The following is a 123,536-nucleotide window of genomic DNA, read 5'->3' on the forward strand; positions in this document are numbered from 1 at the left end:
ACAAAGAAAAGTCGATAAGTGTTTATATACAAATATTTTATAACATTTAGTATTTTATTTTTACTTATTTATAGGTTATAGTAATATGAATTATGCTCTAATAATATATTGTACGCATTAAAAAATTTTAGACATTTTCCGATTATTAATAATTATCCTTTATATCCCGACATCCAACTTGGTTTTTATATATAATATAATTGTTGTGTAGCGTAATAAAAAGTGGGCATTTTTTCCAAATTCCGCTTTCTGGCTGTAGTTTGAGGCTGTATTTTTTGTGATGTATATTTTTTTGTAATTCAAATATTGGTTGGTTTTTTGGGAAAGTTGTGATGTATTGTAGTTTTGAAAAATAAACAATAAAAAAAGGAAAAGTACGAAATTTCCCATTATGGATTAAAATTTTGGTAGGTACCCTCGCTATTCCACTAAGAATACTATAACCATCATAACCATCTGTTATCTGAACACAATGGTGCATAGGACACTGCATTGGTAGACAAAATGCAGCGTATTTAGCGCTTCGGTTTCAAGACCTATATCGCCTAACCTCCTATCCATTAATTTATGAAAACGGTTTTTTTATTATCTCTGAAAAGGCTGTTCTAAAAAAAATATTTGGAAGCGATGCTGTAACCTCGTTTTATATCAAGCAAAAGACGGAATACTCTGAAGTTCAAACATTTGGATAAAAAACACCCCATCATTTAAATGCCCTTATTTGTCTTAGCTAAATAGTTTAATGTTCTTTTTATTCAGTTTCTTGTACATATATGTTTCTTTTTAGATAGAGAAGCCGTATATATAATAAATAAATATATAGAGACAGAATGAAGTTCAGTGCAACGGAAATTGAATACAAAACATGTTTTACGCGCGATAAAAATTTTAGCATTTAATTGCACGACGAAGTTTTTCAAGCAGTTTTTTTAATAAAATGATTTCGATAAAAATGAACTAACGAACGACTTCACTAGTTCTCCGTAATCAACCAATGATAGAGTGTTATGATACATTTCTGGTTACTGGGAAGCCAACCCACCAATCAGAACAACTTACCGTAGAGAACTTGAAACGTCACAGGCGGAGTAATTTCAAAATCTCAAAACATGAAAAAATCATAAATGCATAAAAATAAAAAAGCATTTTAAACAATAAAAAAAACCCCTGAACTTCCTTATTAATATTCCATAATTTTAAAAAAAAATCTGAAAAAATTAGGCCTGTTATAGCAAAATAAATTAATTAATGAGAAAAACACACACGACTGATGTTTTCTTTGTCTTCTTATGCATGATAATAATAATGATAATTATTATTATGGATAACTTATACAGCGCCATTTTCATAATATAATACCTCAAGGGCGCTTTACAAAGTGATTATATAAAGACATAAATTTAATTTTAACTTTTTAATTTAAAAAAAATAATGTACTTTTTCATATTACTTTTCCACCACATGCTAAGAATTTATTCAAATGATTTATAGAACAAGTGGGTTTTAAGTTTCTTCCGAAACATAACTTCACTCTCACAGTTCCGTAGGGCCTGCGACCGCAAATACACGTTCGCCGAATTTAGTGCGTTGCTTGCGTAGAGGCACAATAACTTTTCCTTTCGACGTTTTCTATCGTGCTATATGTATGCTGTTGTCATTTTCACACAAACACCTGGCACAAAACAGCGTCTCTGACTTCCTTGTTATAAGTTCTATATTCGTGCTCTCTCTTCATAGTTATAATGCGCATTATTACACTGGACAAGAGATTTATTGTTGTATTTTTATTTTTTTAAATTTATTTTTGTACTACAACAGGCCATTGGGCCTAATTACAGTGGTGAATTACATCACAGAAAACCCAGGCTTGAGAAAAATCACATTTTATTTTTTTGTGTTCTCACCGGGAATCGAACCCGGAATCTTCTGCATGTGAGTCAAGCATGTTGACCACTACTGGCGTCATGTTCATTCATACAGGGTGTTCTTTAAACCCTGTCACATTCGAAACCACGACGAAGCGAGGAGGGCGTGGTCATGTGGTTGAGGGTGTATCAGACTCCCCCCTCCCCTCTCCTCTCCTCGCTTCACTCTTGCAGAAGTAAGCAACCATTTGTTTTTTTAAATATTTTATTTTTAAAAAAATTCTGCGTTCCAAATATTGTTTTAAATTTGCTAATATGTCTTCTTTCCCATACTGATCATCGTGGTTTCGGATGTGATAGGGTTTAAAGAACACCCTGTATAATTATCTTCGCAAGGATAAATATTTTTTGCATTAAAATCCTGCATATTTGTACAAATTTTACTTTTTATATCTGATGTGAAAATGTCCAAAAAATAATGTCAAGTCTTGTATCCAGTGTAGACTCGTGTTATAGCACAGCCACAACAGTTAATCATTATTTTAATATGAATACTATTTTCTAAATTTTCCTTATTTATTGGTCAGATTTAACCTCCGAGAATTTTAGATTGATACATACATGGTGCAGTTTTTGAGTTAAAATATTTATTACATTGATATTTGTGTTTTACTTAACTATTCCAATTGCTAAAAAAAGGATGGTTCCGGCCGGGATCGAACCGGCGACCTTCTGCGTGTAAAGCAGACGTGATAACCGCTACACTACGGAACCGATAGCTGACCAGCAAAAAATTACAAACCAAAGCACAAAATACAAAGTTAAAAAATATTTTTTGAAGGGAAACACGTTTTCAGATGATCCTTTTTTTATTTTAGTGCACATTATTCTATTAAACTTTACCTACCAACATGCGGTAATAGTCATATGTCGTCAGAGCGAAATGATTTTTAGAGATAAATATTTGTGTCGCTAGAGGCGCTATCAATCCTTAATTCATTGAATAAAAATATTTATTTATAAAAAAGCATCTGTTGTTATTTTTAAATAATAATATTTGTTAGTAGGTAATCTAAAAACGAGCGTGTTAAGAATACTTAATGACAATGGATAAAATAAAAAAATATTATTGAAATGCATTTTTTGTTTATTAAACTTATATGTTATTTTGACATCTTACTACAGCGTCAGGATGGCCGAGCGGTCTAAGGCGCTGCGTTCAGGTCGCAGTCCACTTCTGTGGGCGTGGGTTCGAATCCCACTTCTGACAAATTTTTGATGTTTGTTTTTTTATTACAGAAAATAATATCATAAAATGAAATATTTTCTTTAAAAAAAATCTTTAAGAAATAAACATATACCTTTAATCCAACCTACACACCAGTTATAAGCGTTTTTTGCAGCTGTTAATCGATTTATTATCAATGTGTTTAGAAATATTAAAACTCTATTTATTGTCCAACTCCATAACGTTTTCTATATTTATTTACAAAAAAAATCATCTTTCATCATAATTTTGGTTTTGAGGATCAGGCCCTCGATTTTGATGGGAAGATAAAGACGTCATACCTTCACCTTGCCGGTATAGTTGAAGATAAATTCGCTCTAGCGATTACAAAGATATACTACCGACCTTCAGGTTTTGGGTAGGTACATCGATATGAAACAAGGGGAAGCGTACGTCACGGTACACATATCTACGCTCTAAAATGACGTAGCTTCAATATCACGTCATAGTTGAAGATAAAATTCTCCCGACGGACTACAAAGATATACTATCGTTACTTCCACCATCAAGTTTTGATGTAAGTACATCAGTTTTAGAACCCCTCGATACGTTTTACGCATTAAAAATGGCAAAAATTTTGTTCCACCTAGCAATTTAAATTTATAATCGTTTTGAGGTTGGCACTTTTTTTTAAAAATCCTATTAAAAATATGAGAGAGAAATAGGTAAATTTAAAAGTCAAATTGTTTTCCGACATACAATGTAGAACAAATAATAGTTCTACAAGTTCTATCTTCCTTCGAATTTTACTGTAAGTTTCTATTTTCTGTTAAATAGGCACTATCGGGTTTTGGTGGGTTTTTCTGTTAGTGCCTATTTCAATTTTTGTTGGTTTGGATAATGTGTTTATTATTACTATTGATATTTTGATGTTATTCTTGTACTTGTATTTTTCTTGTCTTTTGTTTGTATTTTTATTGTTATTCCTGTCTGTTTATGTTTTTCTTATGTTTATAAATGTAACTTGTTTTTGGCCGATGTTATCAAGTTTTGGTCGTAGGCCCTAATAAAGAAGGAAAAAAAATAGTTCTACATTATCTCTGACTGTCAGATTATGAAAAACGAGCGGCGAGATGCAAAAATAATCTCGTTGGGTTCTGTCCTATAGTTTGAAAGTTACCACTGTAAAAAATAAATTACATTTGTTCCATCTGTTTTATTATCTTTCTGAGAGAACGTATCGAGAGCCGGCTTTGTAATGGCTACGTACTACCTCAGTAGATAAATGCAGACGGTCGTTAAGCATATCGTTTTGGCAATGGTTAAAAGTCATATGAAAATCATGTTCAAGCGAGCATTTTTTGCTTGAATTGGGATTTATTGGAGTTTGAGGGCACTTTCTATAAAAGAAGCCTATTTAAAAAAATAAATGAAAACTATTTTAAATGTTGATGACGTAAAAGGAACGTGGACTAATTTTTAGTGGTCATTCATTGTTTTATTTCGATCATATGATGATAGTTCTACATTATCTGATATGATGTCGATATAGCAAGTAGATAGAACATACCGAGGTAAGGTCCCAGATAGCAGTGAAACTTGGTACAAACTTGATTTAAGATTGATGGAAGGTTGAAAAGGAAAATTTGACGCGACAAGTTTTTATCAAAAGTTGTTCGAATCTTGTTACGACAAGTTTGAAAAGACAAGTTTTTTCCAAAACTTGCTGGAAACTTGTTATGTCAATAACGGTATTTCAGAATCCGAAAGTCATAGAATGATGATCAACACATTGCCATATACATAAAAATATGGAGAGAATTATTTTTTTGATTTATTTTTATTTAAACAGTTATATTTAATCCAAGGACTTTTCTACCAGATCGATTTTTTTGCACCACAACAGGCCGTGAGGCCCAATTACAGTAATGAAAAACAGCACGGTACACCTAGTCATAAGAAAAATCATATTTAATTTTTGTGTTCTCACCGGGAATCGAACCGAGAACCTTCCGTGTGTGAGTCAAATGTCTTAACCACTACACCACAGAGGCCGCTGAATTAAATTCGTTATTAAAAATCGTTTTAAAAAACAGTGGTTAATTCCAAATAACATTCAGATTGGCAACACTTCTCCAGTCATAGAAAAATCACCGTTTTACTCTGTGGATTATTGATTATATGTAGATCTAGTGCGTGGTGCTGCCGGTAAATTAGTATTAATCAGGCTTTTCTAAATAGAAAAGCCTGATTAATACTAATTTAACACCCAAATGGCTGATTTTTAATACTTTTAACATTGTTTAAACATTAATACTCAGTTTAAAGGATAAACTATTGATATGACACCGAGGAAAAAACAACCAAATGAGTTTTTTTAAAACCGTCATCCGACAAAACCGCCTTGTCCAAAGTTCTTTTGAGGTAAGTTTGAATATATTTTACCATCATTAATATCTCATCCACTACATAATGTTTACAACAGTTTAAATTGATTAATTATTAAATATCACAAACATTATACTATTATTGAATTGAATTGATTGAATTATTTTTTATTTACAGAAAGAAAAGCCTGTTGATAATATATCCATATAATAAACCAATACTTTAACCCCAGAGGCTCTTATACTTCACAAAAGTTAACAGATGGAAGAGTTGAGGAAATGAAGATGTTTAAACATAGGCAGAAGGCTTAATGTTACACAGTTTGTATAGTGGCCACATCAACCAGCCAATGACAATACATAAGCCCAGTAAATACCTAGACTTCCATATTTCCTTCCCAAAATGATTTCCCTTTGTTGCAACAAATTTTGTTTTGAATATCGGATACTTTTTACCATGAGAAATCCCGCTAGTCGAAAAGCTAGTAAGTCATAAAACAGTTTTATTTATTTGTTTCAGAGTTGAGAGACAAAAGAATGCCCCGGACTCTGATCTCCGGTCAATTGACATGAATTATTTGACATCACATCATCTGACATCTAACATCACATCATCTGACTTTCTTGGCAAAAATAGTCCGTATTTTTATTATTTATTCTAAATAAATATACTGAGTAATAAAAACAATATATTTTATTTAATATTAATATTTTTAAGAAGCTTCGTGTTTTTTTGTTTCGTTTTTTTCTTGTTTTTTCTGTTTTTTCTTGTTTTTTCTTGTTGTTTTTTGTTTTTATTTTTCTCTATTTTGTTGTTTTTTTTGTTGTATTTTTTGTTTTTGTTTTTAGTTTTTTTTTTGCTTAATAAATCCAAACTTGCATGATGTTTGTTTTTTACAAAAAAAAAACAAACATCATGCAAGTTTGTTGGATGGTAACTGGGAAGTTTGCTTTAAACTTGCCTCAAGTTTACAGAGTTGCAATCTCAAACTTGGGTCAAGCTTGAACTCTTGAAACTTCAAACTTGATACAAGCTTGAGGCAAGTTTAAATTGCTATCTGGGGTACAAATAGTACAGAAGTTAAGTATACTGTATCGATATATACAGATGAAGATAGCGTTCATAATAGGTTATTATCACGTTTATTTTATTTTGCAAAAAAAAGAGAAAAAAAATTACGATGGTAAATGTACAGTTTTTTTTTTATATGTCCATGCGTTAAATTTTTCAGAGCGGTTTAAAAACGTTTACTTTGAATTGGTGCCAAAACAACCATTCGGATGTCGAATGGGCTTGTGACGTTAGGCGTTACGAATCTGACCGACCGTTTAAACAAATTCATACGAATTAGTAATAACAAGTTTTTCGTAAGAATCAAAATATTTAATATTTGGAGCACTAACGTTGTAGAACATTTTATTATCTATTATGTAACAATGAAAAAACGTTGTTTTTTATCTGCACCACTTTATTTTTTATAATTTAATACTCATAAACCCCTAGTTTTTCCCCGTTCTCTTCTTCCTTAGCCATAACCACTCTACCGTAACGGTGAAAATGTTATATTACATATTAGCTTGTAATTAACCCTGAAGAAGGCTTGGTGTTTTGCTGAATCTAGTTGGAAATTAAATTATAAAAAAATAAAGTGGTGTATGTAAAAAAAAAAAACTAAGTTATTTCATTGGAATATATTGCAAAATATTTAGTGTTTGTGTAGATTAGATGTATGTAGTGAATTTTTACAATGTGAAGATTTAGTTGTATTATTAATCATTGAAAATCACAATGTTAGTAAACATTTACTTTGTACGTCACCAGCAGGAAGGGTTGTTTATGAGTATTGTGTCTATGGTCCAAAATATTTTACGTTTTGTTAGTCTGTGGTTTCTTTTTTCTTTAGGTTGTTATACCTTACACGACTGTCAAGCGAGTATATTTTTTGTGAGCGAATTTTGAGATATCCAACTTTGTGACTTCGTCATTGTTATGATTATTATTCAATCTGTGTTTGTGATTTGTCAGTGTGGGTGTAAAAGTTAAGAGTTTGTTCTTGTTGCATATCAAACAAAAAAATGCTTTTTCTTGACAATGGTTTTTTTTTATAAATAATTTAAAATCGTACTAATACTAAATATTTAATAAGACCTAAAAATGACAGATGATGTTATTGATTTTGGTAATCTTGGGGACATTCATGTCAGTGATGTTCAACGGTTACTGATGTGTGAGAGACAATTATTAAAAGAGGAAAAGTGGCTCGTAGAGGCTTTAAAAGCAATAAAAACAGAAAGGATATCATTAAATGTAAGACAATAATTTAGTAACCTCAAAAATAACCAGCCTGTCAAAATTTTCTCGATCCTTTCTTACTTTACCCCTTTTAATCGTCCAAGGACAGATTAAAAGCCTTATGAATTCTCAGATTTAATATTCCGTTGAAAATAAGTTTTTTTGTCCTTGTTTATTTATTTTTTATTTGCACCACAACGGGCCGGGAGGCCCAATTACAGTTTAACTTCTAAATCATCATCATCGTCATCATAAGCCTTCTCTTGTCTAATAATGAACGTAGGCCTCCCCCTTAGATCTCCACATTTTTCTATCCTGAGTCAATCACTTCCAACAACTTAATGCAACCAGTCTTATGTTTTCAGACCACCTTGCCTGAGGCCTGCCTACACTTTTTCTGCCTGTTCTAGGTCACCATTCCATGACTTTTTAAAAGTCTATTTAGAGTCTGTGATTCTGGCTGGCCCAGCTCCATTTCTGGTTGGCAACCCTGTGGACCACATCTAACCATAAATTGTCTAAATCTGCATTTAGACTTTAGACAGTTCTCATTTTGTGATAATGAAAGTATCATAACACAATTTTCCATATCTTTACTTCAAACTATCAACCACAGTCCAATTGGAAGTGAAATATTGAAAAAAAAAGTTGTGTCCATATGAGTGGATCGTATGAAATAAAAGAGCCCTCAAACTTGTTATATTTTTGTTGTTTGCGTTAAAATGTCTCCATTTGTACTAATAATTTAACCCATAGCAGATTTTAGACATATTCAACTATAAAATTCTGCATCGGTGGTATTTAGTTTTAAAGTTTTTTTAAAATCCTTTATCATTCATTCACTATAATGAAGATCTGTGTTTTTTTTATCACTTTTTCGTTTGTAATTTGTTTTTTATACCAAGCTAAAACAATATTTGATCATTTTGACACTACTACATGATTTTTTGAAAGATTTGGATTTTTTAAATGCCCACTTACATATTTGCTCGTGACATTACCTATTCTGCCTGGTTGTTCTACAATTGGCGTTTATGATTGGCGAACAATTTTGTAAGTGTTGGTATCCATGAATTTACCAGAAATTTATTTTGATGCTTTATTGTAGGTAGAACGAATGCAACTCCAAAGTTTGATAAGTTCTGCAAACATTGTCGAAACTACTTCAAGTAATGCAGAATGTCAACAGGAAAAGGAAATTGAAGGACCAATATCCAAACAATTAGATGAGGTTGATTCTTCATACAACACAAAACAGTTAGATTTAAGCATAGTTAGTGACCTAAACGGTGAGTTGGTTTATCTGGATTTTATTTTGTAAAGAAGATAATTTAAACAATAGAAAATATTGATACATTCTTAATATGAACTCCAGTAAATCTTATTCTAATTAAACCCATCTTAACCCATAATAGAGAGATTAATCCTAATTGTTTCACCCACTGAGAACACCCAAATATACTTTTCAATGTTTATATCTCTTTTCATACCAGTTGTTTTCATCGACAATATTTTGAGTCTGGCCCAATCTTTGTAGACAAATACTGGATCTAATCCTCTTTAGGATCAATCCCTCTGGATTTTAATTCGGATTAATCTCACCTACACCAATATAAGTTACAGCATTTTATTCATAAAAATTACCCGATTTTCATTTAGTCTAAATTGAAGAGATATGAAAGTTTTAACACAGGTATAATTATAATAATAAAAATACATGTATAGTTTTATTCCACTTTTATTTATAATTTTTACCAGTGACCGGGTTTCGTTGTGACCGACATCATCAGACTGGTCAGATGTCGGTCGCGATGTAACCCGGTCAGAAATGAATAATGTCAGTAGAAAAACTCAATCTATTATAATCTATATAATTATTTTTCGTTGGTTATATTCCTCTAACAAACCAACACAAAACGGTGATAATTGAACAGGTTTCAAGGGCCAGATAAAGATAATGTCCGTCAGAATTAAATAATATTAAGTGCTTACCTATGAAATTGCAGTTTGTAAACTGGTCAACTTGAATGTGGCTAATGCATAGCAGGAATTCAAATTCAAATATTTTTTTGCTTTGAAAGCATGTTTTTTTTTTCAAAATCGGTAGTCGATAAGTTGAAAATTATTTTTAATATGATTTTGAAAAAAAAAAATTTTGTATTTTGATTTTTGCTCTCCATATTTTAGCGTACATATGTAGTTAGAAATCACAACTAACATAATATTTATGTATGTAAATGACTTGTTTCGTTTTTCAGATATCTTGAAAGGAGAATTCTATGCCGATGAAGAGACTTCAGAAGAGGAAAATTCAGAAGAAGACAATTCATGATTTATTTAGCATTAAAATTTATTTTTTAATAAATTCAAGTTAATGTACACATTTACATTTTATATTACAGATAATTAACACGCTATACCCACACAGACAACCAAATGCATAGCTAATAAAAAATCTCTAAATTGAAATATTTAATAATATAACTAAAGTTTAATATACATAATATGATTAATATTATCTTTAGTATATATATTCGTAAATTTAAAATCATTCTAGATTTTCAGTACATTTGAAGAAGTTTTACCCTAATTGAACATAACAAAACTTTAATTTGATGAAATTTAAAAAAAGTGTTCGTGCAATGTTATACCAGTTAATATAAAAATGACAGGCACATTAAACGGAATTTTATGTTTATCACTATACTACGATTTTTCTAAGAATGGTCACCTGACATTTCTACTTACGAGATGTGCCGACATATTAAATTAATTTGATAAATATAAAAAAATCAATCAAATAGGTATTACAACAAAAATATTCACGTCACTATCAACCACAAAGTATTCACGGTCCCCCAAGCCTTAAGTCAGGCAACCTTAATGGGTCAAATGAATATCCGTTTTATTTCACATACCCATCTTATGCAAAGAATAAAATATTTTATATTTTTAGAGTTATATAAAAATAAGAATTATTTATATTTGTTTTTTTATAAAAAAAACACGGGCTTAACCATCCATGTGATTAAACTGTTTTATGTAAAATATGAATCAAAAACACAATGGAGACTTTTATTTTTGCAAAACGGCTTGAAGGAAATTCTTTTTTGTAAAATACCAAACTGTTAAATTATGTGGGTCAGAAAATGGTACAAGATCTTGTGCAGTTTTTTGTACCAAATCTTGTGCCATTTTCGCTATTTTACACGGGGCATTTACTGGGATTAAAAGTTAAGCCAAGCATAAGTATTCACAGTGTAGATGTTTTCGGCCCCATGATGCATGACAGATAAAGGGGAGTTACACAGTTCACAGTTGACGCTTGAACTGTCTTATGACAACGCGACTACTGACAACTAACATGATTATATTCTGCAATCGACACCAGGTTTTCAAATAACAGCCTTATTTAAAATCAGTATTTCCAGAAAATAAACAGAAGCGTGAAGTGAAAAAGTGAAGTAAAGCAAATAAGACCGAGAATAAATAAAGTGACACAAGAAACAACTAATACGAGTTGACAATTGAAATTGACGGTTAATAAGTAGTATCACAGGCGTGGGATACACACGTAGATCTCAGTTCAAAAATTTGTTTAAAAATGATTTGACCACAGATATCAATTTGTGTATTACAAGACACAATATTCATTGCGTCAAGTCATGCACAAGATCTTGTAGCATTTTCTGACCCATGTAATACGAGCTTAAGTAAGGTACTTGGTGTGTAGAGGGGTCAACGCTCAAAGCACACGGAAATAATATACATACTAGTATATTTGTGAATATCAACCAGCTAATTTTTATCTTAACTCAGCTACAGTGTCACAACATACTACCGCTTATCTTCCATGTGCCTTCAACATAGACCCCGACTATACTCTATACCTGCATAGCAAAATTCATATATCAATTTTTTTTTTGTTATAAAAAGGTTGTTATAAGCGATGACCTAATATAATAAATCTCATATATTTAATTTTTTTTAATATACTTTGTTCAATTAGTGGAAATGGATAATTAATCCTTTTACTATTTAAATAACTCTCGCTGTATAAATATGTTCACACATATATAGCACCTATATAATAATAATTAATCAATCAGTCTCACGTATCTCACTCACATAACTAGTATGTACATTCACTCAAATTGACTGGTCAGATAATAAAATACAATATATATTTTTATAAGTAATCCTCTTATCAAGTGTGGTTGTCTGTGAACGTAGATACATGTTTTTTATAAATTATGTTACTATACAATATATGTGTTCATAAAAATAACTAAAATACATTTTGGGGTTTTTTACATGTAAAAAATAATACATTTTATGAGGAATGTGGCATAAAATTTTGTAACATACATTTGAGTTTTATTTTCAATAATATTTTATGCGAGAACAAGTTTTATTTTTTAATTGTATGATAAATCGAAGACCTTGTGTTGCGAATAGTTCTCATGGCTTATTTTGGCATTATTCGATTCAATTTCTATTTGCTTAAGTTTTGTCACATCCAGTATGCAGTTTTAAGATGACAAAAGTCACATTTGTATTACTAAACAAATATTTATGAAAACCAGCAATAAATTCCATTGGGAAAAATCAAGTTCTAGGTTTAATATTATATACATTAATTATAATATGTTTATTTATAAATGTAAAACATAAAATTGTTAAAGAAACAGTATAAAATGAATTATGATTGGAAGATATAATTTTTTTTGCATCTTATCTCTTGTCCCAAGGGGAATCGAGCCATTTTTCTCTCTCATGCCTGTCATACATCGAGCAAGGGGAGAGTTGCGGTCTTGCGGGGAGGGGAAAGCAAGTTCTGGAAGGTTTTGTGATCAGATACTGCGAGGGCCGTAGAGAACTGTCACTTTTATTATTTCATGGTGAATGTTATATAAATTTATCAGACTTTAACTCAAGGTCTACTTTTGTTTTCATATACAAGCAATATAAACATTATATTTTTTTAAATCCTTGTGTGACTGATGGGATGTCGTTATATGGTAAAAATGATGTACATAATGAAGTCCGGTATAGTGGTGCCACATAGTTAATAATAACAGATTCATATTAGCAAGGATGTCACCGACTTATCAACATTTTGAACCGGGTTGTGATCTCGTGGCTATTGTTGTGGACTCACGGATCAAAGGTCCGAACTTTACTCTACCACATCTTAATTCCCATTTTTTAATAGTTAGTTATTTACAACTTATTGAAAATTGCCCCCAAAATACGTAAATATTTAGGTAAATCATAGAACTGTATTTATTAAAAAAAATGTAATAAACATGGATTTTGTCAGGATTGGTATTAAACACTTGGTATAAATTATGACATATCGACGGTCCCTATGTATACTATCGAATCTACATTTTAGGAGAGGAAAAACATAGCTTGATATTTATAGAAATGTCAAACATGTGTCTATTGTATTTCAATCGACCCATGTTTGTGTTTATTGAATTAAAAAATATTTAAAATAAAAAAGTTTTCAGGCTTCGTTTTTGCTCTCCTATAAAATTCGCAAAATGCAGATTCGAAAGTATACGTAGGGACCATCAATGTTTGAGAGTCTTCACTCACAAAGTAAAAAAAAAAATTCACTCCAGATATTAAGTGTTAGTTGTGTGGAGTAACGATCTGAATTATATTATTTGTACATCAAAGAGTTAACATTAAATGTTTTAAACATATAAATCACAATCTCTTTTAAATTTCGACATATTATGTCCTAATGACCGGTTCAATTGGAACACTTATTGTTTTTTAATCTAATAAAGGATGGATAATCTCATGGAAATTGACCACAGAAAGTCCTAATGACCGGTTTTGAAGGAGGTAACAGCTGCAATTTTCCAATTATAAATATTTATAGCAACAATGTTTTTAGTATGTCCAAATATTTGTAGTATAAGGTATAACAGTTTGTATTTTGCTTCGCAAAAAGTCAAAATATGAAAGAGTTGAGGAAATGTTTAAACATAGGGAGAATGGTGAATGTTACACAGCGTAAAATCACCACTTTGAGGCAGCCAATGACAGGTCATAAGCCCTGTAAATGTCTGGATTTCCATATTCTCTTCTCAAAGATGTTTTCTTTCTCTGTTTTCAAAATAAATTAAAGTTATACGTATTTATTATGTTTTAAATACAAATATGTACAAGTTGGCGCACATATGGATTTTTCAAATGAGTTTAATATGACATGAAACATATGTGTGTTTATTAGAAAGGTTAAAACAAAAAATAACAATGCATAAATACTCTTAATTGGAAACGTTAACATTTCAATATTTTTTTGTTTGTTTAATTATAAACAATAATTGAAATATAATAGTTTTATACTATAATGTAAATGGAAAAAAAGTTAATTAAAAGTGAGTCAATTCTAAATTAGTGTTGTTTTAATTTTCAGGAAATGCAAACTCAACGTGATAAACGTATAAAAATAAAATAGGCAACCCAGTGTTATAGTGTATGTTAATTTTCAAGGCACAAGATCCTTTTTTTTTATGTAGGTATACATATTTGCATGTAAACAAATCACATAATTAACAAGACTTTCAGTATTTAGCTGAAAACACATTTTAAGCCAGATATTTGTGCTAAAAGTAATTTATGAAATGAAAATTAATAAAAATATAATATTATGTACATTACAAAGCGAAAAGAGCAAGTAATCTGACAATAGAAAAAAAAAATAACGGAGTTTGAATCATTCAGTAACCCGGTACAATTTTAACCTGCTCATAAACAAAGAACATAGGTTTTAATAATATTCACATTTCAGTACTTATTAATTATGGTAGGAATAGGAATACCATCATCAGTTGCTTATTTTTTAAATATACATTTGTATGTATTTTCATCATTGGCGTAACTCCATAAACTAAAGACTGAAATACTTTCAGCTTACTTTAGCTTGAATAGTTATAAATATTGATGTTTTTTGTTAATATATTTCTTGATAAAACTCCATAGTTAATGATTTTGATAAAATTATAAATAAAGTATCAATGAAACTTCTTGTTTAGTTTTATTTTTTTGACCAACGAGCGCTTTCGCCTAAGTAGGCATCTTCACTACCGGTGAATTGTTTGCAACGTTTACAGCTTTTATACTATTCTTAACATATTTTGGAGATAAGAAGATCAAATAAGTATTTTAACGGGGACAGAAAACATAAATATTTACAACTAGTTTGCTAAACAGATCATTTTTGGGAGTTTTTGGACCGAAATTGGGATTAAGCATTTATTATTTTAAAGGTGGGAAAAGAACACACGGCGAAATACAACAGAGTGGGAAGTACACATTTTAACAGGTTAAGTTAGCACAATACTTTGATTTTACAAACCTATAGATAAATGACGAAATATTTTAATGCAGAGTTCAATATCTTTGTATTACTAGCAACACATTTTCGAGTTATTTAGAATGTTTATCAAGAATCTGGTCTACATCCCGAAATTCACACAACATTAATCAATCATTATTGCCTTCCATGACATGCTTCGATAATACTGCCTTTGTGTAAGATGTCAAAATTATTTTAATTTTATATCTATTTATCAAATGAAGCTCCTGTTTTTATGTAGTTAAGCCAATGAAAAAAGCACATTTTACAGAAATTATAGAGGATGGAATCTCGCACATAAATCATTTGTGCAGGATTATGACATCAAATACTGCACATTTTTATAAATGCCGTATTGTTCAAACTTTTTGTTCCGGCATCTGCAGTTATTGTAATCAATTAACATCCAAGGAGCATTAATACATAATATATATATAAATATGAGATGGTAACAAAAAGAAAATTTGTAGAAATAAATAAACTCACTGTTTTTAGTATTTATAGATACAAAAAGGAAAATTCCCCTGGCACACAATTTAATAGTGATGTCCCGAATCACCCGATATAGAAGAGTAAAACAAGATGTATGCAGCGCTTGATTTTACATCACTCGGTGAAATTTCATTAACTACGTGATCGTCAAATTTATACCACCTGCAAATGGAAAATATTAATTAAAATTAAATAATTGAAATAATAATAAATTAACAATAATACGACAGAAAAAAATATACTTATATTTATTTATAAACGAACATTGTCCACATGGACATATACAATTTATAGGTTTTAAATATAACAATAAAAGAACAGTTAAAAACATATTTAAAAAAAAAAGAGGCATTGACAAACATAAAGGTGCATCAAGAAAAGATCTGGACTATTTATTTAGTGCTTGTTTAAATCGTTGTAAACTTAAACAAAAAAAGGTCCAGATCTTGTCTTGAGTTAACAATATGACAAAGACAGGTCATTGGAGAATTAAGGTCATAGTTTGTTCTATGCTGATCGATGAACAGTACTTCATTGTTTCTCAACCTACGAGTCGGAATATTCAATTTTACTTGTCCCAGTAATGATGGAACATCGATTATACCATTTAGTATGCCGAACATATATATGAAATCAATATTGTGATGAATGAATTGTTTGTTGCATTCCAGGACCCCGATTATAATGAAAAGGTAGAGTTATCTTATCTGTAAAAAATTGTATATGAAAAGCGGCTCGAAGAAATGACACCCGAAAACAATTTCAAATAACGCGTAAGATCTGTGGTAAACGCGCAATCACCCCAGAAGTTATAAAACACTCTGGTGGAGTGATCGAATCAGACACAGATGGCGTAAAAGAAATATGGCGTGGTCATTTCCAGAGAGTACTTAATCATCCCCCTACTCTTTTCACCCTCTATATCTCAATAGAAATTGCAACAAACATATTGAGGGCAGTCAACATTTCTGACAGTTCGCCGACACTGGCTGAAATAAAAATTGCCGTGTCGAACTTGAAAAACTTTGGACAAACTCAAAATATTGTTGATAAATCCACCTGGTCCATGGAGAAGTATAAAAATTGAAAAAATAACGTTTTCAGGCGTTGCCTAGTATGTAGGTGAAATAATTCAATTAGATGAATCTCACCCGCATAAATAAAGGTTTCAGCTCTTTAACTTCACAAACATCAACAGATGAAAGAATTGAAGGAATATAGATGTTCAAATACGGGCAGAATGGTGAATGTTACAGTGTATAAAGTGGCCACTTAAACCAGCCATTGACAGGTCATAAGCCCTGTAGATGCCTAGACTTCTATATTACCTTCTCTTAAATGTTCTTAATTTTAACTTTTTAATTTTAACTTTTAATTTTAACTCTAACTTTTAATTTAAACTATTCATTTTTACTTATTCATATGCACATCTACTACCTGCATCTAATTAATTCTTTTTGGTTGTGAATTTATAATAAGAAATAAAAATGTTCATGGAAGCAGAGATAGAGGGGAGGAAAGTATAGTTGGAGCTATACAATGTCTTATCGCTTTTATGTACTTTTTATTTAATATTTTAATATTTATTTTTCTAGAATTTAATTTTTTTCCCCTCTCCTCCTGCATTCATAATAAATTAATGTGAAATCCGTAATTTGTCTTACTTTTTTAAATTGTTCTTTTGTACCTTTTATTTATATAAAGACTATGATTTCATTAATAAATCACGCTACTTAGTGTACCTAGAAAAATACTTGCATATTAAAACTGCAAAGAGTTCGAGGACCCATTATGCGAGTATTGAGGGAGAACCAGGCGGGTTTCCTACCTGGTAGATCATGTGCGGATCATATCCATAACATACGCTGTATTCTACAGGAGAACAAAAAACTAAATAGTTCCTTGGCTATGTGCTTCGTAGTACACGAAAAAGCGTTTGATAGTCCGCAAAGACCTATACTCAAAAAGATACTAGAAGCATATGGGATGCCTATAAAACTGATCGAACTTATTGAAGCCCTTCACTTAAGTAGCAAATGCTGAATCAGAATTAACGATGTTGTCACAGATTGGTTTGATGTCACCACCGGAGTTCGCCAAGGTTGCGCCCTTGCACTGTCCCTTTTTATAATCCTCATGTACTTTATCCTAAGAAAGTCAATTCCACTTGACCGAGGAATATCCATCTCCTCCTCCCAAAAACTCTGCAACCTAGAGTATGCTGATGATGCGGTTATAATTGACGATTCAGTCACGGGTCTTCGGGCCACTGTAGATAAGCTAAATTGGTGCTCCGCATGCATGGGTTTAAAAATCAATATTGCAAAAACCCATGTACTATGTAATACTTCAAAATCCCTTGACTGTCAAACCAAATCATTGAAAGGGTTGAGAGTTTCAAAAACATGCGAGTATATGTTACAGAAAATGGCAGCTTTCAAAAAGAACTAAGAGTGCAGTTAAAAGTACCAGGCGCCACATTCAACAGTATGAAGGCTGTCTGGAGATCAAATATTTACTCAGTGAAAACCAAATGCAGCCTATATAACGCCTGCACAACACCTATTCTCCTATACGGATGCGAATCCTGGCACCTCACTGGGGCCCAAAACAGCAAAATGCTGAGTTTTGAGAATAGGTATTTCAGAAGAATCTTGGGTGTGCGGTGGTTTGACTTTGTGCGTAATGAAGTAATAAGAGAACGGATACCGCAAACTCTGGTGAGAACCCTCATCAAGCGGAGGCGATACAGTTGTACTGCGGATGCCTCTCCTGAGAGCCTTAACCACGCTTGCCTACTTTACAAGGCCGGCAGAGATGCTCGGGGGATCTTTGTGGACACCATATGCTCCAACCAGGGAGCGGACATGGAATGATGATGATTGATGGTGACCAGTGATAAAACGCGTTTAAAAAAATAAATATATATTTAATTTTTCATGTGGAAAATTCGATTTTACTTTAGACAATCATTGAAGATAACTTAGTTGACTTTCCATGTGATTGTGGCCCAGGTTGTTTTACATAATATTGATATATTGAGGGGATCCAAAAACCCACCATACACCAGCAACTGGTATAGACTGAGGGACTCAGTCAGCATAGAGGAAAGTTAACAAAATATTTCTAATACAAACTCTATGCAGATTAATGGGGGGGGGAGTAGGATGGTGATAATATTGATACAATATACAATTGTAAAGATATAAAAAAAAATACTTTATGAATCTTCTCAATCTCGTCATAAGGTAAGGTGAAATTAATATATAAATACAGTGAAACCCCGAAATTACGTCCCCGCGATTTATGTATAATGTTTTAAGTGCCCTTAAATTTGAAATTTTTTAGTACATTAAAAGTTTTTTCTCCGCAAGTAACGTTGGAGAAATTTGCAATCCATACTGAAAACTGACAGCTCAAGAGTCTGAAGTTAGTTTCTTTCATTATACAACTTTTCTATAGCGATTTGTAATTTCAAAGACAGTTTGCGAACATTTATTGCCGCCATTTTCGTGTTTTTCTCTCAAGAGTCTGAAGTTAGTCTCTAATCATTACACCAACTTGTTGGTCTGAAAAAATTTCAACCCCCACTCGCTGCAAATTGAAGTTAGTCTCTATTATTATACCAACTTGTTGGTAAGTTAAATCTATAATATAAATTATTGCTACCATTTTCGTGTTTTAGTTGTAATTTTAAAGATGGTATATTGTGTTTTACATAAATTTATTATTTATGAATGTGATATTAAAAAAGTCGCAGTGAAAAATGGTTCAAACATTGCTCCATAATTTTTTTTAATTAAAAGTAATTTGCTGAATTATTTTTTTCACTACTCTCCATTTACATTTTCCCTCCATTTACATTTTCCCTCCATTTATATTTTCCCTCCATTTACATTTTTTTGTCGGTCCCTTAAAAAACGTAATTTAAGGGTTTTACTGTACAGTGAAAATATATTTTAAATTATTATAAAAATAAAACTTTTTTACTTTAGTTTCGGGAGTGCACTCCCGTGTTCTTGAAAAATAGTAAAATCGTATAACACTAATAACAAAGTTTTATTTTTATAATAATTTACAATGAAGTGTTGCGAAGTGAATGCTGATTCAATAATTAAAATAAACTTAATTTAGCTCAATTAAAATTTGAAATAAACCTGCAAAATGAGAATGGTAATTTGATCATGAAAAAAAACTTACTTGGAATAGACACTACTTTTACAAAAAGCAGTGTAATGTCCTCCTTCCATAGAGCCATAGTGATTAGATACACCATATAAATTATATATGGAGTTCCCTCTCTCTCTGTGTGAGTTAAGAGAATACTGTCCCATGTCAAAGTCTTGTAGCGGAAAGTCAATATTAGTCAATTTTTTTCTATACTTATTTGAAATATAGTCTACGTAAAATCGTTTAAAGTGTATAACAAGTATCGGCGGAAGTCTAGATATATCTAATTTTTTCACAGCTTCTCTGTTTTGCTTACAAGATGGACAGTTCCAACCCAATATTCTTTCATCTTTAAGGTAAAGTTGTAAGCAGTCCTATAACAAAATGTTTCTTTTAATACATAATTTTAAGAAAATATTTTTAAATGAAATGTTAGTAGTGGTGGAATTTTTTTTATGCAACAATGAAAGACTAAAATATATGATTTAAAATGTCAGTTCATAACAAAACATAATATCACAGAATCATTCTTACAATTAATTACTATCAGTTTTAAAACTTGACATTAAATATTGCGTTTTAATGGAATTAGGTTATTTTGTAAATATTTGTAAAAATCTATATAAAACAGTCATTGTAACAAAAGAATAAAAAAGAAACAAAATAATTCAGCGGCAGTAAACAAAGATGATTTATACTCACACTAAGGTTGCATTTTTTTGCATGTTCAGGAAGTTCTAAAGAAAGGTTGGAGAAGGAATCGTGAGTTACACTTTCAGTGCCACACTCCAGGCATTTTACTGTAGATCGTATTTGTCCATAAAATAACTTAAGAATTAGACTTTCTTTGGATTTTGTATAGTCTAGCCAAGCCTTTTCTGATGGAGTAAGCGAGTTCTGGAACAATAAAATAACAACAATGTTAAAGCAGATATTTTTGTTATTTGGAAAGTTCTTTTAAAGAACAAACATATTTTATATTAATGGGTATATGTGAATGATTTACCATCTGAAAGGGACGCCTGCTGGGGGTTTGGAGATCATTATGAAGCCAATCCATAAGTATGGTTAGGAATTCATGGGAGTCTTGTTGCTCTATACCACGAAACATTGATTGATGTCTTCCAACCACTACCTATTAACCAAACAAAAGTGAAGAAAATATACATATTTGGATTATAAAAATTTAAAGGTATGAATACAGATATTTCAACATATGAGTTTATTGTAGAGAAGGGAATACTGAATATTCACTAAGCTGGGTTTGAATTGGTTGAACCCCCCATATTCACCCGATTTAGCCCCAAGTGACTATCGGCTATTCGTAAAACTCGAGGAACATATGCGTGGAAATCAGCAAGTAGAGCTCTTATTTCTGTCTTCCTTAGCAAACTTTTGGTCTTAATAGCGTCCGCCCTCCCTTCAATGCCATATATGAGAATAGGTCACGTACAGGTCTTATAAATGCGTATCTTGCTATTTGTTCTCGTATCTTGATTCTTCCGTATGACATCTCTCAGGCAGCCCGCCACAGCTGCAGTTTAATCTCCCTGAGGCCTTACTTCTCTAGGGAGGTCATGAGAGCTGAACAGTTCACTGCCAAGATATCTAAACTGGGTTACTTGTTCAATTAACTCATCACATACTGAGATTCTGCACTCTAGTGGGTTTTTGGAGAAAGTCATATTCTTTGTTTTTTCTATGGAGTTAATTGTGTTGTACTTTAAGTAGGATTCATCGAACTTTATGAGCATTCTCTGTAAGTTATTTACGTTTTCAGCTAGGATTGCAGCTGTCAGCAAAACAGAGAATTCCCACTGCTTCCTTACTAAGAGTGTACATTAACTTGAGAAATGCAACCATCTGATTTGTTTTTACTATAATAATTGCACTTGATGAATATTTAAGACCAATATCATAATTGTTTCATTTACAATTTGAAGAAGTTTATAAATGTTGGTCCCACCAAATATCATTGCTCTTTCTTTTTGTAACAATTGTACAGGGTGTACACATAGCAGGGGCGAATTGTGTATATAAGCAATTATGCGCAGCTTACCATTATATTTGACTATCCATAATAATGTTTTACGGTGACTTTATTAACGGAAAAACAAACAAATAATTACTATTTCTTATAAATCATTACCACCATTCGTATGTTTTTCCAAATATAAATATAAATATTAATTAAGCGCGTCTAGCGCCAGCAATGAGCCAAGGAACTAGCCGATTACTACAGCTTATTTCTTCATACAAATAAGTGTACTGTATTTTGAACATATTAAACCCAGTAGCGGGATTTTTCTCCCAGAGTTAACTTGCAGATATTTGAAGATTCTTGATTTGGAAAACAGTATTTCAAACATTATTTCTTAAGGACTATTTTTCTTTCAGATCATACTTTTGACATATGGCTCGCAACAGACGTGGCGCTCAACGCGGCCGTTTTTGGCAGTATTCATTTCTAGAACAAATCGGCCAGTTGACATTTCAATCATTATGAGAATAACTAATACTGACTAAATTATAAACTTTTACATAAGTTACGTGTTAAATTAATGGATATTATATCTACACAATATAATATATCACAAAGTTACGTAGTTTGAGTCAATTTCATAGATGAGAGTTTTGTATCACACAGAATCACAGAAAAAAAAGTAATTTATGGTATTTATATCTTACATTATATTATGTACCTACTATGTAGGTACAAATAATTTTTTTTTTTTATAGCTTACCTGTAAATAAAATCACTGTTCGCCACTGACATATAGCTACATTACTACTCCAGCCTAGAATCTTGCACTTATTGTAATAACTATTTACTTTAAGTACAATAAATTGGTAGCGTATTAAGGTGAATAGTTTTTAATGAATATTGAACCAGCTACCCTTGAATCATCTAGAGAACATCGCAACACTGGTTTTAAAAATTATAAAATGTAAAATAAGTTTACTTACTCGCAGGTCCTTGGCAGATATAAATCGGAACTGTTCCGACCAGAGTGCGCGTACAACGGCTGCTACTTCTTCCGCTACCGCACCTCGAGTTCCTCCCCTTGTATTTTGGGAATTTACAAGATTTATCATTGCAGTTCTCAAATCCTGCCTGAAATCGAAAAAGCCATTTATTTGAAGGCAAAGGAATCATACTTTTAAAGTTCAGTTTACACTTATTTTTAAATGCTAATAATTCTTGTTGAAACATTATTTGTCGGCGGCCTCCGTGGTGTAGTGGTCAAGACGCTTGACTCACAGACGGAAGGTTCCGGGTTCGATTCCCGGTGAGAACACAAAAATTAAATTTGATTTTTCTCAAGCCTGGGTGTTCTGCGATGTAATTCACCGCTGTAATTGGGCCTCCTGGCCTGTTGTGGTGCAAAAATAAAATAAAAAAATAAAATAATTATTTATATTTAAAGCATTAACTTTGTGGTCAAACATTTTATTAAATGTTAGTAAATAATTGTACATAACTACTTCGTGAGATTTGCATGTTAGTGTAATTAGTGTCCTGGTGAAGAGACTGGTAAATCTCTTAACCGGAAGACATAGAAAGGTCAGTAAGTAGTTATATACAATTATTTACTAACATTAAATAATTCTTGTTAAAATTATATGCAAGTAAAAAATAAATAATAACGAAAAAAAATTATTAAATTGATGAAATATTAGCAAAAGTTTCATTTGATAATAATAATGTCTGTAAAGATACATATTTTTTTCTCAAGCTAGGGATAATATTTCATACCACCAAAATTTATTACGAAAATAACAGATAAATGAGAAACAAATAAATGTAATAATCAGTTTGTAGAGTCGAAATTATTTTTAATTAACACTTCTTTTTAAATATAAACTAGTATTAAAGCAACTTTTTTATTTTTGAAAATAAAGACGACTAAAAAAAAAACTATAAATATCTACTATAAAGAAAGGATTAACAAAATAGAATATTAAAATGCATTAACTCTAGTCGCATCTATTTTTTAACACCATCGGGTTTATGTGGAACAAAAAAGGCACCGTTTGTGAAAGAAAATGAATCAAACCACTGGGAGTAATTGATTTCACAATAAATCTGACAATATGAATACTGTGTATTATTATATGTTATTAATTTAAACATTTAAATAAACCATGTGTAAGGTATAATAATTATTTGTTTAAATCGTGTGATTCTACAAACCCATTTTTTCTGGGTAATTGAGACACATATTGAAACAATATAAATATGCATCAAGACAAGAATATATTTTTGTACTTACTTGTAATTTTCTCCACAAAAGTACGATGTCAGGATGGCAGTGTTACTGAGACACTGCATTATGGAGTTCATATAACAGGTATTCCCCAAATTTTTCAGTCCCGTAAGTCCGCGACCCTAAACCATTTTCCATTAGTAAGTTGATGTTTTTATAAATTACCATACTTATTTTTCCAGAAACATACAAGAGTAAGGTTTTAAGGCCGTTAAGAATACTCACTTTTTTAAACAAAAATACAATATGCTGTGGCGATATTCTTAATTTAAGTTTCACATGCACCACCATGATAAATTATTTCATTATAAAAGTAAATTCAACACACTTATTTGGATAGAAAGTTTTCTGATTGCATCGAAGTATATTTCGATAAGGGAAAAATTAGAGTTGTAAGGATTACCAAAACAAAGTGCAAAATTATTGTGATTACAAATATTGACATCATTTCCTAAAAGAAACAGTTAAAAAGTACCACTCTGATTGATAAGTAAACTTCCAGAACCATGTGCACATTGAAAAGTCTTCCTTGAAACTGAACATTTTGGAGATTAAACCATATGCACACACTGATGTTAGAACAACTGAGAATGTTCACGTGGACAGGACACAAGACTTAATGCCAAAAGTTGTGCACACGAGTGACGTCGTCGGAACATTACGCTCGAGCTTTATACAGGAGTTGTTGTTTTAGCACATAACAGAATACAAATAAATAATGATCGGATTCAAGAAAATAGTCAGAATTATTATTGGTATAATAAATGTCATCTACTTGTTTTAAAGGACTTTAAGAGAAAAAATAATTTCACTAACATTAACTAAGAATTATTCTTTTTAAGTAGATAGATGATAATATTATTATAATGCATAAATAGACATTAATATCTAAATAAATACTTTACTATGATAGATTATATGGTTTGTATACCATATTAACTGTCTGTTGGCCTTGTGGTGTAGTGGTCAGTGCGTTTGCTAACCATGCAAGAGGTTTCGAGTTCGATTCTCGACATGAAATATTGATTTAAAAAGGTGTTTTTACACTAGAATTTTATAGTTCCTGGATTGGCACCTAAAGCGTAAGACAGATCCTCTTACCTTCATGTAACAAAAATGAACAAGATACGCTGTGGTTGGTGCACCAATGCAGTGGCCATTAGGTGTAGGAAGGGGAATGATGATGATACTATATTAATTGATCATCAGATTATGAAAGTTTTCTCATACGAAAAAATATGTATTATAATAGTTTCTGTAAATAAATATAATAGCACACTCTGTTGATATTTACGTAGATAATGAGCGTGTGTGAACTGCGTGTGGAACAATATGTGGCTTCTTTGTAGTGAAGCCATTTATGTATCACCATTAGGTAAAAACAGGGGTTAATAATGAGGTAGAAATAATAATTCATTACTTTTCAATAAGGAAGAACGATTTGAATAGTATGTAAGATATGCAAGCTGTCAAAGATTTATGTTATAATATTTTTTTAAATTTTACCCATTAAAATGAGAGAAAGCAAGAGATCTTGGGTTTGATTCCTGACATGGTTGATATGAAATATTTATTTAAAAGAGTGATTTTACACTAGAATATTTCAGAGTCCCTAGACTGGTACAAGACTGATCATCTTACTTTCATGTAACAAAAATGATCAAGATACGCTGTGATTGGTGTACCAATGCAGTGCCCTATGCACCATTAGGTGCGGAAAATATGGTATTCATTTATCACATTACTTTTATCTGAATATTTAGTATGTCTATAACACATCTGAAATGATTATACAATATAATAAAAAAGAATAATCATAGTTTATTAACAAAATAACAATTACTTTATCTACTACATATACACTTAGGTAATAGATTTCTCTGAATCATGTCTAGTCTGCCTAACTAGGTACAACCTGTTTTAAGGCAGACATTTTTATGTAAAACTAAACAATAACACTACTACCTACTAGTTAATTTACTATACAGTTATCCAATATTAATTTATACCATTTATTATTTAAGAATGTATTTTGAGTAAATTTTCCGATTTTTCTCGATCTAAACCCAGTAACCAATTTTTAAATTTGAATCCGGGTCATGGTTTTACAATGTTTGGGTAACATATTAAATATTTTGGGGCCCAGAAACCTGAAATTTCTTTGCCCGAATTCAGAGTTTGTGATAGATTCCATGACCCATCCTCTAGTTTGACTTCTGGTAGTGTGGGAGTGTTCCTTTTGGGATTTGGTAGAATAATTTGCTTTCACAAACATTATTATTCTAAAAATATATAATTGCCTTATATCTAAAATCACAAATTCCTCAAATAACTTGATGCTTGGGGTACCTGAAGGGCTTTTTAAAAATTATTTGAACTATTGATTTTTGAGCAGATTCGAGATATAATTTTAAACAAAAAAAATAAAATGGGGATTTTATGTCGTTACGTCGAAGATATCGGGGCATACAAGAGAAATTGACCATGTGACAAAATCAATAATGTTCAGGGGAGCCATTTTAGTGTTTTTCTAGAGTTCAATTGCTTCTCAAAGATCAGATTTTTTAAGTGGGTGGTTGGTAATTTTACATTATATGTACGGTACTTTCAACTTTAATGTAAAGTATAAACATATTAAAAAACATTATCGCTTTTGTATAAAAATAAATGAATTGAAAAACTTAGACAATTATACCTGTAAAATTTGTCAGAAAAACATTTTTGTTTCATTCATTGAAGGAGATAGAATTTTATTTTATTAATAATTAAGAAGTGTTACGTAATAATCTAAAGAATAAATTTTATTAATTAACTTTTTATTAAAAAAAACGTATCTGTCAAATACAAAACGTATACTTACTTACTAACTGCTGACTACTAACTCTAACTAACTCTTCACTGTGACATCACCTACAAGTAAAATTGACTAACTGTTACTCGGTCAATTCTTTGGATCTTAAATTTACTGATAAAAGTGACTATGTATGTTGGTCAGTTTTACTTGTCAAAAATCTGTGAGCTTCTATCAAATGGTCACATATTTTACAAATTAATTTATTTTTAGAGTGTCGGATCGACTTGGAATTTTTACCAGTCAAGCATTATGCTAATACTATGTCAAAAAGTCAATAACCTCAATTTCGTCATTTTTGAAAATGGTCACTTTTACTTGTATAACCACGATATGTGTCTTTTGAATGTCCACAGTCTAAACTGAATTTGGGAAGAGACTCTCAAAGCGACCTAGGCTCGCACCAGACTTAATGTCTAGTTTAAGTCAGATAGATGAAAAAAAGACAAGAAAGAAGAATGAAGAATAGAGCGGGCATATGACCTGTTGTGGACTGATATAAGCTGACATGAGAATGATTGGAATGTTAAGAATTTATATGACTAGCGGCTTAAATGGCTTCTCTCTTCTGGAAAAATTGAATCTCTTAAGCACTGTGCACTAAGAAGCATTGCGTATGAAACCTTGATTGGTAGAGTAATTTTCTATTAGAAAAATAAAAGGAGTAAACTTCTGTAAAGGTCATATAAATGTATTTACTTATACATACAGAGAAATTATTGTAGTTAGTCACATTACGGGTATATCATATTATGTTAATAGACTGTGAAAAAGAAATAATAAAATTTTCTAGAACGTTTCACTATTTATTCAAGTAATAATATGAGAGCGTATATAATGATACATTCAGACAGATCAACAACCGTTTTTTCATGAAATAAAGAGGATGTACTTTATAAGAAGTAATTTGGTTGGAGGCATGCCACCACTTTCTACTGTACCTATCTGAAGCTTAATTAATAATATGTCACATGTCAGGCACGTTTCAGTAGTCATGTGTGCAAAAACATGACCGAATTGAATGTAACCTGATAGGATTAGAGGACTTAAAAATGGTATAATATCCCAATGTTGAATTATTTATGCATATGTATAAGTACTTTGATAAATAAAGAGAGAGATATAGCCATAAGGCCAGCGTTGCCATCCTCCATCAAGCAAAATTAATCAGTAGATTTATTACCAACCCAGGGCTGGTATTCCGAACGCGTTTACAGCGCGCTATAATGCGTATTTAGTACGTAAAAACGCGCTATACCGCGCTATAATTTCGTTTAGAATACCAGCCCAGGTGTCGCTGATGGGGGGAAGGGGGTTCCCTGAGTGACCAACCTCAAGATTTTTTACGGTTCAAAATTACAAAGATAAAACCTTCTAATTCTATATCGTATTTTATTTTATGACTAAATGTTTAAAGGAACGGTGGATTGGGCACATTAATATGTATGAATGGAAAAAATGACTTTTTTCTTCAGGATTTTAGCCTAGCATCTTCGGTTAATTGGTATTGGTGTATTTTCTCTCATCATTTATGTATTTAAGTCATTTCCAAAATTAATATTAGTATTATTTTTCAATACAAAATAAATATTCACATTATTATAATTTACCCAAATTGTAGAACAACGACGGATGTGCGAAAATGGATGTGGAATTGGATTGCGGTTCTGTGGCTAGTGTCTCGGACTCACAGATCGAAGGTCTGTGGTTCGAATCCCACTCTACCCTAACTCGATTTCTTCCATTTTCTAATAGTGAGTTATTTACAACTCATTGAAAATGGCCCTCAAAATGAAATATTTGGGTAAATCATAAAATGGGAATATAGTTGTGGCACACGAGGGTTCGAACATCAAATCTCGGACCTCAAATCCACAACAATACCACAGGGGAAACCAGGTGTGAATTATTTTTTGTAGAAATAATTCACAATACCTCTATGTCAGCTGTGGGAAAGGGGATGTGGAGGGAAGTTATGAAAAATACATCGCAACCATGTGTTATTTTGTTTTTTTGCAACAGGTGAGAATCGAACCCGCTATACCAGTTTTACAGTTGGCCATCTAACCAACTGCGCCACACTGCCTACCAATTAATTTATAAAGGATTTTGAATACAAAAAATATAATGTCACAATAAAATGTACATTTATCTAATTTGATACAGGTTTGGCTAGTGGAATAAGTTTAAAAAAAAACTAACTTCCTTATTATATATTTTTTTAAAAATAAACATACTTTTATTTGTAAGAAACTTCAACTTACCAGGCGGCCAGGAACACCCTGAAAATCTCGCCGATGTTCGGTTTTGTGGTTTGGTTTGATAGTGCGATCAAACTGGGGAGTCTTCATATTGATCATTTCAGAATCTTCATCACTAAGCTGTGGAGACATAATACTTATATAGGTGTTCTTTAAACCCTGTCACATCCGACACCACGATGATCAGTATGAGCAAGAAGACATATTGGAACATTAAAATATTTTTTTAGAACGAATAAAATTTAAAAAAATTAAATATTTAAAAAAAACAAATGGTTGCTAACTTCTGCAGGAAAGAAACGAGGAGGGGGGAGTCAGACACACCGTTAACCACGCGGCCGTGCCCCCCCTCGCTTCTCCGTTGCAGAAGTAAGCAACTATTTGTTTTTTTAAATATTTTATTTTTACAAATTTTATTCGTTCTAAATATTTTTTTAAATATGCCAATATGTCTTCTTGCCCATACTGATCATCGTGGTTTCGGATGTGACAGGGTTTAAAGAACACCCTGGATACAATACGACTGGCAAATACGAAAAACAGATAATATGAATTTATGGACATTAATAAAAGCTAAGTTTAAATATCTGTTAGAAGTCAATTTTTTAAAAATCTAAATCAATGTAGATAATTGAAATTAACAACATATTGTTAATTCACAAAAAAAACATTTAATTAAATAAAATGATCGCAATATTACAATGCAAGTAAACTTGATAATTTAATATACAAAATTATTTTTGGTAGACACATAATAAAAAATCTTTTTTCTGTACATAGAAACAACATAATATTCCGAACAAAATAAATTTTACCTGTGCGATATTAGGATATGAATATGATCTTTTGAGAGTAGAATTTCCATCTTGTTTCAATGGAACAGTCTCATTATCTCTTTCCGCCATCTTTGAAGTAAAAAAATCAAACAATGTATAGAGAATAAAAGTAATGAATTAATACTGTCAAAGCATTTTCCGTATATGAGATTTTAGATGATCTCATAAACAGAAGTGAATAAAGTGAAGATTTATCAAATAAATAAATAAAAAAATCCTTTTAATAGGAATCATAACATGATTCTGTTGCTTGGATCAAAAAGGGTCGATGTCAGATTTTATTTTTATCTTGCCAACATTTTGCAGTGTCGAAGTCAATTAAAAAAGAAATTTAACTACATACAAATACAGATGTGGTAATGTTTTTTTTTGTAATGTCACAAATGGATGAAAAATTAATCTTCTATATTGTAATTTATGACACTAGCCCTTTTTTTAAAGCCAATCAACAGGCTTATTAAAGCCCTAATAGATTGATATTAATGATATATCATACATTGAATTAACTTAACCTAAACAATCATACAATATTTTGAGTTTGTCCAAATTTTTGTAGACAAGGACTGGATTCAACTCCCTGGGGAGCTGTTTATATTAACATATTACAACAGAGATGAAGAACATTTAAGAAAAGGTAATATGGAAGTTTAGGCATCTACAGGGCTTATGACCTGTCAATGGCTGGTTTAAGTGGCCACTTTACACACTGTGTAACATTCACCATTCTGCCTATATTTAAACATCTATATCCCTTCAATTCCTTCATCTGATGTTTGTGAAGTTAAAGAGCTGAAACCTTTATTTATGCGGGTGAGATTCATCTAATTGAATTATTTCACCTACATACTAGGCAACGCCTGAAAATATTATTTTTTCAATTTCTATACTTCTTCATGGACCAGGTAATTTATCAACAATGGAATGGTGAATGTTACACAGTGTGCAAAGTGGCCACTTAAACCAGCCATTGACAGGTCATAAGCCCTGTAGATGCCTAGACATCCATATTACCTTTTCATAAATGTTCTTCATCTCTGTTGTAATATGTTAATATAAACAATCATAGAATCTATTTAAATGTACAATAGGTATAGTCATGGCACCATCTAGACAGACAAGTGTGTCATCTAAAGTCAGGAGTGATAACACCACTTGCTTCTTGAATGCTTGTGTTTGCTGTAGGAACACATCGAAGCCACAGGATTATTGGTCATTAATGTCGTAATGTACCAAATACTATTTTTTTTATGTAAACATGTAAGCAAATAAAATAAATACCAAAACTATAAAAAAGTATACCCCATTTGAAAGAAAAGAAAGAAGAAAAAAATTAAAAGCCAAACTATGGATTAAAAAAAATTACCTCTCGATAAAGCAATCTCTTCTTTTCTCTAGCTTCATTAAGAATTTTATTCCTTTCTATCTCCATCTCTTCCCTTTTCTTAATCAAGCTCTGTTTTTCTTTTTCAATCGCTATTATATTTTGTTCCCTCTCGTAAGCCTCCGCAGCTAATCTCTGTTTTTCATTTTCATCTTCAACAAAATCCATCTGTGAATTGTCATCCTCGAAGTCATCGACAGAATTAGCTGGAAATATTATCAATAAAATGAAACCCCTTATTAGTTGACATATACGAGGGATGCTACTTAACATTTGAGATAGACAAGTAAAAACAAATATTTATAATTGAAAACGGCTTTATTGTTTTTCAAAATATTCTCCTTGAAGATCGATACACTTTTGCATGCGATTGAATAAATTTTCGAAGCATTTTTTTCAGTCCGATTGAAGTACCTCAAAACATGTGATTTGAACGTATCAACCGCTTCTTCGGGCGTTGGAAAACGTTGACCTCGCAGTTTATTTTTGATATGCGGGAATAAGAAAAAATCATTGGATGCCAAATCAGGACTATACGGCGGATGACCCATGAATTTGATGTTTTGAATGCTCAAAAATTCACTTGTTTAAGCTGATGTGTGACAGCTTGCATTGCCGTGGTGGAGAATGATTCGTCTTCTGCAATTGGTTTCCCTTATTTTTCCGAACACTTCTGGCAAACAAATGGTGGTGTACCATTCAGAATTGACCATTCTACGACCTTCACGAAATTCCTCCTGTAACGAAGTGCGACCACGATTGAATTCAGAAAACCAGTGAAATACCGTGGCTCGAGATGGTGCTTCATCGCCAAAAGTTGCAGCGAGTTGATCCGCACACCTTGTTGGTTTAATCCACGTCGAAAGTCATAGAAAATCATCGCACGAAAATGTTCACGATTTAGTTCCATTTTATAACAAAATTAATTTTTCAAGTATCTGTAAACAACACAACTATCAATCGTATGACAAAACGTTCTGAGTACGTTTACCATTAAAAATGGCAAACTTTACGATGACAATGTCAGATTTGACATATTCACACTAGTATTGCCATGTCTCAAAACTTAAGTAGCAACCCTCGTATCTAAGGTAAGTTGATAACTCTAATCACACATTTCTGTAACATAGTGGTAAAAAGGAAAACAAAAAGTCGTCGAAGGATTATGAAGAATGAACTGAAAAATCACCAGTTTGATCAAAAGAATGTGTCAGAAAAAAATTTTTTTTTTTGAGAAATACTACAATATGGTACAGGATATAAAGGATGGATGTTTCTGTTTAATAAAATTTGACATAAAGGCTCTACTTTCAAGGCGACAAAGGGTGGATATCAGTTAGATACTGGAAATAAAGCGATAATTTAACATTAATGAAAACCATTTTAGATTATATAAAACAGTATAGACTATTTACATTAAGCAGGTTCTTTTATACATTATCATCCTTCCCTTTTCGCACCTAATGGTGAATAGAGCACTGCATTGGTACACCAATCGCAGCGTATCTTGATCATTTTTGATACATGATCAGTCTTACGCTTCAGGTAGCAGTCCAGGTACTATGAAATATTCTTGTGCGTAAACACCTTTTAAATAAATATTTCATATCAACCATGTCGGGAATCCAACATGAGGCCTCTTGCATGGTAGGCAAACACGCTGACCATTACACCACGAGGCCGACATTATATTTATACACTATGAGCTAATAGTTCCGGAAATTGGTAAATAAAAAAGTTTTTTTGTTAATTTTCGGTTACATTTATTTTATCGCCTTCAAAATAGCATCCATCTGAAGTGATACACATATGGCAACACTTAACCCATACAATCATACACTTTTCATAGTACGATGAAGGAATGGCTTTTAATTCCTTCGTTGGGTTTTGTTTTCATTTCATCTATGCTCAAAAATATCTTTCTATGAAGCGGTAATTTAAGTTTTACGAAGAGGAAAAAGTCACAGGGTGTCATATCCAGAGAATACGGTGCTTGGTGGATGTTATTTACAGAGAGTTGGATCAAATAGTCGGCCACAATTCGTACTTTGTGAGAGGGAGCATTACCATGGTGCAAAATCCATAAGTTGTTTCTCTATAATTCTGGAGCTCAATCACAGATGGCTATCGACGTGCTAATTAGCGGCGTGATAACAACTTTTCACCGTGATTGTTTATTGTATGCGCGGTCACAAATGAAACATACGTGAAAGTTATCGATCGGGATTATTATATTTTTTAATATTGTCATACTTCAACCTGATGCTTGGCAACACCTAATATCTAATGTCAAAATTCAAAATATTTACTTTTCGCAACGCTCAATCCGTCACATATTTGAATTTTACCGGTGTAATTATGGAGAATATTCCTAAACTGTAAGTAAAATAATTTAGTTTTATTTTTTTGTTCACAATTTACCATGCTATTTATTTGTTTTGAATCAAATTGAGAAAGCAATTGAACGAAAAAAATGTTGAAGAAGGTATGTACATGATAAACAACAAACACAACGTTTTATTTTCTTTGATTTTACTGGGCAGTTTTTTATAGTATATAACATTCATATATCTTAAGGCATTTGGTGGAAGAGCCATTTTACATGTTAAATTTAAATTTCAGTAAGAGATTGAGCACTAAACCAGCTCAAATGGAAGGGCTTTTGTCTTTCATGGGTGGCCACTCAGAATTTGCTGCTGGCTGTTTTACAGGTCCACTTGGATTTTGACAAAATAATAGGATAATGATAAAATTTATAAATAAACTTATCAATGAAACTTCTTGGTTTAGTTTTACTTTTTATTATTTTGACCAACGAGCGCTTTCGCCTAAGTAGGCATCTTCAAGACTGGTCCAGACATCTCCAGTCTTGAAGATGCCTACTTAGGCGAAAGCGCTCGTTGGTCAAAATAATAAAAAGTAAAACTAAACCAAGAAGTTTCATTGATAAGTTTATTTATAAATTTTATCATTATCATTAACTATGGAGTTTTATCAAGAAATATCAACAAAAAACATCAATATTATTAAAATAATAGGATGTGGAAGCGGCTGGCTGACGAATTGGCTCAGTTAGGTCTACCCAAAACAATAGAACAGTGGAAGACTGTAAGAATAGTTATTATTAATAGTAATGTTTCGATGACTGGTATAATATTTTGATACTAAAAATCAAATATTTATATTCGTTTTAGACATGGCAAGATATTAAAAGAAAGGCACGTCAATAAAATGCAGAGAACAGAATAAATTTGAGCGCCACGGGAAATTGCAGTACGTTGCCTTTTCTTAGTGACGTATCGAAAAAAGTTCTCTGCATTATAGGGACTGCCAGTTCCCTGAGTTAATCCCCCAGAGTCCACTAGGTCTTCGGGATATAAATATCCTGGAGGCCAACACCTCGTGGGCGCCGGTGTCGATCGCCTTTAACATCCTGGATGCCAACGCCGCACAGGTGTCAGAGGAGTTCCACGCTTCAGTGGAAACCTGCGCCTCGAGAGCTCTAGCGGAGCCTTCCCCTAGAGAAGGTCCGCTTCCTCTCCAGCAGTCGGCCTGCGGCCTCCAGGAAAGGCCACCTCGGCGAAAAGTCCCGACTGTAGCCAGTGCCGTGGCAAACGAAGTAGCTGAAGACGTCGTCCAGTTACAAAAAGATGCAAATTGCCACTTACAGGTACTTAAAATTCAGTACCTAGTCCAATTAAAAACATATTGAGGAGCAAACATTCAAAAAGTGATTTGTCACATTTTTTTCAAAAATGTACTGGCAACACCAATTTAAACTCTTGCTAAAATACTTCATGTTTGCTTAATCAGTTTCGTGCAAAACATTCTTTGTCCCCTATAGTTTCATTAGTAAAAACTGAGATTTCAAACAAACTGTGTTTTCTCCAAAAGTCTGTTTCGTTCATAAAATGTTTTGTCCATGCAACGAATCAGAGCATTGCAAATGTCAGTTTGTTTGTGTGACAAATCACTTTTTGAACGCACGTTTTCTTTGTGTCTGACGTTTGATTTGACGTTTGACTACGGAACTTATCTATGGCGTTTTGCAACGCGACCGCGATAACTTCAGCGTGTTCATGATTGTTCGTTGTGATCGCTCAAATACTTAGCACGTTTTTTAGCATGTCGATAGCCATCTGTGATTGAGATCCTGGTAGGTTTCTATGGACAGCATCTCTTAAATGCCTCATTTTAGCCAGAGAATACTCTTTATTGACTGTTTGACCCGTTAGCACATACTCGTAATGAACAACGCCTCGATAATCAAAAGAAAACTGTGAGCATAACTTTGATTTTTTAACGACTTTTCCTTTCATTTCCATAGCGCCACTAGAATAATTGTTGTTGTCCACCTAGTTTCACCGTGGTAAGATCGTTTACCTCAGAAATCATCTCATGGGCCACTGCTTTTCGGAACTGTTTTTGAACAAAATTCAGGTCTTTTTTAAAAAAAAAAATATTTCAACAGAGAGGGAAAACATTATTGAGTAAGGAATATGGACGTCTAGGTATTTACAGGGCTTATGACCTGTCATTGGCTGGTTTAAGTGGCCACTTTACACACTGTGTAACATTCACCATTCTGCCCATGTTTAAACATCCACATTTCCTCAACTCTTCCATTTGTTGACTGACAGGTCATAAGCCCTGTAAATGCCTAGATGTCCATATTTCCTACTCAATAATGTTTTCCCTCTCTGTTGAAATAAATTAAAATATGAATAACTCCCTAGGGAGGAAATCCAGCCAGTCTGCAAGCATTTGGACATACTCAAACATTGTTAAAATTCAGGTGTTTTGGCACAAACCGTGCAATGCGTTTCGTATCCAAAATATCCATCTGTCGAAGGGCGTCCACTACAAGGTGCATCTTCAACTTCTATGATACGTTTTTTGAATGCCGAATACCACTCTTATGCTCGTGTTTTCAAGAGAGTAGAGTATCCGTAGGCTCTTTGTAACATTTTAAATGCATCAGAACAAGACATTTTGTTGGAAACACAAAACTTCAAATAAACTCTTCGTTCAAAATTTTTTTCATTTTTCAAATGCGACAAAGCGCAAAAACTGGACTGATGTAAACAGACGCCAAACAACTGATAATGATACAGATGGTGCTCACATTTGACAAAAATGTCCAGGAAAGGTTTACCGAGGTGAGGAAAAAATAAATTTAAATCATTAAAGTGCGCATAATTTAAAATGCAAATTTGCGGAATTTTTTATCATGGTGTATTTATAAGTTTATTTATGTCTAGGTTTGAAAAATAAAAAACATTCTATCTCAAAACATCCATTCTTTACATCCCGTACCCTTCATTAAGAAGGTCCAGAAATTAAAATTGAAAAAATAAGAGTGCCAACATTAAATAATTATTAATTGATCATACAATAAATGATAAAGAAAATTTAAAAATAAATCAATTAGTAAATATGTAATTTGCAACAAACTCAAAATACAAATAATACATTAATCCTTTAAGTCCTAATAAGAACGAGAATGACTTACATATTTCTGCATGAGAGTTGGCATTTGGACTAAAAGATCCGGAAAGAGTAGAGCTGGTTGAAGTCTCAGTAGCGTTGAGTTTAGTTCTGAATTTTTCCAATTGTCTTTTCAGCTGCGAAATTTCCGTTGTCTACAATAAAATAAAATGTTAATATAAACAACTTGCAATCATATAGAATATATTCAGTTTCTATATCACAAATTCCAAATTCTATAAAAAATTACATATTGTTTAAAATATCATAAGAATTCATATCCTAGTAAAACAATTCATATTAAAAAACACATGTAATTAATTATAAATGTGTTTGTTATTTTTACCGTATCCAATTGAGTATTTTCAAGAAGCATAATCTTTGAAAGGAGTTCCTCTTCTTTTAATTCGTCATCAGAATCTTTCTCTTTTTCTGGTTTGATTTCCGCTGTTGATTGAATCTGTTTCCATTTCTAGAAATTTAAAGAATAATAATATTTGGGTTAGAAATGATCACATTGAAAATAAATAAAACATGAATATAACCAAATATTTTTGTGCCACTATATAAAAGAAATCGTATTTCAGTAAAATAATATTTACATATTAATCTCAACATATGACAAAATAACTTCCTACTCTGAGCCTGCGATACGACTTAAAGTACATTATTATACCACTACTCTAAAGCTTGTAATTTAAATTTTAAAAAATTAAGAGGAAATGCAGTCCGCATTTTCTTGCTACAAACATGTACCCGTATTTTCTCCCTGGATTATGGAACTAGAGCAGTGATTTTTTTAGACACTATACGTATTTATCATTGGCGTGTCTCTATTGTTGTGCATTTCTGATAAATTGTTTCTTATGGGAGATAGGACCATCCTTAAACTCATAAAAACACCCAGTTTTATCGTCCATATATATTAATGAATAATCTTGAAAAACAGAAAAGGCAGACTCCAAAAATTTTATTCCGACACTGTCTAAAAAAAAAAAACCGAAAAAAAAAGCAGAAAACGGGACAGCAAAATGTCGATTTTAGTTAGGCATAATCAGTCTGATGTGCACGTGCAGTAGACTTTTTGGCACAGTATCAGGGAGACATTTGCGAGAGAGTGGCAGAAAACCAATGTTCAAATACCTATTTATCAAAATTGTCTGTCACTGCGTACCCTCTCAACCTTTATAAATACATTTTAACATTATTAAACATAATTTTAATTATATATGTGTGACCTACTGGTTTACAACAGCATCATACAAATTTAAAAAATAAGAATTGATAAATAAAAGGACATAATAATTATGATTCTAAACATATATTAATGTTAGCAAACATTCTGTTAGACATGGCTGTATTTATATATTTATGACTAGTTAACACTTAAGTACTGAATCATCATCATCAAACCCTTATCCGAATCCCAGTAGTGCATAGGGCACTGCATTGCTAAATCAAATGCAATGCATCTCGACCATCTGTTGCAGGAAGGTAAGGTGATCAGTCTTACGCTTCAGATGCCAGTCCAGGGACAATTTATTTATTTATTTACTTAAAGGCAGTTTATTACACATTATATGAGACATAAGTCTCAACAATGAAATACTTCAGTGGAAACCACCTTTTAAAAAAAAATTCATTACAACCTTCGCGGGAATCGAACCCGGGACCCCAAGCATGGTAGGCTAACATGCCTACCTCTACACTACGAGACAGAAGTTACTCCATTAAATTTTTCTTTTCAGGAATTTTACTTGACTAATGGCACAGACATATAAAATAACATGGGAATTTAATCGCTAAACAAGTATTAAATAGCTGCAACAAAATAATATACATTTTGTGTTTAGATAAACAAAGATTAGAATTAAATCAGATATTTTTTAAATCTCACATTAATATTAAAATAAAAAAATATATATAAAAAATACGAGGGAGATAATTCAATAACGCGTGTTCAAATTTAATTGAATAAAATACCTCTTCAGCAATAACTCGCTTCTTTTCTATTGTCAGTGAAGTAACTTCCAACTCTTCTTGTTTTTCTAATAGTTCTTTAATTTCTCTCGACTTCCTTTCATAGATTTCAATAGCAGCAGCCTGCAAATGTTAAAATTTAGATAAAAGATGGTTAACGAACAAAAATTGACAGCAAATTGTAAAATTATTGTCGCTATAAACTGTGTCTCTGTCCCTAATAAATGTACCATATGATGAAAAATAAAAGGGAATTTCTAGTTTGAAATGCCCACGTTGCACCAATTGGTATTATTTTTCATGTTGTCATGTCATGTTGGCAGCACTGGTTTTGACAATCTGTCAAAGTTTGACAGCGATCGGATGTTCAGTATTCTGTCAGCGTCTGTTTGAGTGAGCCGAAAAATTGTTGTGTGGAAATTCTTAGAACAGATAAAAAATTGGAACAACGAGCGTGTCTCAAATTTTGTGTAGCTAATGAAATTTCGTGTGCCGAATCATTGAAAATGTTGAATAAAGCCTTTAGCGAATCGTGTATGTCGAAAATACGGGCATATAAATGGTATAAAAGGTTCAAAGACCGTTGTGAATGCTTAGATGATGATGATGAACATACTGGACGCCCAACAACGTCAGTTACCGAAGAAAATATCAAATCGGCAAAGCAAATCGTGTTGGAAAATCGATGTATACCAATCCGAGAGCTTGCTGTATTATTGAGCATTTCATTTGGCAGATCATTTTTTAATAGATGTTTTGGGCATGAAACGCGTCGCTGTCCTCCTCGTCCCAAAAACACTAAATTTTGTCCAAAAGCACCGTCGAATTACTGTGGCTTAAGAGATGATTTCCAACATTGGTAGCGACCTCACATTCATCAAACGCATAATAACTGGTGACGAGACGTGGGTTTACGAGTTTGATGTGCCGACCGAACAACAATTTTCCGAATGGTGCTTCGAAAATGAGCGAAAACCGAAAAAACCACGTCAAACTCGTTTGAAAATTAGAGTTTTGTTGACTGTATTCTTCGATATTCGTGGTGTAGTGCACTACAAATTCCTTCCATACGGTCAAACGGTCAAACGGTCAAACGGTCAACAAATAATACTATTTAGACGCTATGCGCAGTCTGCGTGAAGCAATTCGTAAGAAAAGGCCTGATATGTGGAAGGACAATTTGTGGATTTTACAACACGATAATGCGCCATCTCATACAGCGTTGATTATTTCTGAGTTTTTGGGCAAAAATTTTACTAATGTCATCAGCCAAGCACCGTATTCTCCAGACCAGGCCCGTCTGACTTTTTTCTTTTCCAAATACTAAAATTACCATTAAGAGGAATGTGCTTTGAGACAATTGATGCCATAAAAGAGAATTCGCTGCGAGAGCTAAAGGCCATACCTATGCAGGCCTATGAAAATTGGACATTGACAGTTGGATTAAGCGTTGGCATCAATGTAGTGTCGCAGATGGCGAGTATTTTGAAGGGGATAATAAAGAAATTGTTAAAAAATTACAATTTTGCGTTTTTTAGACAAATTCCTGTTTATTTTTGATCATAAGGTATGTACAATGTTATTAATAAATAAATAGATGTTTGCAGTTAACTCACAGAATCTCCACCCAAGAAAAATCTAGTCTTGAATCTCTCTCTTAAATTGAAATATAATCAAATTTAAAAAAAAATATCTCACCTTACTACTCCTGTCAATGCTAGGGTTAGAATTGGCAGGTGTAGATACATATGTAGATTGAGATGTAGGATGTACGGCTTTTTCCGAACTGTTGACGTCTGGTTTTATAGTACGATCAAACATCCTCTTTTTATCAACAGGAGATACTGATTCATTGAGACTCGGATAGTCAATATCATCTGAAGACATAAAATGTTATATGAATATGTAAATTTCGGAGAACAGTGGAAGAAATAAATACAAAAAAAGACAAATGTGTATCTAATTGATTATTTCAAAAATAAAACAATATATGAGTAGAAATAAAATAATTACTGTTATTCTAGTACACAACACAAGTTAGTACAAACATAATAGATTATTTTAGCGACAAAACAAGTGTTAAATCAATGCCCGGTTTCAAATTTATTATAAAAATAAAATCATCCCTTAAAAATATGAAATGTTCTCAAAATTGATATGTTCTAATGAATTATATTGTGTGTTTTTATACTATTTTTGAGTAAAGCAAATTTTTTTAAATGTAACAATTAAAAAAAAATTTTGGTAAAAAATGTTCAATTCTGATAATTAGAGGCATTAAATTCTCAATCGTTAAAAGTTCACACGAGGACAAAACAAAAGAAATAATAAAACTGCCTTATCTTATTAAAAAATCTTTTCTAAAACATATGAAAAATAATTGAAAACACTTAAAAATTGTACACATTTCTAATGCATGTTTTAGAGCAGCGTTTTCCAACCTCTTAAGCCTGTGGACAGGACCGGTGAAAATAGGAGAAAAATTTTGCAGACCGGTAACACAGGTATAAAAACTTTTATTTATGTAGTATTTTGTTTATCGGTTTTTAATATTATATTATAACTGGTATGGAAATGACAAATGACGCTTTTTTTAGTACAGGAATTTTAAAATGGGCTAAAAGTATTTCTGCGGACCAGCAGAAAATCTCAACGGACTGGCGGTTGGGAAACACTGGTTTAGAGCATCAATGCTTTGGTCTGTTAGCTGGCCAATCATAAACCTTGCAAATGATGACATTAATCGAATGGACCATTCTACGTAGGTACCAAACCATCCACGGATTTCTAAAATATATTTTTTCAAACTATATCCCTTCAAAATAACATAATAAAACTTATGGCTATGTTAAATATTACAGATATTTAAGAAAGCCTATGGAATATTCAGTCAAAGTACTAGTACAGTAGACAACATGAGAGTTGGTTAGCATAAGGATATGAATTATTTTAAAAAGTCTGATTCGCACTCACTTAACAAGTCGTCTAATTGACTGTTGTGGTTGGGTGGAGTAACATGGGGATTGGTTGTATACGGCGGGTAGTAGAGAAGCCATCCTTCAAAACCTCCTTCTAAAATTATAGGCGATCTTTCATACACAACTTCGGGATCCCACTAAAATCAAGATATTAATGTTTTTATAAAAAAACAAAAAATACTCTGAAAAATAAAACTAAAAGGGTTCAACGGTTTAATAAAAGGTGTACAATAACATCTGAAACATTACTATCTAATCTTAGAACATATCTCTCTTTTTTCTTAGATCCTCTCCTTTTCTTCTTCAGAACTCCTCACCAGATCCTACTTCCTACACATATATTTTACCTTATAATCAATTTACAGTTGTTAAATTATTGAAATATTGATACTGTAATATTTATTTATTATGGAAATCATGGTCTTTTTTATAAATACGAGGTACAAGAGAACAACTTTAAAAAGTAAGACCAATTACAGATTTTACATTCATTTATAATGAATACAGAAGGAGAAAGGAAAAATTTAATAGTGAATTTTTTTTTTAATAAAAAATAAATAAAAAGTACACAAAAGGGAGAAGACATTGTATAGCTCCAACTCTACTTTCCTCCCCTCTCTCTCTGCTTCCATGAACATTTATATTTCTTCTTAGTAACAATTCACAACCAACAATAATTAATTAGATGAACATATGAATGAGTAAAAATTAAAAGTTAAGTATTCAAAGGCATTATGTTTTTCTTTTCTATTTGTACTATACAAGCACTAACTGCCCATTAATTATTACAAATGGCTTTAAAATGGCGGAAAAATATTTTGTATTTCATATATGTATGTTTTAATTTTTATTATTATTGGTAGGTATATTTCGTAATTTTTATTTATGTATCCATTTTTAACGTTATTAGTTTAGATTTTATTTTTGTGCATCATTCAATGAAAAAACACAAGTAACAAAAAAAATCTAAAAGAAATTCCTAGCTAGTCGGGAGCTAAAACAATAAACCTCTATACATTGTAAAAATATTCAAAAACTCAAGGATCTTGAGAGTAATAAAAAAAGGATTTATCAGATTACCTTTTCCAAAATAGTCTTGAGTGTATGTAAAGGTTTTCCGGAAACAAATTCTGTGCTAGACCAGTCCATTATAACAATAAGATCCATGTATTTTCGCTGCGACCAGATGAGTTTTGATTCATCGGGAAGGATTTTTTCTAATTTATTTGCAGAATTTCTAGAAGAAACAGTAATAAAATCAATTTTGTACATAAACTAAGTTCTGTAAATATTACTTACAATTTAAATACATGTCCGACCACTGTCTATTTTATTTCAGAGTTAGAAATAGTAGAGATTGGTTGCAAAAATTTAACTCATTCACTGTGGTGCTCACATACATCGGTGAGCGCCCACAACAGCACTACACTACTACAAAAATATTTGTAGCCTAAGTATTCATCTAAAAATAAAACGCATCAGTTTTGAGCGCAGGGAATTTAAGGGAGGGCAAAATATTGTTTCCTTTTTAATGATAGAAGTTAAAATGATAGAAGAAGAGTTCTACTAACAGGACTTTGTGACCTACCAGTAAGACACACATACTCTTGTTGGATTTTAAGACCTGCTACCAGGATACTGTTTTTTTTTATATGTAGTCCGTCTCTTAGCAAGTTTATGAATCATGTTTCTGAGAATATAGTCCTATCTTAATCTTCCGGAAGGACGCAGCTCTGGACGTTTATAGATTTCAATGCAAACAAGTAATTGATAGTTTAATAATACAAATTATGGAAAAATAAATAAAATATAATGTTTTTAACAAAATTGCATTTTTTTTTATAGTTCAGTAATTTGAATTAACAATGTGAATTGATTACTGCTTGTGATATTTTAATTATTTCATTCATTAGTTACTTTATTTCACATACGGTGAGTGCCTTAGTAATTGGGCATGATACAGTAATTGGACATTCTAAATCTAATGTTCAAAAATAAATTATTCTAATACATTCATTTTAAGAAAAAACACACAAAAAAGTATCTATTTCATGGTGGAAATAAATTCTTACGTTTACTTATTTTTGACCATTAGATTCAGAGTGTCCAATTAAATAATATACTTAAATTATATACTATACAAATATACTTAAATTGTTTTAAAACATAATTTCTATAGCGTCATCTCGTAACATCAACAATAGTTAATATTGTTTTTATATAAAGATGATTTTGTACATTCCGAGGAAAATTTAAGGAAATTCAAATTAACTTACCCTGGTTTAATACATTCTTCTGGAATGTTTATGCATCGGGAATCTTTGATATGGGATATCAAAAAATCCGAGCGCAATCGAGCATCCAAAATTAAAACCTTTTTCAATTTATCATTTAATAGTGAAAACAAATCCGTACACTTGATGCTAAAATCATTTTTACCTACAAATTGAGAAAAGATAAAGAGACACATTCATTGATAATAAATTGATTACTATAGTCATTATAAAAATTACATACTTGGAAAGCCAACAGATGCCGGAGGTTGAATGTAAATTTGTGATTCTTTGGCTTTTTGTTTTTCTTTCTCTAAAGCTTTTATTTTAAGGTTTTGCTGTTCAAGTTCTTTTAACTTCCTTAATTGGTTTTCCTCTTCATATCTGAAAATAAGACATCAAAATAATACACGAGGAATAATAGATTCAAGTGATTTTTCTAGGTATGCAAGTATATATTTTTCAAGCAAATGGACAAAGACATTTGACCAAATTTCTTTACTTGCAATTATAGTTATAATTCAATATCGTAATTAGTACAGTAAAATATTAACTCTGAATTTCAGAGAAGAGCAAATAATCTTTACCATAATTTAATGCTTAAATTTTTACAGAGCGTAAGAAATGTATTTTAAATAGAAAGTTAAATTGAAAACAAAGCAATTTTATGATGTAAAAAAAATAAAAAAATTACAAATAAATTGAGTGTTCTATGACTTTTGCCCTCAGGGTAATAATTCTCTGGAGAAGCTCTATTACATAGAACAAAAGCGTTCCAAATTTTTGGTTTGGTTAAAGCTTAAGTGGCCACTTTACATCCTGTATAACATTCACTATTCTGCCTATGTTTAAACAACCACATTTCCTTAACTCTTCCATCTGTTGACCTTTGTGAAGTAAAAGAGCTGATATTTATTTATTTGTTATGTACGTAGATAAGGGTAAGATCAAATAACATGATAAAATTATTGCATGATAATTTATAGCTTATAAACACTGTCAACATACCACTTTTTTATTATTTTGTTTACACCATTGAAATATTTATTTGTGTAAAATAAGTAACACACATAAAATAATAAAGTATAAATTGAAATAAACAAGTCAACAAAGTAATACTAAATAAATCATCATCATCATTCCCTTGCCGCACCTAATGGTGCATAGGGTAGATTATCAGTCTTACGCTTCAGGTACCAGTCCAGGGACTATGAAATATACTAGTGTGAACCCTTTTAAATCAATATTTCATTTCAACCATGTCGGGAATCGAACCCAAGACCTCTTGCATGGTAGGCAAACGCGCTGACCATTACACCACGAGGTTGATAGTAGAAGACTAAATAAATAGGTAATGATAAAAATGTTATAATTTCATTATGTGGTCACCTTTGCTCTAAGCCTTCCTTTAGATTTTTGGCAGTATCTAGAGCCTCATTTACTATCTTTGAACATATTTTAGCACGTATATTTGTCTTCTGCGAAGTATAGTCCGGTGCGTTTTTGAGGTGTTGAACAATAAAAAGAAATCTCATTAAAAAAATATATGCTTCTTCCTGATCCCCCTCATGAAGATACTCGTGAGCTTTCTCACGGAGTAATACTGCGGAGTTACACAACCTGTAATGAAACAAAAAAGTGTGAAGTAAGTAACCCTTACACGAATTTACATTAACAAGTTGAAGGGAATTTTAGAACTCCCAAATCCTTAATGGTTGAGGTCAATGCAGCCACATGCTAATTGGACCTAAGTATTTAACTATAAATCAACACAGAACGTAACTTTTTAAATGCCATTAGGTGTTACTATAGCAGTACCCAGTAAGCCGAAAAACTTAAGGCAATTTTCAGATTAAATCTAACACACACAAACAAACCATTTTCCCCAGTAGGGGTAGACAGAGAGAACAGAATGGCACTTTACTCTGTCTGCATACAGATCTCACTTCCTCGCCTTTCATATTTCATGCATGTGCAATGATTATTCCAACTTTGGACATGTCCAGTTTGAAGTATTTGTTGAATTTGGTCATACCGTGTGTTTCTCGGTCTTCCTTATTTTCTACATCCATCAAAAACCTTATAGTTGTTATTTTGTTGTGCATTTGCTCTACATGTCCTATCCAAAGCAGGACTCCTTTTTTTTATTTTATTGATAATCCTCGATTCAGGCTTACATAATGCACGGATCACAACATTTCTATAAAGAATCGAATAATATTTTATTCGATAGTTTGAATGATTTCTCATGTCCGTATCTTTCGATAATGATTCTGAACAGATGGGTCTGAGAGTACGAAATATAAAATAATTAAGAACTCTCGGTCTAATCATTCAAATTGTGTATAAAAGCAAGCATGTTTACGAGCTCTATTTCAATGGCCGGCCCTCTGAACATGGAAACGGAGAGTGTGTTACACGCTTATGGCTCATAATAGATTAATTACCTGCTACAAAATCTCACAGGAAAAATGGAATAAAGAACGGGAGTGGCAGCTTACTGGATGAGTCAGCAGGAGACTGGAACTGTCAAGTTTTGTATTGAATACTCACATGTTGATTGCTTATTAAAAATAGTGAAAGTTCCGCCATGATACAGGCTCACCTAGCGTGGCATGTAGTTTTAAAATGGATATCTTATTAACACGTTTGCGGTTATGCCAGCTATAGTCGTCAAAAACATGTCTCACATTCAGGAAATGACGGCTATAGCCGTCAGTCCAAAAGACATTGGTAGTGAAAAGATGGCTTTAGCTAATATGCAACTAAAGTAATTATGTGGAAGGAGATATTGTGTACCTATAAAAACAGTCAGCCACAAAAGTGTCCCAGTATGTTAGTCAAATAAGATTTACTTCAAACCATCAACTACGGTCAAATCGGAAGTGAAATATTAACAAAAATAAGGAAGTTATGATATGTGTCTATATGAGTGGATCCTAGGAGAAAAAAAATCAGCCAACATGTTAAAAGTTAACATATTTAATAAATAAATGAGGTATTAGTATGCAGGTATACTGATGAAGTGCCAGGGGCAGCCTCCGTGGTGTAACGTCTAAGATGCTAGACTCATGCATGAAAGGTACCGGGTTCAATACCCAGTAAAAACCCACAAAAATTAGACATGATTTTTCTCAAGCCTGAGTGTTGTGTTGTAATCAGCCACTGTATTTGGTCTTCCTGGCCTGTTGTGATGCAAAAAAACTTTACAAATACATTGATATATTTGCACACACAACGAACAAAAAAGACTGTAAACGGTGTTTATATAATACACCTATATACAAGAGCATTATGACATAGATAAGAAATGTAAACATGGTTTCTAAATTTCTTATGATTAATATATTTTCGTTTTAATAGATTTAAATATTAAGATAACAATTCATTGAAAATCAATCAAACATGTCTATCAAATTGACTAGGAAGTAGTGTATTCATATGTTTCAAACAAGTTTACAATAAAAACGGTATCTACTTCACGGTCACTCAAATTTCTGATGGCCAATCAAACAATTCATTCCTTTAATTTTGTTTAATTTAGTATTGCTAAAAAATAAACAATAGTATATTTAGGTTTTATGTGAATATTTCAACTGTGTGGCCATATTTAATATGTTGTAAATAAAAGTGTAAAAATAGATTCATGTAGTGGTAGAGTGAAGAGCGACCCTCGGACCTCTGATCAGGAGTTGGCAACACTTATACAAGACCACAACCTGAATTACTTTATTTGAATATCATTTTGATGTTAAGAAGAGTTGAATTGACGAAGGTTTAAAAACATATGAACAAAATCGCATAGTACTTATGTATGTATGTTGTGCATTTTAACTGCTAATACTAAGGTGACAACTAGGAATACATTTTACACAAAAGATAACAAATTAACTGTATACTAACATCATTGATTTCTTTTCCAATGTTTTCTTGCTAATTTCATGCTGAGGCGTTAGATCGTCGATGCATTTACCCTTGTGGAGGCTTTTCAATTTCGTCTCTGGCATTTTAAGTTATTTGATGGCAAAATTCTTAAATTTATGAATTAAGACATTTTAATTCGGTTACTAATTTTGTCACTTGGCATAAGCATTCGAGCAAAAGTAGTAATTATTCATTTAACCTTCAAAGTGGACAATATATTCGATAAAAAACGGTGTATTTATAATCCGTAATTAGAAAATTAAATGTAAGGTTTCCGAAAATGTCAGATGACAAGAACGATCACCACTGACACGACACAAATTGCATTGAATATTTTGTTGCAAATAAGTAAATAATTGCTGCGATTCGAACAAATACAAATAATAATAAAACAGAAGCACAAGGTGTTTCAAGGAAGTTTATGAATTATAAACACAAAAACTAGATATCAAATTAGAAACATTCAAAACCCACTGACAACTGACATTTAATTCCAAAGATTTCGAATCCATAAACAATGGGTCCAAGAGGTCAACATAATATTAATATTTTAGTTACTGTCTTTGGTAACACTTTACCCTTTATGCCCTCAAAAATGACAAAATGAGAAGATTTTGGTAAAAGTAACGATTACGAAAAAACCGTACAACCAACCAAATCTTCAAAAAAGTTTCTCAGTATTATATTCCTTATTTAGTAGTTCAAAGAGTACGGCTTTGATAAGGTATATTTGTTTATAGGTTTTAATTCAAAACAATTAGTCGTACAATACGAAATTGAAATGAAAAAAATCATCATCATTTCCTCTTCGCACCTAATGTGAAAATGATGTACTGCATTGGTACACTAATCGCAGCGTGTCTTGATCATTTTTGTTAAATAAAGGTAAGATGATATTTATTTATTTATTTATACACTTTATGTACATAAACAGTTTACATACGGATGCAAAAGGCTGGTATATTGCCTTAAGGCAATTTCTTTCTACCTACCCAAACCGTTCAATTTTAGAAAATCAGTGGTATGTAAATATGTTGTTGGTTTATTCATAATTTCTTTAGAGAACAAAATATTATATATATATATATAAGAAGTAAAAATTGACTAAATATCTACACTATACTATGAAGAGGGGGAAGGGGGTAAAGAGGGAAGAAAAGAAGGAGGAAAAATAAAAAACTGAAATATTCAGGAAGTGACATTTCATACGTGATTTGAGTGTAAATTAAGAAGGGGCGTCTCTGACATTAGTGGGTAGATTATTCCATTATCAAGCAGCTACTACTGTGAAAGAAGAGGCAACAAAATTGGAGCGTTTAATGAGCATTGATAGGGTTTTCTCGTTACAAAAACGAAGAGTTAGCCCATGCTATGATAGAGGTTAAAAGAGCTTTCTCAGATAAACAGGCGAAGTGGGATGATTATTTGAAGGATGTTAGGTCCTACGTTTTAGGTACCAATCAAGGAACTATACAATATAATTGTGTGAAAATGCCCTTTTAAATAATTATTTCGTATCAACCATGTCGGAAAACGAACCCGAGATCTCTTGCATGATAGACAAACGCACTGACCATTACATCACGAGGCCGACAAAAAATAATGAATAAATACAATAATTTATTTACGAGGCGTAATTAAGATTTAAAATTTCAAATCTAAGGGTAACACAATCAAAACTTTTTTGATGATGAAACTAGCATGAAATGTAAATTATAATACGTAAATACATAATCTTCAATGAAAAAAAAAACGTTTTAAAACCTAATCGAAAATTATTATTAAGGTACGAAATATATTAAACGCATAAAATTTTAGATGATGAAAACGATAAATTTTTTATTTAATGATTTATTTGAAAACATTTTATAAAGCATAAATATTTTATAAAGCATAAACCTATACCTACATATGTATTATTAAATATTTTTATATTGTAAAGCCTTTTATTTTATCCCATAAGTTTTGAGAAAAGAATCTTAGATATCGCAATTGTGATCAAAAGTAATATTGATTGGTATTTGTGCAAAACGTAAATGGTGTTTGGGAATTTGATGATTTTATCTAAAACAAACAAAAATAGTATGATTTACAATATCATTCTGCATCCACAATAGTTTCATCATTATTTATATAGCAATACTGTGGCATTATGGGCAACACTGGCTTAGTCTTATCTTGACATTTCTAAATTTTGCGCAAGTCTTCTTGCGCAGTTTTGTTTACCCTGGTCGATTGTTCTGGCATCGTTTTTCTACGTTTCAGCTGATTTGTCAGTCGCCGAAGATTTTCTCTTTCGTACGGTGATATGTTCAACGTCGTGACTGTGTAGTGCGGTAGTTTTAAATATATCCTAACAAGTGTTATTCCTTTGTGAAGTTTCGCCATTTACCTTCGTTGTTGTAAATAAGTGTTAACAGTGAACATGTTTTCTGGACTCACGAATCAGGTCAGCTCGTGGATGGGAGCCGCCAAAGGTGAGCCCCAAGATGAGGAAGTTCCCACCCCCACTAAAGATGCAGGAGACGGTGGTGCCAATGAGGGCGGCGAAAAGACCCAAAGGTATCTGCTGATAATTCCCAAAACCAGCATTTTCTCTAGATTTGTTAAAGAAAATTCCACTTAACTAATCTTGACGACTTACTTAAATTTATTTATGTTGTTTAATTCTTATTAAATTGAAGTAAGTCTATAAATTAGAGCAATGAAATACACTCTGCAGGTGTTTTTTTTTTACTTGAGAGGAAATCACAAAATACTGTTTTTTTTACAATACATATTATACAGTAATTTGTGATTCGGGGTGGGTTTTGTAACTTATGTTGAGTAAACTTTTTTTTGCAATTATGCAATTTATGCAATTGAGTGAAATATGTGACTCACATTAATTTAACTAAATTACACGATTTTCGAAATAAAATGACACTCTTTTCTCAAGTCTTTCTCAAGTAGGATTTTCAGGTTTGTGATTAGTTGAATAAATCTTAATATGCATTGTTTTGAATTGCAGTCCCACGAAGGCAGGAAGCAAATTAGATATGTTCACCAACGTGAAGTCTCAGATGAGTGGTTGGTTGGGTTCAGGGATTCCTATTCCCGGCCTCCGCAAGCATGAAGCTGCTCCTGAGGAGGCCCAGCCCGAGGCTACTGAGGCCCAACCCGAAGCCGCTCCTTCGGCACAAGACTTGGCCAAGGACGAAGACGATAATTCGAGGTACATTAGGTACGGGGTTATCCATTCAATGATGAAGTCACATAAAAACTAATCTTTTAATATTTTGAGTAATAATAATTACAGCCAGTCCCTAAATCAATAATGGCTGTTATTTTGCACCAAAAGTTAACCAAACTGTAAAACTAAAAGCTTTTTAGTTCAGTACTTTTTTTTAGCAAATATGGATTTTAATTTTATCTTTATAAAAAAAGCTGCTGATTTTTGTAAAAAATATCTTAATAAAATATTTAACATTAACTAAGTTAACCTATCAAATAGGTCATTTTATTAATTTTTGCTGTTTTATGAAGTTTTAAAGCAGGTTATTAAAATAAGAATGACTAAATTTCAAAGTGATGCATTTATTATGTAATCCAGAACATTGGGTGGGGAGCTAAATATTGATAAATCAGTTTTGTATTTAACATCAGGGACTCTGGCTATTATTACTTCTCAAAATATGTCTGATCTTAGATGCGCCGAGTTACTGGTGAGATGTATAATTTTTCTATTTTACATTTGGGATTTATAATCCTGAACTTCTTTTTTCCAGTTTTCTTTTCATCTTATAAATAAATATATATTTATAATCAGCTTATCACATTATGTTTTTACTGTACATTATATTTTGCAATTCACAAAAAGATTATGTGCCATAAATAAATATTTTTCTTAGACTGAAAAGGATAAAACATGCTGTTATTAGACAAAAAGCGACTTAATATGCTGTCGCTAGACCAAATGAGACATGACATATTGTTGTAAAACAAAGAGGACATAACATGCTGTTATTAGACCAAAGAGAAAATAATTATAATGATTATTATTGTTAAACTTAAGAAGACGTGACATTCTACATTTTAAGATGAAAAAAGAAACACAATATACTCTTGCGAGTTCAAGGGGGACATTACACATTGTTGTAAGACAAAAGAATATTAAACATTTTGTTGTTACATTAATGGGGATTAAAATTAACACTAGGAATGTTGACCTGCTGAGGTCAATATTCTGAAAAATATAAACATTTATTTTATTTACCATTTCAATCAATAACACTATTCATACCATTTTACTGCATGCAAGCATGTTTTATTTACAGTTTTGTTTTTTATTCATGCACAAACTCAAAGGTCTTTAATATGTAAATAAACTATTAGATTTTTAGTAAACATTTTTCTAGACCCTGGTATTGGCACAATCTCTTCTGTCATATCCTAAACTCTACATATTTAACTTGTTAGGTTAAATATTAAATAGAATTATTGAAATCATCCGCTTAGCGCAACTAACGATAATCAGCTTTTATATTTATATTTCAGTGACATCATTTTATGGATGGACCCCATATTTTCATATATCATTTAAGCATTTTTATTTGTCTAAGGTTTGCTAATATATCACTAGTCCATGAATATATTTCGATGCTTTGTCCCATGTAGTGATTTAATACCCTACGAGCAATAATTTTTAGCTTAACTATTTTTAGAATTAGAAACATGTAGCTTATCTTTAAACTTTTTATTAGAATAAATAATCATAATGCCATAATTTTACTTCTGCATAAGGGGTTTTCATTATTGAAAATTATATTCAAGAAAGTGAATTCCATTCCAATATACTCATTTAGGTGACAATGCAATAGTCAATGGACCTTCACAATCATTTGTATGCACAGGAATATGTTTTGGTATATTTATATAATGTATTTACTTGCACTTCATAATATAAATATTATTTTGGGCAAGGCTTTTATGATTAAAATGTACTGATCTTTAACTTTAATTCAACTAAAAAAACATATTAATTTAAATAAAAACTTGCACTTTTTATGTTTTTTTTTTATTATTTTGTAATTATCTGCCTCATTAGGACACCCTGTATCGAGGCAGGAATTGATTTATTTTACAATTTGAACTTATTTGAGAATAGGTATAAGAAAAATATGCATATTTTAAAAGTACCTATGAGCAAAAAAAAATCTTAATTTATTTATTAATTGAAATTTTCTAACAGTTTGCAATGAGGGTCAGTAGTTCAAACGATCAATTTTATTAATTTTCAAAAAGCACTAATTATTTTTGATATTGTACCTTTAGCACTGCCATTCGTAAGTATTCATTTAGCTTATAAATACTTGCAGAAATGCTTTCACGTTTTGTAGGGGTAGACTAATAAAAAATAAGAAACTTGGACTTTTTTCCTTTAAGTTTGACGTTACCAACCAGTACAACTAGTACCTATATATTTTTAAAAACTTTTTGAAAGGGAACCACACATTTATAATCAGTGTCACGTAAAAGTCATACAAAATTAGGCATAAAACACAATGTATTTATTATTCAGAGTATTCTACGGGTTCCAGTAAGACTAAAATAATTTTAAAAAACACCCAGAAACGTGTTTTATCTCTTTTTATTATTCAAACGAACAGTCAGATAATGATATTTTATAACACGATTTCCGATATCATATTTTGGCAAAAGGCCCCAATAAATAAAAATATTTAAATTTATGTCAACAGAGGAAAACATTGTTAAGAAGGGAATATGGACGTCTAGGCACTTACAGGGCTTATGACCTGTCATTGGCTGGTTTAAGTGGCCACTTTACACACTGTAACATTCACCATTCTGCCCGTGTTTAAACATCCGAATTTCCTCAACTCTTCCATCTGTTGACTATGTAGGTGAGATTCATCAGCCAGCCAGTCTGCAAGCATTTGGACATACTCAAATATTGTTGAAATAAAAATATGCCCATTTGCCAAAAAATGAGTTTTTTGGACATTAAATGATTTGTAAACGAAGAAAATTATTCAATTTTTTTGAATAAGATAAGATAAACCAATCCAGTTATCTAATTTAGACTTTGAATAAGGGTGATCGAATTTAAGTTTTTTTTTAAAAATTATTCTCTTTTATTTCTCATGTTATTTCCAATTATACGGCCTATTTCACACGTATCGTCCAAACCTACATGGCACGATAAAATTTGGATGAATTGACATTTATTATATTATTTTGTATCTATTGAAAAAATATTCAGCTGTTACTCTCAGATAAAAAATCCTTCAAAAGAAAAGGGAAGATTAGTCAGCCTCATGGTTCACTAGTTATTGCGTCTGTCTGGTATTAAATAAATAAAAATAATCAAAAAATAAATATCAACCCACCCCGTTATTTTATCGTGTCGTGTGGATTTTTTCCATGGTGTGAAATAGGCCTATGAGACCATTTTGTGTTGTAATTTTCCGATGATGCAAAAGAAAACCTATTGTCTTAGACCTATAAAAAATATTTTTTATTTCGAAGAAGTCTTTAAGTAGAACACTTGTAGAGAATACGTAATTATATAGGACCTCTGAACGCAGTAGTTTGAAAGAAACTTAACATTTTGTTTATATGGCGTACTTATGTAGGCCTATATAAAACCTACAGAAAAAAAACTCACCAACAATCAATGTATTTAGGTGTTCTGGGCCTTAAGCAAATTTGAAATAGTCATATCGCCCAACCAACTATAGCTTCAGTTATTTTCGAATGTTTGGTTTCATAGAAATTAGAAGCTAAAAATATATAAGACGAATGGGTTTTTGGTTTTAAACAATGTTAACGATTTCACACTCACTAAAAATTCCTCATGTTTTGAGCACTGTGTAGGTATACATACCTTCTATATGTGGGTATCAGAAGCAAACTTAGAAGTCTCCACCAAAAACGGAAAATTAGCTATTGACGTCAAAATAAACTATACATAAAAGCCTACCTGCCTAAATAATAACGTAATTCAGAACCGTCTCTAAATCTATCAAAAACATATTTCAATTATGCTACTTGACACCGCAAACTTAGCATTCTCTATTGAGTTAGAGAAGCATAATTACAAATCTCACAATTCTCTTTTCAAAGTTTTTCGCAAATATCTCAGGAACTCCTTCAGTGGAGATTTCCAAGTTTGCTTCTAATAATACAATTCTTAAGGTATATAAATTTTAAACTCAGAATCAGTGATGAATTTTTAAATTAGGTTTTTTTTACCAAAAACATTAAATGGTTAAAAACTCGTTAAAAGGATAGATAGGTAAGCTGGTCCGATTCGAATGCATTTTAAATTTTCGTTTGTATGCATTTGCAGCTTCCGTTTCGCTGAACGTAAATTTTGCAATGCGAATCGAGGGTAGTTGGAAAAATAGAATTCGGCTTTGTCATGTATAAATGAGGAAGTTCAGTGGTTTTATAAAATATTTTTATAATTATATATAATTTTTATATAAAAAGCTGTTATTTTCTTAATTACTCGAGTATTCCCCTAGTATTCCAACTAGGAACACGTTTCATGGAATTCTTTTCTATTAAAAAAAAAAGCACAAAAACATGAATAAAAAAATCCTTTAGTATGTTTACTAACGACCATTTATTAATATGTCAATGCTTACAACTGATTTAACATTTTAATTTATATCTTCAATAAAATATTACACTTTTAAAAAAAATAACTATCGAACTTTTACTATCGATGAGACATTAAAGGTAAAATAAAATAAAATAAAAAACGCAAACGAGCTAAGCATATCGTTGGCGTCTGCCTAATTAAACTGTAAAACTCGTAAATCCCAAAATATTTCTTTTTTAGAGGGGAGTAATTTTTTTTACCTTATTAGCGAATAGCAGCAAAGTTTTTTCAAAAATAATCCGAACTCCACGGATATACACGTTTTACACACATATAGATTATTTGAAGTCCTTACAGAAAACGCCAAAATATAATTTTTGTTCATTTACGAGTTTTTAAGTTAGGGTGACGTTATGTGGGATTTTTGCCTTTTGTGTGCCATTTTATTATTATTTCGTTTTTAGGTCTACTTTAATTACATAAATAAAATATAAAAATAATAGTAGATTTTCACGAATCATTCAGTTTAAAGCAAAACAGATTTGATTTTTATTAAAAACAACGTTAGTAGATTCGTACTGATATTCGCCAAATGCTTGGGAAATTTGAGCTAGATTTGCAATTTTTTACAATACCCTTAAAAATTAGAACGAATTTATGGAAAAATTCCAAATAATTTAACGCAAGTACCTACCTATTTTCTTTTAGGGGTGTGTTGTCCCCATTCTGTCTTGCATAGTTTTTCAGATTCCGAGTCGTTGAGTCTGGGTCATTGGCATATTTGGCAACTGCAACAATCTGCATAATAAATTTGTACATAATGTCTGTCCTCGAAACAAAATAAGTAATCACGTTGTTTCGATGCCCGTTATCTGTTTTATGCATACTAATTATATTTACTTCGTATTGAAGCTCAGCGTTCATCCGCGTTTCGGGAATGGAGTTGCGGTTACGTGTCTTCAGCGCGTTTAGTATAAATAACTTAATAACTAGATTACAAAAGAACTAAATAAATCTGAATTTCTCTTTACTATAAGTATTAAGAGGGTGCCGGACAATAGGGAAATATCACATTTTACGAATACCGATAAAAACACGTGAAACGGATTATGAAAAATTAATTACGGGCTGCCGATATTTCCGCAGTTTTTGTTTTGCAAAAGAGGGCAGTGAGAGGTATTTACAACTTAAATTTTCGCGATTCTCTCTCTTCCTAATACTAGAAATAAGGGCAAATTGGTAATCCCGAAATTGAAGCTAAGGAAGGTAAGCACATCGTTTGTGGGGCACTGCGTACGCTTCTACAATAGAATACCCGACAGTGTCCTAATTATGACGGACAATAAGTTCAAAATTTTCATAAAAACCGTACTTCAAAAAAGGCCTATTATGGATATGGAAGTACATGGAAGATTCTAGTATATGGAACTAATAGTATTATTTTATTTGTATTAGTTTATTTGATTATTTTTTGAATATTTTTATTGATTGAAAACTGACTATTTCTTTGTGTTGTTTTGTTAATTTAGTTATTTATATATTGACTTTCAATAAGCGTATAAATTATACCTATATTGAAGAAAAAATAAAAACTAAAACTAAAAAAACTAAACTAATTTTATTTCAATATGGATATTATGGAGAAATATTTTCATACATAATTTCTAAAATGAAATTGTTCAAAAAAATATGTCTTTACAAAAACGCGACATGTTTGGCCTTGACAATTGTGACGTCAAGATTCGTGACGATGTTCTATTTAAATTTAAACGCTCACAAACAAAGTTCAAAATTTATCCGAATCGTGACGTATTAGAGGCGTGGCCAATGCAAAGAACAGTTTTCGCGGGAATTAACTTAAATAATATAAATTTAAAAAAATAAATAACTAATAATAACTAACTTTTTTTTTGCTCGACATTACTTCACAATCCCTTATTAATTTAAAATTGAAAAAAAAGTGATATTTTGATAAATAAGTATTTGAACATTGTTTTTCTGTTACTCTCTCGCAAATGCCTCCCCGATACTGTGCAAAAAAGACAACTGCACTGTGAACTTATTATGCCTAACTAATCGACGTTTCTTTGTCTCGTTTTCCGCACCTTAAAACTGATCCGAGTATCAGAATTAAATTTTCTGTGTTGGTACCTTTTGCGTTTTTAAAAATAGACATCATTTTTGTATACCGTACGTTTAGGACAACAAATAAAACTGGACGCTTTTATGTGTTTTTGGATACTTCTAGTTCCCATTATAAACAATTTATCAAAAAAACAAACAATAAGAATACGCCAATAGTAGGTACATATCAATAATGTGTAAACAATATTGCTCTAGTGCTATAATCTAGTGAGACAATACGGGAATACGTTTGTATGAAGAAAAAGGGGACTGTGTTTCCTTTGAAGAAAGAGGAAATATAGTTTTCGCACCGCGGAACGTAAAAGCAACACATTTTTTTCTCCAAAAAGGGCTGTTAAGATATAGATAAGGGATTATGACAGATTCAGGAAAGCATTATCTGACGAGTTCAATTTTCAAAAAGAGATGCCAGATGTAAAACTTGCAGTAAAACGAGTGATCATTTACTGTGCCTACGCAACCACGCAGAACAGTGTGCCTTTAACTGACATTCAAATATCTTTGATTTAACAGTAGTCCGAAAAGGGTGCTGTCGCAAAATTGGACAATTGTTTTTGTGCGAAAATGCGGCATTTGTGCGATTGAGATTTTTTTTTTTTTTTTAATATCAATGTACATTATTACTTTTTTATCATTTCAATTATCTTATTTTTTCCAAAACTAAAAACCTTTTAATAAGTTAGTATTAATAAAAAAGATTTTTATTAATACTAACTTATATAATATTAACAAATTCCAACAGGGATGGAAATTTTTTTTGAGAAGGGAATATGGAAGTCTAGGCATTTACAGGGCTTATATCTTGTCATTTATATGTATATACAAATATACATAGTATATATATTTTATTTTTTAAAAATACAATAATATATATGAAAATTTTAAACAGTTACACGTAAGCTACTATTCATGTACAAACTTTCGATCGAGTAGCCACTCCCTTATTTTGCTCTTGTTACATTGTGTTTTTAATTTAAGTTCTTTCGGCAGTAAATTAAAATGCTAAGTTTAAATCTGGTATCTGTTTTAGATGATGTTCTATATAAATCATCAGATAGTGCAGTAATCGATACATGCTGTAAATTCGGGCCTTTGGGCTTAATTTTATAGGCCCTTAGGACCTCAATCAGTCGATCCTTTGGGCTTCAATTAATTGGGATCTCAGACATCTAACAAATTTGGTTATTGGGCCTCGCAATGTATTTTTTGTTGTTCCGGGGCGGTATTTCCAAACGCTCGCGCGGCCGTTTTATCTCGCGTATTTAACTGTTTTCTCGTGCCGCGAAAACGGTTCAGAATAGCACCCCAGAGCGTTGGAAAGGTCACCCAAAATAATATTACCAAAATCACACAAAATATTTAGATATGTCAAAAACTTATCCATACAAAATGTGAGCCATCGAAATGTAATAAAAATAATCTGTATTTCAAAATAATGGTAAAGCACCACACAAAATATCCAGATAGGTAAGTAGCAGGCGCGTTCCGCTCATACATACTGTGGATGCGGCGCATCCCTTAAATATTTGAAGATAATCATATGTATTTGATCATTAAAAATTGCAAATATAAAAAAAAAAAACCTAAAATATTCCTAAAATTATCGCAGTAAATCTTCGAGCACACGCAATTTACAAATTCAAACAATATTTTCACAACCCCTACGTATGCGTATTTCCTATATCAATATACTGAATATCAAGGTACCTTGGCCTTGATAGTATTCGTTAGATACGCTGGAATTTTGATACTACTCTTCATTTTGAATCCAGCTCAATTAGAAATGTTAGAATTTCCGCGCACGCGCATTAAGATTCATAACGTTTTCATATTGTTCTACGAGACTCATAGAGATAAGAGCATCTAACTCGTGTTTTGCAAAGAAAAACGACTCTAATAATGTATAGCGTAGCGTATTTTTGAAATTTGGCAAAAATTTAAGAACATCTCGAGTGTAGGTACTGTCCTGATGTTTACAGCTTCTCCGCTAGACGCACCTCCTGTGCAGCGTTAATTAATAAATTATTTATTATTATTATAATGGAAAACTTATATAGCATCATTTTCGTAATATAATACCTCAAGCGCACTTTGCAAAGGTGATTCTAAGCAATATCGAGTTTAATTAGATATCTACCTTTATCTATTATCATATCTACTAAATGTTAGAACATAATTATTTTTTGTCAGCATCCCTACTGATTATATTCACCGCACGCGCCTGGTAGGCAGATAAATAAAATATTCGCACAAAAAGTTAGGTTAGTGAGAAATCGAAATGTAGGATTTACGAAAATTACCGTATCAGACTTTTCAGTTTTATATGAATATCTTCGGCCTTATTTAAGTCATATCCGGAAGCAGTAATATTTCACGGCGTATTCAAACAAAAGCTTTAACTGGAAGAAATCATTTTAAAAATGTACCTTTAAATACGTGTCATCATTAATTGTGTACAACGGGGCCTTCGTTGAATACGATAATTATTTTTAATTTTTAAAATTTTAAAATTTTCTTTTATTTAGGAAACATACAGTACAGTTACAAAGTTTTATATTTTACACAGTTAGACTTAAATCTAATTGGACCAGCGAAGTTTCCATAATATAAAGTAATTATATGTTAAATTAATTAAAGTACAAAAAAGAGAAAGAAAAAAAACATAAATAGAAGTTATTTAAAAATTAAAATCAAAGTAAAAAAATGAAGAAAATTTGTAAAAGTAATTAAAAGTTAAGAATTAAAATAAATAATAAAAAACATGCTCAGATGTAAAAATAAAATAAAATAATAATAACATTTTTCAAAAAGAAAAAACATAAATATACACATACATATTTTAAGGGATTCAAAGAAACGATGAAACGAATCTTTAAAGGATCTTTAAATAAGAAAATAAATTTAAGTCAATTTAAAAACATCTTCAAAATTAATGACACATAGTAAGAGCAGCAATATATTGATTTTATATACATATACAATATAAGTAATTAAAAGTAGTTTAAAAGTATAAAAACATGTGAATGCAGCAGAGAAAAAAGAAAGAATAACAGGTATAGGTAATATTTAAAAAAGCAATAAAAAAGCAACTATAATAAAAGTAGGTAATGAAAGAACAGTTTCATTTTACTATGAACAAAAACATATTGGTTGACCGTCGCCGTAGGATAAACTTTAAAATGCGACTTTGAAACGTTTATTTAAAGCAAAAATTCTACGATTTCGTTGAATACGTTATTTATAATAAAAGAAGGTAATGAAAGAACAGTTTCATTTTACTATGAACAAAAACATATCAGTTGGTCGTCGCGCGTAGGATAAACTTTAAAATGCGATTTTGAAATATTTATTTCAAGCTAAGTTTTGACGATTTCTACGTACTGAAAGGCCCTGGGCCTTACATTAATAATATTTTACGATTATATGTATGTATGAAATAATCATCAATTCCGCTTGTTATTTCGTCGCTGTTTCATGTACATATAACGCGGTTTGAAAAAAAGATCAGACGATTTAGCGATTTATCAAAATGCTTAAGGCGCCGTCTTTTTACACGTGATTCTACTTTGTACATGTTTCAGACTTCCATAAACAAGAATCAAGGCAATTTTTCGTTAGAGTGACATTGGAAAGAGTCTGAATAAATAGCATTTGACAAAATGTGTATAATATTATTAGTTAACGAATACCTAGTTGTTATCTCAAATAAATGCATTGCATACATAAATCTAGTTGGTGACGTTTTGTTCTTTGGAAATAAAAGTCCGAGTGACTCCGTAGTTCCGACGCCGGCGTAATGTGTTTTTGCGTATTCTTTCTGCTTCTAGCGCGACGGGAGGAGCTGATAGTCGGCCCATTTCCCCTTCGGGTACTCCCACCGACGAAAATGCTGGACAAATTGGAAATGGTAAGAACTGAAATGTATTTTTATCATAAATTTTAATTGATTGTGTTTTAGATATCAAAATGAGTAACAGGGTATTAAAACCGTTTAATTAATACTGTTTTCAGATTTGTAAAAAAGCCTACTTTGGGAAAATGTAACCAACAAACCAAACTTATTCGTCCACCGCCCGCCCACTTTGAGAATGATTTTTTTATAATTTTTTCTCGGCCGAATACCGCCCCCCTAAAGGCCTTCAGCGTCCACAAGGTGGCGTTATCGCCCACTTTGAGAAGACTGCTCTACATTAATAAATTTTCTCATGCACGCCCGACAATTATTCCAACTTTTTCGTGTCTATCTTCAGGTATTTGTTGAATTTGGACATATCATGTCTTTCTCTGTCTTCCTCGTTTTCTGCATACATCAAAATTCGATTTAAAAAAAATATCATTGGTAACCAAATAAAATAAACAAATTTCTTGAAGGATTTTCCTATCTTATAGTTAAATAAATTTCTTTTATAATCAGACCATTTCAGTGGATTTATTTTTCAGTTTTATGAAGTTGAATGATATTATACGTAAATTGATGTAAATGTTTTCATCGATTTTTTAGTATGTTCAAATGTTTGTTGACTGGCTGCATTTCACTCCCTAGTGTGTTATTAATCTTTGAACATAGGCAGAACGGTGAATGTTATTTAGTGTTTTTAAGTGGCCACTCAAATCAGCCAATGACAGGTTATAAGCCCTGTAAATGCTTAGACTTCCACATTCCCTTCTCAAAAATGTTTTCCCTCTCTTTTGCAATAAATTTGCTTTAAGGTTTCTATGTTTTACCCGCGGGTGTTTCCAGTTAAATCATATTTATTTTGAACATTTTACCAACTGCAAGTATTATTTTTATGTCTCATTATTTTGTTTATATGTTTTATGTTAATGTGCATACAGCGCGTTCGAATGTTTATTAAGCCCGTGTTTATGTGTTAGTGCCTGTCGGTGAACTAAATAAACATACAATTTTTGTTTATGTTCACGTACATTTGAATGTTATTAAAGATTTAAATGCACTGCACCGTATGCATGCATTCATGTACTCGTCATATACCCATGGGCGCGAATAATAATAAAAAATATATGCGTAGTGGTTTATGAATTCAGTATTTCCTTTCTGCACCTAATGATACATAGGGCACTGCATTGGTTCACCAACCGCAGCGTATCTTTATCATATTATTTTTGTTATGGACTAGAAAATATTCTAGTGTTAAAAAACTTTTTTTAATAAATATTTTAAGTCGACCATGTCGGGAATAGAAACCGAGACCTCTCGCATGGTAGGCAAACGTTTTTAAATATTTTTTTTTGTCCATTGATATTTTTTTTTGACAAAGTATAAAGTTATAAATGTTTTGTACATACATAGTTAATTATAACTTTTCTACCTCTCTAATAAAGTGAATACTCGTGTTTAGAGAGGGAGTTCGCCATGCATTAATTTTTATTTTTATATAGTATATATTTATTTTTGAGACATCTCAATTGGAAATCCAGATTTACGGATCTTAACTATAAAACTTCTTGTCATAAACATAATATACTTAGTCTCGAGGATCGTCCTTTGGTATTAGATATGGGGATTTTACATGACATTCTTAATGGACGTCTTAATATTCCTGTTCTGGTTTCTGAGTTGGCCCTTAATGTAAATATACCTGGCTACCGCACCCGTCACACGAATCTATCTCTTTTCCATGTACCTAAAATTCGCACCAACTATGCACAGAACTCTCCTCTGATTCGTTTGGCGCGTAATTAAAATATATTTTTCAATAGCATAGATATATTTAACTGCAGTAAACACACTTTTAAAATAAGAATTTAAAAAATATTATTGGAAAAAAAATATGTTTTTTTTTTTTTTTTTTACATTATAAATTTAAGATGTTTCTATTCACTCATATCAAACACACTTTCTCTGTCCATAAATTCACCCTCACACCCATATACACTCACACACATATTCACATACCTACCAAAACCATACTCAACTCACTTAGCCACGCATCCTCATACACAAAAACTCGCACCCGTGCACTTCTACATGTATTAATATCTAACTGAACTGGATTTTTATAATTGTATTTATGTGAAAAACTGATTTGGTTTTATTTTATGTTTTTTTTTTGTAATGTTGTGTATATTTTTTGCATTGCTGTTGTTTTTCTGAATAAACAAAAAAAATATGTATAGAACAGATTCCTTAAAATAAGTTATTTAATCTAAAATACACACACTTTAGTGCTGAAAAAACGTGCTGACTATTTGACCACGAGACGGACAAAATTGTTATTTTAAAGTGATATTTAACATACCGTTATTTTACAACACTTATACCCGTATACAGAAACAAAACTTAAGGTGAGGAAAGTACATTCTAATTTCAAATGCAGAGAATAACCCGAAGGTGAAGACAATAGAATGTACTTTCCTCACCTTAAGGTTTGTCTCTGCATACGGGTATTAGTACTTATAAAAATAAATCTTTTTTTTTTCCCCCTGAAATTTGAAATCAATGTTATATGGTCGTAGTTACCATTACTACCCCGTGAATGCGCGATGGTATTAGTTACACAGTATTTTTTTATAGTGTTCTTGTGTCACAATCTTTATTGGGTACTTAACCCTTCAACACCGCTGAAAAAAAAATGAATATAAGTTTTTTTGGTAGTGATTTTTTTCTTTTCTAAATTGTGTTTTTGTTTTTTTGCATAACATTTTTATCGTTTTAAAATAAATAAATATTTTAAAAAAAATTATGAAGCGGTATTTTTTAGTAACTTTTCGCGATTGTAAAACAGGTCGATCAGTTTTTTCCTGGTACTGGTAAAAAAGGCGTTCAATGTTACGGGCATTTTTGGTTGTTTCAGTTACACATAAGGCGGTCGCAGGAGCTAAGTCTATTGGTAACTTCCTGTACTCTGCTGTTAACAAGGCCGGAGCTAAGGTCAGCGAAGCGGGTGCTAAAATCAAGAAAACCGTCGAGGAAAATGTAAGTCTTTTATTTATTTTAATACCGGCTGCGGCTTCGCAAAACATCAGTTTTTTGCGAATTCGGCATCTACACATAACGTTTTAAAAATTAATTGGATTACAATGGAAAGTTAAGAAAATTACTTTCAACTGTCTAAAAAGCAAAATAGTTTTTTTTAACGAAAATGTTAATTTGTGTTCATCAGTTACATGTAATTGAACACGTTTAAAAATATTTTTAAAAAACACAAAAATATATACACTTTTTAAACTATTGAAAATTCCCATAAATACTTATGTCTTGAAAAATGTTCCATTACAGATTAACAAATAATATGCTTCAAATTTTCATTTAAATGTACACATTTTCGAACGGGAAATTCGATTTTAATTTATAAATTTGTAGAGGGTCGATGTGAATAAAAAAAAATAAATGTGCGTATATTTAACTATTTTATATACACATACGTATGTGGTTATGTTTTTAAAAAAGTATTCGTTGCAAACACGCCAAACAGTTTATTATAACGCTACAAAATGGCCCAAAAATTACTTTACTGTAATATTGCGATTTACTTTTGGGTCGAAGTCACAGAATTTATTAAAAAAATATTTAAACATGAATTTGTATCTATTATACCAAATTACACATTCGGGTATTTGTCACATTTGTGTTTTTCGGTTCTTTTCTATGAAGCGCAGATAGCTCTCCAATGTTTAAAAGTACATTTTTATTGCTCCCGCAGTGTGTTCCGGCACGAAAGGGTTAACCCGTAGTGCTATATAACAACACGCTACACCAGCGTTTTTCAACATTTTTGAATACGCGACCCCTTTACAGGTAAAAAAACATTTACGACCCTCCAAGATCTTAATTTAGGCTATAATTTTGGTTTATTTGTAAATATTGTTTTTTTTTTGTGTTATTTTCTTTTAATAAATAAATAAACTAAGACTGACGTCTTCTTGGTGTAGAGATACGTAGAATATCCAGACCTGGCAAGGGAAGTTTTGAAATTATTTCTATGCAAACTAAAAACAAAAATAGAACCACGATTCGACGAATTGTTGAAAAAATAATAGTACACAATCTTCTCACTGAATTTATTGTGTTTTTATTGTAGTGTACGACCTAAAGCCCTTGCTTTTTACTTTTAGGTTGCTTACGACTGCGACCCCCCAAGCGAGGCTTTGCGACCTCCCGGGGGGTCGTGACCCACAGGTTGAAAAACACTGCATTACGCTATACCATCCGTCCTTTTACCCTTATGTTTACTTCTGCGCATTTAGCAATGTCGTTTCCAGACTTTTATGCGCCAATTATGTTTACTACGTAATGTACGTGGAGAGCTTTCTTTCTTTGATACATTTTCTCTTAGCGATCTCATGGCTTAGAAAGATTCCAATTTTGTATAGCGCTTGTAGGTACTTAGTAGCGCTACGTCAGTTTTTTGAACAAAGTTGTTAGAATATATGTTAGTAGCTTAGAGTAATAACATAATAGATTCGCCCATACGGAGGTAAACCATTCTATGATTATTGACCACGAAGTTAGCTACATATTGCAGCAACACAACTGGCCGTAGGTACTCGAGTTGAGAATGACTTAATTAGTCCGTTACACGCTTGTTGTTAAACTAAAAACCAAACCAAAAATTTGGTACAATTTTTTTCTGTGCAATTGAGTTTAAGGACTTCTCCAGAGAATTATTACTCTGAGGTTTGTTCCAATATTTCTTTCACGTTTTTTTAAAAATATGCAATAAATAAAGGTATTATTATTTTTCTGCCCGACCTCAGATAAATTTTCTACAAAGGTTTAAAATATGCATTTTATAAATTACCCGAAAACGAAACGTTTTACGCCCTATGGGACAAACGGCATGCATTACGTTACCGCGCCATGCTTATACGCAATGGTTGTAACAAGTGCAATCGGCGAGCATGACGTTGTGACGATATATTAGTTGTATTTCTGTGTAATTCGTTGGCATAGCTACGGCACTGGCTATCATTGTTATTATTTCTTCTTCTTTTTCCACATCCGCTCCTAAGTAGACGTCACTAGGCGTCTCCAGAAAAGCCTACTGCTAGCCAGCAAATTATTTATCGCGAATTACAGCTAATTCGTAAGTGAAAATTTTCAAAAAAGATTTTAATTGCATTTATTGATTCATTTTAATGAATTTTTTTACCCATGTTTCAATATTTAATTTTCACGTAAAATTGGTTTATTTTGCTTTAGAATTCTTTACATTTCTTTTCATAAGTTTGTTTTTATTTCGTTTCCTTATCGAAATCTTCCTTTCAACTACAAATATGTCGAGCGAGCTTTTCAGGGCGGTTTTTCTTTTCTGCAAACCTTACGTAATTCCTTCCCGCCTTTCAATGTCCTCGTATTTCTGTACAGTCGTTAGACTTGGCGAACTAATGGAAGGTTGCTTTTCTCCTTCAAATTGTTAAAGTCGTGTAAATCGATTTTTAATTTGCCTCTGGTGCTGCTATGAAAATTCTTAAATAGGTTTACCTGTTAACGAAACATTCAAATTCAGTTCAAAGTTTTGATCAGAAAAGATTTCCCTAATAATAGTAAAGCCATTTATGTCTTTTCGTTTATGCTAACCAATTATTTTTCTAAAAATATTAAATTGTCAGTTAATTAAAAAAAACAATAAACGCCAAACATTTCTTCAGACCAATCGTTTTATACCCCGGAATCTCTTTTACATGGGTTTGAAATACTACAGTACAAAAATAAAATTAAAGAAACATTTTGAACATAAATTTAATAATGCGTAATACGAGGGTTGCTACTTAAGTTTTGAGATAGATAAATAAAAACAAATATTTATAATCGAAAATGGCTTAATTGTTTTTAAAAATATCCTCCTTGAAGATCAATACACTTTTGCATGCGTTTGAACCAATTTTCGAAGCACTTTTTCCAGTCCGATTGAGGTACCTCCAAAACATGTGATTTGAACGTATTAACCGCTTCTTCAGACGTCGAAAAACGTTGACCTCGCAATTTATTTTTGATATGCGGGAATATGAAAAAATCATTGGGTGCCAAATCAGGACTGTACGGTGGATGTGCCATGAATTCGATGTTTTAAATACTCAAAAAGTCAGTCCTTTGAGCTGATGTGTGACTGCTTGCATTGCCGTGGTGGAGAATGATTTGTCTTCTGCAATTGGTTTCCCTTATTTTTCTGAACACTTCTGGCAAACAAATGGTGGTGTACCATTCAGAATTGACCGTTCTGCGTTGCTCTAATAGAACGGTGGTGACATGTCCAGTTATTCCGAAAAAACAGGCGACCATTTGCTTCGAAATGCTTCGTGCGCGTCTTCAAGGACCCATCTAGTCGATTGTTGTTTAGTTTCGGGTTCGTATGCATAGATCCGTGATTCGTCGCCTGTTACGATCTTATAGACGTCTTTTGAAGCATCGCGATTGAATTTCTTAAACATTTGTTTACACCAATCGACACGAGCCGTATTTTGAGCGATTGTCAAATTATGCGGTATCCAACGCGAAAAATTCTTTTTCACGACCAAATTTTCATGCAATATTGAATGTATGCGAGTGGAACTAATGCCCAAGTATGCCTCAATCTCACGGTGTGACACATGATAATCTTGCAATATCGGTTCACGCAAAGCATCGATCTTTTACATAAGTCAATGTTTGAAAATAATGTTATAAAATAATAACTGTTAAATTTGAAATAGGTTTGTTTTGAAAATGAAGAATCTGGAATTTCTCGGAACGAACGTTCCAAGAAATGCCACTTAATTACTTAACCCTTATTAGAGGCGGAGTGTTTTCACAACACTCCCATATCACCTCGCCTCATTTGTTTGAACATATTTACTTAGGAAAATACCCCCCACAGCCACAAGCAGTGATTTTCTTTGCTTTGTGATATTAATCTATGTATAATGTATATGTTACAATATTAGATTTATTCTAAAATACATCTTATATCGTACTTTTTTGCTTAGAGTTCTCATTAATAATATCAATATTATTTTTAAAATGCTAACATAAACTTCGAAAGTATTTCGTTTAGTTAATAGTTTATTAAGAAAAATAAAACATTACAATAAAAAAAAAATTAAACACATTTAATGTACAGGGTGTTCTTTAAACCCTGTCACTTCCGAAACCACGATGATCAGTATGGGTAAGAAGACATATTAGCATATTAAAAAAATATTTAGAACGAAGAAAATTAATAAAAAAATATTAAAATAAAAAACAAATGGTTGCTTACCTCTAAAGGGGTGAAGCGAGGGGGGCGCGATCGCGCGGTTGACGGTGTATCAGACTCCCCCCTCCCCTCGCCTCGTTTCTCCCCTGCTTATGCACTTTTATGCTACTACTTATGTAAGCAACCATTTGTTTTTTTTAAATATTTTATTTTTTAAGATTTTAGTCGTTCTAAAAAAATATTTTAATGTGTCAATATGTCTTCTTGTTCATGCTGATCATCGTGGTTTCGGATGTGACAGGTTTTAAGAACACCCTGTATATGAAGTATATAGAATATGCCATATTAAATTCACAAATATATTTAATTTGAAATGAATAAATAAATAAATACGAACCCATTGGAGGTGAGGCGAACTAACAGATATTTTAAAGGCGAAGTAAACCCATTGCTTATATTACTCTGTAATCAGTATAATTCAAAAACCTTTTTCTTCTTGGTTCTTTATGTACCATCCATGTTACTTGAACTTATCAAAACAGTTAAGTGAAAATATATGCAAAAAGCTCCCATGGTACAGCATTGGTAGAATGCGTTTAAATGGCGCATTTTCCAATAGTGTTTACTCGTGTACCCCACTATGAAGGATGGGGAGCGGGTAGCGGGTCGCAGGCCACACACAGAGCGGCTAACTAGGTCAGCAGGTCACAAAGCTTGCAAGGAGACTGAAATAAAACTCAGTCGCTATTTTATCCAGAACAAATTGTCGCATCAGCGCTAATTTGACAACATTTGACAATAGATTTTATAATCAGATAATAATTGGAAAATCTGTAAATATACGCTGACCTAAATTCAGACCGTTTAGGTTGATCCTCATGACAATAATTGAGTTGCCCGTTCCCAAAGTTCATCTTGTCAATCTTGCTTTGTTTTTTAAATTCATTCATTTTTAATTAAAAAAAACACGTTAGGATTATATAAATATTTATTTATGTTAAGTTATAAGCTAACCACAAAAAAATGTATAGACCTCTATTACAAAAAAAATTATTAAGTATTACAAAAAAAAACTCGTTTGACGAAAATAACATTTCTAAAATTTTACTATTTTTTCTTATTTAAGATATATCTTGGACTAGACGACCTTTGAAAATGTTTTCAAGGGACAATATGAACTATGGTAATATTTTTTAAAGTCGTTTTTGAGGGGAGAAAATATAAATCTGTTTATTTGATTAGTTATTATAAAAATGAATAAGTACAAAAGTAAACAAAATAAGTAATCTCAAAATGAAAAAGATGATATTTTTTTAGAAATGGGTAGCAAACGGACAAGATGCATTTTGAAAACGGACGATGTTTTTCAGCCGGTATAGTGATGTTAAAGACTAGTTTTGAATTTTCTTTGTAGAATATTTATGCGCTTCTTTTAATAAGCTATAAAATGGCATGCTCAGACTATTTTTTATAAAAACTGGACAGGAAAATTTTTGGAAATAGACGGCTCAATTATGCCTTACTATTTGTTAAATTTTGATTCTTTAAAATGACTTTTAGTATTAGATTTTTTACTACACTATTATTATGTCTGACTTGAAAGGGTTAGTAAAAAAAAAAGATAAAATACGAAACGATCGCTATAAATTGCTCTTTTTCGAATGTTATTTTCTTGTATATATCAATCAAGACTGATATCTTACTTTCATGTAAAAAATAAAATGATCCAGATACGCTGCGTTTGGTGCACCTATGCAGTGTCCTATGCACCATTAGGTGCGGAAAGGAGAATGATGATGATATTTCAATACGCAACGAGACACCATTTGATTATCTCTTCTTTAACATCAATATAATGAAACTATTATTTTTAATTTCCTTATTTTTCATTCCCAGTATCGTTTTTACCTTCTTGGATTTAATAATTTTATGATAAATCGGTCTAAACCCTTAAATAAACGATAAATAGTCCTTTTAAAATATCCACATTTTGAAACCTTTTACAAAATGTAGCTTATGCGAATTTGTGTGAATAAACGTTGAAAGACTTTATGTAACCAATGATTAAATACGCTGATATTCGTGTGCTAATGCAATATCGCACACAGTTTATACTAATGGGGTAATATAGAGAAGATGATGCATTTTTTTTATCTACCTCTCAGTTATTAGAAAAAAAAAATCGTTTAAAATCCGGTACCAGGCTCGACTTAAATCGGTTTGTACCCCTTCGTTGTTTTCGAATACCAAATCACCAGGGAATCGGAGCTTCCGCACAAAGCGATTAAGGCATTCAGTATTCACAAAGCGTTTTGTTGCAGGCTAAGCAAAATTTCCCAATCGAATCAAAAGCCGGAACAACAACCCGGCAAGGACGCCGCATAAAATATGAACAAAATATTAAAACCCCATTTTTGTCATAAATTCTTAAGAACAAGCTCCTATAAAGCAAACCTATATTACAAACCGTATACCCTCGATTATAAGACGCTTGCTTTTTTTTTTCCTGTTGTAGTGTCTCTGAATTTGGGGTTCGTCTATTGATCGATGGCGTTTTACAATCGCTATAAAATTGTCGCTAGTAAAATTGTAAAAATAATTTTCCCTAATTACCGTCTTAGTCGGCAAGAACTATTGATTGAAAGGTTATTGTGTATGCAAAAAAGCACATAAACGAATCTGCAGGATGTAAATTTGGCATAAGTGAAGCGAATATTCGACGACATTTTGTGGGAAGATGCAGACAATGATTCGTCGAAAAGCGACACGGAAAATACCGATGCTGAATCCGAAGAAATTTCAGACACTGAAAGTGACATAAATAATATGCCTATTTAAAAATATTTCTCATTGTGATTGCATGACAATGTAGTTTAATTTTTTTTTATTTTTTAAATGTTATTTTTTGCCTCGATAAATTAATAAGGGTGCGTCTTATAGTGTAGGAAATACGGTATATTGCTATAAAAAGTATGGTTCTTCTAAGAATGTAGTATGGGCCGCGCAGGGTAACGCCCCGTATTCCGTCTATAATTAATAAGTTAAATCCATTTGGCAATACATGGTTAAAATAGCCGGAAAAGAAGGGAAAAAGGCAGTGCGGTCCAATCTAATATTAGAAAGCGACTGACCGTCGCGTCGCTGTGTAATTAATTGGTATGTCTCAGATGCATAGGTGGAGTCACGCGCAGTAACTACACATTTTCGCCAAGACACGGACATTCTTAGGAGAATTAGATTATAGATTACATACTAGTTTTAGCTTCATTTATGCGAATGAATATGTACGCAATAATAAATAAAAATCACAAAATAATCATGTTTTTTTATCTTTCTTATATCCATGAGGGTGAGAGTTGCTTTATTGTTTTTTCTAGCTGGTCTAACTACATATTTTGTAAGGATCTGGTGTGACAGTCGGGTGTTACCTTATTTATTCATGAACTTCTCCGTATTGATTTGTTTTTTTTTAATATTTCTCTTCCAATCCTTACTAGCACCAACAGCGCATCGTACTACCAATAATTGTTGCGTACCATGTTTTGTTAGGTGAAAGCAACATGATTAGTCTTACGCAAAAGCATAAAATATTGTCATTTTAAATATCTTGCCTATATTTTTAAAAGCTTTAATGCACGATTTATGCTGCACGTTTACGTAAGCAATCTTCTTTTTCCACATCCGCTCCTAAGTGACGCGTGTTGTCACCACATGCCTTCAGAAGACACTTTCGCTAGCCAGCACTCTCGCCTTCTCCCACGCCGATCCCGCGTCCCTTAGTTCCATCGAATAAAGCCGAAAGGTCGTCATCGGCGGCCTTCTAGGACGACAAGAGCCCGCAGGCGGAAGAAAGGATTTCAGCGTTAGTTATAAAATCGAACCCCTTGTTCCTAATATCGTCGGGTTCCTGGCGCATGTTGGAAAATGAGATGTCTTCATAAATGCCATCAAATAATCGTTGTTTAAAAAACATTTTGTAATATTCAACTTGCGGTTTTATTTGACTAGTTGATTTTCGATGAGCTTTTAATGATGAAGTTTAAAAGCGCAATATCTCACAACTTGTAAAATGTAGTTCCTAATTTGTGCCAGAAACCCGACAGTAATCTATTCGTGTACGCTTCACGAAAGAAAATACAACCCTCAAGCCACGTATTACGCTTCTCAAAAACGCAAATTTTACTTACTGCGGTATATTATCTGTACTTTTTACGCACGTAATTTCAACTCGGGAGATCTAATTTTCACTTTTACATTTCAGATAAAAATATTTTCAACACTCAAAGGGTTTTAAATTTAGTTATATTTTCCGGCTGTGTAAAAATCCCGCCTCTATAATATGCTGTTATGGTTTATCTTCGACTAAAAGCCGTGGAAATATTCAATTATTATACAACACTGATATAAATTCACTTTCACAGTTAAATTTTCTTTTACAATATTTGGAGTTCGTCCAAATGTTTGTAGACAAAAGATTGGATATCACCCCTTAGGGAGTCATTAAGATAAACAAATTACAACAGGGATAGAGAACATTTTAGTGAGGGGAATATGAAAGTCTAGGCATTTAAAGGGCTTATGACCTGTCATGGATGTTCAAACATAAACAAAGTGGTGAATGTTACACAATGTGTAAAGTGGCCACTTAAACCGGCCAATGACAGATCGTATGCCCTGTCAATGCCTAGACTTCCATATTCCCTTCCCTGAAATGTTCTCCACTCCTGTTGTAATACGTTCAATTTTCTTTTGTTTGTTCCTTTCAAAGTATTTATGTACATATCATGTTTTCGTTTTGATGATCATGAATATCAGTTATCGTTGATTTTACGGATTTTACTGTTATAATTAATTAGTTTTGCAGTTAGGATTAACAGGTTCTCTTTAAAATAAAACGCAAAAGTTTATTTACATTGGAAAACGAATTTTCATTAGCTTTTCGATTCCTCTTCAATTGTTTTTTTTTTCCTGAAACAAAACCATTTGTTTTTAACGATCGACGCATATTTTGATATAAATCTTCGGTACCTTCTTTTGGATTTTGAAAAATGACGCAAAATGAAGCTAAAAAAGAATACTTTGATATTATATCGAGGCTTTACTGACAGAATGCATCAAGTCATTAAAACAAGTCCAAGATATCGCGTTTAAAGCTTTTTTATTCTTTCAACGCATTATTTCTCTCACAATTTTTTTTTTTTTTTAATCTTGGAAAGAGTTATCCTTATTCTAGGCATAGCATAAAACTTAAAATCAACATCTTGCACCTATATTGAAAAATATAAATACTGTTGACTTAATGCATGCTGTCATTATAGCCTCGATATGTACCTATCATGAAAACGGCGATAAATAAATTGCCATGATTATATTGATTACAATATTCATTGGTTTATTAAAATGCGCATCTTTCGTTATCACGAGTTTGAAACAATCTAGACAACCGTTTCATATTATATTGTTTAAAATTTGAGCATGTCGATATTGTTGTAGAATGATTTTTTCCATTTGTGCTTTTATAATCATCATCATTCTATGTCCGCTCCCTAGTTGGAGCATATGATATCCACAGAGAGCCTCCATGCATCTCTATCGGCTGCTAACTCCTTCGCATCCCTAAGTCAGGTTCTCGTCCCGAAGTTCTGACATAAACTGCCGACGAAGAGTCAGCAGTGGACATCCAGGACGACGAGAACCTGACGTCTTGTAAAGTAGGCAAGCGGGGTTAAGGCTCTCAGGAGGCATCCGCAGTATATGGCTTAGCCAACCGTATCGCCTCCGCTTGACGACAATTGTCGCCGTAGTTTGCTGCGTTTGTTCTCTTATTACTTTGTTCCTCAAGTCAAGTCAAACGGATTGTGATTTTATACACCACTGAATTTAGTGTTACGAACACAGTCCATAAATTGAAAATATATGCTCGTATAATATTACTTTCTTACGAGCGAGCATCTTTAACGACTTTATTTATTTTTTTCTTATAAAGTAACTTTTATTATTAAAACTTCAGGTAAGCGGTTTTTTGAGTTTTTATATAACTTTTTTACTAATCTAACATTTCGTCACTCCGTATTTATAAGTTAACTTCACAACTGTCGATGGGTTGATTTCTCTATTTTTCCTCCACCAAGCCGGATTTCCCCAAATAAACGGCATGTTTATTCAACAAAGCTCACAAACATTTTTTGGCAATGGAGAATTTTAAAAAATGTGTTGAATAAATTTTGATTTTCAATTCGATTCACGCACATTTTATTGATTACCGAATTGTGGGTCTCTTCCTTTTCCATATCAAATAGGACCTCGTTTTATCGTTTTTTTTTAAAAAACGGAATACGTAAAATCACAAATAGACGTTTTTTGTCGTAAGTGTTCATTTCCTTTCTCATAAAATGTCAAGGGTTGTTCGGCACTACCATAAAGTGAACCATAAATTTAAAAAATGACACCCATTTTTACGTGAAAGAAACCGCAAACTGCAAAACGTAGTATAATGGTGTGGCCTTTTTATCTCAAAAAGTATCCTCCAAGTGTGCACATACATATATTTAAACTTGAGTGTTTTATCTCACATTATTATATTAAGTATTTAGTGAACGCTTCGAAATAAATTTAAATTCGTCATGTTGCCTAAAAGGGAAATATCACGTGTTTTTTAAACGTTTTTAAAGTAAAAAAGGTCTATGAAATACTGTCCAGTACAAAATTGCTAATTATTAGTAGCATAAAAGATATTTTGAAATCCGAATTCTCGCAAAATTGGTCATTCCTTCGGCCACGCCCCTAATACGTCACGATTCATGTTTATTTGTTCCTGACCATTCAAAATTGTTGAGAACTTTTCACGAATCTTGACGTCACAACTACCAAGGCCAAACATGTCGCGTTTTTCTATAAACGTAATTTTATTAAATTTCCCCTTCACATTTATGTATGAAAACATTTCTCCACAATATCCATATTGATTTTGAAAATTAATTATTCTAAATACATTTAGTATATTTTTATCGGTATTCGTAGTATGTGATATTTCCCTATTGTATCAGGATTCACTTAATAGTTAATTCGTATTGATTTAGCGAGGTCAAGTTATTAGGTCCTTAGATTGATATGGGGGTAGATAATGGAATATTCGCCCCAAAGCTTACATGTCTCAGCACTGGATTATCCTTAACAGGTTTCTGGAACTCGTTATTATTGGAATAAGATGTTAAGCTCTGGAACGTTTGCTAAATTACGTAAATTTATTGAATGGAAACTGCTCTGCGGGTTTTCTTTAGACACTGAGATAATAAAGGAAAATGTTTTTCTACTTCGTAGATGGCTCGCCTTCCAAGGTTTATGCTACAACAAAAACAAGCCAAAATCGGGTTTAAATACAAACAGTTTCACGCGGTTATGATTATGAATAAAGCGAAAAATGAAGATTTCTTTCAAATGTTTCATTTTAAGTGTATTTAAAAATTAGACGAGTTAAAAGATTATTTAAATGAAGGAAATCATAGACAGCCAATATACGGTTACTGTGCAATATGGCGTAACCCACATTCATCTAATTTCACAGGAGACGATAAAAACGTTTTCTCGCTTATTTTATTTATTTTATATATGGCTTAAGTCAATTACAACAATTATATAAATAAATATATTTACAAGAAACAGAATAAAATTATCATAAAACTCCGTAGCGAAGACAAACAAGGCCAATAAAATAATGGCTTTCAAAATGTCAATAAACACGATTAACTTATAAGATTTTGAGCTAACCCATGCCAATTCACCTTCATCTCACGCTGTTTTAATGGCAAAGAGATCTACGAAAAGCGGGAAGATCTATCTCGAAGATATCCAAGTTGTGTGACGAAACTAATCTACACATTCTGGATATAAAAACAAAAGTTGCTCTTAGAAAATTAGATAAATAGCTTTTGGTGACATGGTTGGGAACATGAAAAGAAATGATATCAACAGAGATGGGATATCGCATATAGCATTGAGTAATTTTAAAATGCATATAAAGTCCATCTCCGTTTTTCATTTCTCCAATGATAAATTATCGTAATTACTGAATGATCCTGATTGAATTATTTGCATCATTGGTTAGGATGGTTTTAATTATTAATGAAAAAAAGATATATTTACAGTTACTGTTGTTTAAACATATAGTAATTTTTAAGTGGGATTGGACATATTGTGTACTAATTTTTAGAGTATTGATCTTATGACAAATTGCTTTAGGTCAAATATATTTTATTGGCTACGACCAGCGTTGCCAACTCTACCGATTTTTCGGTAGATCTACCGATTTTAAGAGCAATCTACCGATCTACCGAATTCGATGGTGATTCTGCCGATTTTAAAATATCTCGAACAATTGGCTATTTTTAGGACATAACTGAATTTACCGATTTAGCTTGATGGAGGTTGGCAACGCTTTGCCAGTACACGAATAATACATTTTTATGCACTTCTGACACTAAATTAATTTTTGATTTTTTTTGGGTTGCGATATGTTGCAGTATAACCGTAGAAATATTCTTTGATTTTTTACATGAAAGATATATTCGTCTTGAAATATTTATACAAGTAATGTGTTATCAAAATTCTTGAGACGTGATGTCAACACAAAATAAATTACAAATTTTTCTACTAAATTATTTATTGAACACAGTATTACAAAGTTTATTCCACCAGGGCCTCGATTTTGATAGGAAGTTAAAATTTATCTTTAATTTTATCTACAAAATAAAATTAAGTTTTCTGTATGAAAAATATAAAAAGTTTTTTTTTTTAAACATGTTTAATTACTGGTTACCGACGAAGATACTTTGAATTTTCGTACAAATAAACACACTTGCGTACATAAATATCGATATTAGTTTTACCGTCTCAGTATACACCGATGAAGATAAACGTTCATAATCGCGGCCCATTCAGTTTTCAATATGAAATATATAATATGTTTCCATTTTTTTTTCTAAACATGTTTAATTACCGGTTACCGACGAAGATACTTTGAATTTTCACAAAAATATGTACACTTTCGTACATAAATATCGATATTAGTTTTACCGTCGCAGTATATAACGATGAAGACAGCCGTTCATAATCGCGGCCCAGGAGAGCTTAAATTTTAAACGAAGTAATAAGCGTTCTCAGTTGTAAATAATTTGTCTCTGTAATTTGTTTTTTCAAGGAAACAGATTATATATGAATGACATTAGTATTTTACTATCTCCGCCCTCGTATAGGGGCCCGCCTTATAACGTCTCGGCGTCCGCCCATCGATTTAGGCTCCTGGCAACCATGGTATGGAAATACGGCTTGCCGCCATGCTTCCCGCGATAGTCTGTCTCGAAGATACGGCAATAAGTAAAAATATCAATTTATCAAACTTACCGTAATGTGTCGGTGATCTTTTTTCTCAAAGCGGGTTTAAAACGTACCTATTCGTCTTTTTGTAAAAACGTTAAAAAAATATTTTTTTTTATTAATCAATATATTTCAAAAATGGTACATTTTTAATTTTATTTTATACAAATCTACTTTTATATATCTAGTTAATGTTAAAACTGTAACTCTCCAAAAAAGAGACTAACTCTTGTGCTTGGAGAGTCATTTACACTGTTATAGTTATTTATTTATTAGAATTTGTATAATTTTTAGTATACGAGTACACGAGAAAAAAAGGAAAACCAGAAAATAATAATACATTAACACTAATTAAAATTGAATGCAGTTTTTACGCTTGTTCAAAAAATTTCTTTAAATTTACTTTGAATTTATTTATTGATATTAGTTTTAATAGTTTTTAGTTAATTCGGGAGATTATTGTAATTTTTGACACCTTTGAAGACTAAGCTATGTTGACCATGATTTGTGTGGAATTTAGGGATTTTAATATTATTTTAGAATCTGAGTGACTTATTCATCTCAAATTCTTTTATTTTTTCTTCTTTATAAATTTGTATAATGGAATTCATTTTATAAATAGTATCTACTGTATGAACTTTAAATAATTTATATAGAATTTCCGTATTAAATGTTGAGGGTTTCTTTAAAATTACTTAAATAATCAATCTTTGTACTATTTTAAGAGGGTATACTATATTAGAATATCACCACCCCATCCGACAATACCACATTGTAACAAATATTGTACAATAGAGTAATAAGCTATTTTTAAATTGTTGATTTTTAAATTTTTCTTTAGTCTAATAAATATGTGTATACATTTTCTGATACGTTTAATTAGTTCACTAAGATGGTCTTTCCATTTTAAGTTAAAAATATTTTCATATAAAAGCTTCTGCATTCTGCGGTTATATTTTTCAAGATAATTTCCTCATAAATCACTTCGCCCCAAGCGACAGTAAATCAAGATCGGGTTTTATAGCATACAAACATTAAACCTTTTTCAAGTGACTAGCCGCAATATATTTTATTGGGTATCCCGTACATACAAGACAGTGAAATAAATATTGCATTCAACATCGCTTTATGTGTGAAAAACGTATCTACGTTTTTTTTAAACATTGCTTGTCATTTAATAATGTTTATATAACCCTAATGGGGTTTTTTAATTGTAAATTAATCAAATTAAAAAATAATAAATTTGGTGATTCAATAAAGATATAAACTAAAAATCATGCAATTTGTAGATATTCATCGATACAATGCCCCATGCATATATCTTCAATTACTGAATTACACAGACTAGATAGTATATTTGAAATTAAAAGAGCTTTTGCATTTTACATTTCTTGTACTAAATAAGTTGTACGAGTGTACTTGTAGAATATTGTTAACTTTGAAAAGACTGCGCTTAAAATACCCCGTCAAACGGTGCTGTAACGTCGTATAAACGGCGCTATAACGTCGTATAAACGGCGCTGTAACGTCGTGTTACATTAAGCAAAAGACACGATATTTTGAAATACATATAGGCATTTGAAAACAAACATTCGTCTTGTATGTATACTGTTTAATAATATGTTTTCCATAATTCATAAAAATAATTGTATAATTTAGGTCTGTTATAGCAAAACACGACTTCATTATTAAAAAAAAAAAATGTATTTTAAAAATGTATAAAAATGTATTTTTACACACACAAGGGTGAATTAAAATAGATTTTTCATAAATTTACTTATTATATACGCCCTGAGGGTTTATAAATGATGGGTACAAAATAAAAATTCAAGCGTTTCATGATATGACAAGTCAATATGTAAGTCTAATAATATATGAATCTAATAAACATGGATCTTAAATAATAAACAGAAATTATTTTAAATTTTAAATTTGAAGCACTAACTTTGAGGTTATTCATTATAATAAAATAAATAAAACAACTTTGTTTTTAACCACTTATTTTTAATTTTTTTACCGACCTGTTTCAAAGCTACATAAGCTTCTTTTTAAAAAAGAAGCCTGTGTAGCTTTAATTTTTACAATGCATTCTTACTTTGAAATTCATAAATCTTGACCTATGATTCTTTGAAAAATCACTCTTCAATTTTTGACCTAATTATATTATTCAACCTTATATTTATTAGAACGCGTAAAGTCGTTAGCTTCGAATTCTGTTAGTAGTGATAAATCTACTTTTAGGAGAAAATAAAAAAAATAATTATCAATATGATAAACGAATTTTAGATGAATAAGTCACTCACCAAAATAATATCAAAATACACTTATTTGTCTATAAATTTGTATAAACCACGTATTTTTTTTAAATTACACTTAGACCGGTTTCGAGGTTACTACCTCATCGTCAGGAATTAGTAGTAAAGATTGTATATTTTTTTTAAAAAAAAGCCCGTTTCCTGCGATGAGGGTTATTGTTAGAGCCCTTACAATGGCACTGCAGATTGAACAAATACCTTGCTACTAACTTCTAGATTAAGGTTCTGTAGTGCAGATGATGAAAAATGTATAAATACCCAACAGAAACATAATTGTTTTAATTATAAGATAATTATAATAATAAGAGTAAAATTACAATATTAGTTTATGAAAATACTACTTGCTAGTTTCCGTGACAAATTCAATCCGTGATAATTCCGTGGCATATTAGAAAAAGGGTATATAAATATAGTATAGAAGCTTTATTGTTTTGTGTGCAAAAAGTTGAATTCAGCGTTCTCGGTATGTATAACAAATACCATTTGGCCTCCTCAGTTGCATTGCGGGGTAGCAAAGTACATGGGGGTGGGTTCTCGTATTATTTCCCATTCTCGCGTTCCACGTTTTCGTAGCGCGGGCGGGATACATGCGGAGTGTTACGTAACTCGGGAACCGTATCGATCCCGAGCCACCCACTTTACCCCACTCTGCCCGACCCGCCCGGCTACCCCTTCCCACCCTACCCAAACCGCCCGCCTGAAGTTATTTTCTGGGGCGGCTTTCTTTGACTGGTCGGACGGTGGGATTGTCGACGCCTTGTAATTGTCAGAGTGTGGTCAAAAGAAAATGGCGAGAAGGAATGGCAGGGGCGTAACAGCATCATTCTCTGCGAGTGTTTTTATTTGACGTCTTTTTAACTGGAGTTTTGAACGTGAAAACTCTGTAATTATACATATTCAAATGCATTTAAAGAAACCCTCGAAGGCTTACTCTTCCTTTATCTTTTCCCTTATGTGGCTGGCACTGCGATTGAATATAACATTTTAAGGTAATGGTAGGTAAATTATGATATACTAGTAATACTAAAAAATATTTTTTAGACTCTTTTTGGTCGTTTGCCCCAGTCGCGGTCCCGTTGGTATGAGGGAAGCACGTAGTTACGATCCGCCTCCATCCGCTTCTATCTTCAGTGCTTCCGGAGGCCTCCCGAAGAGAGACGCCAGTCGCTTCTGTCGCCAAATCTGTCCATCTTATATGACTTCTTCCGCGAGATCGAGTTCCCTCTGCTCGTCTTGTGCCATAATTTTTTCCATGTTGTCTCTTCGCCTCGCAACGTGCAAAAAAGACGCTGTTAAATACCGAATTCTCGGACTATAGAAACATTAGTTCTGTGGGCTGTCCATGGTATCCTCAACATTCTACGCCAGCACCACATTTCAAACGCGTCTATCTTTCTTCGTTCTTCGATCTCTTTCTCTCTAGGTCCAATCTTTTATAAAATCCCCACAATTGTTGTTTTCTATCCTTAAAGCTATTTTTATCTTTATCATTTTTAATTAGAATTCGTTGTATTGACCGCTTATTACGCGATGATAAGACTATCAATCTAACATTTCGGGGACGCTGTTCTGAATCTTCTCGCAGGGGTAGAGAGTGATTAATTTGTGTATTTAATTTGTTTGCATGCGACTACACTTTGCTTCGTATATGCGGCCACATGGCCACACTGATGATTAAATGTCACATTACGTAAAATAAATACGAACACGTGAAACCAAACATGACGGTTTACATTTATAATATTATTGCGACCTTAGGCATTACCCAAAACACTTAACTAGGTTGAATTGACCAAACCGTATTAGTTTTTTTTCTTCTGTTTTTTAAGTTAAATACATTGAACATTTTATCATCAGTGTGGTGGCCGTGTATGAAGCAAAATGTAGTCGCATTCAAAAAATTAAAATCCACAAATGAACCTCTACCCCCGCGCGAAGATTCAGAATAGCACCCAGGTAGCAGTCCATTAAATGTTGCATTGTAATATAGTTTGCAAATCAATAATTTATGTTGACTCGGTAGGATATTAAACTCAGAACTTCATGTGTAGTAGTCCAATGCAATAACTGCTATAATAATAATCAATTTTACTCCAGTAAAATGGCTAATTCTACCATATAAAACTAAAACATATTTCATTTTAATAAAACAGTGTAGAGATAACTTAGAGCGGCCTCCGTAGTGCAGTGGTCAAGACGCTTGACTCACGCACGGAAGGTTCCGGGTTCGATTACCGGTGAGAACACAAAAATTAAAATAAATTTTTTCTCAAGCCTGGGTGTTCTGTGATGTAATTCACCACTGTAATTGGGCCTCCTGGCCTGTTGTAGTGCAAAAAAAAATGTAAATAAAAAATAAAAATACAAATATGTACAATACATGAATAACATTTTAAAAATATAAATTGCTTTGCCTCGCGCCAAACAATTTTTTTTTCTAAAGAGGCCAAGTTGGTTTATTATTTCTCTAAAGTATTCGTTTTGAGAAGTTAATATTTAACTGAAAATATTTCAGGAATTTTCCAGAAGTAATTTCTGACTTTCGAAGATTTTTGTCTGTCATTAAGTAGGTACAAGATAGTCCGTTCGCCGCTTAAACAGCATAACTTCTTAGAGCGTTAGCCAATATGCTTACATACTTCAGACACTAGAAGATTTAAGACTGCGTTCAAAAAGGTGTGACTAGATTCGATAACATAAAAAAACAGCTTAGGTCCTAAACAAACCTAACGTAAGACTTAGGATATGGCAGAAAGGATTTAGAGTCGAGTTAAAATAATATTTTAAACAAAGATTTTTTTCTAATTTATCTAATTTTATGTAAAAAATCTTTAGTTTAATAATTATTCTAACACCTGTTCCGTCATCCCTTCTTATTTTTCTCGTAAATGTAGATTATGAGGGCTGCCACAATAAACAAAGTTCCGACCAGAATTCTGTCCCCATTAGAAAGCCGCGTATACACAGAGCCTTCCTCATTAATTATAATAATCTAGATGGATCTTATGAAACAGTTCTTGCCGAGAAAAGTGGCACCCCTAACCCACCCCTTTACCACGCTAAAGCAACCCTTCGATGCATTCTGCTCAGGGTTTTGCCATAAACTTGAGTTTCCTGTTCTAAGTCATTTTAATAAGAAAGCTCGCAAGTAAAATATATAGTACTCTTCGCGTGCAAAGATTCAAATCATTTTATTGATCTTGTTTTAGACTTACATTTTAAATTTTCATTATGGTTACAAGGTTAACTTCCTAACTAATTATATTACGAACATAGGTATATTTAGACGGTTGCTGTATGTAGTTCGATTTTAAAATATATAAAAATATCGACAGTTCAATCGATTAATACCGATTATCAAATATATTATTTCTTTTTTTATATACGGCATTTCTGCCATTTACATATATGTGGTTTAAAGAGTGCTTAAAAATAAAAATATAAAAAAATCGAGTATGAAATATTAATATACTCGTACTGTTCACATTAAAAATTACTTGAAATACATATATATTTTAAAGAAATTATACAATAACCAAATACATTAATTAATCAAATTATAACTATTCCAACCCAATCTCCTGAAGTTAATTTGCTTTTTTGATAAAAATATGTTGGTCACTTTATTTTTTAAGTTAGGCAGAGATAAACTAAATATATCAAAATGTTATGCAAATTCATTCCCGGTATTCTGTAATCTAACAATAGGTGAGTTATATTGAGCTACCGTTCGAGAATTTTGACAATAAAATATTGTAGATGTTCTGCTTAACCTAGGTGGTACATAGAATGAAATCAATTTCAGTAGATCGGGGGTACCAAACATTGCTTTTAATATTTTATATAAAGTCGTAAGATCGGTCGATGTTCTTCGTTCTTGCAATTTAGTTCATTTAAGAGAGTAAAATTTTGTTATAATTTAATTGATTAGTAGAAAAACCCACCGTAAAATTAATACATCTAAGAAACTTATTCTAAATCCTCTCAATAGAATCTGAGAAAGAGATTTGATAAGGTGACCATAATGGAGAATTATAATCCAGTTGGCTTCTATATCATACTATCGGACCCGACAGACGCTGTTCTGCCCTAGCGTTGGCTCGCTTGCTAATAGCTGGTTCAGCAAACGTTTTTTAGATATTCGTTTTTTGATAAACTATATACTAAGTGATATTTGACATTTCAATCTTTCCGTTTAGTCATTGTGTGTTTTGCTGTTGCCCAAAGCAAAATAAAAAAAGAGCGCAATATATCTACTATTTATACATTCGTAATGAGAGTTGGTGTTTCGTTTTATCTCCTCGTTTGATTGGCTAAGAGTCCTCGTCGCTATCGCGCGTTGAGTTGATTGGTAAAAACCACATTGCGTATCGTATAAATATTTTATTTTTTTTTGGTAAAAAATAAATATTTGCGTTCTTATGATTTACCCAAATATTTAACTTTGAGGGCCATTTTCAACGAGTTGTAAATAACTCCCTATTAGAAAATGGGAATCAAGTTGGGCTAGAGAGGGACTCGAACCACGGACCTTTGAGCCGTGAGCCCGAGACACTAGCCACGGGCCCACAACCTGATTCAATTATACATGTTTAGCTTAAATGTATTAATAGTCATTTATTTATTCATTAAATTTATGGCCTAAGCCAAATATAACTAAAGATGTCCCTGGACTTTTATATGACCTTTTTTGAAATGCTCTCCATCTTTTCTGTAGTATGTTAATACTTACACGAGGAGACGTGTATACAAGAAACTGAACCAACAGGACATAAATACATATAGCAAAGACAAATAAGGACAGTAAAATAGTGGTATATAGTATATAAATAAAAAAAAACGGTCTTCATACAAGACTTCGAGCTAAGCCATGCCAATCTCTTTTCATTCTACACTGTATTAGAGGCGTAGAGATCTACGAAAAGCGGGAAGATCTATCCCACAAAAACTACAATTTGTGCGACGAAGTAACCAATCTACCTATACACATCCGGACATAGGAGCATAAAAACAAAAGTTTCTATTGGAAAATTTTATAAGTAGCAAATTTTGACTTCTGGTGACACGGTTGGGAACATTAAGATTGTTGAGTTATATGAATACAGAATTACCTATAAACTTTGCAAACAAAATTGCTAATGCGGTTTTATAATTGAATTGAATATAGAGATTTCAAGAAATGCATGTTCAAAGATGGGCTAAATTGTGAATGTTATACAGTATGTAAAGTGGGAACTTAAACCAGCCAATGACAGATCATTAGCTCTGTAAATGCCTAGACTTCCATATATCCTTCTTTAAAATGTTCTCCATATCTGTTGTAACATGTATGATTAACCCTTTATAGGACACCTAAACCAAAGAGGTACATCTATGTACCACCCGGATTAAGGTGATTATTTTGTAATATTTCGTATTAATAATAAGTCATATGTCAAAAGAGTGTCTTAATAGCGTATACTGGTAGATCAATCTTCTACTCAGCTTTTTTAAACGTAATATATTAATTATCTTAAAAAGAACATATTTTATTAGATTTGCAAGATATAAATCAATACAAAATATGTGTCCTATAAAGTGTAAAGGGTTGAAACCAATGTTTTTTCATTTTTGGATCACAACTACACGATTTTACTTACGATTATATTAAAAATATATTAATAGTTCCCACTGATTTTGGTAACGGTATACATTTAATAAAATATTTATACATATCTCCATTATTAGAGTTTAAATGAAACCAGGCTTGGTACATTTTCATGCGGCATGTCGAATTCCCATTGCTTTTATACGTTTTTACACCCTTTTGTGAAGTGAAATGTAATAATACATAATTCTAGCGTTTTGATGAATGTATCGCTTTGCCATACGTAATATTCAGTTAATAATAAAATTCCCCCGTTGATCCTGGAGGAGCAGGTACAAGAATTTTGACGGTTTTCATAACTCCCCAATACCCGAAATTGTCGATTAGAGCAGTTCAATGGATAAAGGACAATAAATTTTTCCAATTAGACTTTATAATCGGATGTTTGTTGTTTATTATTATACTATTTCAAGTCACCGTAAAAAGTCATTACGAAAGTAGATGAAAGTCATAGAAAATCAAATATTTAAATTATTCAAAATTAGCACTCAGTTTAAAGTATGTATAAGATAATTATTATAAAACTATATAAAATTATGTATGTACTCGTATGTTCATTATTATATTTTTGTACCTTTTACATTATTTTAATATATCTTTTTTCTTTTCTTATTCTTTAAATTAAAATTTATCTTGTTTCTATTAACTTTATTTTTATAACTGTGTATAAGTATATGTATTTTTATTTTATTTGCAACTTCTACGTGCCTAACAATTGTCAATTGCTTTTATTTTGATACTGATAATGTGCTTAATCAATATCTTACACCACTGGAAAAAAATTATTGACTATTTTCACAATTTTCTGTATACAATATATGTAAAAACTGTTGTTTTTTTCCCAAAAAAAAAAGTAATAAAAAAATAAAAATATATATAAAGTTAACTATTAGATAAAAACAATGAAATTGATTCAAATGATAGGATACGTTAAAATAAAAGTAAAAAAACTTTGTTTTTAACCACTTATTTAATATTACATTACTGACCGGTTACGAAGCCACAGTACCCGGCAGTTAATCAAGTACATCGGGCTTAATAAATGTCCAGAATGTGTAGATTAGTCAATTCGTCACACAAATTTTAATTCTTTGGGATAGATCTTTCGGCTTTTCGTAGATTTCTGGTGATGAAGATGGATTGGCATGGGTTAGCTCGAAGCCTTATATGTTGATCGTATTTATGAATTTATTGTTTACCATTATTTTATTGCCCTTGTTTGTCTTTGCTACATAGTTTTATGTTCTTTTTGTTCAGTTTCTTGTACGTACGTTTCCTCATAATATAACTTTTGTAATTGCCTAGGGCCATATACACGGTTTTTCAGGGCCAGACCGCAAAACTTTAGAGGTGCATTCCTCATGTACCTCTGAAATTAATAATTATAAGGTTTTTTTTATGTATTCTCAAAATGGAGTAAATCTTTAATTTCTCGGACTAGAACTCCTCCCGCAAGGCCTTACCCCTTCCCTACAAAAAATTGAGATGAAAACGTATTAGATCAACGCAGCGATACGCACCAGACGCCGATAAGGGAAGCGGCAGGGTAGGAGGGGGGGTAGGGGTTTGTGGAGGGACTGCTAGTCGGGGAAATTAAAAATTTTCTCCATTTTGAGATTAGAAAAAAAAAAAGGTTTTGAAAAAAAAATTAGGATTTTTTGGCTGGCCATGAAAAACCGTGTATATAATAAATAAATATATATAAATAATAAGGAATATTTTTGTGTTTCCTTTTTAATATTTTTTTATTTCCTTTTTTAATTACTATAAGAAAATACCGTATTATCTTTTACAGAATATTTTATTTTTTCTTTCTTATGTTACACAAAAATATTATAACTGTCCATTATTTATTACAGGAGCAAAAATTCATTAGTATTTTCTTGTATACCCACGAACAGGCCATGCCTTTGTGGGATTTTTTTGTTTACTATTTTTACTATTGATATGTATTTCATTGCTATGTAATTATGCTTTATTGTTTTAATACTCTGTTTTATCACTTATGTTTATTGTAAAAAAACAAAAAAATATATATAAAAAAAAGAAAAAAAGACTGCAATTGTTAAATGAATCTTTTAAAACGTAGCATAATTATCGTCATACGTATAAATATTACATAAGGCTACAGTAGGGCCAATTTAATAGGTCACATTTGACACTTCATCAAAATTCAACAACATAACCTTGTAAGGGCGGGTATAAAATATTATTATTTTTTTCGAATTTAGAACTGCACAATTGCTTCACTTCTTTCAATTACGATTGCATATTTATTGTTATAATGACAAAAGAAGGTAATTTTACGATTTACTTTCACTAATAAACCATTCTAAACATAATAAACTTTTTCTGTTCTAAACGTCGTTACAATGTTGCATCGTTGAATCCTTTTTTTTTTTTTAAACACTAGGGATGTTATCCAGAAAAATCGAATGTTGACAATTTTGTTAAATTATATACTTATCTTATTTTCTTCCTTAAATTTACGATAGAAATTAATAATGGGACAGGGATTTGAGTAATGATTTTTTAAATAAAATTACAGTACCTATAAGTACTTTTTCATAGTAACTGAATTCAATTCACATATATTATGTTTGAATTTCGAATCGATTCATTCACTTTAATCGATGTTTTTAAGCAGGTCACCTCACTATGAAGCTAAAACCGACAAATGTCAAATGTGACCTATTAAATTGGCCCTAATATAATGTTTTATACTTTTTATATCATTTTGATGTATATTTATATCTATGCCAAAATTCTAGCTGCCTGCGGCGAAGATAACTTTAGATGTTATGTCGACCATTCAATTAGAAATCCGTTACAATACTACGAAGCCACATAATTTTGAATGAATAAACAAAACAATAACACAGATGATAAAGTGTACAGGAGCAGAGAATTGTATTGTAGATATTTGCACAGTTGTTGTTTATACTATATGTAAATAATGTATCCTATGTTGGTTTATTCGAAAATTATAGTTTTGAAACATAAATTACACTGTGTTTACTTCCTGCAGGGTAAATTTCCAATCATGCGATAAATATATGACTGTATAGCATGTGCATTTAAAGTGGCTCCAAATATTCCAGGGAATAATCGGCTTTGGTATATCAACATTTGTAGTGGCAATATCGCGACGAGAACTTTATTGAATTAGTTTGTTTTGACTCTACCGAATTATTGGTTATCTTTTATCTTCACACTATCCTCCATTTGAATTTCACATACTTACGCTGAACTTAATAAAACATTTATGCTGTCGTAAAATCGGTGAAAGTTTTTCATTCTGTAAATGACAACGTGAAAATGGTTAGTGGTATTTAGAACAAAAAATATTTCAGTACAGTGAAAACTCGTACTTGCAGATGGACATGTCAAAAGTCGGAATAATCGGCGCGCGTGCATGTGAAGATTTATGAATTAAATAGAGGTAGCAAGATCTGCATGCAAAGACAGAGTGATATGGCGTTTTATCCTCTCTGCCTACCCTTATGTGGAAATGTTTGAAAACTTAAATTGTATCATGATCCACTTTTAACTTTCTTTTTCCTATCAAACAATTTACACTTCAATTGTGATGAAATGTTTTGAATATTATTTCTTACGCAAAGAAAAAATAATTGTTATTTTCATTTGAAGGACACAATGAAAAAATGGCCTCATTAACAAATAATGTTGGCGATGCGTGAGCTGGTTCTCGGCAGTAGGTATATAAAATTTTGCAAATGTCACAGCGCAAATGGATGCAAGGAAATGGAGTGAATGGACTGACCTTTTTAGTTGATTTTCTTGTTTTCTCCAAACTTAGCTGAGGCGGCGATAAGGCGGAGCGAGCGGCGAAACTTTCAATCGAACATGCACTTCGATCGCGGTCAAATCGGACACTGACCCCAGGTGGCAAAATCATCAACTCAATAGTTATTAGAACTATAAAGGTGCAAAAGGGACAGGGTTCAAGTGGGCGAGAGAAAAGGAGACAGGCATAGGAATTTATTTACGCTGTGGCACATTTTCAATCGGCCTAACCAAATGTATTTTACTGGAGGTTAAAAAGAAGAAATAAAGTATAAAGGTATAAAATAAATAAAGGTTTTAATTTACCGGAAAATATATTTTACATACGATCACCGAAAAAATTAATGAATTCGTCGACCTTATTCTTGAACAGACAAAAGCGAGCTCATTATAGCAGTTTTTGCATTTTTTTATGTTTTTTTTTGTCAATTGTGATTCAATATTTTTTTCTCCGATAATAAGACAAGCAACTACATTTGAAATGTTTTTAATATTATATTATTTTAACTCGTTCAGGGTAAAAATCGAATGAAAAAATTACACCACATCTCGAAAATCGTAAACACGCAATGAGCCCGTTTTTGTCATATACGCTTCATTTTATTATTACTGTTTGAAACACTTAAGTTTGTAAGTGAAAATTGTTGATGGGAGTTCATTGTAATTTATTATGTAAATAAAAGACGAGTGATACTTTAATCCACAAATTTGGAATATCCAGTGACCGGTTTCATCGCTTTCGCGACATCTTCGAGACTGGTATCTTTATTAAGGAATTCAATGTATTCATACAAAACAGAGGTAAGGATAGATAATGCGGTAAGGATAGATAACAAAACCACACCCACGAAGGATGGGACTCATTAAAATAGCATTATATCAACTCATTAGTTAACCCGAAGAAAAGTTTTTGATAATGATCCTTAAGATAAAAATAACTTTATTTAATTTACTTTCATATAACTTTGAATTATCTATCCTCACCTCTGTTTTGTATAAATACATTGAACTCCTTAATAAAGATACCAGTCTCGAAGATGTCGCGAAAGCGATGAAACCGGTCACTAGACATTCCAAATTTGTGGATTAAAGTATCACTCGTCTCTTATTTATATAATAAATTACTGTTTGATTCTAAAAATTATATAATACATCAACAATGAGTAATATTTTTTAAAAATTTGGCGGTATGGTGGGATGTCGAAAATAATAAATTTAATCTGAAATTAATCTTTAAATTTCTGCGATTGTCTTGCTTTATCTATGGTTAGTTTGGATTGCTTTTCGTTTTAGTTTTGTAGTAGGACTTTGGATATGTGAGCAGAATAACGATGCTACGTCACCATAGACTAACGGATCATCGTATTTCTTTCATAGCGATAGTTGGAAGACAAGCTACTTTCAATCCTGATAAAATATATCATTCCTTCGGGAAAACTCTCATTCTTACACGAAAATTCTTATTGATAAACAACACAACTAATGAATTACGTAAATAATTTCTCCCCAATACCACGTGAGCAAAGCTGCGGGTAGAAATATTTAAATAAATTAATCGCATAAGAATTTATATGGTTATTTCTTGCCCCCCTTGGTGAGATAATCTTGCCCTTAGGAATATTTTCTTCAGGGCTGCGATAAGTCTCCGTTTATTTTGTTGTGTTTTCCCGCCATCTGAAGGAAATTACCCACAGGAAGCATCTTAAGGTCCCAAAAAAGGTCGTTCGTTCGTATCACGTCGTAATGAAGATGGACGTTCTAGCAACCGGCTGCAGAAATACAACAATCGAAAATATTTTATCTCTACGGACAAAAAATAACTTAATATTTTAATATCGCAGTGGAAACTGCATAGCATTATTCTTCTTCATCTTGCGGTGCCTTGTAGGTCCCCATGTTGGCTATCACTATCTTGTAAATATTTACTAATCAAATAAAAAAAACACGTTATTGTGAAACGTCAAGTCTCTTTATGTACACAAGAATGATTTTTTATTTTACGTGATGGGAAACGTTAATATAAATATATATATATATATATATATATATATATATCAGGCACGTGCGGTGAATAATTCCAGTAGGGATGCTGACAAAAAATAATAATGTACTTATAGGCATGATAGCAGACACATATATGTTAATATATAATTAAAATCAGTTTAGCATAAAATCACTTATATGAAAATAATGCTCTATAAGTTTTCAATAAGTACCTAAAACTTGAGATGTTCTTGTATTTTGGCCAAATTTCAATAATATGCCATTTAAATCTTTGTGTCATATGTTATTAGAGTAGTTTTTATGTGCATTACACAAGTTGGTTAAAGTTGATAAATTACCTGGTCCATGAAGAAGTATAGAAATTGAAAAAAAAAAAAATATATTTTCAGGCGTTGCCTAGTATGTAGGTGAAATAATTCAATTAGATGAATCTCACCCGCATAAATAAAGGTTTCAGTTCTTTAACTTCACAAACATCAACAGATGAAAGAATTGAAGGAATATAGATGTTCAAATAGAAGCAGAATGGTGAATGTTACACAGTGTGTAAAGTGGCCACTTAAACCAGCCATTGACAGGTCATAAGCCCTGTAGATGCCTAGACTTCTATATTACCTTCTCTTAAATGTTCTTCATCTCTGTTGTAAAATGTTAATATAAACAGCTCCCCAGGGAGTAGAATCCAGTCCTTGTCTACAAAAATTTGGACAAACTCAAAATATTGTTGATAAATTGGAATATACTAAATTATTTGAACAATATTCGTGATGGTTAAGTACGTATATTTGAATACATTTCGCTATATTGAATTATTTTAAGGTTTACATACATTGGTAGTAGCCACAATATATATATATATATATATATGATGTGAAGGTGTGATTCTATCATAATAACGTCTCGTTCCCGGGCGCGTTATATTAAGTTCAAAAGATAATACTAATAGCTCTTGTACGAGTAGAATATCAGAGTATAATAATTAATCGAACCGCTTCAGGCAGTAGAAATTATTACTCCGCCTTGCGGATTAGCGTGAAACTCCGGCAGTTGAAAGATTTCCCCGTTGGGCTGCGCTACCTCTAGTAAATTCCATCTCTCGTATATTGGATTCCAAATTCTCGTAATGGCCATCGGTACCTGTGTTAGCATTCTATCAATTGCTAAACTTTTAATTGATTTTGCCTTGGATGTGATTTTGTTATTCCAAAATACTGCTGAAACTACAATTTCCCTATATTGTAATGGCTACTTATTTTTTTTGTGTTTAAAGTCTGTTTCAAAATAGGACAATACGATGATAATGTTAACTTTTGAAAAGCACAACGATTACTGGTTTTAAAACAATCGTTAATCCTAAACCTCGAATGATTAATTTATTTTATTTTTGGTACACAAACGTTGAAAAATAATACATGAAATCATACAAAATGGTAAAAAAAAATTGGTATAGTACTTCCTAACAATTAAATGCGTACGCTGCATGCAACACTCTTGCAAATAAAAATCAAGCATTAAAAAATACAATGCTTTATTTAAGTTTAAAATTCCTAAAAATGGTAAGAAAAATACCTTATTCGCTAACGATAAAAAATGAAACAGGCTTAATAGAGAATAAAGAGCAAAAACGAATATAAAAATTAAAATATAAGGTGATGTAATAACTTATATTTACATATAAGTTATTAATTTAAAAAATACTTGGTACACTTCCACTTATTTATTTTGACCAATTAGCGCTTTCACCCTCTAATGAGCATCTTTAGACTGGTGAATATTATACAGTAAAAGGGTAATTTATATAAAACTAAATATTATCTTAAGTGTAAGTACATTTAAAAATAAGTTGAAAAAAATACAATATGAAATATTTCAATGGAACAGTGAGACAAATTATTGAAACAGTTGGCGGTATACTTTTAAGAGAATATTCTATTATATGAAAAATATTTATTGTTTTGTTACAAAGTACAGGGTCTAACTAAGGGGGCTAATAAGGGTGAGTTTTTAAATTCTATCTGTTGATTTATTAAAATTCTATCGCTATCAAGAATTGTCAATAAATAATTTAAATGAAACTAATATACGGTATTTTTCGGACGATAAGACGGCCTTTTTTACTCTGAAATTTCAATCAAAAATTGAGGTGCGTCTTATGGTTAGATGCGTCTTATCGTTCAAAACATTTTTTGTTTCTAAAATTAAATATATTAATTTCTGTAGTGCGTCTTATGATTCGATGCGTCTTATCGTGCGCAAAATACGGTACTCGTACGTATCATGTTTGATATTGTTCTATGTTCAATATTGTTATATTGATGATCTCATTTTTCTTGGCGTAAAACCTCAGATATTTTTATGTACTCGTAGTTTTAACATTCCTAAAAGATATTAGGTTTTCTGAAGCTGGGATTGAATTGTAATAAAATTGGGTTGAATCGGGTAAACATATACAATTACTCAAGACGTTGAACGGAAATTATACGAATGATAGAATAAAGAACACGTTGGAATGGCGAGAGATGCTTTTCTCGAATACTTACGAACGGTGACGAATCAAAATTTCCTAATTTCCACGAGGTAAGTCTTTACTGCGTTCCGTAGTCGTAAATCCATTACATTTCATACGGAGAAATGGTTTGGATTAAACCAAGTGATATCCTGTGTTCTGTTCTACGCAGTCATAAAATGTATGGATAATTTAGTCGAAATGTTTTCTTCACCAGGAATTTTTAACGGAACTCTTTTTAGCATGAATGTTTTAAATTATTCACAAATATTAAACACTACTTAACTGACGAAATTCTCTTTTCGTATCAGGATATTGTTATTTATTTGGTTAAGTAGTAAATTGCACGTCTTTTAAAGTTAGAATATATTTTCACACGGCCTTTATTTGTAGGATAAGCCCAAACGCAAAATAAGTTAAAAAATAAAAATCTGCCGTGATGAATAATAAAATTACCCGAATAAAGTGCCGGGAGTCGCGTGAAAAATCATTTCCACTTTTAAAGCGGAAAATTGTTTACATACAACACACTCTTCGCAATACAACTCTCCAAGTAAAAAAGTAATAGAAGCATGAACATCATCATCATCATCATCATAATCATTCCCTTTCCGCACCTAATGGCGCATAGGGCACTGCATTGATATACCAATCGAAGAGTATCTTGATCATTTTTTGTTACACGAAAATGAGATGATCAGTCTTACGCTTCAGATACCAGTTCAGGGACTATGAAATATTCTGGTGTGACAACATCCCTTTAAATAGAGACTTCATATCAACCATATCGGGAATCCAACTCGAGACCTCTTTCTTGCTAGGCAAACGTGCTGACCATTACACCGTTACTGTTATTACATAAAACTTTTTAATTTTATACCCGTCGTGTAAAAGTTCCTTCGGCGTATAAAGATAATAAATCATTGACATATTAATACACATAGACATGCCCTGAGCCCTTAAAAAAGATGACACCGAAATCATGCCCAACGCGCACTTAGTCGCTCTTCGACCGCCAGTTAGGCGCGACGTTTAGGATCAAAATTAAAATGCCCGCTCGTGTCATGAAAACGTGTAAAAACCTTTCTGATAAAAGATGACTAAATAGAAAAATTGCCTTTGCTGCGTAATTTTTATTACACTTAATCGGGTTGTGGTCCTGTGGCTAGTGTCTCGGACTCACGGACCAAAGGTCCGTGGTTCGAATCCCACTCTACCCCAACTCGATTCCATTTTCTAATAGTGAGTTATTTACAACTCGTTGAAAATGGCCCTCAAAATTAAATATTTGGGTAAATCATAAGAACGCAAATATTTCTTTTTTCTTTAAAAAAAAAAAAAAAACTAGTACTTCTGAAATCTGAAAAATGCGCGATTATTTTATGGCTCTTATGATTCACATATAAAATTATTATGAATGCCCGTAATTTAGGTTTGGTATGTTCTTTCGGATAAAATACATACCTGTATATAGGTATACATTACTTATCTACAAAGTAATTAATGATGTTAGTTTTCTTTCGTGTTTCCGTCAAAGGCGTCCAAGTGGTGTGATCCTTTTATCGTCATTAAATGTCTCTGTCCATTAACTAGAATGACGAAATGAAAAAAAACAAAAATCATCTACTGTTTCTGTTTTCTTTTTGATGCGCGATACAAGGAGTTTTGTTCCTAATCACTAATATAGAAGTAATATTCATTGTTATAAAAAACCTGTTTTTCAAATGCTTTCAAGGAGCTTTTACGGTTCTCAATCTCACCGCGTCTTTCCCTTTGTTTTTTTTTACTTTTCGAAATTTGTAACTTGCCGACAAAGTTAAATCAAGTTTTTAAACTTGGTTTTAAGATGTAATTTAAAATTAAGGAAAAGTTAATGGGGGATTCTCCAGAATAAGGTCAGGAGAGAATACAAATCAAGGGAAGACAGATCAGAGGATGGTTTGAGATATTTCTGATTGCTGATTTTGGTTACATTAAATTTGAATCCTGATAGCTTCTGGAGCTGTAAATCCCAAATAAGGTCTTAAGCCGCGCTTACCCTACATATCGATATTACCTCTAGCCTTGTGTCTTTATTGATCCTTTATAGAAGCTTTACATAATGCAACAAATAATGTAATACATGCACTGGAACTTTGGTTGGAAGTGTTGTCCAAATCAATGTCATTTTTGATAATTTAACCTGTCCAGAACATAATTATTAAAAATAGTTTTACTAAAATAATTCGTGTGTTTTTCTGATAGTATTATTTTGTATGTTTGTTGTAATATTACTCTTACTGTGTTAATAATATTAACTATTTTACATAATTTATTTTCAATAAATGTCCGACTGTGAAATAAATTTTAGGCGCAATTTATCTAACCGCACTTATAAAATCGAAACATTTTTGAATTTTTAACATTTAAAACGCAATTTTTTTTTACACTATTTCACTATAAATAAAAGGAGCTGAACCCGGCAATGCTTTGGTATTGCTAGATTTGAGATAGACATTAAATGCTAGAAAGTTTTATTTTTTGTGTTTCGATTTACATAAATTGTGAGGATATGCTGTGACAGGGAATTTCGAAAAATAGGTATTTGGACATTGTTTTTCAGTCACTGTCTTGCAGATGCTTCCCCGATATAGTGCGGAAGAGACAACTGCATGTCGGATCATATTTGTATACCGTGCGCCCGAACACAGTCGATAAAATTATGCTTTTTTACGGGTTTTTGGATGGTTCTAGTCTCCATAATAAACTATTTTTCTAAAACGAAACAATAGGAACACGCCGATGGTAAATATCTATAATGTGTAAAAAAAACACTGCTCTAGTGCCATAATTCAGGGAGAAAATACGGGAATACGTTTGTATAAAGAAAAGTCAGACTGCGTATTTAGTCTATCGAGGACACACATACGAACATTGCCTTTTATATATAGATGTATTTTATCTATTCTTGGAATGTGAGTGTTTTCACAATAAACCCTAGAATAAACTAATTTCTCTTCTGGAAATAGCCTACGGGTTGTTTGTTTAGGCCGTTCTCAGAAACTAAATGTTTTTTGTTGAGATATTTCATTTATTTTTTATTAACATATACGGCAAAAATGCCTTTTACAAAAATTATAATATAAACATATTTGGTTTAATTAACGCATACAATAAGTTTTCCCTAAGATTTAGAAACAAAAATAGAACCTAAAAATTATATAACACATTTTAAAGAAGTTTAAAACAATTATTAAATAAATGTTAAAATCAAATTAGACGATCAAACATTTTAAAGAATTAATGTGTGCGGACCAACTACTGCTTCACAAAATTAGGACAGGAATAGTTGACTGTACAGAACTACTTAGTTTAATAACAATACATGTGCCAGCCAGGATTTGTAGACAGTACCACCTGTTTCATGTACCAATAAGTAAAACATCGTATGTTAAAAATGCTTTTTTTCGTAGGACTTTTTCAGTGCACAATACAAAATTTAAAGATATAGATTACACAAACATCACTTTCAGATTTAAAATATTACACTAAAAATGCATAATATAACTTAGTAGACATTATAATAATAAATTTGTACATCTCCCTTCCCCTCTTAATCCTCTCTTCAAGCATCCTTGTCCTAATCCCACCCAATTTACAATAACTTACTGTTCTTAAAAAAAAAAAATCTTCGATTATTGAAAAATATTTACGAATACATGAAAATAACATTTTTATATGTATAAACTTATATGTATTTATTTAAAAAGTAATATATTATTTTTACTAACTTTGTATATTTTGTGGAAATCTGTTATTAGTTCTGAGTTTATACATTATATTTGTTTGTTTACTATAAATATGTATGTAAAACTGTTGATTTCCCAAATAAAATAAAATCAAATAACAAAAAAATCGTACAGCACTGTTTCATAAAAAACGCATACAATACTTTTTACCCAAGATTGAGAAACAAAAATTATAGAACGCATTCAGTAGAAGTTTAAAACATTTTTTAAAAACATTCAAAAATGAAATTAAATAATAAAATATTTTAAAGGATCTAGTAAATACCTAATTTTTTTCGTGTTTTCATTTGACCAATCTTAGTAAACGCTACGGATTTAAGTCGTTCTGCGCTAACTCCATCATTAAAACGTTTACTTTTAATGATGTCTGTACAAGTTTTGCTTAGTTGTCGCGGTACTTGCAAGCCTGCGGAAATGCACGTGACATTTTAGAATTTGAAATGGAATCGAACGCTCTAGAACAAGGGTGGTTCTCTTGTAGAGCTGAGCGCAGCAAGTTGAGTTTGTCAAGATAGTGCCACCCTCATTACATAAATTACCTGAAGGGCTCAGATAAACGCCTAACAGGTGTGTAACGAGATAGGCGTCGACACTTCGTTAATTCGTTGGGTAATGTAATCGCGAATGTTAGCGTTTACGCCACTCGCTGGATAATATTCGTGTGTTAATCCTACTGTGGAGTATTACTATCGCGTCATGTATAATATATGCATAATAACTTAATTAGTGGCCAAAGAAAATATGATTACTGTAGAGATAGAGTTTAATATAAAGACATACATCCTATAGCTATAACGAGCGCTGAATCTGAGTGATGTACCTTCGGTACTTTTCCGGTTGCCACGTTCCACGTGGCTCCGCCCACTCCCTAGCATAGTTGCGACATTTTGTGACAAGCGAGTGTCACTTCTTCGCCAAAATATGCTATAATAAGTAAAAAATATTAATAACTTAATATTTGTTCGTCGAGCTTGGTTCCTGTCTTCCACACAAATCAACAGATTGAAAAATTGTAGAAATACGGATGTTCAAATAGTGCTGTTGCGCAGTGTGTAAAGTGGCTACTTAAGCCAGCTAATGACAGGTCGTCAGCCCTGTAAATACCTAGACTTTCATATTTATTGCTCTAAAATCTCTGTTGTAATATGTAACATTCTAAGGCTTGTCTAGGTAAGCTTAAGCTGAACACAAAAATAAAAACTGTAAAAATGTAATGTGTAGTTTCTCTAGTTTATTTTATCGTGTGTTTATGTGGTATATCACTGAACTAGGCCTTGTATGTTAAGTTTTGTCTCCCAGAACGGTCGAGAAGTCCTTGGTAGCACAAGTAATACTGTTTATCCCCTACAAACATCTAAAGTGGTATTACATCTAAGCCCACGTGTGCTCCACCCAAACCGCAAAAGCGTTTGCTAAAATATTCAACCGAAACACCTTCGTTTTCTACAACAGATGTTTATGAATAATTACGATTTTGATGTAGAATGTTTTTTTATAGTGAAATTGTTGGTACTTATCTTAAAAGCTTTATGTAAGCCGCTTATGTTTTCCGCAGCAGGTAACGGAGACATTTTCCTTACGCTGAACTTTAAATTAATTCGAAAAAGATCTGTTTTATGTAAACGTTTTAAAAATAATGTCTATAAATTTTATTAAATTTTTATGTATTTTTGTAAAAACACATCCGTTTTAGACCCCCTTTTTTATCATACATTTTCTTTTTGAAAAATTATGTTACCCACTCTATTATATGTCCGAGATTCTCTATCCTGCGGCATTTTACCGTATTTAGAAGATCCCTGTCCTATATAACAATTAATTTAATTTAATAATTTAGTCTTAAAATAGTACTCACACAATTATGAATGTTTTTATATAAACTTAAATCTAATTATCAGTAAACTATACAATATGTAAGCATAACTTTTTGCTGGTTTTTATGGTAAAGAAAACACGTAATTTTCAAGGATTTCTTTTTCTTTATTAAAAATATTGACCATCGGTTTCTACACACTTCGCACATATTTCAGGTAAGTTATGAATACCATTCCAGAAAAACTGTTTGTCTTTTGCGGCAATCCATTCGTCGAGCCATTTTTAACTTCCTCTAAATTGCTGAAGTGTTGCTCTGCGAGCGCGTGCCCCATTGATGCTGTAACAAATTAATTCATCAATAATTTTATTTTATTAACATTGAAACTATTGAATAAATATAGACATCAATTATAATCATTATCTTTTTATAAACCATTTTTTAAAATTGTTTTTACTAAAATATAATAGGGATAAAATATTTAAAAGAAAAACACTTTTTAATGATAACATTTATCAGACAGGCGCCGTGGCGCAGTTGGTAAGACAGCTAACTGTAAAACTAGCGTCGCGGGTTCGATTCCCGCCACTTGCAAGAAAAAAAATCCAAGAAAGATTTTTTCTCAATTGGTCTAGGTGTTGTAGTATATTTTTATAACTTCCTTCCATATCCCATTTCCCACCTGCTGACAAGCCTCTAAAGAAGAGACTTAGCGGGTTATTCCTTTAAAAAAAAAATCAGAGGTACTGGAATCGCGAATTTACCACATTCGTCATTTTTGAGTAGTAAATGAGAGAAACATGTAAGCAATGCCCAAATCCTGATAGAAATTTTCGCAAATTAGTAGGTATTTAGGCAAATAGGTAAAATGGTAGGTGGTCAGATCTCCGTCCTATTACACAATTTCAAATTCGCTGTTTTGGTTGTGTGTGCTCTGTTTTAAATAAACTTTCATTCGTTTCCTAAAAAAATTAGATTCGCGACTTTGGCATTGGCCCAACGGTATTACAATAATTATCAATAATAGTTTACTATACAAAATACATTTTTTAAGAAAAAACCGGTTTGCTATGCCGATGTTTTTCAATTTATATTCAAATGAAATTATGTATTTTTCTTCTGATATTTTTTCATAAAAATGTAAAGTATAATGTATAAACGAGTTCTGTGATTTTGCCTATTTTAGAAATGGCAGCTTTATTTTATTTTTTTTCTTGTTTAACATTCTGATCAGATATTTTTTTAGTTATATACTGATATATATATATCAGTTTATTATTTTGTAAATTAAAATTATTTCACTAGAAAATATTGATTTATATACTGTCATAATTTTTGTTTCTTTTAGCAGTAATTTAATCTTTGTTCTATTATTTTCTAAAATTATTCTCTAAACCTTATTTTGAGTGTTTGTTTTTTCTTCTTCAGTAGCCAAAAAAAATAAATATATATGGGGTACAAAAATGGTATTATACACCTTGATTCAGGACCAGGCCGCGAAACTTCAGAAGAACATAGTAAATTTAAAAAAAAAAGAAATTTAAACTCATTTTCTTAAATGAAAAAAAATAATATTATGATTTAAAAATAGAGACAACCCTTAATTTCTCGGACTAGCATTCCTTCCACAAACCCTTACCCCTCCCCACCCCAGCCGCTTTCCTATTTCGCCTCGTGCGTAAGCTGTACGCACGAGGTCTAATAGGTTTTTAATCTATTTTTTATTAAAAAAGGCAGTTTTCCAAAAAAAACATTAAGATGTTTTTAAAAGTATATTTTAAAAATGTTCATCTGAAGTTTCGCAGTACGGCCCTAAAAATCGTGTATATTATTATGCATGAATCCACACATATATCATATCGTCTGATTCTTCGCATAAGAGAAACTGTTTAGCTTCGATTCGTCCTATACCGATTTTGAATATTATGGCGTTCTCACATCGCAATGGGTAGGCTGGAAGGGTGTTCACTGTTCACGTTCACATGAATAATCCGACCACCGCACGTTTGGACCGTTCAGGATGCTGGTAAAAGTAATCCCATTTATATCGTGGAAAGGATCGCTCCTGGATTAGTCGGATATTTATTGTAACGCGCGTGAATATTTTCATACACCGATATAGCGGGGGAGGTTTAATGTTGACCTTTACAAGGTTAAAAAAAATTCTTTGAAATCGCGGTGAATATTTTGGTTCAGGTAACTGAACGTGTAACATAAAACAGGTGTCATATGAATTCAAATGTATTAAAAATATTAATTTATGTTTATTATTTAACTTGAAATTACCTTTATTACCCTATGCACTCTGTAACGCGTTACTACTAAGGGTGTATCGGTCCTATTTTACAAATGGAATTTTGCGTAATATAAAAATGGAATTACACTCTCTTCAATCCGTGTCTCATGTCTGAGGATGGTGATTACGCCTGACTCCGGGCATGGCTCGTCTGTTGACAGTCTCCCTCCATCTGGAACGGTTTTGCGCTCTTCTGTAGGCATTCGTCTAGTTTTATCCAAACTATCAGAGTTCCCCCTGAAAATAAGACTGCAGGATTCCTTTCTCGCACATGGATGTTAGTCTTTCTCCTCTACCAATATCTTATTAATAGTCGGGGTTTTCAATAAATTAAAATGATTTAGCTTTTTTAATATGTTACGCTAACGCAATTATTATTATATTTTATTGATACATTTGAGAGGCACAACAAAATTAATATTATTATTCAAATATGTTATGACCACCTGTAGCTTATGTGTAAGTGCCATGTAGAATATACTAGAAAAATATGTGAAAATGTATGCGAGAAAAGCCCAGAAGATTAAAAAAAATATCTTTATTTTTTTTAACATTTCAATTGACGTTTTAAATTTAAAAAATGTCTAATTTATAATTAATAAATCGTTGGATTTTGTTGCAGTAATTAACGGTAAATTAAGACATTCTGTATTGGTGTTATAGCTCAAAAAGTTTTTTTGTCAATTTTAACAACTGTCTTTGGAAGTTAGAAGTTCTTACCGATTTTTCAGTTTATCATTATGACAAACGAGGAAATTCTTTCAAGAAACACCTTCTTGTTTACCGCATGACCTCCATATTATCCTAAATTCAATCACCAATCAATCTTCGTCCGCCTGATTTGTAGTAACACCACTGAAATATCATGTCACCAAAACGCTATTTAATTTTACCAAATTAAATAAAAAAATCACAAGACTTTGATGATAGAGACAATATAAATAAATTTTGACGTAAAATCTTTTGGCGTAAAAAATTTTTGGGGGCAATAAAAATATTTCCTTTTTTTTAAATACAAAAAATATTATTTTGTCATATTAAACTTGCGGTTTTATTTGAATAGTTGATTTGGGATGAGCTTTTAATTTTAAAAGTGCAACATCTTACAACTAGTAAAATGTTCGTTACCAACTTGTGCCAGAAAGCCGACGATATGATATACGTATATATTGTACAATGATCGAATTGATAGCAGTCGCCATAATCTTCTAAGTTTTTACTTTGGGCGTGCAGTCTTAAGAACACACAAATGTTTATTAATCGAATCGACGTTCACTTCGTAATAAATTTAAATTATCTTCTTCTTACGTTTTCGAAAAAAATGAAAATTTTTAAGGCCAAACAACTTAGCCTTTGTAATGATTCAAAGTACAGAACCTATCATAAGTTTTCGGTTTAATTGTCTAATTATTATTTATAACGAAAAAAACCTAAGTTTATTATGTACGAGTATACCTATACACGTTCTAAGTGATGCTTTACATCATAAAATGAGCCGCATCCTCGGGGGACCACTGGTTAAACCTGAGGATGTTAAGCAGCTCGCCCTCTACCTAATAGCCTGATACTTTACGGATCGGAGCTCGGAGGGGGGGATTGAGCAAAATGAGAACTCTCGCCTTCCAATCAGTAGCCAGGCTTTTTAAAGACCTGGGCTTGAAGGGCGAGAACTATTCACGGGGACCCATCACAATTCACAATAGGTCTTTACTGGTCGCAGTGATGTCAGGAGATTGTATAGCACTGACCCCCACCTCAAAGAATAATGTACGAGTATCTAATTTCCACAAAATGTATATTTTTCTTTCATGAAAATCAATACGTAATAATTTACAATAAAAGTTACTGTCAGAAGTAATCAGTTCTGAAATGGAATTGTTTGTTCCTGTGCCAATTTACTGTGCTAGAATAATAATAAATAAATATTTATTAAAACGTTATTATTCTCGTACGAATTAATGGTAATTTTTATAGTGAAACGCAGTGTTTCTAACCTGTGGATCGCGACCTCCACGGGGTTCGCAAAGTCTGCGCGGTCGCAAGCAAGTGAACCTAAGAAGAAGGGTTTCATGTCATAAACTACAATAAAAATACAATAATTTTAGTGAGATGGTTATTCTTGTTTATTTTTAATCGATTTGTTGAATCGTTGCTCTATATTTTTGAGACACAAATAACCATATTATTTTTTTATTGGTGTCGTCTATTTTTCTTTTTAGTTTGTGTGGCCACTACGAGTATTAAAGGGTGCGTTAGTTCACATATATGGCACTAATAATTTCAAAGCTTCTAGCTCTATAATCTCTTATTTTCTCTTCGTCCAGAAGACGTCAATCTTATGCGAATTAGTTTTTTATTTTAAGCATGTCGTCAGTCGTCATTAGCAAGATCTATGAAGTTTATAGACCTTGCTGCTGACGGCCCGTTGTGTCCGATCCTATTTTGCGTTTGATTTTTCGATTAATTGTACGTTCTCAACATAAAAGAAAATTAAATACGTCGTCGTTGAAATCGCTGACGCTTGAGTAGTACCTATGATAAAATTATGGTCCTGGGGGGTCGCCAGATTTTTTTATTCGTAAAAGGGTCGCGTATTCAAAAAGGTTGAAAAAAAAAACACTGGTGTGACTCATGGGAATACGAATTATTATTGGTGAAAATAACTAAAAATATACCCCAAAAAAAGTATTTAGTAAAATGTTTGACAGCAAAATTAATTCTTTGAATATTAATAGTAAAAATTTGCCTACTTAAAACATTGATTCAAATTTAAAAATGTAAAAATCGTTTAAATATGACAATAAAGTAATCACACCAAACCCTTGCTTTTTTGTTGACAAAAGTTTTACTAATTTTCCCTTGATTCAAATGTTCCGGGGGTATAATATAGATTTTAGTACTGCGAGATTAAACTTCATTCATGAAACTTCCATATTATGAAATGAATTACTCATTCAAATCTTCCCGAAATACTATATATTCGTAATAAGTAATTTTCGCTTTCTGCTTTACGTTTAATGCTGTCATAAATTTAGGTTAAGGATTGTGTTGTATAATAAATCCTGAAGTTATTTACGGGCTGGTCATCTTGTCATCAAAGTTGAACCCTACCATTTATGAAAATGTCTGTTGGGTTTTATTACCTCGATGTTAGCGGATATCCGCTTCGGACATTGTGTTATGACAGATTTCACATTACTGCAAATAAGGACTGAGGTGACTTTTCACTCGCTGGTTTGTGGGTTTTCACGTTGTTTAACATTTTGCCATGTTAATTTACAGCAGGATTTAAAAATTATATTTTAAAATATGGTTTCACAAACGTATTTTAAAATTTAACGGTTACGACCGAAGAGTTTGCAACTGTAATTATTGACCATGTGTAGTGCTGTCTCTGGCGCTGATTACATTATTATAAATACATTATTATACGAGGCATGTTCAGAAAGTAAGTGTAATAGATGTTTATATTTAAAAAATAAAATACAGGATGTTGATTCACTTGTACAAAGTAAAATGAAGTTTTCCTAATGAAAAGCAGTATATGCATACCATTTTTTCTTTTAAAATTGTTCAATTATAGATTACCGACGAAGATACTTAAAATGTCCATGCAAATATACTCATTTTCGAACACAATTATCGGTTTTTCTTTATAGCAGTCGAAGACAACTCTGTTAACTTGACATTGTAATCGGGGCCCAGAAATATTCTGTTTCGTCGTTAAAAATACACCTTTTTTATTGATTATAAATTAAGTAACGTGACTTTTTTTAAGGATTTTTAAAAAACATAATTAATAAATAAATTATAAAAAATAATCTACTAAATGTTATTAAATATTTGTATATAACCACTTACCGACTTTTCTATGTCTACCGGTTTCGAGACGTACCCGTCTCTTTGTCAGGACACCAATTAAACCAACATGCCAAACCCACTATACACCTTCACCATAGTTGTTGCACAAAAATATAAAACCAATACGACATGCATTTTAATAAGCACATGCACTGATTGAATTATGAAAATATTCTCTTGTGAATGAATTAATGAAAAAAGTAGAGGGGATTGAGGGAGGGGATAAGCTTAATAGGTTTTATAGGGTGACCATAACAGTGGAACATCGTAGTTGGTTTTGCATGTTGGTTTAATTGGTGTCCTGACGAAGAGACGGGTGCGTCTTGAAACCGAAAAGAAAAAAACATAGAAAAGTCGGTAAGTGGCTATATATAAATATTTAATAACATTTAGTAAAATGTTTGACCACAAAGTTAATGCTTTAAATATTAATAATAAAAAATAATCTACAAACATATTTTCAGTGGAAACAACGCGATGGAGAAAAAACGAGAAATCCGTGTCGTGAATATAAATCATCGCACTCTTAACCTTTATAAAACAATTTTCCGATCAAAATCAACCCCAGAACTTTTGTTTAATTTATTTTCACTATAATTATTATTTTAATTTTTATAGTGAAAGATCAAAGGGTTCAGGATCCAATAAATCAATTAAGGATGTCGTTTGGCTAAAATAATTTCCGGTGTCAAATGCTTGTTGGTGTAGGTTTAATTATTTTTCTAGCGCAGCGTCCACTAGTTTGCCATCCCCGTTCATCCCCGAGCATTGAGATAGCACCATCCCTCTCACGCCCTTGTATTGATCTGGTCCCCCCGACCCCCGCCCCTGTCCACCCCGCCCTGCGCCCTGCGCCCTCCTGCATTATCTACGCTCCGTATTATATTATCCGATGTCGTATCTCCTTACGAGTTAGCTACATAAGGTCTTGAGCCTTTCAAGTTTTGGTCAAGTTATGTATCTTTGGTGGGGATAAAGGACTCTTTGAGCGAGATCATTTTATTGCTCGTCGTAATTTGAAGCCTTTGTGTTATCGTCTTTCTCATATTTTGTTATTGTATTAAGATCACGTTGTTCGTAAGAAAGTGGCTTTATTATCAGCTGATTGAAATTGAATACTGTAATAGCTACTTTGCGGGCATAGTTTCTCACTATTAATTAATTCTATTGTTTATAAGCCGTGTACTATTTACTATTATATTCCCAAGAGTTTCATAAATTGATCATTTTGCTAATTGTAAGAAAAATAACAGTACCCCATTACAAACATCACATTAACAACACAAAGATCGGACAAAAAGTAAAAAAAACACTTCGAAAAAAGAAATAAACATTTTTTTTCTATTATTTAACTCTTAAAAGACTCCTGAAAATCCCTCTGCAAACGATGCTGTAACGTGTAACGTCATGTTGCATTAAGAAAACGATGTGATATTTTAAACTGCAGGTATTTGAAAATATAAATGACACAATCATTTATATTTAATACTCCATATTTTAATTTAAAAAAAAAATATTTTTAAAAATCCTTAAGGGTTTCACATTTCAATTTTTTTCACATTTCAATTTGTTTCACATTTTAATTTCAATTTTATTTAAATTTTTTTCAATTTAATTTATTCATATATATGTACATTACAAAATGGAATATCTTAATTCATACATATAGAAATAATTAGGTAAAATTATGTATATTTATAAAAAACACATAAGTATACATAATATCCAGAGATAGATATGTCAAAAAAGTAAGAGAATCTTGTAACGAAAAACTCCCTCAGAGACGTGAAAAATGTCAATGTCCAAAGTAATATTGTTCTACATAGAGATAGCCCTTCCAACAGGCAGGTTGGTCCTGTATATTGGAATGTGAAACAGTCTATGCTGACTTTGTCTAAGGTAAAGCTAATGCTCCGCATAATTTCAGGGTTGTCAAGTTGGACATATAAGAAATATTATAAGTTCTAGTTATGTTATGTTTCGTCTTGTTAGTGTAGTCATCAGGTGATTTTTCAAGTTGATTTTAAATTTGTCTCTAATGTAATTTTTCAAGTGGTATGGTAAGTCATAAATTTCAAAATTTTCCATAATTTATGAAAATGGTCATATTATGCCTGTTCTAGCAAAATACGACTTTGTTACTTTAAAAAAAATTGTATGAGGTGTCAGTTTACATATTTTTTTCCTTTTTATTTATGTTAAAAAATATCGTGACACTAATCGTAGTCGAAGTCATTTTACATAAAAAAGTCGAAAATGCTTTGTAGCCATTTTGCCAAATATTGTTTGAATGAAGCTTGAGTTTATCTGGCTCTCAGCGCCTCATGTAGTCGGATACATAAATTTATTTCGCTGTTGTGAAACTTCGTAACTTTGTATAGTATATTAAATAGATGATAAATTTACATGTCTGCGATAATACCGAGGAAGGGAGTGTTTTTTCTTTTTTTATTCCGTTTCCTGTGTAAAGCCGCGTAGCGTCCTAACAAGAGTGGAGATTACCCTCCTCCGACATTACGTGTTGCTTCTCTCTGGTCCTCCATAGAAACCGCTCGCCATAAAATAAAATTACGAGATTTTTCTAGAATGTTTTCCTCCTTCCTTCGATAATTTTGCTTCTTTACCCAATCTTCGCCCCGAAGTTTCCCGAAAATTTCTTGGTCACGACGAAAGTGAAGCGTATTTTGTTAATGTTTGCTTTGTTTAAGAAAGTGCGTAATTCAACAAGACTACGAAAATATTTGTTTTTATTTAGGGTACCAAAAATCTTTCAAATTACTTTTAAAAATCAATACATTCGTATGAAAATTCGATTACGGGTTCCCAATTTCAGATATACACCAATTTTCCATTGTAATCGGGGCCCAGGTGGCCCAATCACACAAAATCAGTTAATTAAAAACACAGTGACCTAAATAACTACCTAACTTAACGCAATAATGCGAAGGTACTTAAGACACCAGGGTTGGTATTCCGAATCTTCTCTTCTTCCTAGAGAGTGATTAATTTAAGGATTTTTATTTTTTGCACGCGTTTACACCTTGCTTCATATATGGCCACGCTGATGATTAAACGCCAAATAAATAGGAATACGTGAAATCAAACAATGATGTTTATTAAGAACATCATTGTAACCTTAAGCATTACCTAAAACACTTATTTAGGTTAAATTGAGTAAACCGTATTCCATGTTTTCCGTTGTCGCATTCTAAATATAAAAATCCCTAAATTAACCACGGGGGTAGAGAAGATCCAGAATACCGCCCCAAGTTGTGACATAAAGCTAGTTTCGCGGATTCACGGATCAGAGGTCTGAGGTTTGAACCTCGCTTAACGACAACTTGATTCTTATTTTATAATATTGAGTTATTTAGAACTCGTTGAAAATGCCCCAAAAATTGAAATATTTGGTTGGATCTTAAGAACTCAAATAACTGTACCTAGTTCCACCGGCATTTTAGTTTTTTTACACCACAACAGGCCTAAAGGCCAAACTTAAGTGGTGAATTATAGCACATAATACTCGAGCTTGAAAAATCACATTTCATCATATTTTTTGCGATCTCATCGGGAATCGAACTCGATATCTTACGTGTCGGATGCAAGATTCACAACTTTTACACTATGACTTACTTAACTCTGAACAACTGTTCCGTTGTCATGGCGTACAAATAATAGGAACGTTTTCTAGTCTAGAAAAAATTGTGCAAACATTTACTAAAATATGAAACTAATTATTCATAGATGGCGCTTTTATCATTTTATTGAAAAATGCCATTTTTACGTTTATTTATTTGACAGGCGCCGTGACGCAGTTTCACAGTTGGCGGTTAGACGGCCAACTGTGAAACTGGCGTCGCGGGTTCGATTCCCGCCAGTTGCAAGAAAAAAATCCAAGAAAGATTTTTTCTCAAAAGGTCTGGGTGTTTCCGTGTATTTTTCATTACCTCCGTCCAAATCCTGTCTATCCCACCTGCTGACAAGTTTAAAAATAGAGGCTTAGTGGGTTATTGCTTTAAAAAAAAATGGAACTTTAACAATACTTGGTTTGCGGAAACTTTACACTTTATTGATTGTTACAAATACCATAACAATATAATTTCGGTCCTTTTCATAAAATGGTGCACAAAACAAAAAATAAGATAAGTAATTTTTTGTTTTGTACATGTCGCACCTTCAATGCAACAAAGGCACCACAGCTTAGTTTTTAATTTTCCAGGAGAGGACTTTTAATTTTTTTTCGCATTTATTGCCTTATTACTGGATTTCTTTTTGCAGTAGGTTTTAAATCTTGATTTAATTAATTATTTTTGCTCTAGTTTTACGTTAAAAGCTTATTATGAATTATAAAATGTGAATAAAAGACTAAACAAAAAAAAGTGTCTTGAATTGTGCGTTTGTTGCACCGAAGGTGCGATATTTAAATATCTTATTGCGATAATTAATGCATTTTAAATTCAATATTTTTTTCTTATCATTTTGTTCTGTTATTATTCACTTTATTATTATGTATACACACATAAGAGAAAAATTTCAATAATTATAATTCAAAAAAATATGTTTAAAAAATGTGTTTTGAGTGGAGTATGACATTCAAATCAGAATTTTGAATGTGCCAAATCCCTGAAGTAAAAAGTTAATCAAAACCGTATTACAAAAAAATGTTTAATGTTTATTTTTTCTCCACACTCGGTATATTTTAACAATTCAACTTTAAATATTTCTCTGATTTTCACGGCCTTTAAATGCTGTGTGTCGTTTTTATAGAGTCCGAATGACACACGGCACACGGCAAAGCGCTTTAATTGAATATAAAATGGACGCCGAAGGATTTCATAGATTAAACCATTTAACGAGTGTCGACAACTCTGTTGTACGAACATAAATTAATCACAAAACCACTCGGAAAATGATGAAAATTAGTTTGAAACTTTTAAAAGCCACATGAATGGCAGCTCCGTCATGTATCGACAAAGTTTGTAGTTAAATTACTTTTACCCACTTCGTATGTAATTTACATGGATGCGATGCCTTTATTTATTCAGGGTCTAATGGAAGTTGAGATAAATCACGACTATGGGGAATAACTACAAGGTTGACATTAAAACTTAATTAATGAATATTCAAATTAAGCATTTATCATAAAATATTTTTGTGGAAGATCCTACTTGGCTTTTTTTTTAGATGGGAGTTGCCGTTATTATTTAAGATTTATATTTTTTTAATGGATTTTTCTGCTTTTAAGAAGCTTATATTTTTATTTGTCAGATGTGGGATCAGGAGGGATATTTTATAATGGGCCGATCGGGAATTTCTCAGAATTTGCTCTTGTGAAAAGGAAACCACTTAAAACTTTTCAGAAGAAGCCGACCTGTTGACAGTCATTTACAGGCCTTCCGTTTCAATTGAAGAGTGTTCGGCATTTTGTGTCCTAATTTGGTTTATTTTACTAATGTCCTGCACTAACTTGACCATGTAAGATACAACCTCTCGTGTGAGTTCTTTATGAAGTATCACCGATCCGATGTCGCCCAAACTTCTGCATCGCGCCTACAGCTGTTGTTTCTGAAAGCTGGAAAAGGGGCAGTGCATCTACAGGTGAATGACATCTTGAGGTGTTTTATTATCACATGGGCAGCAGTCGATCTCGGAGATCTTGAAGCGATGCTGGTAGCTCATGAACCCACCATGACCAGTGAGGATTTGGGTTGGCACAAAGCCGGCTTTCTACATTCTCCTGAAATCAGAGGCACGGTAAATGTTAGAGAAAAACATTTCAGTAATTTGTATGGTAGTTTTATTAAAATAACGGTCATTCCAGACTTGATGGGTCCTGCTTCTTATTTTCCTTTTGGCGTAGCTGAGCGGGAAATTGGAAAAATCGGGGGCTGAATTCTTGAATGTAGCCTCTCGAGCTTTTTCGTTGCCAAGGATTCCGCAGTATCCCCTTATCCAACAGATGTACACGATCTGATGTCTGCATCGTAACTTCTGGATACCTGTCTTAGTGTCCGTTACAATTGGGTTAACTGACTTTTGGTCCGTTATTGCATGTACGCTATATTTGCAGTCTGTCAAGATCGTTTTATGTTTCCACCTGTTCGGTGGTTTCTTTAAAACGTAGATCAGAGCTTCTCTGATCGCAAAGAGTTCCGCCTGGAACACAGAGCGGAAATCGTTGAGTTTGAACCTCCTCGAAGGCAACTCTCTCACGCCATCGAAAGGTACAAATGCTGCGCCTACTTTGCCCTTTAAGAGATTGCCATCAGTGAAGATCCTCAACTCCTCCAGCATTACCTCTGGCAAAGTCTGGACACCGTATCCACGATCTATCGGGAAGCGTTCCGCCGGATGAGGAAGTGAGAAACAGTCTCCGACTCCCTGGTAAAGTCTGTCCTACGGCAAGCCTTGCAAAGTGAGGCTCTTCTTCACCTCGTATGGCTCAGCAAGCTCCTTGATCCTGAGGTCGAGTGGCATAAATCCACTTAAAACTTGAGCTGATACAAATAAGATTGTTCTGTATCCCTTCCATGACCTGATAGCTATTTGTCTTTAGATGGGAATATATATATTTATTCATTTTATTGGGCAAACAAATAGAATGTACAAAGTACATATTACTGTATATTCACAATTTCTTTGTTTATCATTCTTTCTTTATATATGTTAAGGTGATATATTATGTTTTATTATAATTAATTTATTGTACTACGAAGCGGACTTATCTCCAGGCTCCGGATCCCGGTCCGGGTTTGATTCCTGGCGAGGTCGATATAAAACCGATATTTTAAAAATAAATAAAAAACTGGCTACTATTTTATTTCTAAATAACAACACAATTCCAAGAATAATCACATGTTCGAAATTTTAACGTGGGGGGTAAAATATATAGAGCACACTAATTAGAGTACGGAGTATCGTTTACGTTAAAATTAATTTCATTAAATTAGCATAGTTATCAAAAGTGTATTATTATTTCTGGAATTTAAATGAAAAATTATAGCATAACATTAACATTTTTGCTTTTAAGGCCACGTTAATAAATTTGAGAGTTGACATGAATAATTATGCAGATAGAAAATACTATAATAAAATAAATAAAACAACTTTTTTTTAACCACTAACTTTTTTTTTAACCACTATTTTTTTATATTGTATTCAGGAACATTTCTGCATGCTCAAAAAGTACACTTGTGGACTAGTTAAATTATTATCGCTCAGATGCTAAAACATTGTTTGTGAAAAATACCGTGAAAAATTGAGCCGTTTTGCGCGTACTTTTTACGAACATATATTGAGTTTATTTATTTATAAAATACTTTTCAGAAAATAAAATAGAGTTTTGTAAATCAGGCGATTATTAATTGTATACGTCGAAAATGCAAGTGTATGTTAAAATTAAACAACCTCAATTATAAATAATGCGTGTTTGACTTTCGAACAGAGAAAAAATAATATTTCCACAATTTGCGTATCTATAGTTTGAACCATTTTTTAAAAACCTTTTTCGAAGCAAACAAATTTATACTCCACATTGTTTTAAGGCTTTTAGGGAAATACTTTCCCTCGCTCACCCAAACAGGTGTGGGAGATTTTTAAAATTCTCCCACTTAGGTGTATTCATGGCTTAGTGATTTTTTTGCTAACGAATGAGTAATGAAAGTGATGGAATGGCCGTGAATTTTTGCAAACTCTTTTTAAATCTTATCAGAAACGAACACCAAATGAGTGCGCAAAAAAACCTTTTTCATTTAATGTTTTTTTTTCAATGCCGTAAAATAAAAAAAAAGAAATTCATTTCTTATTGAATAAATATAGGGTGATTTAGCATGTTATATCTAAATTTTTGCAACAGAGAGGGAAAATATTTTTGAAAAGAAAAAAAGGAAGTCTAGGCATTTACAGGGCTTACGATCTGTCATTGGCTGGTTTAAGTGGCCGCTTTACACACTGTGTAACATTCACCATGATAAAGGTTTAAGCTCTTTTCCTCCACAAAAATCAACAGATGGAAGAGTTGAGGAAAAGTGGATGTTCAAACATAGGCATAATGGTAAATGTTACACAGTGTGTAAAGTTGCCACTTACACCAGCCAATGACAGGTCATAAGCTCTGTAAATGTCTAGACTTCCATATTTTCTTCTCATAATTGTTTTCCTTCTCTGTTGCAACAAATTAAGATATGAATACTCGTAACTCCATATGGATATAATCCAGCCAGCCTGCAAGCATTTGGACATGCTCAAAACATTGTTGTGTAAACATTTAAGCTAACGATATATTTATTTATAAATAAGGAGGTTGAATGATTTTTTGTTTTTTGTTTGTTAATAGACTATTAAACTAAGCCAATTTTTTTCTTCAATTTTTATATAACGTATTATCAGCGCTATGATTTTTTGAAGTTTTGTGTTTCTGAAATAACTCCGCGTGTGACGTCAGACGTTCCCTTCGGCTTATTCTCCATGAGTTCCGCCCATTGATCCGTTGACGGATAGCAAACCGGAAATCTTCCATAATTCTATTATCATTGGTTGATTCATATGAAACAGTGACGTCGTTTAACGTAGTTCGTTTATATTAAAATATTTTTTTCGTACATTTTTAGGAAACTTTGGAATGATCCAATTTTTACCGCGCGCAAGAAAACATTATTTGTATCCAATTTCCCGTAGGGCCGAAGTTCCTCACTATAACAGTACGTATTTTCAATTAAATAGTAATATATCCCAAACTCCATGATAGATGGGTCCTTGTATATATGGGAGGTGTGAAATGAGATGAATACGATCTTTAAAGCTAGACAAAAAGACTTCACTTGTTAGCTCCATATGTTTAGATTTAATATTATTAGGAAACACTGTTAAAATAAAACAGGATAAGATTCAAAACTAAATTACACCTTAATAAAGAAGCTTGTGTAGATTTGAAACCAATCGGATGGAAAAAAAGTGGTTAAAAACGATTCTGTTTTATTCTATAACAGTACGTATTTTCAATTAAATAGTAATATATCCCAAACTCCATGATAGATGGGTCCTTGTATATATGGGAGGTGTGAAATGAGATGAATACGATCTTTAAAGCTAGACAAAAAGACTTCACTTGTTATCTCCATATGTTTAGATTTAATATTATTAGGAAACACTGTTAAAATAAAACAGGATAAGATTCAAAACTAAATTACACCTTAATAAAGAAGCTTGTGTAGATTTGAAACCAATCGGATGGGAAAAAAGTGGTTAAAAACGAATCTGTTTTATTATTTTATGATTTTTAATTTCATTGCTAGACTTATTTAAATAAAAAAATAAATATTTATTTAAGGAAACTTTTTTTATGAATAAATAGTGGACAGTGGAGGTGGGTAGAAGTAAAATGAATTGTCTTATTTGCCCAAACCAATGTTTAATCACCTGCTCCACAAACGTATAGTTTATGTTATGGTTTTGTTTTTTTATTGTGCGTTTTATAATATAAACAATTTAGGTATACATAAATAAAATATACACATAAATACGTAGTGTTTAAAACTGTCTTAAAATTTTGTAATTTCTCTTTGTATATTAAGTCTTCTTTGTGTATTCTCACATGAAAAAAAAATGTATCGTTGCATATTATTTTTATTATTTATTATTCTTTATAATGTGAAAAAATATATGTAAATACAGTGCTATTTTTCGTATTTAGTACCCGGTTATTATTGTAATCAAAGGTGTTGTAATTTTAATCTCTTAATTAATTTACCATACCGTCTGTCTATCTTGTCTGAGTAAGTAATTAAATGTCATTAAGTTTTGGGTTTGATGTAAGCAAATTAAGTGTAACGCCGAATTTAATTATAATGACACTGAATATGACACGGATTGCTCCTAGATGAAATATTCAGATGGATAGGTGTGAGGACTACTTTGAAGAGATTTTCCTTATTAGACTATACGAAATTTTCTCCGCTTCATTATTAGTACCGTGTCAATCTTTCCCCGTCTTGAAATTTTATCTCCGCTTTATGTAGTGCTGAGCGGCTTTTTTCCCAACCAAAAGGGAATAGTTAAATAATACTTCAAGGCGTGCTTTGTAAACTTTTTTTCACCAAACAAAATGAAGAAAACTTTACCAAGATAAATATGAAATGAGTGTTCACGCTATATTTAATCATCTTGATTATTTTTTCCCCTTTGCTGAGCGAGAAAAACCAAGATTGGGTACCTGTTCGCTTAAGTTTTTTGCGGTTCCGAAAGCTTTGTTTCTTTTCTTGTCTACTTTTCTAATATATTTTTGTACCATTTTTATAGTATTAAAAATATTATTTTTTTCTTTTTTTTTGTAGAAGAAATTGGTTAGTAGTTATATTAATACAGAGCCGTAGTCAGACTTTGTAATCAGGGCAGGCTAAAAAAATGACAAGGAAGAATGATTTTTTTAACGTTTTATACTCCTTGATGATTTTCCGAACATATGACCACGTTTTTTTTTTTTCTTTCTTTTTTTGATTGAATGTAAACCAAATGTTTGAGTTTGCTGTTTACCATATTGATGTGCCATATATTTATTTAAAAAATATATTATTACGTTTCCGATCCTATATAATGTTTGTGGTGCTATACTTGTATGTCTGTGTTAACTAATTACTCATCCCAACTCAACACAGGACTTTTGGTCCCATGGAGTTGGAACTTGGTGTAATAATCTGTTGATAAGTAAATGAATAAATAATTATTATTACCCGTCCCCACCTAATGATACGTACGGCGCTTCATAGGTATACTAAATGCATTGTATATCGATCATCTGTTACATGAAGGTAAGGTGATCAGTCTTACGCTTCAGGTGCCAGTCCAGGAATATGAAATATTGCGGTGAAGAACCTGCTTTTTCATCAATATTTAAATGCTATTTTCGGAGATAAATACGCAACATTAGCTGGGCACACTTGAAATTTTCAAACAAATGTACAAATATTCGTACATAAATATCGATTTTATTTTTTCCCTTCTCGATATGTACCAATTGAGATGGCGTTTGTGTTCGCGGCCCTGGTATGTATTGAATGCATTTCGCAAGTTTAATTTATCTGCAAGCAATGTTTATTTAAAAAAAAAGGCAAATATACCATTTTCATGATGTTCCGGGATATATACAGCGAAATGCTAGTTCATAACAGCCAAAAAGTTAAATAAACTGTGCAACCGACTTTCTGTAATATCTAAAATGTTAAAAAACGACATTGTTAATAATTAATTTAGTAAAATCTTTAGATTATTTTCATTTCTAATTAGTACGAATGTTCATAATTAGCATGTTCTGGCTAGCAGGCATTGCCTACCCTTGCGTACCTCTGGCTACGTCCCTGTATTAATAATGAATCTAAACTGTAGTAAATATTGTATTTTATACCTGGAAATTACCAATATTATTCTCGTTAACACAAAATAGCTCTACACCGAATTATCTTTATATTTGATAACACCGATCACTTGTTTTGTTATCCACTTTGTTTGTGAAAAATCATTAACAACGACGATATTTCCAATTAAGGGGAAATTCTCTATTCGAAACATAATATCACGCTTCGGATTTACGATTTTTCTATTTGGTATTAATCGATACATATTCGAGAACCTGCGGAATATTTTCCGGAAATTTATTTCGCGTCAAACCGTAAAAGCGTACCGAAATTGTTTCCATATTTTATTCACCTTAAAAGGTATTAACTCTAAGTAGGAGATCTAAAATTCCTCTGGGGATACTTTGTAAATGATTATTTCTATCGTTCGCAGGATTCTCAGTGCAAAAAGTAAATTCCTGACATTCCTTTGAATTTCTAGGCGTCTAGACGGTATCAAATAGTTTGAGATCAAGGAATTTAATCATTCTGCTTTCACTTCCTGTCTTTTGTTCCTCAATCAGTTTAAGGTTTCGGTTTAAGTTGGAATTCATCAGGGTATATTTATTGAATTCCTACTCAATATCGATGCTTTAAATGTTAATCAACTGTACTTGATTTTTAATTTTGAGTTTCGACATTTTAAATGTGTTTTAACATTGGAGACTTTTTTTTTCTTTTGTTTCTATGGGGTTCAAATCTTCAATAGCAACTTACCCATTTTTTGCCTAAGAACGCGATATTTTAACGTGGGTTCCGCCGGTATCGCGCTTAAGGTAAATTTATCATTTTTTACAGTAAAATTCGGCCTGCTTCATTGAATCACCGCTCACACATCCAAATCGATAAATCACGCGGACGAAATTACTTGTTGAGCAAATTTCTGACATTAGTTGTGAAAAACAATTTTTTAAAGATTTTTTTGTACCTTACCACGAGGAATGATTATTTGAAGTTTCGCGGTTTTGGTCTCGAAACGCCGTGCATAGGTATATGTATATACGACGTACATATTATTTACCGTATATTCACGGAGACTGGACCGCTGTGTGCACGTGAAAACCACGAGCCCACTGCGTGATATCGCATGATTGGCCCATTTCGCACAACGGCAAAAATGATACCGGCTAGTATCTAGTCGATTGCCTTTTCAGGATTTTTACCTGAGAGTACTCGCTAAATTTAAAAAAATATTTTTATAAAATTATCATTACACTCTCTTTTGTTAAGTTTTACTATATTATTTGAATCGGGTTGTGGTCCCGTGGGTAGTGTTGCGGACTCGCGGATCAGAGGTCCGAGGTTCGAACCCAACTCTACCCCAACTTGATTTTCATTTTCTAATAGTGAGTTATTTACAACTCGTTGATGTTGTCACCAAAATTGAAATATTTGGGTAAATTATAAGAACGCTAATATTTTTTCTTTTACTTAAAAAAATAATGTATATTAACCTAGGCGTTTTTATTGATATTTTTATTAAAATCATTTACTATAGTTTTATAAAAAAAAATTAAAAAGATAAATATTATCAAATTTAATTAGATACAAACGAATCTAATAAATGTCAATCCAGTAATCCACGATAATTTTACCGTGCTGTTTAGATTAAGATGATATGTGTGAAATAGGCTTTTCTCCGTCGGATATCACGCGGCTGGTTTGATAATGAATAGACTTTACACACTCTACTCTCGGCTTTATTGGTTAGAAAACTGCGGCTCGTCAATCGAATTGTTCCAAATGTCGGTTATGTCTGAAAGTTGTGAAGACAAAAGCCAACAAAAAACACGATTTAAGTGGAATTGGACTCATATAATGGAGTTGAGTCAGGCTTTTAGTAGAAATACAAAAGCTTCAAATAAAGTAATATCTTTGGAAATCTATCCCGAGGGTGTTTTATTTATAGAATTTCCAAATTCTACATTAGGAAAGCTTAGGAAAGGATTTAACGTTTATTTTCTCAGTTATCTAAAGACCCTAAAGTTTGAAGGACCTTCGTAATATAAAACGTTCCGAAATGTCCGATACTAAACACGTTTGTTTTTTGTGTAAGGACTTTCTTACACCATAAACCCTTTATTTAAAAAAAAATGTATTTCTTAAATAAGGCTGTTCGATTACATTTGAATACTATTCTAAATTAAACAATATCCCATATATTTGCGTTTTATATCAAACTAGCGGACCCGACAGACGTTGTCCTGCCCGAACGTTGGCTTGCCTTGAAAAATACTTTTTAGTGATAAGTAGGTACCTAGGTACTTGTTTGTGATTAAATTCCAAAACTAAAAATTGCATTTAAGTAGGTACTTGTTTATGGTTGAATTCTAAAACATAAAATAAATATTTTTCAAATATGGCATTCTTTTTGCAAACGTCAAACTCCGGTCTTCTCACCAACAGAGGGGTGTACTTATGTAGGAATACGATATTTAAAAATGTATTGAATAAAATATTATTTTAGTATTACCAAAAATCCGGTAAAAAGAAATAAATATGTAGAAATAATTAGGAATTTAGGGAAATAATCTGATTAAGATCCACGAAAAACAATTGCTGTTTGTAAAAATTTAAAAAACAAACTTTTTTTATACGCAAAAAAACAACATCTTTTATTTTTTTTGGAAATGCATTCTCCTCGAATGCAACCCTGGTTGATCGATGAATAAAACATTTATGCTCTTTACTTCTTTTTTACATATTAAATTGATGATTTTAATATCTACGAACACGCACAGCGCAAAGATCTATATTTCTCTGAAAACCGCATGTAAATCGGTTAAGCCGTTTAGGAGGAATTCAGTGACATCACACGTACAAAGGAATGATATATTTATAAAGATATGTTATTTAAATTTTGTTTAAAGAAATACTCGATAAAATGTCACCTAGATAATAAATCTTAGCCTTAAATAAATAATTATGATTTTTTTTTAACCTTTTGTTAATGGTGTGAATAAATACGATTAAGGGATGTAAATGAAATAATGGGTATTCCTCATCGTATTATAATGAAATTTCCATTCTTGATGATTACAGATAAAAATCTGGAGTGAAAAGAAGTTTATCAATATGAGCTCTAGTACTCTGGAATAGTGGTTTGCTTAATTTCTTGCCTCTAAAGCTCAAAGTATCAAATGTTCGTCCATTTGTTTTAAGTCCAACCAAATGTTAAGTAGCGCATTAGAGGAGCGCTGGCGTTGGAATGGAGCTAATTTGCACTCCGCCTCACTGCATGCTGTTTGTGTAGGAAATTTTAAGATGTTGGCAAGATGGTGTAATTTATTTAGTAACGAGGAAAGTTTTTGCAGAGTTGGTGAATTAATCTCAGGGTTTATAACACAAAATGAGACATTTCTCATTAACCAGTGTTTTATACATCATTTAAGTAATTATTTAGCACTTAAATGTATTAAATTACCATTACGACGTTGTTTTGATAGGACTTAAAATTTACCACGACGCATTGTATGTATAAGACCCATTGCAATAATTACAGAAATTATTTTTTACCCCGGAAACAGTCCTATCAAATTTGATAAAAGGAATAGGAAAGAGAAAAAGTGGGGTTATTCATAATCTAGAAGGCAATTAAATACAGTTGTTAAATATTTATTTAAAGATATGTGATTACTTATGCATATTACAACAGAGATGAAGAACATTAAAGAGAAGGTTATATATAAGTCTAGGCATTTACAGGGCTTATGACCTGTCAATGGCTGGTTTAAGTGGCCACTTTACACACCGTGTAACATTCACTATTCTGCCCATATTTGAACATTTATTTTCCTTTAATTCTTTCATCTGTTGATGTTTGTGAAGTTCCCCAGGGAGTTGAATCCAGTCCTTGGTCACAAAAATTTGGACGAACTCAAAATATTGTTGATTACTAATATTTTGACGAGGGAAAAAAGTCATACAGTAAATAAAATGAAAGACGTGCAAAAAATGTGTCTTAAATGTAACGTATTACAAAATTCCTGAAAAAATGGTCGGCGTTTTATTAACTTTTAAAAGACATTGGTAAATAATTCCTTTGCGCGTGGTGATGTAACATTGTGTTACAAAAAGAAAAAAGCGGAATATTCTAAAGTTAAGCCATTTGAAAAAAAAATCATAGAGACACACTTTTTATTATTTTTTTTCCACAATTTATAAAAATTAATGCACAATTTAGCCCTGTTATGGCAAAATAAAATAAAAACCATAAATATGCCGCTCATTTTAGATGCGTGCGTCCCCCATCACTGTCTATAACCGACTGAATCTGTTTCACACAAACGCTGGCCATAGAACAGCGTCATTGTCTTCCTTGTTATGAGTTCTATCTTCGTGTTTTTTCTTATCAGATTTATTGCGGTATTGGCGGACATTGATTCTTCGCGCAGCGAGGAAAAATGTTTTTTGTTTTAAAATCCAGCATAGTTATACAGTAAGGTGTGAAAATGGCCATTTGAAGACCATAAAAAATACAATTTCATCATTTAAAAAGAGAATAGAAAATAATTAAGTCTTGTATCGTATTTATACTAGTGCGACATCACAGCTTCACAAGAATCAAGGAATCTTTTGTAAATTTCATTCTTTTTCATGAATTATACAAAAACACAATACGTTGTTAATAGTAAATATTTTAAAAGTTTGAAAAAGCTTGTTGGTGTTTAAATAAAAGTAATCTTACGTCTATAAGTGCTAGTCATTGTCTAATAATTCAGTTACAACTGTCGCATTGTATTTTTAACCACTATTTGTATCGTCCCTAACAAAAAGTGGGTGAAAAGTAATCAAAGATTATTGTAAAAAGATTTTCAGAAACGGGGTTGATTCAACTTGAAAGTAAAGTCTGTGTCCCTAAAAATTGAATTTTATCGTCCTTTGTTTCTTACTGTAGCACTTTATTAAGTTACCCATCCTTTCGGTTAAGTAATCCCTCCCTTCTACACAATGCGGACTATTTAATTATTTGGTTTTACACCCATAAACCTACAAAGATTGGATTTCATTGTAATCAGAAAATTCTGAGTTATTTAAATATTTTTTGTATGATTAATAGACTATCAAACTAAGCAAAAAAAAATAAAAATATGTATCGTATTATTATTACTATGATTTCTCAGCCTCGTGGTGTAGTGGCCAGCGTATTTGCCTACCATGCAAGAGGTTTTGGGATCGCTTCCCGACATAGTTGATATGTAATATTGATTTAAAAAGTGGTTTTTCACTAGAATATTTCATAGTCCCCGGACTGGTACCTGAAGCGTAAGACTAATTATCTTACCTTCATGTAACAAAAATGATCAAGATACACTCTGATTGATGTATCCATGCAGTGCCCAATGCACCGTTAGTTGCGGAAAGGAAATGATTATGATGATTTTTTTAAAGTTTTTAAAATCCCCACTGAAACTTCGAAATAACACTTTTTTTTTCTTTCACCCGTCTTTTTCTAGATTTCAACCGGAAAGTAGCCATCGAGTCGAATCACTCGTCCAGGATTCTAGTTCTATTTCAACCACAGGACTGTATACTTCATCAGCTCTGACACGTAATTAATACGTAGGATTTAGGTGGTTGCGGGGGTTGGAGCTCCTATCCCAGTCGCAGATTGACTGAAGACACGAGGTTTATATTTGATGCGTGTATTTGTTACCGACGAATAATGAATTGAATTATGTCACGTGAGTGCTACAGCGAGGATTCGTTGAACTACTTGCACTAAAACTACATGCTGGAACTGAGTGATTGCGTTGAGCTGACTTGGGTGGGCTGACTGTCGTTACTACGCCCTGTGGA

At 32.0% G+C, this 123,536-nt stretch overlaps 3 protein-coding genes, 1 long non-coding RNA gene and 2 other non-coding genes across 7 annotated transcripts; 4 read left to right on the plus strand and 2 right to left on the minus strand.

The window, feature by feature from the left end:
• Window positions 1-2,566: 2,566 nt before the first annotated feature.
• Window positions 2,567-2,639, minus strand: TRNAV-UAC (transfer RNA valine (anticodon UAC)). The gene has a single exon. It is a non-coding gene; the product is annotated as a tRNA-Val (tRNA).
• A 412-nt stretch (window positions 2,640-3,051) lies between these two features.
• On the plus strand, window positions 3,052-3,135 carry TRNAL-CAG (transfer RNA leucine (anticodon CAG)). The gene has a single exon. It is a non-coding gene; the product is annotated as a tRNA-Leu (tRNA).
• A 2,133-nt stretch (window positions 3,136-5,268) lies between these two features.
• On the plus strand, window positions 5,269-6,146 carry LOC148277090 (uncharacterized). Its single transcript, XR_015823595.1, has 3 exons — window positions 5,269-5,517; window positions 5,659-5,849; window positions 6,001-6,146. It is a non-coding gene; the product is annotated as an uncharacterized LOC148277090 (long non-coding RNA).
• Window positions 6,147-7,390: 1,244 nt separating this feature from the next.
• Window positions 7,391-10,152, plus strand: LOC148277091 (uncharacterized). The gene is made up of 3 exons (XM_088233352.1): window positions 7,391-7,788; window positions 8,882-9,062; window positions 10,032-10,152. The coding sequence occupies exons 1-3, from the start codon at window positions 7,636-7,638 to the stop codon at window positions 10,103-10,105; spliced, it is 408 nt and encodes a 135-aa protein (XP_088089478.1). The 5' UTR covers window positions 7,391-7,635; the 3' UTR covers window positions 10,106-10,152.
• Window positions 10,153-15,550: 5,398 nt separating this feature from the next.
• Window positions 15,551-48,564, minus strand: Usp8 (Ubiquitin specific protease 8). The gene is made up of 19 exons (XM_088233351.1): window positions 48,032-48,564; window positions 45,518-45,748; window positions 44,373-44,512; window positions 44,132-44,294; window positions 42,936-43,092; window positions 41,851-41,992; window positions 40,576-40,754; window positions 38,881-39,000; window positions 37,244-37,369; window positions 36,923-37,052; window positions 31,393-31,616; window positions 30,009-30,098; window positions 29,197-29,313; window positions 24,088-24,203; window positions 22,781-22,928; window positions 20,820-20,948; window positions 20,516-20,710; window positions 19,844-20,187; window positions 15,551-15,805 (listed from the first exon to the last, which is right to left on the minus strand). The coding sequence occupies exons 1-19, from the start codon at window positions 48,133-48,135 to the stop codon at window positions 15,688-15,690; spliced, it is 2,973 nt and encodes a 990-aa protein (XP_088089477.1). The 5' UTR covers window positions 48,136-48,564; the 3' UTR covers window positions 15,551-15,687.
• A 1,657-nt stretch (window positions 48,565-50,221) lies between these two features.
• Window positions 50,222-115,302, plus strand: LOC148277093 (synapse-associated protein of 47 kDa-like). 2 transcript variants are annotated; one of them, XM_088233350.1, is made up of 5 exons: window positions 50,222-50,614; window positions 51,063-51,266; window positions 61,634-61,713; window positions 64,622-64,743; window positions 114,960-115,302. In XM_088233350.1, exons 1-5 carry the CDS (start codon window positions 50,478-50,480, stop codon window positions 114,972-114,974), a joined length of 558 nt encoding a protein of 185 aa, XP_088089476.1. In that variant the 5' UTR covers window positions 50,222-50,477; the 3' UTR covers window positions 114,975-115,302. The 2 variants fall into 2 exon arrangements, with proteins under 2 accessions (XP_088089476.1, XP_088089475.1); XM_088233349.1 differs by having other exon boundaries at window positions 51,063-51,275; window positions 114,960-114,989.
• Window positions 115,303-123,536: the final 8,234 nt, after the last annotated feature.

Source organism: Micrasema longulum, unplaced genomic scaffold, assembly GCF_059751315.1.
Source record: "Micrasema longulum isolate JH-2025_06_02 unplaced genomic scaffold, ASM5975131v1 h1tg001085l, whole genome shotgun sequence".
NCBI lineage: Eukaryota > Metazoa > Arthropoda > Insecta > Trichoptera > Brachycentridae > Micrasema > Micrasema longulum.

Excerpts from the sequence above, each read along its gene's own strand:
- Usp8 (XM_088233351.1), bottom strand. The coding sequence starts at position 48,135 with ATGCCAGAGACGAAATTGAAAAGCCTCCACAAGGGTAAATGCATCGAC. Across the intron at positions 41,993-42,935 it reads TCAAGACTATTTTGGAAAAG|TGGGATCCCGAAGTTGTGTA; the intron begins GTAATCTGATAA and ends TCTTGATTTTAG. Across the intron at positions 31,617-36,922 it reads CAACTCTCATGCAGAAATAT|CTAATTCTGTCGATGACTTC; the intron begins GTAAGTCATTCT and ends TAATATTTCCAG.
- LOC148277091 (XM_088233352.1), top strand. The coding sequence starts at position 7,636 with ATGACAGATGATGTTATTGATTTTGGTAATCTTGGGGACATTCATGTC. Across the intron at positions 7,789-8,881 it reads CAGAAAGGATATCATTAAAT|GTAGAACGAATGCAACTCCA; the intron begins GTAAGACAATAA and ends GCTTTATTGTAG. Across the intron at positions 9,063-10,031 it reads CATAGTTAGTGACCTAAACG|ATATCTTGAAAGGAGAATTC; the intron begins GTGAGTTGGTTT and ends TTCGTTTTTCAG.
- LOC148277093 (XM_088233349.1), top strand. The coding sequence starts at position 50,478 with ATGTTTTCTGGACTCACGAATCAGGTCAGCTCGTGGATGGGAGCCGCC. Across the intron at positions 50,615-51,062 it reads GGCGGCGAAAAGACCCAAAG|TCCCACGAAGGCAGGAAGCA; the intron begins GTATCTGCTGAT and ends TTTGAATTGCAG. Across the intron at positions 61,714-64,621 it reads TGCTGGACAAATTGGAAATG|TTACACATAAGGCGGTCGCA; the intron begins GTAAGAACTGAA and ends TGGTTGTTTCAG.